Below are 144,179 nucleotides of genomic sequence, written 5' to 3'. Positions count from 1 at the left end.
AGGCTATAATTATATGAATTATTTTAACTTGAAATGGAAGGGAGGATGAAATAAAAGAAGCCAAGGTATCACCATCCTTGAGACAGGAAGAACACCAGGCATTCACATTTCCTGGTGTTTTTGAGCAAACCATTGCAAAATAGGAAAGCAAGACGCTGTCTCCTTTTGAACAAGCAGCCCGCCCCTCAGCAAAGCCTCTGCCAGAAGGTCGCCCGTCTCTCCTCCTCCATTTTGTTACTACAACAATTGCAGTAAATTCTGGGCAAATTAATTTTCTCTCAAAGTGAAGCCTCTTTTAATATCCCCTTGAATGTCCACCTCATTGTCATTAATGGGCTTTGTTCTCTTCATTTGTGTGATAAATTCTTTATATACTTGTCTTTTCAAACTCTTTGTTCCTGTGAATAGACTTCAGAGGAAGTCATTCGAAAAATCTGCGGTCAATGTGGCTTCCCCCTCCCCCCCAATATTATCGACTATTGTCCCTCACTTTTCTGACTCTTGCGCAGAATGACAGAAACCCTGGCTTTGAACATTAGGTCAAACTCTATTCTTGTGGCTTAAAAAGCTACTTGATAATAAATATAGCAATTATTGTCTCCCACTCCCCCAGAGCCTTCCAACTGATCGTAATGGTCCAGTGGAGAGTGTCTTAAGTTTTTAGAAATTCTAGTTCACAATCCTCGATTTTCAAAATTCAATTTGGTTCTTGATAGTTTTTGTTCTCATGCTGGATTTGCAGGGTTATGATAATGATCTCAAGTGAAGAGTCAGATGGAAAGACATTTCCTTGCATCTGGTGGTTATATTTAGGAGGATAAATAGGGGCAAAAACTACCTTGTTCTAAGAAAGAATAATTAGCAGCTAATAAAGTGGGGATTACTATGAAATAGAGGAAAGAAACCAAAATAACTCTGGGATTGTAAATCAAAGTTCTAGTATAGTCCAAGAAATTTCAGACCAAAAGAAGTCATTCAGCTAGTCAACAAGTGTTAATTAAGTGCTTACTATGTGCCAGGCCCTGGGATAAGCCCTAGAAATCAAAGAAAGGCAAAAAACATTTGCTGGTCCGAGATGATCTCATGAAAGGATGGATTATAAGATCATGAAACTTAAAGTAGAAGGGACCTATCTAGTCCAATCTCTTTATTTTCCAGATAAGACCCAGAGAGGGTAAGAAATGTATTCAGTGTCACACAATAGGTAAATGTCAGGGGCAGGATTTAAATTCAGGTTCTGCGGCTCCAAAGTCAGCATTTATGCTTTTCATTATCCTCATTTCACAGGTGGAGAAACTGAAGCAGATTTTTTTTTCTAGGTGTTTGTGTGTGTGACTTGCCTACTGTCATATAGCTAATAAGCATCTGAGGCTATATTTGAACTCTTGTCTTTCTGATTGTAGGATGGTACTCAATCCACTGAACCACCTAACTGTCCCAAGAACTTAGTAAACCCTCAACAAGTGCTTTTTCTTTCTTTTGAGTCTAGAGAGGTTATGAGTAAAACATATATTTTTGAATATAGCCACTGTGGAGATTTGTTTTACTTTAATATGAATATTTATTACAATGGTTTTGGTTTTTTCTCTTCTTTTTTTTTAAAGGAATGGGGAAGAGAGAGGGTATAGAGATAAAATATATACTTGTTGATTTAAAAAATAGCATAAAAGTTTTAAAAACAATTGAAGGCAGTATTTAATATTCCTGATATAAAACCAGAAGCTATATACATTCTTATGGCCAGAGCCATATAACTAGGGTAGGGCTAGGGGGACTTTCCCCCATGATAGGAAACAAAGTAGAAAGATACATCCAGTTTTCAAAATAATGATGATGAAATAATGGTGGTGGTGCAGTGTACAATTTGATATTCTTGCTTTGGACATGTAAAATTAGATTGCTATAATTCTAACTTTCCCATATTGGTTTTGGGAAAGATTTCCTGAAATAGCAGCCTTTATTACCATCCTGTACAATTTGGCTAATGGGGGAATGTCTGAAAAAATCGCAGCCTGCTCTCCTGAATGTTTGCCAATGGGACGTGAACAAACTCTTAACTGGTGAGATTCTGAGCAGTAATTAAGGTAGCAGAGTCGGGGAGCAGATGGAGGAGGGTCTTTGGAATGATGAAGACCCAGGTCTAGGTGGTGCTTCTGATATCAGGGGTGACTGTGGGTGAGTCTCTTAGTATAATGACAGGAAGCCGGGAGTTAAACTTTCTTCTGCTCTTTCTGGAAGAGTCCTTCGAAGCTGGCAAATATTAATATTAATTAAATCTTAGGTAAGAACAAAACAAAAACAAACAAATAAAAAACCAACCTAGTATGAACTAGAAGACTCCCAACAGGGTTTGGAGGTATTGAGTCTGAACCTAGATAAAGTAGTGATGATGGTGGGAGAGTGAGGAGTATGTGGCCACTGGAGGAAAGAAGGATATCCCAGGCAAAGTTTCTAAGCTGCTGAAGGGTCGGGAAGTCTCCTAGAAGAATACGCTGGGTCTTTCTTGGGGTTGGGGCCTGGCAGGGATCCTAGGGTCACAGATCTAGAGTCTTGCAGTCTCACAAAGGGTTTGTCCAAGATGTTTGTCCAAGTAAAACAAGATAAGCTGGTTCCCCCAGCAGCTATTGCCTTACAAACCTTACATTGAACTTTGTATATAGCTTTTATGTGTATGTATATATAGTTATTTTCTCATGAGAATGTGCTTCTTTAGGGCAAGGGACTATTTTTAACTTTTATATTCTCAAACTTTAACACAGACCCTGACACATTCAGATGTTATTCAATTGTGTCTGATTCTTTGTGATCGCATTTGGGGTTTTCTTGACAATGATACGAGAATGGTTTCACATTTCCTTCTCCTGCTCATTATGCAGATAGGGAAACTGAGGCAGTCAGAGTGAATTGACTGGCTCAGGGTTATTCCAGCTGGTAAGTGTCTATAGTTAGATTTGAACTCTTGGAGATGAGACTTCCAGATTCTAGGCTTGGGGCTCTGTGCACTAAAGAGCCCCCTAGCTGCCTGATGCCTAAAAAGTGTTTACTAAGTGCTTTGCTACTATTGCCTGGCAAGGAAACATTTCTTGGGTGATACACAGATCACTATGTCCTAGTCATGGCTCTGCCTACAGACTATTATTGCAATACAACTTCTCATCCTGGCTCTTCGTGCCCTATCTTCCAAGCTTTGGTAGACCATTGGGGCCATGGCCAGAGGTCCAGTACAGCAGTTCTGTACCTACATGTAGTGAAGGAGAGATGGAAAAGGGAGAATGGTCTCCTTTCTTTCCCTTCTCTTCTCATCTCTTCACTTAAAAATGAAAATGAAATCAAGCTGAGTCTTGAGTAAGAAAAAACCACGGCCACCATTTCCTACTAGCTTTCTCTGGAGTAGCTTTGGAAATGTTCCTCTATCTGCTGAGAGATTGCTTGGGGTGTATGAATTTGTTCCCCTGAATGTGAAGATAATTGCCAAGGAATGGGCAAGGTGAATCCTGTCTCGATGCCTTATTTCTGCCCCCTCCTCTTACTTGATAACTCAGGGGCTGTGGGGAGGGGGATATTTTTTTTTCCTCTAGCTCATCTATTCAGTCTCCCTTTTCTCCTTTTCTTTGCTTTCCTATCTTGCTAACCTATCTACCTCGCTGAGATACAGGAAGAATTAGTTTAATTTCTGCCAGGCACTTCTCCCGCAAAAGAGTGCCCTCCATGAAGGACATTGAAAGTCGCTAATAGTGCCCTGGAGAGATTACCCGGCGGAGCTGTCCCGCCTGAAAAGGAAGGGGTAAGAAAGATCATGGCTTTGGTTATTATTAATGGATTGCTCGTCCTGCAGAGAGGATGGACAGCCGGGCTCTGATTGGCGGACTGGCCCCATCAAAGGTAGTTTGTTTAGTTGTGCATCTGATGCCAGTGTTTTCAAGGTCTGCTTGGGGGACTTCAATTAGCTGGTGTCTCTGGCAGCTGAGGAGGAAGGGGCGCTTTCTTGAACTCTATCAATCGAGTGCCAGGAAAAGAAAACTTTTCCATTAACTGTGAAGTTTTACACACACACACACACACACACACACACACACACACACACACACACAAATAAAAACTACAAAAATCAGGCTCATCCATCGTGTGTTACTTAAACAGATTAGGAGCTAGATCCTTTTTTAGCTTTTGTTTAACTTTTTTTTGCTTGTGGTTTTTGGGCAATGCCAAGAGGAGATGATCTCTATTGAAAACCTGAGGGCTTTGCTTAAAAGCCTTGGCTTTTTTTGGAAGGGAACACAGCCGGAAGGAGAGCTGGGTCCTTCTGTTTCAATAATGGCCAGGATGTTGGAATGACAACAAACACATAATTACATTTCTATGCTCAGCATTTCTGGACACAAAAATATGTCATTCCTGATTTTGGTGGAACATTTTCTCCTTTCCTCTACAAACTCAGAGGGGCGAAAAAAGGTGGTTTTTATTGTCTTTGGCTAGAATTAGGGATTTTTGCATGAGAATGCAAAAGCCATGCCATCTGAGTGGAAAATATCCACTTTTCTACTTTTCTCACTTAAAAAGCAAGAAAATGTTTGTTTTCAAAATAATCTCAAGTTCCTCCCATAGGAATAATAATTTATTTTAATAGCTCCCTATAGATTTCCTCAAATGTATTTCTAACCACTTCCTCCCTTCAATGCATACTCAGGAAGTGGGGTCAGTGTTGAAATAACGGAAACTCATTTTTGTTTACTTAATAAATGCTTATTGACTGACTAATGGATCTAAGTGCAGTGAGGTGTTTGCTCTGCAATTCATAACCTTAGAAAGGGATTCTTAACCTTGAATCATGAACTATTTTTTAAAAAATTGATATCTATATTTCACGATAATTAGTTTCTTTTTTGCTAGGTAGCTCAGTGGATAGAACACTGGGCCTGGAGTCAGAAACGTTCATCTTCCCGAGTTCAAATCTGCACTCAGACACTTACCAGTTGTGTGACTCTGGATGGGCCAGTTATTTAATCCTATTTATCTCAGTTTCCTCCTCTGTAAAATGAACTGGGGAAAAATGGCAAACTATTCCACTATCTTTGCCAAGAAAACCCCAAATGAAGTCCCAAAGATTTGGAAACTATACTGAAAAATAATAACAAAAATGTTTCTTTTTAGTACTATGTATTTTATTTCATATATTTAAAAACTTGGTTTCAAGAAGGGGTCCATAGATTTCACCAGACTGCCCAAGGGGTTCATGACAGAAAAGGTGAAGATGTTGTGCCTTAGAGAATTGTTTAGACACTGAGGCAAGAAATTAATTGCCCAGGGTCTTACAGTCAGTAGGAGCCAGCAGTGAGTCTTAAGTTCAAGTCTCTTGATTTTTGAGCTGTCACTTCACTATGCCACATCATTAAGTATATTATATTACTTATATAATATCTTACATATAAAATATAATTAATTATAAATTATCATTAATTATGATAATACTGTTATTAAATAACTCCAAGAACTTACCATTTCACTGGGATAGAAACTCACTCCACTGAGGCAGATAGCATCCCTTCTATAGCTCAGCCTCTAGGACTCACTTTGACCTCCAACCCCATCACCCTATGGTCAGTTCAGAGCTTCTCCAAATTTAGCTATACTGGGCCTCAGATTACAGGGATAACAGCCTTTAGTAGTAGTAGTAGTAGTAGAGTGGATAGAGAGTTTAAGGTAGATTAAGAAAGACCAGAATTCACATCCAACCTCAGGCACTTGTTGATTGGGTGAAGCTGGCCAAATCTGTCTTCCTTAGCTTTGTCCTGATGATATTAACCCTATCTCCCAGAATTGTTGTGGGAATAAAATAAGATTATTTGTAGAGTGCTTGCAAACTTTAAAACACTATATAAATGCTAGGTATTCTCATTACTAATTTGAATAAATGAGTAAAACAAAGATTTCTTAATCACCAAGTCAAGCAGTGAGCTAATTTATTCTTTTTATTACTTGTTTATTAATTTATTTAATACTCATTAACTAGGAATTCCCTTGTATATAGTTTTTTAAACAAGGCAATTAGGATTAAGTGACTTGGAGTGAAGGTCACACATCTAGTAAGTGTCAAAGATTTGAGATTAGATTTGAATTCAGGTCCTCCTGACTACAGGATTGTTGCTTTATTCATTGTACCACCTAGCTGCTTGTGTATACTTTTTATACAAATACTTTAAATCAATTCATAGAGGTCTTTCCAGTTTCTCTTGGAATCTCCTTTGTAGCACAATAATATTGCATCATATTCATGAATCATAATTTGCTTAACCATTCCCCAATAGCAGAACATCCCCTTGGTTTCCAGTTTTTGGCTACTAAGAAAAGAGCTGCTACAAAATTTTTATACATATAGGTCCTTTTTTCTGTCAGAGAATATATGCAGTTTGGTAACTTTGGGGGGAAAGTTCCAAATTGTTTTCTAGAATGACTCTACCAGTGGTATACTTATGTGACTTTTCCCACAGCATTTCCAAAATTTGTTATTTTCCTCTTTTGTTATTCTTGCCAATCTGATAATTGTGAGATGGAAGCTCAAAATTGCTTAAATTTGAATTTCTCTAATTATTAATGATAATGAATATTTTTTCATATTGTCACTTATAGTTTGGATATCTTTTTTGAAAATTTTCTTTGAAATCATGCAGAGTGAAGTGTGTGTATATAAAGTATGTGTAAGGAAATTAAAAATTGTGCTATAATTTAGCATAGTGCTTGGCATATGGTAAGTGCCTAATAATATTTTTTCCTCATCTTTTTACTTACATCCTTTGACCATTTATCTATTGATAAAACATGTTTGGGTGCTGGGGAAGTATAGTGGAGAGAGTGCTGAGTTGAAAGTTGGGAAGATGAGTTCAAATACAACTTCAAACACTTGCTAGTTGTGTAACGCTGGGCAAGGTACTTAACTCTTTTGCCTCAGTTACCTCATCTGTAAAAAGAACTGGAGAAGGAAATGGCAAACCATTCTAATATCTCTGCCAAGAAAACACCAAATGGGATCATGAAGAGTTGGATAGGATTGAACAACAACAGTAAGTGGTTAGTGGCTGTTTGATTGATCTATTATTCTACATGGACTTCCAATCTTGTAACCATTTAGCTTTTGTGAAGATAAATGATATAATGATAGTACATTGGTGGCCAGGTTCTCAAAAGACACAAACTGTTTTAAATAGCTTTTTAATGATTTAATTTATTGAAATATCATCTTTTTAAAAAAATGTTACTAATATTTAGATACCCCCCATTCCCTTAATATGCTGTTCTCCCCAAATAGTTTTTTTTTGGGGGGAGGTCATCAGGAATAAATATGACTAGTCCAGAGTCACATAGCAAGTAAGTGTCTGGGACCAGATTTGAACTCAGTTTCTTCTAAATCTAGAGTCAGTGCTCTATTCATTATACCATCTAGTTGCCCCTAGGTTACTCATTATTAACAGAGTAGAAGGATATCCTTTGACCTTGATAGTTTTGTCCATTGTGTTTGACTAGAATTTTGTTAACTCTTGGGTTGATTTTATTTACCTGGCTTCAACTATTCTCTCCTTTTTACTTTGTTCTTCAAGAGTCCCAGCTTTTGAGTCAGAAGATGTGCGTTCAAATCCTGTCTCAGTTGCTTATTACCTGTATGACTTTAAGCAAATCACTTCTCAAATTCTGATTTCCCTTTTATAAAATGTTGGGATTGGAATAAGTGGCTTCTGAAGTCCCTATTGCTATTAAAACTATGATTTGGGGATCTTGCTATTATTCTCTGAATTTTTTATATTCTTTCTTACTTATGGGACAATAATATTCCATTAGATTCATATACCATAATTTTTCCACTCATACCCCAGTTGTTGGGGAATACAATTTGTTTCTAGCTTTAAAAATGTCACAAACAATGCTGTCTTAACCATTTTTGTAAATAGGAGTTTTTTTTTGCTGCCAATAATTTTCATGGGCTTTAATCCCAGTGGTGGGCTTTCTGGTTCCAAGGATAAAATCACTGTAGCAATTTTTCTTGCATAATTCAATTTTTGTCCAATAATAGCTCTTCTACATCTCCACCAGAAGTCAATCAGCATAACAATGGATAGAATTTACATAGTGCTTTAAGGTTTGCAAAGCACTTTACATATCTGTTCTATTGGATCTTTACAAGCTACTCTCTGAAGTACATGCTATTATCAGTCCCATTTTATAGATGAGGAAACTGAGGAAAACAGATTAAATAATTTGTTTAGTACCACACAACAAATACTTATCTGAGGCAGGTTTCAAACTTGAGTGTCCCTGACACAATCCATTGCTGCCTAAAGAAGCTAACTAACAAGGTTGCTTTCCCACAATCACTCCAACAATGAATAAGGGATGTGAAGTGATATTTAAATATGCTTTAATTTGTACTTTCTTTATTATTTGTGATTTTAAGCTTTTTTAAGGTGGTTATTTATTTGAATTTCTTCTTTTGAAAACTATTCATATGCTTTTACTACTTTTTGTGGGGAATAGCTCCTAATGTTTTATGTTTTTGTCAAATTCATATAGATTTTGCATATCTGGTTCTTTTAGAGACACGTAATATAAGACTTTCTCCCCATAATTTCAGATTTTCTTCTGATTCTAGCTGCATTGATTTTATTTGTGCAAAAGCTTTTTAAAATTTTAATTGTGATTATGTATTATGTTTTTCATGATTTTTCTACCTTTGTGATAATTGTAATTTGAAATATGTTGTTGAATGTTCTAGAATAAGTGTTAGAATTCCAATATGGACTGACTTGAGCTATGTGGTCCTGATGACCATAAACATATAAGTAATGGCAGACACCCTATACTTTTCTAGTCCTTCTAGTCCTAGTTTGATTCTCTATAAAACATGGAAGTAATCATGGCTGTCAACTAAATGAAGCTCCCAACTGTTATCAATATCCATTTTGGGAATCCCTTAGAATGAATTTGGACCCTCACCCAATTTCTGACGCAATTAGGAAACTTCTTTACTGAATCTGGTATTAATACACAACCTGGATTCTGATTTAGAATGCTCCTTGCCACATCTGGCACTGATTACCTGTTCTCAACCAAGTTCATCTTTTAGGTATACAACTTCCTTGCTCAGATCCTCCTCTGAATGCGTACTCTCCCCCACATATATAACCCTAGCCATATTTGTCTGGCTGAATCTATGTAAGCTTCACTCTACAGTGACTTGTGTATTCTTTCATTTTTGTCTGCTTGTTGCATCATATAGTATGAAAGCTTCCTAAGTACCAATTTTCTATAACTCCCAGAACTTGGTCTTTGTTCTAATCCTAGCTGTGTGACCAAATGGACCAAATTCACCTGAACTTTCATGAATCTAATGAAAGTTATAGAATTCCCCTTTCCTATAATTTTTTTTTCCTGATCTGAACTCAATTTATATTCTTGGAATTTATTGTGGCATAAGGTATAATATTCAGATCAAAGCCTTTTTTTTTCACCTGAAAGTTTTTCAGCTTTCCCAGTAGTTCTCAGGAATGAGTCCCTTCCCAGTAGCTTCTGTTCTTTGTCTATCCAAATTTGATTGCTAAACACTGAATTTGTAGAATAATTTTTATAATTTTATCTTTTCCCCCATATTGATATGGTTCAATCATTAACATGGAATACTCTCAATTATTTCTGTAAAAAATTGATCTATTGCCATATATACATGAGTTCCTATATATATTGTGGTAGATGACCTCCAAAAGGAAGTAGATTTGAATCTGGGTTCTTCCACTTATAAAACCATAGTCAAAACAATTCCCCTTCAGAGACTCAATTTCCTCATTATAAAATGAGGGAGGTGGGCTAGATTAGTGACTCTCTTTATACTCTTAAAAATAATTAATGATTATAATATTCTTATTCTTAAAAGTTACTGAAGACTCCAAAGAGGTTTTGTTTGTGTGGGTTTTATCTATTGATATTTATTACATTAGAAATTAAAATGGATATATGCATAAAATGTTCATTTATTATTAATTAAATTTTAATTAAAACATTTTAAATAAAACAACTATAATAAATTCACCTTATGTTAATATAACTAGTATATATTTTTTAGTGAAAACAGTTTTTTTCTAAAACAAATAAACAAAAAAAGAAGATTGGCATTGTTTTACATATTTTTTTGCAAATCTTTAATATTTATCTTAACAGAAAACAGTGGGAGTCTCTGATGTGCATCTGCATTCAGATGTGGCAACATTTCCATTGAAGTATGTGAAGAAAATCTTACCTCACACAGATATGTTTTTGGAGAAAGGAATAGTTTAGTAGAAAAAATTTTTAGTTTTAGTAGGAAAATAATTTTAACTTCATGGGCTTCCTGAACAGATGTCAAGGCAAAACCTACCTTGAGAACTCCCAGAACTAGGTAACTGATCAAGCTCTAAATTTCCAGCTCTAAATTTATGTTCTTAGACATAGAATGACATGAGTCACTTACTCAGAGAAGGTAATTAAGCTATGCTCATATACATTTTTTAAAATGGAGTTATTCTTTTTTCTGGGTTTAATTAATAACCTGCAGATAATTAATTATTATTTTAGTTGATGACTCTATCTTGGAGTCAGAATAGTTTTTGTTGATTCCCTAGAATTGTCTAAGTAATTCTGTCTATATGCAATAAGTGCAATTTCTTTTGATACTATTATATTTCAGGATTCAGTCACAGCAGAATATAATGACAGATTTTAGCTTGGCTTCTGTAATGAAGGCCATTGTTTTTGTGTCAGACTTCCCTGGTACAATTTGCTATATAACTTCACGCAAACCATTGGGACATAATCGCTGTTTACTATGAAGAGTAAGCTTAAAATTTTGGTTACTCCAGTGCCTCCTTGTCACCTCCAGGATCAAATTTAATGATAATAATCATAATCATGATAATATAGAGTTTTAAGCCAAGATTCAAGAAGTTCAAATCTGGCTACAGACACTTACCAGCTCTGGGACACTGGGAAAATCTTTGAACCCTGTTTATCTTAGTTTCAAAGGTGATTTTGTTAGGTGATTACCTCCCTCACACAGATATTTTGTAAGGGAAGTGTTTGGTAAGCTTTCTCCCATTCTCTATATTTGGGCTATTATCATTGCTATCTCTATTATTAACAATGTCATAAGTAATAATCAATATTCATAACTATAGCCTGCAGTTTCACCAAGAATCAGAATTTCTATCCCAGATTCTACCAATAACTCACATTTCTATAGCATTTAAAAATGTAAAGAACACTTTTTTCACATCAAGTCTATGATATAGATACTGCAAATATTTATATTTTATAGGTGAGTAAAATGAATCTTAGGTGTGAATTGACTTGCTGAGGTTCATATAGATGTTATGTTGTAGAGCTGGACTTTAAACCTGTACTTTAATTCCAGCCTTTTCCACACTGCCTCTAGGTATCTTGGTTCAAGGCCATAAGAGTGCATAATATTAGAACTTCTAATTGGTTTTATCAGAAGTTACTTACTCCTATATGCATTTTGGTTTTAGATCCTTGGTTAGATCCTTGGATCTAACATCCATCCATCTATCAGCTATCCATTTACGCATCTATCCACAAATATATTTGTCTATCCAACTATTCATCTATGCATCCTTCTATCCAACAAGTATTTCTTTTTAAAATGTATTTTATTGGTATCTCTTATTTTTACATCACCTAAACTTTACAATTTATCCTTCTTCTCCCTCTGAAAGAGCTATACTTTAAAGTAAAGGATATTTTATTTCAAAAGAGGAAGAATAAAAAAGTTCAGCAATACTAATCCACATATAAAAATACCTGATACTATATGTAGTATTCCATACTCATAATCTCTGACATTTGCAAAGAATAATAGTGGATATATATATATATATATATGTATATATATATATATATTTCTGTGACTCTTACAAAGTTACAAAGTGGTTTCACTATCCTCATTTTACAAGTCAGACAGAATTAAATGACTTGCCCAGAGTCACACTGCAAGTAAATAGTGAGGTTTTGATCTTAGGTCTTATTCATTCTAAATTTAACATTCTACATATCATTATACCTAGCTTCCTCCAAGAAGAAATTGGGGAGAGACGACTTCTTATATTTCTTATTTAGGTCCAAGATCCATTTCTTAAGGACTTAGTCTATTCCCAAAATTTTACTATGCAAACATATGGGTATAAACATACTCTATGATATATCTATATATACATGTAACCATGTGTAAACATGTGCGTATACAAAGTTGTAAGACCCATATGATATAAAGACCAGGTTGTTAACCTCCATCAAGATTCCCACAATTAATTTGGAGAGATCAAACACACATGAAAGGAATAATTGATGGATATGAGCAAATGAGAAGCTCATTTCTTAAGGACTTAGTCTAGTTCCAAAATTATGCTATGCACACACATGTGTATGTTATATATCTGTATGTACATGTAAATATGTAAAAACACATGTATACATTTGCATATACAACTTTGTAAGAGTCACAGAAATATATAAAGCCCTGTCACTGACCTCTCTCAAGGTTCCCACAATTAAATTGGAGAGGTCAAACAGACATGATGGATGTGAGCAAATGAGAAAGAATATAATAGAATATGCACAAGAGTAGTGGGGGTCCAAGACACTAAAGAATTCATTGACGGAACACTATTGCCTCTCAGTCCCCAATCATGCTATCTTGGAGTCAGAATCATTGGTTTCTTGATGATTTTCTCTTGGTGTCTAAACCTAAATGGGGTCCAGAATTCAACCCTAATAGATATGAACCAATGAGGGATCAAAAGTTTCTACTTGTTGAAGATAATTATGCTATTATTTAGATCAACTTCACAGTGAGGGCTATACTACCATATTCCATCTCATATAATTCATGAGTTTTCTGTTCTCTGTCTAAACTCTTCTATCTCCTCATCCCTTTTCTTCTGATTTGCCCAATAGGGTTAAACTAGGAACAATGAATGGAAATGGAAGTTGCTTGAGAGCAGGAATTGTGTCCTACCTTCTCCTTTGTAACCATAATGTTTAACATAGTGTCTAGTATAGTAGCTACAGCATTGCAAGATTATTTGCATTTAAAAATAGTTGGAAACAAAATACATTCAACATTCAACAATTTTCAACAGTTGGGAATGGCTGGGGAGGAAAAAAGGCTTTTTCCTTTATTCATTCATTCAGGTCAGCCTGAGAGGAAAAGTTAGAGAAGTAGATTCAGAGGCTGGAGGGTCTGTGTTCATGTCAGGACATACGATTTGTCCTAAACTTTCTAAGACTTTAAGTTGTAGAAGAGTGGCCATTTGCATTGGTAGAGGGAATGTCCTCAGTGGGAGATCTCTATACTGATGAAATTAAAAGTGTGATTAAAAAAGCAAGAAGGGTAGAGAGAGAGAGACAGTATTTAGCACTGCAGATAGAGAGACAAAGCTAAATTCTTATTAGAACATGGGGAATCAGAGTGGGTACACACACACACACACACACACACACACACACACACACACACACACACACACGGAGCCCTGGAGATGGGTCTTCTCAGTTCTAAGTCAGGCTAGCAAAGGCTCAGTAATACAACTGTTAGAAGAATTCTGATTTTCACATTGTGTAAGCTGTTTCCTTAATGCCTCTCTCCCCTCTGCCTAGGTGATATACGTGAAATAAGGCATGGATAATGGGTTTAGTAACACTGAGTCAAATAATGCAAACCATAATTCGTGTGCAATTTGTAGGGGGAGGGGTCCAAAATCAAACTTGTTTTTAACTGCCAGAAAAACAAGAAACCCCCCCCTAAAAAGGGAAGAGAGAGAAAGGAAGGAAGAAAGACTTCTAATCAGAGGAGAAATTCAAAAGCTCGTGTCATAAATGAAAACAATTTGCTCTAGCCAGTCCCTGCTGTAATAAGTGTCCCAACTCTCCCAGTGCTGCTCCGGTCTCTAATGATATTACCGTATGGGGCCCATCTCATCTAATCTGTTAGTAAAATCCTAAAGTCACTTATGTCAGTCTCTAATGCAAGCCAAATGAGTCTTCCCAGTAATAAGAAGCTTCGCAGAATTAGTTTTCGTTCTGCAGAAAATTGCCGTTGGGGCTGGCACTTTTATCTAAAAATTTCACTCGTGCATAAGCAAAAAACTCATATATTATTTGGTTACATTCCATCAGTATGAGAAATAACATTGTGAGAATTCTATGCATGCTAATGATATATAGAAATCCACCTGCTTTCAGATAAAATGAGTTTAATTTTCTGTTGCCCACTGCCTGGTTGGCCTTTCATAAATTACTTATGCACAGCTATTATTAAAATAGAGGGAAAGCAAATTAGAAAGTCCTCCTATCTCTCCACTGGATTTAGCCAAGGCAGGGCTGTGACAGCTAGAGTCAGCGTTTTTGAAAAATTTCTGCTCTCTTGAAAAATTTTGCATCTCTATACAATTCTATACCACTGTTGTAAACGTTCTGACCTGCCTTCTCACCAAATTAACCTAAATCCTTTCTATTTTTCAACATTAATGAAATCCTCTAGAGTCCTGCTGATATATATTAAAATATATTTATTGGTTAATTTGGATTCCAGCATTTTGTACCTCATTTCCAGCCCTTCTGTTATATCTGAACAGCTGGGAGTTGGAGCATTAAAAACTTACAAATTAAGATACATACCATACATCTTACAATGATCAGATCCAAACAACTCAACTTTTGTCGAGATACCGCCTAGCAAATTTAACTTTCTGATGAAATGGAAAATGGGGGCTGTCCTCAAGAAAGAGTTAATTGGATTTAAAACGGTGTTTGCTGGCGATTGGTGGGGATCTTTATTGGTCAATAGATACTTGACCTGGTTGCATAACAGATGAAAAGGGGTGCCTTTGTGAAGTCCATAGTTCAAACATCGAGACTTAAAAAATTGATTTCCGTTAATTATATTCCTTCGGTCACTCTGGGCAGGAGTTTCTTGTGGCAGGTCAAGCAAAGCGTTTTTTGGTCTGCCTGTGAAGAGATCACTGTTTATGATGGCCTTTCAGTAGCAGACGCCAATAACACCAACAATGCATTATTTGAAAAACAATTTTGATCATGGTTTTTAGGTTGGAAAGAAAAAAAATCCCCGTAATAAGGCAAAGAGAGACTCCTCACATAAAGATAATTTGGTTGAAATTCTGGGCACAATTGGGCTAGCTTATTATAAGTTGTTAAAAGTAAGACATGTTGGATGCAAAGCTTTTGATTTTATTATGTTCAGGATTTTGTACTTTTAGTATAACACTTTAACTTAATTCAGAAAAAAAGAAAAGGAAAAGCTTATTAATGATTATCCTTAAGCCAGTAGTTCCTTGCCTTCTGATTGAGAGTTTAAAATGACTGGAATGAGAAAGCAGCTTAAAGACAAAAGGGTCTCAAAGGAACAATACATCCTCCCTACTCAGTAGGTCCCATCTTCAAATCATTCATTTTTCTTGCTTGCTGGGAGAGACATTAACAAAAAATCTCATTAATGCTTTAAGAATTATAACTCATTTCCAAATGATCAACCTTTGGAACTTTCCTGGTAACTAAGAAGTAGTTAAACAAAACAAACCACCACATTGACCAAGCTCACCAGTGTATATCTCATTCTGCCCCTGGAGTCCTCCACTTTATACAGAGAGGCAAGAAGTGTGTTTCTTTATCAGTTCTCCGAAGTCCAGATTGGTAATTAAATGGAATATTTTCTTATTCCATATGACAAAAGGGACAGCTTCAGAGAAAACTGGGTAGAATGAATAGATTTAAAATGAAGTGAGGAGAACCAGGGGAACAATTCACAAAATAACAACCTTGTAAAGCAAAACAACTTTGAAAGATTTGAGAACTCTGATTAATGTAAAGCAAACCATGATACCAGAGATCTGAAGATGAAGCATGCTCTCCTGAAGTGAAGAGATAGACTCAAGTTATAGGATAACATTTTTGGCCATGATCAGCACAGGAATTTGTTTTATTTGTCTATGTATAAAAATTTCCTTTCTTCCTTCCTTCCTTCCTTCCTTCCTTCCTTCCTTCCTTCCTTCCTTCTTTCTTTTCTTTTCTTTTCTTTTCTTTTCTTTTCTTTTCTTTTCTTTTCTTTTCTTTTCTTTTCTTTTCTTTTCTTTTCTTTTCTTTTTTTCTTTTCTTTTCTTTTCTCTTTTTTCTTTTCTTTTTCTTTTTTTCTTTCTTTTTTGGCTGAGGCAATTGGGGTTAAGTGACTTGCCCAGGGTCATACAGCTAGGAAGTGTTAAGTGTCTGAGACCAAATTTGAACTCAGGTCCTCCTGATTTCAGGCTGGTGCTCTATCCACTGTGCCCTGATTTTCTTTTCTTTCCTTTTTTATGAGGGAGAGGAATATTAATTAAAAACAAAAAAAATAAATTAAAAAAAGGTTGGCAATGACACTAATTGGGATTCCAACATTCTTTCAATGTTGCTTTTCGTTACATTACTCTAGGCATTGGATGTATCCTGGTTTTTCTCATCTTGTTTTGCATTAATCTCAACAAGTTTAATCAAGTTTCTTGGTATCTGTAATTTAACTAGACATCACACAGGAATTTTGATAAATTTTTTAAAAATTGTAATGTTCTTTGTTCTATTTTCTTGGGGTCTATGGGAGCAGTCTTCCTTTCAGTTCAGTAATCACCACAAAAACAGCCAGGTGTTAAAGTCCAAATCCTTTATTATCTCTTTGCCTGAAGCTGGACAGCTTTCTGGAGAGCCTTTCAGTCTGGCCTTGGTCTTAGTGGGGGAAGTGCAGTTGGCCAGGCCAGCCACCAGGAGCCTGACAGAAGGTGAAATGAATTTCTATCTCCTTGGCTCCAAGAGCTTCTAGTGTGTATGTCCTCTGTGGCTCTCAGTCCCTGCTTATATGCTCCACACTGATTATAAACCAATCATTATATCACTAGGAAACCATTATTTGTTGTAAGATTAAATCAATCATACTGAATTTAGAAAATATCACGCTAAACTAGATAACCATTATCTTCATCAATTCCACTGACTTAGCTCCTTGTTTCAAGTTCAGAGTTCTGGCCCATAACAAAAATGGTTATGGATAGGGCCATACATGAGTGCAGGGAATTGTCAGTGTGGACATCTTTTTTTTTTTTTTTAAATCAATGAAGGCTGGCAACTTGTCTTCCACTAATAGCCTTAGAGAGTCACCTACAGCACTTAAGTATGTGAGCATTAATATTAAAGGAAGGATTTGAATCCAGATCTTTTTGACTATAATAATCCATCCTTTATCCATTGGACCATGATTCCCCTCAGTTTAAAAATGGTGCTCATTCATTAAGTATTGAATAAGAAATAATGGCAACTCATTGCTTATTAATGTAGAAAATGTAGTATAATTCTATCTACGCATCAGTATTATTATCTCCATTTTCCAGATGAGGAAACTAAAACAGACAGAGGTTGAGCGACTTAATGAAGTTACAGAGCTAAAAGAAAGTTGAATTGTTCCAATGACTTTCAAGAAATTTTGCAGTTTTAAAAATATTATACAAAGAACTATTAGCCATTAAGTAGGAAACTAAGGAATAGAAAACAAATATAGGACTTGTTAGGAGATACCAAGGGCAAAGCTAGAGTGAATTTTAATTACATCTGTTTGGTTTTGGACATTGAAATGTGGCCATCTCTCCTCTCTTTGCTGCTGCCAGGTCTTCTGAAGTTTAAAAAGATGTTCTTTGTTCACTGAGAGTAGAGGGATTTTTTTTCTCTAGAGTTCTTTATGCCCTTGAAATCACAGGTCTATTAAGAAACATTAAGGATGGTAATAATGATGATGACTGACATGTAAATGTAGTGATGATTTAAATGCTAACAGGTAGTATTTCTGTATATAACATTATTTAGTTATCAGAACCAGGGTAGAGATGCCTTTAGAAATCAATTCTTTCCTGAAATTGGCAAGGCGAGAGACTGAGAAAAGTTGTTTGTCATCAGGGCAGGGCTTGGAATTGAGATCAACCTACCATGTAGACCTAAGATAATTTTCTGGCTCACTCTTGGCAAACTGAAGCTTCTCCTTGGCTTACACAGGGTTTGATAATGCTGATCAGAGTTCCAAAGTCCCAAGAAGACACCAGGTGGGCCAGTCAGTCCTAGGATGGAAGCAAAGTGAGAAAAAATAGGCAGCCAGCCAAATTTTCAAAACATCTGGATGTTTGGCATCCTGAAGACAGACTCTCACCAATCCTGAGGGATGAGTAAGAGCAATTCTAGTAGTGGCTCTCATTTCTGTAGTCCTTAATTGTTTAAAGAGGCTTTCCTTTCAGGAATACTTTGAGATTTATGAGTGTGGGCTTTGAGATCTCCTGCTCCAAAAACATAAACCATCTTTGACTTCTTATAGATGAGTTCTAGGGGTGAGTGCTTGTGTGTGTGTGTGTGTGTGTGTGTGTGTGTGTGTGTGTGTGTGTTTTGGGGATGGGGGGGATAGTTTAGAGAGGATCATCCGACATAAGGTCTTTCTTTGAATTAACTCCCACAGATCTCAAATTTATGTTTTTGGCTTAGAAACAATACTTTCTCAGACTAAGTTTTACTCATTATACCTTTCCTGAAAATTATCTATACTATATATACTAATGAAAAATTGGTCCTAACAACAATGCAATTTAAATAGCTCCTTTTGTCTAAAATTTCCAGGGGCTGAATTTAGGTTCCATAACATCCACTCAAAGGAGGGTCATACCAGGGCAGAAGAGCACAAAAAACCTCTTCTGTATAATTTTCTTTTATTATTTGTAAAAGCTGAATGTTGCATGAGCAATTGTCAAAACATGGTTTTTATTAGTGGTGTTAAACTCAAAAAGAAAGAACTACATAGTAACTTAGAAAACCATAAATTAACATTATCTATGTTACATCTTATTGTATTTATTTATTTCAAAACATTTCCTAATTATATTTTAATTAGGTTCCAGCTCTTGGGAGTTTTACTTGCTGTTTGACACTTTGACACCTCTTATTTAAATGACTCTCTCCTTCTTTATTTTATGATCTTATTTTTCTGAACTTTGTTTTTCTCTAACTCCCTTCTCTCACCCTCCAGCTTTGTTTTCATGCTCCATTTAAGATAATTCTTATTGTGCCTACTGATTCTGAGGTACTTCCTTATTCCAGACTAATGATTCTCTTTTTATTTTTTCCCCCTCAATGGTATTTTATTTGTCTAATAACATGAAAAGATAATTTTCAACATTCATTTTTGTAAGAGTTTGAGTCCCCAATTTTTTCTTCCTCTCTCCCTAAGCAAGCAATCTAATATAAGTTATACATGAACATTTTGCACTTATTTTTATATTAGTCATGTTGTGAAAGTAAAATCAGAATGACAGGGAAAAAAATCCAAGGAAAAAAAACAAGCAACAACAAAAAAAGATGAAACTAGTATGCTTCATCTACATTCAATCTCCATAGTGCTTTCTCTGCATGCGGATGACATTTTCCATTTGAAGTCTGTTGGCATTTTCTTGGATTACTGCATTACTGAGAAAATCAACCTTTATCAAAGTTGTTCGTCACCCAATGTTGCTATTACTGTGTACAATGTTCTCCTGGTTCTGCTCACTTCCCTCAACATCAGTTCATATAAGTCTTTCCAGGCTTTTAGATCAGTGACTCTCAAAGTGGGGTCTAGGGACCCCTGAATCCCTTTCAGGAAATCCTCAAGGTCAAAACCATATTATAACAATATTAAGATGTTTTACTTTCTAGTATGATAAATAACAAGATATAACTCACCTAAACAAAAGCTTCTTGGCTCTGATAATTTTCAATAGTGTAAAGGAGTTCTGAGGCTAGAAAGTTTGAAAACACTGCTCCAGATCAATCATCTTAGATATAGAGTTGGACAAAACAGCAGTTATTATCTAGTCTAATGACCTAATTTTATAGATAAGGAAGCTGAGTCATAGAGAGATGAAGTCACTTACCCAGCTATTAAGTAGAAGGGCTGGGATTTGAAGCCAAGTCACCAACTTCAAACAGCATTTTTTTTCTATTATTCTGCATTGCCTCTAGGTCTATGAATAGTATGTACTCTTGGTAGGGTAGAATTTGACTAAAGCCTAGTACAGGGTCTAAGAAAAGATTTAAACACAAGCCTTCTATATTTCAAATTCAACTTGTTATATACATTGGCTTTTTGAAATTGGAGGGATAAATTGTTCCCAACTTTCAGATGAGGAAACTGAGTCTTGCTGAGGTTAAGGGACTTGATTAGGTATCAGAATTGGGATTTAAACCCATGAAGGAAACTAAAACCTGAGTATGTGTCTCTACCACCAAAATGAAATAAAATGTTCAACCAAATGTTTTCCTCCTCTTTTTTCCCCCAATCAATTATTCAATAAACTAATACCTTTCAAACAACATCCCATTGCTTGAAGAGGCTTGCTTTGGCTTGAATTATTTGGATTGGTGGTATGCATTGAATTCCCTAGGTAATCACTTAATTGCATCTTCATTTTGCTTTGGGAATTGATCCCCCTTTTCTTGTTTTTCTTTTTCAGAATTATAGCCTTTGATAGGTATAGGTATTGCTTCTATATTCCCAATTCTTTCAGGAAGGACCTTGGAGGAAATATGTTCATGAGATAACTTGGCCAAAGTCACAGTGGTAAGTGAAAGAGCTGAAATTTGAACCTAAGTCCTCCAAAACCAAATCTAGTTCTTACCCCCCATTCTTAACAAGCTCTCATATTTTTTGGTTTGAGTTTGTGATTTTCCTGCAAAATCCTTTCTTTGAGCAGATGTATGTGAGTTTGGAGGGGAGTGGGTTTCATTCTTTCATTGTGGTTAGAATCAGATCTGTTAAAGTCACATCTATCTATCTATCTATCTATCTATCTATCTATCTATTATCTACTATATATATATATATATAAAATATATGCATATATACACATATACATATATACCTGTATGTATGCATTTACAAGGAATTTACAGGGAAAGTTTCTCAGGTCATGGCAGACCCAAGAACACCAAGAAACAGACAAGATCAAATAATTTCCATGCTAGAAGGAAATGATTCCAGGTTGTTTTCAGTTAAACATATGTGTGGGAATATTACAGAACAGATTAAGAATTGTTTCAAGGACTCTCTGAATATTTATAGCACAAGTTATAGAATATTATCTCAAGATCCTTCAGCTGTTCAATTTTAATTGTTTCAACTTCTAGAACAAGTAGCTTACGGTTCATGGATTAGTGAGCCACACTCCTTCCTCCTCCCGTCCCTGTTACATAGACATACTGTACCTCAATAAAATCCAACTTCTAAAGGAGTAAGCAGAAAACATGGCTCATAGGGAGACGAAGAGAAAATGGGAGATATTCTCAAAATGATGTGAAATTGTAGGTAAAAGTTCTTTGGTGATCTAAGGTGATCCATAGGTGTCCAACTTCCTCTTTCTGTCAGTGGCATCATCTTTACATAATTACAAATGTCTGAAACCTTTGTTTTTAACTTTGGCTCTTCACTCTTTTTCACTTCTCATATCCAATGAGAAACATTAGAATTTCTTGTTGAATTCGCCTCTTCAATATCTTTATTCTCTCTTTATTCTCATTGGTATCAGCCTAATACAGGATCTGTGTAAATTATTGTCATAGTCTCTAGAATTTTTCTAGTAGAAAATAAACTCTTTGAGTGCAAGGGAATGCATCACCATGTCCATTGATTACCAGCTTTCCATTCTCAGGCATGATAATGCTCTTGCACTTGAGGGGGAAATCATATTGGAACATATAAGCTTCATCTCTTGCCTTTGGGCTTTTTCTTTGATTGTCCGTGCTCTGAATGCTCTTCCTCTTCATCTATGCCCCTGGCTTTCTTCAACTTCCAGCTAAAAATCACTTTCTACACAAAGCTTTCCTAAATCCTGGTTAATACCAATACCTTCCCTCTATTATTACCTATTTATCCTGTATATGGCTTGATTGTATGCAATATTTTTCTTGTCTCCTCCATTAGATTGTGATCTCCTGAGGGAAAGGTATTTTACCTTTCTTTGTATCCCTAGCACTGAGCACAGTGTCTGGCACATAGTAGACATATTTAATATGACAGTTGGGGGTTATTGTTGGGGTAACTGAAGGCCACAATGTCCACTCAACCTAAGTGAATCCAACCCCAGTCACCAGGTCCTCAGCATGGCCAAAACCATTTACTCTATGCAGTCTTTGCCATTTTATCTCAGGCAGGGATGCGATTGATACTGGTCACTGATCCTAGTAACAGATACTGACACTGACCTTGGGAGAAAAGCCAAAAATACATCAGTGGATTTGTGATCTCATTGACGTGGGCACTTTTTTCAACTAAGCAGCTCACACTTCATCCATATATACTTACCCTCTGGTACTCTTGCCATATCTTGCTGTAAATATACCACAGACTATATCCCCATCCCCAGTCCAAGCTAATGTGCTGGGGACCTCTCTCTTTTTCTCATGATATTGTGAGGGTTGCCAATGGGATATGCAGGTAGTCTATAAAAGCAAATGATATAAAATCTATAAAGTACCTTGCAAACAGTATTATGTAAATGTTATCATTACTATATATGCTATCTTTTAGTCTTATATTTTCTTACAGTTCCTTTCTCTAAATTATGTTGACATGTACTATAATGCTGTTGAGATAATACATATTTAGTTAATGCTAGAAGTGGGATGATGGAACAATTGGCCAAAATTCAGTCCAAACCTGAGAGTGTGTGTGCAATTCATCATTGGAAGAGGTTCTAGATAGATTAAAAAGAAGAAAGTGGCAAATGCTGGGTGAAATGCAATTCTGTGATTTGAGACAAATCTTGCCTTGGAAGTTGCAAGTATTATGATGGCCATTCCATTTATCAGAGACATGGCGAGACACACACAAGCTTGCAGGTATGACAGAGAAACTAAATCATATATGGAAATTTAGATTCATAGAATTTGGAGTTGAAATGGACCTTAGAGGCCATCTGATTCCAATTCTAATCTGAATAATATCCCCTTAATGAAGGAATGATTAATCATTTATTAAGCATTTGCTATGGGCCAAGCATAGTACTAAGTGCTGGGAATACAAATAGAAGAGATAATTCTTGCTCTAATGGGGCTCCCCTTCTATTAGGGAGATAACAACACACATAAGAGGTCTCCATTGTGAAGCAGTTGGCAAGGTTCAAAGTTCCTCAGGGTCCACTGCATATCAGATGTAATGACTAAGGATTGGAAGGGCATACAGTTAGGGAAGAAGGTGAATCCTAGTGCTCTTCCACTCAAGTGGTAGAACAGCCCTTACCATCTTGCCAAGCCATCCATCCCCTGGATCTAAGGAGCAACACAGGGAAGTCGAACCCACAGTTAAGTCTTCCACTGCTGATTATTCACTTCCAGCAGTCCAGTGTGGAGGGCTGCATGGTCCAGGGTCATCAGGGGCAAAGAACAGTTCATCTAATTTTTGTTTAAAGACCCCAAGTAAGTGGCCACTGACCTCCATCCACAACCTATTCCCTTTTTTGACAGCTCTTATTTTCAAGATATTTTTCACTCTATTTATTTATGTTGGGCTTATAATATATTGAATAAGGAAAGGCAGATGGGTGGCACAGTGGATGGGACAATGTCCCTGGAGTCAGGAAGATCTGCATCCAAATCCAGCCCCAGACACTTGCTACCTTACTAGCTGTGTGACCCTGGCCATATCACTTAACCTCATTGCTTCATCAAAAAAAGGCAAGGAAGTACATATTTTAAGAAGATTTCTACCCAAATTGTTTAAATTTTAAAAAAAGTTTTGGTGTTTAAGATAATGTTCTGGGACTGCCAGTCAGTGTTGGGTCTATCTTATATATATATATAATATATTTATATAGTATACACACACAGAACACACACACACACACACACACACACACACACACACACACACACACACACACACACACACACACACATATATATATATATATATATATATATATATATATATATATATATATATATATATATATATGTAAAACATAGTCAGTTATTTGGTTTCTTTCTGCACAGATTACCCTGGTTTCTTTTCACAATCCAACTCTATGGAAAAACACTGAAAACCACATTTTATTCATATTTGGGGCATGGGATTTGAAGGTTCAAAAGGGATTGACAGGATAGGGATAGTAGAGGAATACCTCATTCAAACGAAATTCAAATAAGCAAAAATGCTTATGGATTGAAATGCTTCCAATTTAAAAGTTGATCCCGGGCCCACATTTCTGTCCATTTCTCCCATGGCAATCTTTAAGAGTTGACTAATTTTGACCAAACTTAACATATTATGAAAAGATAACCTCTTTAGTTCAGTACTTAAATTGGAACAAGGTAAAAGCTCATAACAAGGGAACTAAAGACCAATTGTGGTCCATTATAGTGTGCAGAATATTAGTGTGGGAGTCGGGGAATCTACTTCAGTTATTTTGTTTAAGTTAACTAAAATCCCACCTCTGATGACAATTACCTATATAGATCTTGTGAAAATAACAATTTCCCTAAGCCTCAATTTCCTTGTCTTTAAAATGAAGGAGTTGGACCAGGTGGCATTCCAGATCCATTGTTCAGATGGGGCAAGCAGTCTAACATTCTTAAAAAATGTCAAGGGATTCTGGCACACAGATCAAGTTTACAGAGCTATATGTTGGCCCTTAGTAAGCACTGGAGATTACTGAAATATTTTCTTAAAAAGCAAAGTATTCTAAGCTGTGGTATATGTTTGTGATGAAATACTTTTGTGCTCTGAGAAATGATGAGTAGGATGGTTTCAGAAAAACCCAGGAAGATTTACATGAACTGATACAAAACTAGAAGAATAACTTATACAGTAATAGCAATGTTATATGATGACCAACTGTAAATGACTAGCTAGCTATCTCAACAAAACAATGATTGTAAACAATTTCTAAGAACTCACAATGAAAAATGCTATCCATCTCCAAGGAAAGACCTGATAGAGTCTGAATCTAGATCAAAGCTTACTTTTTTACTTTCTTTATTTTTCTTGTTTTCTTTATTTTTAGTCTGTTTTCCTTAGCAACAAGGCTAATATGGAAATATGTTATGAATGACTATATATGTATAATTTATATGAAATTGCTTGCCTTCTCAAGGAGTGGGAAGGGGAAGAAGGGAGGGAGAGAATTTGGAACTCAAAATTAAAAATTAACAAAGATTAAAAATTTTTACACATAATTGAAATTTTTTTTTAATTAAAAGCAGCATGTTCTGTGATCTCACAGGGATGGAAATACAATGGACATTTAATAAATATTTACTGATTATTTCTTGTCAAAGATCCTTTCAAGTTCATCAGCTAAGGCAGGTCTCAGGCTCAGAAGGATCTCAAAAATAGCAGTTTGAGTCTGGAAGGACATCAGAATAGAGCCGAAGAGAAGGTAGTTAACTTAAATCTGTATTCACTTCTGCTTAGTATTTTTCTGTATTATTAAGGTTTGTTCCTATTTTCATTGAAATGAGTTTGGTAATTCTGCTTTCATGTTACTTGTCTAAACTACAGATAATAAGAGGTAAATTTTCTGTTTTAGTTAGGTTTATGTGTAGTATAATGGATTGGGGTTAAGTAGGTCAAGCTGTAGCTGGGCTGGACAGTTAGGCTTTTTTTAAGGCCTTTTTCTTGGAGAACCAAAATGGCAGGACTATATATGATATTCTAGCCAGGGTTCTGGGATTCTAGAGTCTTGTATTCCTCTGATGGCCATAAGACCATCTCTACATCCTTTGTCTGGTCTTGGACCAATGTCTCTGATGTCTTATCATTGTAGCACTTCTTTCTTATAGATTGCCTTCTTGTGATTTCTCATTTTCCTCCTCTTAGAAGCTGAGTGGATCAGAAAAGTAAACATGAGAAGTGTCATGGAATGATCACAGGGCAGAATGTCCTTTCTACTTCTCCACCCCAGTTCTCATTCATCTGGGTATTAGAATTCTTAGCTTGGGGCTAGGTTGAGGCAAGGGAAGAAGGAATATTTTTTCCTTCATATAGAGCTATATTATTCTAATAGTGAAGACTAAGAAAGTTCTCAAGAGCCCAAGTTATCAGCAGGATCAAGTCTATTGCTTTCTGACCAATAAGAAAATTGTACAATATAAGTTATTTCTTTGTACATTCTTTCAGCCTTTTGTACTCTCTTGTGAGGGTGGCAATCAATTGAAATACCCAAATAATTTCCCCTAGGGTTCCATTTTATCTCTTTGAACCTCAGAAGATATCTACTCAGCACTGTGGCATAATGGTAATTTAAACCATATTACTATTATAATTATGACTGATAAATTTAATGCTTTAAAACATTTTCTTATTTGATCCTTACAACAGGCATAGAAAATAGATATTATTATTCTCATTTAGTTTATTTATTTTCTCCCCCTCCCATTAATAGTCTTTTATTTTTTTTCCAATTGCATAGAAAGATGGTTTTCAACATTCACTTTTATAATACACTGAATTCCAATTTTTTTTCCTTTCTCTTTTTGCTCTCCTCCCTCAAGGTGTCAAGCCATCTGATACAGTACACATGTAAAATCATATAGCATATTCTCTATTAGTCATGTTGTAAAAGAAGAAACAGAACAAAAGGGAAAAATCAAAAGCAAAAAAAAGTGAAAATTGAACGCTTCAATCTACATTCAGACTCTGGATATGGATAGAATTTTACATCATGAGTTTTTTGGGATGATTGTCTTAGATCATTGTATTGTTGAGGACAGCTAAATCTAACAAAGTAAATCATTGCACAATGTTGCCATTATTGTATACATTGTTCTCCTGTTTCTGCTCACTTCACTCCAGTATCAGTTCATATAAGTCTTTCTAGGTTTTTCTGAAATCTGCCTTCTCTTCATTTATTATAGAACAATTCTATTTTATTATATTCATATATCATGATTTGTTCAGATGTTCCCCAATTGATGGGCATCCCCTAAATGTCCAATTCTTTGCCACCAAAAAAAAGCTACTATAAATATTTTTGTACATCTTATTACTCCCATTTTATGGACAAAGAAACTAAAACTCAGAAATGTGAAGTCATTTGCTCAGTGTCACATAGCTACTAAGAATCTGAGATAGAAAACCAAGTTAGTCTTATTATAAATCCAAGCGATATCAAACATGCTTGACACTCCCAATATGGAAAAAAACAGATTAAAATATAATAATTGAGAAATATTTAATAAAATAAATAAAATACAATAGAACATAGATAATATTAATATATGGCTTTCCAGGTCAATAAATGTCTAGTAGGGATTCTTATGTACTTTAGTAGCCTCCATTTCTACTTGAGTTGATCACCATTCTTCTATTCCAGACTGCCTCTCATATTAGTATAATGCAAGATTTGTGTTTTGGTCCAGATTTGTGATTTTATTCATGTCAAGAGTTCCCAGTGAAGAAATTCCCTCATCAATGCAGACCAGCTATTGTATTATGACATAAAGTCCTGGAGTTGACTATTGGACTGAATTAAGAGACTAGATGAGTGTTAGACATCCAGTAAGTGTCAAAAGTGGGACTTGAACCCAATTTATCGTGATTCTGGCTCTCTATTCACTCAACTCTCCCTCTCTCTATACCACCTTATCATAAGCATTCTCCCCCCAGTCTATTTCTTCTAGCATATTTCTTGTATACATCCTATGAACTTAGTAAAGGACATCTTGTAATATGAAGTGCCGGATTGCTTTAATTAAAAGTCAACCAGGATTTGCATTAAATCCTTGACTTTTCAGGGTCTAATTAAGAATAGTGAAAATTAATGTGAGCAGAAAGAGTTATTCTCCTCACTGGCTGAGTATTAATGGTTTATGTCAGTGCATTCATTGCATGTTTAAAATGATTTAAAATGTATTTGGAGAAATGTGTTTTCCTTTGAGATCAGGTCAAGAATAAAAAATGATGTTAACATTTTTGTAATAGATTCAAGAGAGATATCATTTTATTAATTTGATACAGATGAACTGCTTTTAGGTGACTTGTTTTTATTTTGCAATTCTCAAGTATAAAAATGGTAAATGACAATTTGGAGTGGGGGAGGGTGAGACATAGAGACACTAAACAGATTTTATTGATGTTTGTTTCTAAATCATGAAATACAAACCAGAACAAAATTAGCTGGCTTTAACCTTTGCCTTTGAGAGTTAATGATGAAAATACTTCAAAAAAAAACTGAACTTTAAAACTGTTCAAACAACTACTTGGATTTTCAAGTGTTTTCTTTCAGATAGCACATATGCTTTCAAAATCAGGAAGAAATGTCTGCTTAAGAGGTAGCCTTGACAAAATATTCATTTTATAGTGTTTGAAAACAAGTGGCAGGCATTTCTTACCCATTACAATTGTTTATCTGAGCGATAAGGTACAAGGACTAATAATAATATTAATATCTGCAATGTCTATTATGCCTTTCTTCCTAACAACTCAGAGGCCTAGAGTATAAACCATCTCATTTCAACCTCCCGTCACTGTGAAGGATGAATGGCACACTTCAAACATTAGAATGAATGAGAATTGGAAACAGGTGTTGCAAAATTCTTTTCCCTTCCCCAACACACACACACACACACACACACACACACACACACACACACACACACACACAGAGTAACTAACTACTGTCTTGGTTGAGCTCTGAAAAACACAAAATATAAAACTAAAGAGACACAAACACAGATAAAGAAAGATATAAAAACTAGAGAGAAACAGAGAGATGCAGAGAGTGACAGAGAGAAGAAAAGAGAGAACAGAAAAAGTAGAGGAAAAGAGAGAGGGAAAGAAGGAAAGAGGAAAGCAAAGAGAGAGAGGAGAGAGGGGAATAAAGAAAAAGAAAAAAGAGAGATAGGAACAGAGAAACAAAAAGAAGAGATGCAGAGACTAAAGAAGGAAAGAAAGAAGAAGAGAGGGAAAGAGGAGAGAAAAGAGAAAAAGAGGGAGATGGAAAGAGAAACAGAGGCAGAGAAATAAAAGCAGAAGGAAGAGCTATAGAGAGCTATATAAAAAGGGAATGAGAGAGGAGAGAGAGAGAAGAGGGGAAATGGAGAGGACAGGGAAACAAATAAAAAAGAAGCAAAAGATAGATGCACAGAGACAGAGAGATAGAGAAAGGAAGAGAGAATTCTCTAAAGGAAATAGTCTTCAAATTCCCCAATGAAAAAAATCTTAGTTAGAGCATTAAAAATGTTGCACATCAGAAAGGAAAGGAGCCTTTGATAACACTGTTAGAAATGCTATCAAATGAGACTTGAAATTCCAGCAAAACAAAAGTGTGTTTTCATGCTGATACCAGAGTCTAAGCTCCCTCTGCTCTACTTCTTCTGTGCTCTGAGGCAAGAAGGATCAAGTTCTTGTGCCTTCTGCCTGATTTTGTCAAAAAACTGAAGTCAAATCTCAGCAGAAGAAAAAGCAGGAGGTCAAGGGGAGCCCAGAGGGATGGGGATATTTTTCCCCTACAAGGAAGGGTGAACACGATTAGACTGGGAATAACTGCTCCCCTGGGTCATTGAGTCTCATCATCGATAACCCCATTTCTGAGTTTTCCCCATTCTGTATGAATCTTCTGCACGAAGGCTGTGGTTATTTCAGGAGGAGTTGAAATGTTCCAGCAATGGGGACTTGAATACAGAAACAGATGTTTCTGGTCGAAAGCCCAGAAACAGATGTTGCTTTCCCCCACAGCACAGGCAGCGGGGCCACCCTGAAATTGGCAGTTTCAGGCCAGGCTTTGTCAGTTTTAGGCTGGCCTTTGTCCATTTATCTTTTCCTCTTGGCTTTTTATGTTGGCTGAGAACACCGACTTGGGACTCAGAAGAATCAGAGGCTGAAGTTTTTCCAACTTGTTTTGGGGCCCTGCTACAGGATCCTAGGAAGGTTTTGCATGAATTCCCAAAGTAGTCTATCATGACTGCCCTTGGCAGAGCTCAGATTCCTCCTGTAAACGTTTAGCACTTCCCAAATCCCAGGGGAAGGCTAAAGACAATCGCAGGAGGATCCAAAAGAGAGTACAAATGGGAAATTTACAGATCAAATTTATATGGCCAGAACATAGTAAAAAATAAACAAACAAAAAAAGCCACCACTTTGCCCTATTTGCATGAGTGCATTTCACTTGCAACTTCATGCCGGAGAAAAAGGCAGCATCCCCTATGATGACTCTGAAAAGCCTGCTGCTGTATTTGTTTGATAATGGATTTTAGTTCATTGTCAAGTATTCCCCTCTTGATCAGCAGGAACATTTCAGTACAGAGAAACAGGCTTTTACCAGAAATGGAACAAAAGCCAGAAATGGTGGGGGTGTGGAGGGGGGAAGGGGAATGGGAAGGGAATCTCAGAACATAAAATGATCTGTGCATGTGTGCAAATATTGTTTTTTAACCCAATTCATGTGAGTTTTCCTGAGTTAAAATCAACCAGATGTGTCTGCAACATCTGCAGATGTGAGATTTTCCCCTCTTTTCCTTTTTTTTTTTTTCAATTTAATTCAGAGGTCCTAATCTTGTGGAATTTTTAAATGGACAACTATTAGTTTTATTTTAGCTACTTGTTAGGAGTAAAAACAGATGATAGTAAACATTTCTTAGGACCTTTGACCTGAGGATCAGGTTTATGTGTTTGTTTTTTAATTTCATCAATAAGGATCAGATAGCTTGAAGGCATCTAAATGACCACCTAAAGATCTAGAGGATAGTGTGAAATAAGAAGGTTGTGTCAAATAAGTGTAAGAAAATCCTTCTTGCATGAAGGATAATCACTTATTCATGAATCCTAAATTTTGCATTAGAGTTCAATTAATAGACTTTTCTAAAATGACTCTCAGAGTATTCCTTTAAGCAACTTGACATTGGTATATTCAAGCTGTTGGGGAGCTGGAAGGGACTTCAGGAGCATTGAGCACAACTTCTGAATTTTTTAGGATATAAATCACAGATATAGAGCAGGTGGGGATCTCAGGAGGTCATCTGGTTCAACCTCTTCATTTATAGAAAAAGGAACTGAGCCTCAGAGATTAAGTGACTTGATTGTGGTCACAGAGATAGTGAGTGATGGAGTGAGGACTCAAATACAGATCTTTTGACTTCATACTCAGAACTCTTTCATTATAACAAAGAGGAAATTGAAAAACTAACATGTTAAGTGATTACTTGAGTCCAGATCTTCTGATTCTCACCCCAATTTTTTTCTTTTTAAACAATATCACTAATTTATTTTAATTAAATTTAATTATTTTCTAACAGAAAAAAATCTGCCTTCTCTTCCTCTTCTTATCCCCAATTAAGAAAGAAAAACAAAATCCCTGTTTAAAAACATTAACAGTCAAAATAAATTTCACATTGGTCATGTTCAATAAAACTTGTATCTCATTCTGCATTCTAGCTCTCTATCGAGAAGTGAGCATCATTTTTCATCCTTACTGGAATAACTTATTAGAGTTTCTCAATCATTCAAAGTTTGTCTTTAAAAAGTTATGATATGAATTATTCTCCTGGTTCTGTTCACTTCATTTTGAATCAGTTTGTACAAGTCTTTCTAGCTTTCTCACAAGCTATCACTTTTATAATTTTTTACAGCAGAGTAATATTTTGTCACTTTATATGCCATAACTTGTTCAGCCACTTTCCAGGTCATTGGCATTTTCTTAATTTCCAATTCTTAGCCACCACAAAAAGAGCTACTATAAATTTTTTTTTTTACCTCCTCAGAGTTTCTTTTGCTAGGACCAGTCCTTTCTTTAATCTCCTTTCCTACTTTCCCCCATTTCTTGCCATTTCCCTCCTATTTCCTTGTTAAGTAAAATGTATTTCTGTACCAAAATCTCTTGTGTGTATGCTCCTTTGACTAGATGTGAGGGAGGTTCAAGTGTCAGCTACTTCCCTTACCCCTTTTTCTTTATTTGTATAGATTTCTACTTGTGCACCCCAGTAATGAGATAATTTATCTATTTCTCCTTTATTATATTTTATTATATTTTTCTTCTTCTATTTTCTTGTTCTTCTTTTAAGATCATCAAGACATAGCAGAACTATTTGTAGGTCCTTTATCTAATTAAATTCTCTCTATGATCCCAGATGATGACAGGTCTCCCAGGGGATATATGTATTAGCTCCCATATTAGAATGCAAGCAGTTTATTCTTATTTACTCGCTCATAATTGATTTTTTTCATGTTTACTTTGTTATATTTCTCGTGACTCCTGTATTTACATTTTTAAATGTTTATGCAGCTCTGGTGTTTTCATCAGGAATGTTTCAACATCTTTCATTTTATCAAAGACCCATTTTTTTATCCTGTAGGATTAAATTCAGTTTTCCAGGTTGAGTTATTTTTGCTATGAGATACCTTCTATTTAATTTTCCCCAGTCTTTTAACTTTGTTTTAATATTTCTTGTTGTCTCATAGAGTTTTTGTCTTATTTTTTAGTCCCTTCTATTTTCAGCATTTGTCGCTTGGATTAGCTTTTGTACTTTTTATGCCAAGCTCTTAATTCTCTTTCCAATTTTTTTCTTCCAAAACTTCTATTTCTGTTCTACTTTTCCCTTCTAGCACTCTAATTTATAAAAAAAAATATTATTTTTTAAAATTTTGCTTCATCTCTCCTAGCAAGCCTAGGGAATTTGTACCTAGGCTTTGAGGTACAAAGCTTTGTACCTTTGAGTATACTTACAAAGGGTTTGGACTTACTCCCTTCTTTTAGGTTTGGATTTTGAGCATTTCTGTCACCACAGTAACTTTTTATAGTGTATTTTTTTGCTTGTTTCTCTAGTTTACTTTCTGACTTCAATTTTTTTGTTAAAGTCAGACTGTACTCTCTCACTGTCTGGGCTGGTCCTATTGCTGCTTCTTGTAATATTGAGAGCTATGTTATCTCAAGAGTGTCAAACTGAAATTGAAATGGGAGCCGCTTCACAGCTCATAAGGAGCTGCATATTAATTTAGCAAAATTACTTTTTAGCATTTTTTACATTGTTCTATTTTTATTTTGTTAAATATTTTCCTATTACATCTTAATCTGGTTTAGGCTGGTTTAAAGCTTTGAAATGTTTGACTCTTCCCTTTTTCTCATTGGTTCAACCACCAACAATCAATCAGTTGCTAAGTTTAGTTGATTCTATCAACCTAAAATCCCTCATATCTGTTCCCAACTTTTATTCCCACTCCAACTTTAATTCAGTCCCTAATTTTGTCTTCCTAGGGAGTAAAAAATTTGCTATCTTTTCTTTTTATATCACCTTCATTTCAAAATATATGTCGCCTTTCCCCCCTATATGTAGAGATAATACCTGTAATAAAGAATAAAAGAAAAACATCTGAGAAACAAATTTGGCAGTACTCATACTGTTTCACACCTGTTGTACCCTGCCTCTGCAGTGAAGGAATAGGAGTGCATTGTCTCATCTCTTCTAATAGCCAAGCTTGACCCCTTTTATTACATGACATCCAGAAGTTTCTGGTTTATTTTTATTTCCATTGATATTATTCACATAGCTGGATATATTGTTTTCCTTGTTCTAGTTACTTCACTTTGCATCAATTCATATGAATCATATCCAGATTCTCTGTATTCATTATTTCTTTCCGCATAGTTATATTCCATTATATTTATGTGCCACAATTTGTTTAGCCATTTTTCCATCTCCTTTGATTCTAGTTCTTTGTGACCGCAAAAAATGCTTGTAAAATAGCCTGAAAACTAAATGAAGAACTATCCCAAAGTGGAGTGAACTGCTTTGAGAAGTTCTAGAGTTTTTCTCCTTAGAAATCTAAGAGAAATGGGATACCCATTTATTGGGTATGTAATAGGAGGCATTCTTTTGGTCTATTATTTGGACCAGATAACTATAGAGTTCCCTTCTGGCTCTGTAATTATGTGATTTTTAAATTATGCACAGCCTCTACAATACTGTATTGAGATACAGCTTGGATGGTCAGACTCATTTAGTGGTTCACTAGTAAGCAAGGCTAGTTAGTGCTCAGTCTTATATTATTTATTTATTCATTGCTACTATAATCATTATTTTGTCAATAACTTGAATAAAGGCATAACTGATATACTTGAGAAATTGGCAGATGACCTAGAACTGTGAGAAATATATAATATTTATTATTATAAAATAATATAACATAATATAATATAATATATAACTTTGAACCATAATGAGTCAGGATACAAAAAAAGAGTTATACCTGGGAGAACATGGCAATAAAACTAAAGACATTGCCTTGGGCAACTCCATTAATGCATTAATGGTTTTTTCAGACCAGAAGAGAATGATAGCTATGCATGTTATCTAGAACTGAAAGCCCTGGAGGTCAGGGGACATGGATTCCCACCCAGGTCCACTCTTCCAAGGGCTACAGATCACCATTCAGAAGTTGATATTTCTTTCAAACTCCATCTCCTAAATGGAATGCTCTCATTCCTCATTTCTGTCTTTCAGAATCCTTTTGTTTTCTTTCAAGGCACTGTTCAGGTGCCTTTTTCTCCAAGAAGCCTCTTCTTGACTCCTCAGTTACTAAAATTCCTTGCTAAAATTACTTTAAAAAAAATTCTGTATGGATGTTATACTCTCCCTTCAGTAGAATGTAATCTCCTTGTAGGCAGAGATTTTTGGTGTTGTGTTTGTATTCTTGATGCTTAGCATAGGACCCAGCATAGAGGAAGTACTTAATTAAAGGTTCTTGAATTAAATTAAGGACATGCAACTTAAGAACTAGTTAAAGAAACATGGAAATGTTAACCAGGTTGATGAGAGAAATCATAGAATCTCAGAGTCAAGGGGACCATAGAAAACATCCAGTCCATTGATACAAGAATCCGGGTGTACTTACATAACTGGAATACAGTCAAAGGACTTGATCCTTGCCTCAACATGAACTTGGAGACTCTTAAATCAACTCACATCTTGATACTCAAAAATTATAGAAATCTAGATGTACAACAATATAGAATTAATAAAAACATTTAATTAGATTAGAAAAGCAAATTAAGAAAACAAAACATTATCCATATTCTCAGTTACCATCCTGTTAAATGGAAGTCCTTCCCAGGACACTCCTGAGAGGAAAAGCTCTTATCTAGGTTCTCACCCTCAATCTATAAATTGGAGACAACAGAATTGATTATTGCAGCTGCTCCTCCCTCCAGCTGTGAGTCTATGTAGACCAATAAATGACTTTGGATATTTTGGCAACTCACCTGCCTCACCTCTCTGAGATCAGACATCAATCCCTGCTTCCACTTCAGTTCAGTTCATTGCCCCTGGAAATTTAGAACTCCCCAGACATTATGTTTAGTCCTCTTCTCCATGTGAACTACCTTGGATTCTTTTCCCATCTTTTCTCTCATAGTGTGAGCATCTGAGAGAGATGAGTTTGGAGATATGGGACTGAGCTAACTCATGCAAGGACTTAAATTCTAGCCTAAAGAATCTAAATTTTATTCAGGAGTCTACAGATTGCTACTGAAAATCCTTTGGGAGGAGAAAATCACTCATTCGGAATATAACTGGAAACTATTTGAAGAAAAGATTAAATGCGAAGAGATGAAAGATGGAAGCACCAGTTGAGAAGTCATGGAAATAATGCAGGGAACTAGAACTAGGGTTTTGCCCTGAGGTTGAGGCAGAGGAAAAGGAGACCCGATAGATCCAAAAACACTGAGCAAGCTCTCCTATGAGAAACTTCTATTCAACTATAAAATTAAGTCACAAAGGGAGCAGGAACTAAACCAGGTGTTTTGAACTCAAGTCTATAGGTTTTGGATTTCATCTTTCCCTCAAAGTGCTTACACTTTGGTATTGGACCAAATGATCCTTATGGATTTTTCCAGATCTAAATCTATGATCTTATTAATAACTGTATTTTGGGGTGAGGATAGGAGAAGAGGAACAAATTCTCTTTGAGGAATACTCTTCAGGATTTTTGTTTATTCAACAAGTATTTATTTGTCAGTCAACAATAATATTAATTGTTTACTAAGTGCTATTGATGCAAAGGATAAATCGTCTTACAACATGTATATAACTAAGTACATATAAGGCACATACAGAGTAGATGGAAGGCAGTGTGAAAAGGGAAAGCATCAGCAGCTTCAGGGGCCTGGGACACTGCCTCCTATGTACCAGGAAGGATATGAAGACAAAAACAAGTCCCTGCCCTCAAGAAGCTTAACTCTCAGGTTTGAGAATCTTGGGTCTAGTCACTGACCTTACCTTCAGGTAAGACTACAACTGTTTCACCAAACACAGATTGGTCCAGATAATTATATAGCCCTTATAGGACCAGTTGATGGAGCTTCTCATTGGCAGCAAGGTTACTGCTAAGCGATATCTAAGAAGTTCTGTAGAAAAAGGCTGGTTCAGTCTCGCCCTTCAAAGTAGCCCAAGGATTGGGATCCATTTTGGATGGATGCCACTGGCTCTTCAGTGCCCATTAGCCCCATATTTGGAATGGTTTTCTTGGAGATCTTTGGCTCAGGGATCACTCAGAGATAAGCTGTTCTCACTGGGCTGGCTTGAAACCCATTGTAGAACCAAATTAGCTTCTGGAGAAGAGGGAAGGCAGACTGGGAAGAATGTAGGGTATTGCAAAAGTGGTTATAAGCCAAGAGCCTTCCCATGACAGAGGCTGTGCCCACTCAGTTCCTACATAAGAAGGAATAAAGTGACCTTTATTTCTCACTTGGCCAATTCATAATGTGCCATTCGATAAAGAAGCAAGTTTTCCAAGTTAATGTCAGTTTTATCTGATACCTATCCCACCTACCCCTGCCGTCCTCTCATTGTGTTTGGAGGGCATTAGTTGTGGAAGCAATGAGCCCAAATAGTATTGGAGTGTGCTGGGGAAGGATTACAGGGAGGAGCACTGAGGCTCAACTAATGCTGGCAGAGAGGAATGGGAGTAAATGGGCTGACAACAGACCCTCCTCTCCTCTCTTATCCTCAACTCCATCTTGGTACTACTCTACTGGATCAGAACAGCAACTGGAAATCTCATTCTGAGGAGCCCAGTGGAAGATGCTCATGTGTGCCAATATTTCTGGCCTGGGTTTTAAACCTTTTAAGTTCTATTGACATTTTGTTTGTTTGTTTGTTTTTAAACAAGTCATATTCCAAAATATCTGTCCTCCACTCATTCTTTTGTTATAAAGAAGAAAAACTACATGAAAATAATTGACAAAATGACTGTATGCAAGATTCTGCTCCCATAGTTTCTGACTTCCTTACAAAGATCATAGGATCATAGTTGTAGAGATGAGCGGGATCTTTTTTATTTTGTAAATTGAATAGCTTTTTATTTTTAAAATACACACAAAGATCGTTTTCAACATTTACCCTTGCAAAACCTTGTGTTCCAAATTTTTCTCCCTCCCTTCCCTCAACTCCTCCTAGACAGTAAGTAATCCAATATATGTTAAACATATATTTCCATATTTATCATTCTACACAAGAAAAATCAGATCAAAGAGAGGGATCTTTTAAAAACCCCTACCCATGGACAGCTAGATTGTAATCCAGCCCTGGCCACCAAGTAATAACTAGAGTCACATAATCCCAATTGCCTCACAAAAACAAAAGAAAACAAAACCCCCAAACTCTCATTTTGTAGATGAGGAACCTGAAATCCGAAGACGTTTTTAGAAACTTTGCCCAAATCACAAAAAAACATACAATAAATGGCAAAATTAGGATTAGAAATCATGTCTTTTGACTCTTAATCAAGTCTTTCCTGAACCATACTGCCTCTCAGGTAGCATATTTCTTTCTTTTTCATTTCAACAAGAATTTATTATCTGTTTGGATGGATCCTTTTTCATTATTTAGTCTAATTATCTTGTTTATCAAATGAAGAAATTGAGGCTCAGAAAGATTTAGTAGAAGTGCATTTCTTTATTTGGTCCCTGGGACCAAGATGGTTTTTGTAATTAATCTGGGTTCAGTTGGCTTTCAGCATTGTTTCTATTTACATTGTTAAGGTTGGTGTGTATATTGTTCTTTCTGCTCTATTTCATTTACTCTGCATTAGTTCATATACATCTTCTCATGTTTTTCTGAATTCCTTATATTCATTTTTATAGTACAATAACATTATATTCCAATCAGTCATTCCCAAAGTGACAGACACCCACTTTGTATCTAATTCTTTGCTACTAGAAGCAGTGCTATTACAAATATTTTGTCAATCTATGCTTGTCTTTTGTTAAATTTTTTAAACTGAATTTTATTATCTCTCAACTGCCAAAAGCCACCTTTTTCTTTTGTCTCCCTTTGGAAAGCAGGAAGAATACATGTATTTCAAACATGTATAGTCAAATAAAACAAATTTCTGCATTGGCTACAGCCAAAAAAAGTCTCATTTTGAACTCTATGTGCAGAAGGTGCCCTGTTTTAGGATATGAGTAGTGTGTTTCATCAAGAACTCTCTGTTTTATCATATTTATATACAGCATCTTGTTCAATCTCCATTTGATGGATGGGTGACTATCAATTTCCAATTCTTTGTCACTGAAAAAATGGCTGTTTTTATGTTTCTTTTCACTGATGTGTTTGCACTTTAAAGTCTTTATTTACCTTTTGTCTTTTTATCAGGAATTCTTAGAAGTTTACTATTTCATTAGAGGTATATTTTTTCTTCTGTAGGATTATACTTGGTTTTGTGGGTAGCTATTCTTGTTTGTAAGTCTATATCCCTTGATTTTTCTGGGACATTATATTCTAAATTTTTTGTTCCTTTATGTTGGTGGCTGATAAATTATATCTGATTCTTACTGTGGCTTCTAAAAACTTGATTTTTTTTTCTTTCTGGATACTTGCAGTATTTTTTATTTTTTCTTTGACTTGTAAGATTTGAATTTTGAATATAATGTTCCTGGGAGTTTTCATTTTGGTACTTCTTTTAGGAGGGGATTAGTAGGTTTTTCCACTTTTAATTTGTCTTCTGGTTCTAAGAGATCTGTCATATTTTCTTTAATGATATTCTTGAAATGTAATGTCTAGTTTTTCTCCCTTTCTTTCCTTCCTTCCTTCTTTCCTTCTTTCCTTTCTTCCTTCCTTCTTTCCTTTCTTCCCTCCCTCTATCCCTCCCTCCCTCCCTCTCTCTCTTCTTTCTTTCTTTCTTTTTTCCTTCCTCCCTTCCTTCCTTCTTCTCCTTCCTTCCTTCCTTCCTTCCTTCCTTCCTTCCTTCCTTCCTTCCTTCCTTCCTTCCTTCCTTCCTTCTTTCCTTCCTTCCTTCTTCCTTCCTTCCTTCTTTCCTTCCTTCCTTCCTTCCTTCCTTCCTTCCTTCCTTCCTTCCTTCCTTCCTTCCTTCCTTCCTTCCTTCCTTCCTTCTTTCCTTCCTTCCTTCTTTCCTTCCTTCCTTCTTTCCTTCCTTCCTTCCTTCCTTCCTTCTTCCTTCCTTCCTTCCTTCCTTCCCTCCTTTTCTTTCTTTCCTTTCTTTTTTCTTGTATTTTCTTTCTTTCTTTCTTTCTTTCTTTCTTTCTTTCTTTCTTTCTTTCTTTCTTTCTTTCTTTCTTTCTTTTAAATATTTCTTGTTGTCTCATGAAATCATTGTGTTCTATTCATCCCATTCTAATATTCAAGGAATATGTTGCTTGGACAAAGTTTTTTATCTCTTGTGCCAAGAAGTAAATTAAAAAAAAATTCTTTCTTTTAAAGTTCCTATTCTGTTTCATTTTTCCCTCTAATTCTTTAATTTCATTTGTAAAATAATTTTCTTAAAGAATTTCCTATAAGATACCATTATTATTTTGTACAGTTATAGACAAACAAAATTCCAAAGTCTTAATTTTTATCACTTTGCTTTGGATTCACACAATGGCTTTCAGCAAAGATCTCAAAGGCTCTTTTTCATTAACAGAAAATGGTAACAATTAATATCACACTCAGTTTTTCCAGGGGAGTTTCAAGGTACAGAAGAATATTTTTTCTCTCTTCCTAGCTTAGCTGCTAGGACTTGCCAAATCATACCATTTCTACACCTGCAACATCTATATCATTCATCCCCTTCCCGTTCATACACACACTGACCTTGTTCAGTTCCTATTGCCTTTCACCTGGACTATTAAAATATCCTTTTGACTAGGTCTGCCTATTTCTGCTCCATTTCAACCCTCCTCCATTTAGCTACCAAGGTGATTTTCCTAAATCACAAGTCTGGTGCTGCCCTTACTCAGTAGTACGCTAGGGATTCCCTATTGATTTCATTAATCAAAGATGGACTCCTCTGTTGGACATTAAAGCAGTTCATACACTAGCCCCAAATTACATTTCCAGGATGTTTATCTGTTATTCCCCTTCATTCACTCTGATCTAGCCATACTTTCCTTCTTGCTCCTCTGTATATGTTTTTCCAACTCCTTTTCCCTTGCCTTTCTCTTGGCTACACACTATCACTAGAACTCTTTTTCTCCCTTTCAATTCTTAGAATTCCTAATTTCCTCTAGAATTCAGCTCAGAGTTGTTGTTGAGTCTGACTCCTTGTGATGCTGTGTGTTCTTTTCTTGGCAAAGATGCTGGAGTGATTTGCCATTTCCTTCTCCAGTAGATTAGGAAAGCAAAGATTAAGTGGCTTGCCTAGAGTCACACATCTAGTGAGTATATGAAGCTATATTTGAACTGAGCTTTTCCTAATTCCAAGCCCAGCACTCTATGCACTGAGCCACTTAATTGTCCTCAAATACCATCTTCTAAATGAAGTCTTTGTTAACCACCTCCTTTTCTATTGCTAGTGATTTTCCCTTCATAATTATTTTATGCTTATTTATTTTTGCATGTATCTTTTTTTTCCTTAGTAGAATTAAAGTCTTGTATGGGCAAGTCTATTATAATTTTTGTCTTTGTATTATCAACACCTTGCACAGCACCTGGCACATAATAGGTGCTTAATAAATATCTGCTTAATATAATAATAAATAGGTGCTTAATAAATAAATATTGATTGATTAATAGAAAGGACTCTCTGATAAGTAATTCATCACATTGCCAATGGCATAAGTCTGCTCATTCTTCCACGAGCATTTTCTTTCACAGACCCAGACTGACCCACTCTAGATCAAAGAGAATTAAACAGTGTAATCCATCTCATATTTAATTCTAAATAGATATTAGATAGCTCAGAGAACACATTTGTTCTGCTCAAGTTTCTATTCTGTTTAATGAGGTTTCCTCAGCACTGGAAAAATGTTTATTGAACAATCCACATAGGAAGTAGTTAGTTCCAAAATAATAATAGCCAGTCTTTATATAGTGCATCAAGGTTTGCCAAATACTTTATATATAAGCTTTTTTGAACCTCAAAGCAACCCATGAAGTAGCCCTGATAGCCATTAGCATTCTCATTTTACAGGTTAGGAAATAATCTATGACAGAGTTATCTGTCATACAGCCCATTATAGGAGGCAAAATTCAAATCCAGCTCTTACTGATTCCAAGTCCAACACTTTGTCCATTAAACTATCACTTATCTAAGGTAAGTTATTCATTAGTGTGTGGGCAGGGACCCTGGGGAATCCTCAATGTCAAAATTATTTTCATAATAAGACCAAGATGTTTTAATTTCTAATATTGTAAATATCAATAGATATTACCCACAAAACAAAAGTTCTTTGGGATACTCAGTAATTTTTAAGAATATAAAAGGGTCTTGAAGCCAAAAATTTGAGAAATACCAGTATAATATATAATGAGAACTTTTAAGGGGAATCCAATGCTCAGTGACTGGGAAGATGAAATAGCCACAATGATTAATCTTGAAATCTGGGATAGTGGGGTAGTTCGATAGCATTTTGGAGGTCTGGATAGTGAGAACAAAGTTTTGAAGAATAATGGTATGTCAGGTGAGGAAGAGAAGAAGATAGAGAGGGAGATGGAGACACATACAAAAAGAGACAGAGACAGAGACAGACATCAAGAGAGAAACAGAAACAGAGAGAGACACACAGAGCCAATTCAGAGAAATAGAGAGACAAAGATACAGAGAGGAAGAGACACACAGAGACAGAGAGAAGAGACAGAGACAAGGAGACAGAGACAGAGAGAAAGAGGCAGAGAAATAAAGAGAAAGAGAGAGAGGGAAGAGAGACAGAGACAAGACAGACAGAGGGAGAGAGATGGGGGGAGGGAGAGAGAGAGAAATAGAGAAAGGCAGAGAGAAGTAGACATACACAAACATAAAGAGAAACACATACATACATATAGAGATTCTAAAATCTCAGGAACAGCAATGAGTGATGACATGTTTCAGCAGGGTAGAGAAAAATCTGGGTTAGAGCAGACAATAAATCGATCCTGAATGAGCAACAACAATACTGTAGCTAGTGTTGAAGAGGAAACATGGTATATAAATGAAAGAAGGCAACAATGGGAATGATAATTTTTTGTTATTGTCAGACCCTTATTGCTTAAATTAGTTAAAATGCAATTCAACAAGCACTTATGAAATAGTGTCTGGCACACATAGTAGGTGGTGAATAAATGCTACCTATCATTAATAATAACAATAAATACCTACTAAGTATAAGTCATTAGACAGTGAGATTGCAAAGACAAAATGAACCATCTTTATATAGTTTTAGTTTATATTGAATTCTACAGTTATGAAGGATGTGGAGCTTTTAGAAAGTATTCAGAAGAAATAAAAGACGGTAATGAAAGACTGAAAAATCTGAATTCAGATTCTTAACTTGAAGGAAGTAAAGAGTACCAGATAATTGGAGAAAGGTCTTTAAGTCCACAAAGGACTCTTAGCACAGCAGTTGATTGTTCATCAACTAGAATGAGGTCATGGAGTTAGTAAATTATCTTGATGCTACTGCAGGATAGCAGATCTGTGTTATCTGTAAGAAAGATTCTTTTGACAAAGAGAATTGTTAAACAGTCAATGAATTACGCCTGGTGAAATCTTTGGACAGGAAAAATTTTCACAGAATCATAGATGATAAAGCATTTAAAAAACAAGTATAGAGACCATCAAGTGAAATTCTCCCCATCTCATTTTACAGATGAGAAAATTGAGTCTCAAAGAGGTCAAGTCAAATCCTGAGAAAATATCTAGAATAAGATTCAAACTCGGGTCTTCCTGGCACCAAGGCACTCCCTCCATCTGTTAAAATACACCTCATTTTGGGGATGTATCAAATTGTTCTTGACGGAAAAGGAAAAGAAACAAGAGGAAGCAGAGGAGGAGGAGGAAGAGAGGAGAAGGAGAATGGAGAAGAGGAGAAGGAAGAGAAGGAGAAAGGGTAAGAAGAAGAGGAGGAGGGGAGGAACAAATGAGAAGAAAGAGGAAGGAAAAGAGGAAGGAGCAAAGGAGGAACAAAAGAAGAGGAAGGAAAGGGGGAGAGGGAGGAAGAGAAAGAGGAGGAAGGGAAGGAGGAAGACAAAGAGGAGTGGACTCTTTCCAAAAGGAGAAGAATGGATTAATGGACTCTCAAGGCCTTCTTTTTGTGGTCCTATGATTTTGTAATAAAAGACTTGATCCTGTGGAGAGAGCTCCTGTATACTTTTCCATTACCACTATCCAAGAAAAAGTTGTTGCCTTGACAACAAGGGATGGAGGTTCTTAGGTTTCTCATATGCTGGGAGAAGAGGTCCGATTTCCTTCTTTATCAAGGAAAGCTACTGGAGTGTGTGTGTGTGTGTGTGTGTGTGTGTGTGTGTGTGTGTGCGTGCGCGCATGTGTGTGTGTGTGTGTAAATTCACAAATCTGTGTGTTTCTGTTTCTATCTCTGTCTCTGTCTGTCTCTGTTTCTGTCTCTTTCTCTTTTTCTCAATGATTAGAACTAGCATGTTTTCAAGGAGACCGAGTAAGAGTTAGAGACCAAATAAAACAAGGAACGAAGAGGATGAAATATTTTTTCCAAGTTTTTAGAAGCTACAACTGAGGCTTGGGTAACCCAAATAATAACAACAAAAAGGAATAGCTGAGGAAACAATAATGGGGGAGTCACGAGATAAGCAGGAAATTGTCTCTTTCTCTTAGTCTCGGGTAAGATGGTAGAGAATGCTCTGAGCAGACTTAAGGGGAAACCAATCAATCACTCAACAAGCATTTATTAGGTACCTATTGTGTGCAAGGTACTATACTAATATGTAAATCTAGGAAGAAATGTCCTTCCACAACTTGCATTCTGTCAGTGAAGATAACATGAATTTATACAAATTTATACAAAACATAAAAGGCAGAGTCTTGAACTTGGAATGTCAGGAAAACCCGAGTTCAAACTCAAATTCAAACACTTCTTAACTGCTTAATCCTAGGACCAATGAAAATCTCTCAATTTCCTCATTTGTATAAAATTAGAGTAATAATAGCACTGATTTTCACAGATTTTTTAAAAGTTCGAATGGTATGCTAAATGTAAAGCAACTTTGTAAACCTCTAATCTCTATTTAAATGTGAGCTATTAATTTAAAGAAATTGGAGAAGCACTGGAAAGAAGGATATTAATAATAATGATGATAAACATTTATGAAGTGATTGATACTTTTAAAAATCCTTTATTTCATTTCATCTTCCTTGTAAATAATAGGAGCAATAGAAATACCAGCTATAATTATAAATAGCATATGGAAATCCCAGTTTGGGAAATCCCTCTACCAAGAGCTTCAAGGCTCTTACAGCTGTAGAAAGATGCCCAAGGCACAGAGAGGTTCACCCAGACAATATACATCAAATATGAGCCTTGAACCCAGGTTTTCTTGATTCTAAAGTCAGTACTGTCAGAGCTTTGGAAACACCAACCTTCAGTCATCCAAATCTACTGATATCATCATCAGTCCCTTCCAACAAGGCCAGAAGTTTGAATCTGAATTGACCTGTTTCACATTTGGCTTTGGCGGCTGAATGGAATAACTCTGCTGAGCAAATCCAAAGCAGCAATTATTTTCATGCACAGTTCACTAAAGGAATAGGTAACAATTAGTTTCCCCAGGGCTGAGGCTGAGGGGAGTAATCCAGGCCTCCTCCTCTGCCACCTGAATTGCAGCCAAATGCAAACTGGGAAATAAATTGACAGATGTTAAAAAGGGCTTTGAGTAAACTTATCCATATATTACTTGCAGAGATGTAGCTCATGGGGATTGGGGGAAGGCAGGCTAGTCCTCAAATTTCTAAAGTGCTAGCAGGAAGAAAGGGATCAAGCTTCTCAGAGCTTGTATGCCTGATTTATGGTTTTTTTTTTCTTTCTTCCTCCTTCCTTCCTCCCCTTCCTCCCTCCCTCCCTCCTTCCCTCCATCCCTTCTTCCTTCCCTCCCTTCCTCCCTTCCTTCCTCCCTCCCTCCATCCCTCCTTCCTTCCCTCCCTCCCTCCTTCTTTCCCTCCCTCCCTCCCTTTCTTCTTCCCTCCCTCCTTCCTTCCTTCCCTGTATTTTTTCTTCTTTGTTGATATGATTATATATATAAACGAATGAATGAATGAACATTTATTAAGTACCTACTATACTAGATACAGTATTAGATGCCGGGGATATAAAGACAAAAGTGAAATTATCCCTTCCCTTAAGGAGCTTGCATTCTAATTGGTATATATAGTCAATAAAGTGTTTACTCTATGTCAGATACAGTATTAAGCATTGGACAATGAATAAAGGGAAGTATTTTTAAGAATAACCCATGGTTACCCAATACATAATCAGCACCAAATAAGCTGGTTAAATGTGACATTTTTAAAATCACAGAATAAAAGAATCATAGAATTTAAGAGTTGGAAGGTATTTGGATAGCTCTCTAGCCCAATTGATACCAGAAGAAGAATACCTACTGCTACCTATCTGACAAGTTGTCAGTCTTTCACTTTAACTCTCTGCTTTAAGACCTCTAGTGAAAGGCAGCCCACCAGTTCTCAAGGCAGTCCATTCCCTCACGAATGGGGCTGTTTGTTAGGGAATTCTGCCCTACATCAAGCCTAAATCTGTCTCTGTAATGTGGTTCTTCATCCTGGGGACAAGCAGGCTAAATCTAATCCCTCTTCCATAGAACAGTCTTTCAAATACTTGAAAATAGCTACTGGGTCTCCTCCTGAGTCTTCTCTTCAGACTAATACACAGTTCTTGCAATGAATTCTTACATATATGCCCTTCCCTATTCTAGTACCCTTATTCTGGATACCCACTGGAGAGATATCAACCCTCTGCTGCTTTTATATAAATCAATTTTCCCACAATCATTTTTTAAATGATTAGAATAGTTTCCCTAAATCCCTTTCCCTAAATCAAAGCTTCTTAAACTATGGTTTCAACCCTACATGGGGGTTGCATAACTGAATGTGGGGATTGTGAAATTATGATTTATTATCAGTAAATGTTTGATTTGCATACCTATTTTGTATATTTATAAATCAGGAGTCACATAAAATTTCTTGGGCAAAAGGGGTCAGGAGTGAAAAATGTTTAAGAACCCCTAACCTAGCTTATCACGGAATCACAAAATTGTTGTTGTTCAATCATGTCTGACTTTTCACAATCCCATTGGGAGTTTACTTGGCAAAGAGACTAAGTGGTTTGCCAATTTATTCTCCAGTCATTTTACAGATGAGGAAACTGAGGCAAAAGGATTAAAATGATTTGCCTAGGGTCATACAACTAGTAAGTATTTGAGGTTAGATTTAAACTCAGAGCTTCCTGATGCCAGACTCAGTGCTCTATTCACTGTACCACCAAACTGTCCCAATCATAAAATCATAGGATCTCAAATACAGAAGGGAATACAGTTGGTAATGAAAAGTTGGGTTTAAATTCTGCTCCTAGTCTCTTATTCTACTTTTATCTTAAATAGGCATCTTGTCTGCTTTATAAGCTCAGTTTTTTCATCTGAAAAATTAAGGGTTTGGATTAGATGACTTGGTCATTTCAAAGAAGAATTCGGTTTTAACTTTTTTGGGGGAGATGCATGGACTTTGATGTTGAATGTTGGACAAAGGACCTATCTTGCTGCCTTTGGATTGAACATCTTGCCTTTCTTTAATTTCTATCTCCACTCTCTATGTCCCCCTTGTGCCCCTTCCTCCCAATGACTAGCTTGCTTCTTCTCTTGGCCTCCAGAATATCATTCCTGCTCCCACATCAGCTCCTGTTTTCTAGCAAGCTCCTATGGTCATCATATCCATGCAAGATTGAGCTAGAGCTAATTCTACTAGGCTGAGTAGGGTTGATAAATTTTTAATGTAAGCATCCATACCTTGGTTCTAAATAGAGCTGATAAGTTTTCAGTGTAAACATTTACACTTGGGTCTGAGTAGGGCTGATAAAATTTTAGTGTAAGCATCTGTATTTTGGGTCTAAATAGGGCTGATTATTAAATTTTTAATGTAAGTATTTGTACCTTGGGCCTCAGTCGGGCTGATTGTTAATTTTTAGTGTAAGCATTCACACCTTGGAAATCAGCAAACTACAAATCAGGTCTTACTTTATTGTTTTAGTGATTTTTTGGTGATTTTGTTGTTGTTCAGTCTTTGCAGTGATCAACTCTTGGTGATCCCCATTTGGAGTTTTCTTGGCAAAGATATTGGAGTGATTTGTCATTTTCTTCTCCAGCTCATTTTATAGATGAGGAAACTGAGGCAAAAAGGGTTAAGTGGCTTGCCCAGGATCACACATCTTGTAAGTGTCTGAGACCAGATTTCAATTCAAGAAGCTGAATCTTCCTGATTTCAGATCTAGCACTTTATCACCTAGCTGCCCACTATCATTTAGATTTAATGAATTCAAAGAGAAAATGTTTATTAATGCAGATTAAACTTAAAAGTCTCTAGCACACATCGTTGATGATTTGTACCTTGGAACAGGGAAAGGTTGTACCTCTGCCCACTCTCACTCCAATTTTCACTCTGGTGATCTATTTGGCCTGGGGAAATGCACTCATTTCTAATATCAGTACAGGACTAAAAGTGAGGGGATTAGCAGGGAAGGAACTCACTGATGATCCCAGTACTCACTGCTGCTCCTTTCCCTTCCCTGTAGCAATGAATTAGATTCTAGTCCTCCTCAAGTCACTATCCACTTCTCCTTTCTTTTTCATTGGGCTCTGTCTGAAATTCTCAATTTTGGTGAAATGGAAAGTTTGCAGGAAATAGATTCTGTAGGACTAATTTATTTTCTCTGTGATATTTGGCAAATCATATGTGCTATCTTGGTCTCAGGTTTTTCATGTGTAAATTGAAAACCTTGCACCAGATGAGCTCTAAGATGGCACTGAGCTCTGAAGTTTGGGTCATCAACTCTTCCTTTTTCTCCCATTGTCCTGTTTTATGGTAATATTATATATATAGTCCTGGACCTTAGAGGTAGATCAATTAGATCAGGGCTTCTTAAACTTTTTCCAGTTGCAATCCCTTTTTGCCTGAGAAGTTTTTACATGACCCGGGGTATATAGATATGCAAAATAGGTATATACATCAAACATTTGCTGATAATAAATCATAATTTTGTGATCACCACATTCAGTTTCTCACGGTCAAAGAAGCTTTGATCTAGACCTATCTTTTCATTTTATGGACAGCTAAGTAGTACAATGGACAGCTCACGAGGCTTGAAATCAGAACTCTTCTTCATGAGTTTAAATCTGGCCTCAGCCACTTATTAGCTATGTGACCCTAGACAAGACACTTCACTCTGTTTGCCTCAGTTTCCTCATCTATAAAATAGGCTGAAGAAGGAAATGGTAGTATCTATGCCAAGAAAACTCCAAATGGAGTTGAACTTGATTGAATAACAACTTGTTTCACAAATGAGGGAACCAATTTACTCAGCATCTAATAGAGCAGTGGTTTGAATCCACAGAGTTTTGAGCCCAGAATGTGTTTTTTCCCCATGGGCTGTCAGTCAACCGTAAGAGAGAACCCTTTAAAACACTAACAAAAGCACTTTAAACAAAAATTTTAGGCCTGTCAGATGGAGATGTGCTTGGAAAATCAGAACGAGAAATTGGTCCTCAAAAAGGATGCCAGTCACCAATCAATCAATTCATTAACTCAACAAGTATTTATTGATGAGTGCCTATGATGTACACAATATTATGCTTGGATTATTAGAACGCCTTCCTTTCAGAGAACGAAACAGCAGGAGAATTTTCAAAGACCATGAAAAGGCATTAGAGAGATTGCCGCATTCCATTTAACTCAATCCAGATTTCATATAGTAAATGAATACTGTAAATAACATGCCCCGATTTGTAGGTTACCGTTTGAAGTCAATAGCAATCCCAATTAGCGGCACTCTTCCATTTTCCAAAGGCTTTGTGCTAGCAACTAACAGAATGCTTTCCAATTTTGCCAGTCTAGAGGAGGCAAGAGTGATTATTTCAGCTCAGTGTTATGGACTTCTCTAGATAGCAGTCCAGTTTTAATTATTATGAATATAAAAGGATTATCTTCCCTTTTTTTCCTTCCCTCTTCCCCTTCACTTTTAGTCTAGTTCTTTGTAAGTAGTAGTCAGTTAATAAGTGGTTATTGACTGAATAAATGACTATTTCAGGAACACTAAATCCTTGAAGATTAAGAATGTATTGACGGACATGGACAAAAATTGCCCAGAAGTGACTTCCTGCCCCTAGAATCAGATTAATTTTAAAACCTTATATAACACTATCCTAACTTGTCTTTCCAGCCTCATTAGATATTAGATATACCCTAGAGATTCAGACAAACCGGCTTCTGATAAGAGTTGTAAGTGTTTTGCACTGGTAACACTCTATCTCCTGTCCCTGAACCTTTGCACTGGCTGTGCTCTTGCCTAAAAGCCAGTTCTACCTCATCGCTGATTGATAGGGGCTCTCTTTCCTTTAGGAAGCTGTTCACACTCTTTCTTTTCTATCATGTATTTGACTATTACATATGTGGGTATGTGTGTATGTTCATCTCCATTGGTAGAACTCCTCTCCATTGGTAGATGTCAGTCAGTGAATATTTATTAATCACCTACTATGTACTATGCACATTTGGTATATAAACAATGCAAAAGGTAATCCCTGCCCATGAACCTCTCAGTCTAATAGGGAGATCAATATCAATGCAAGTAGCAATAGAGATGATAAATTGGAGATAATCAACAGATGGAATTAAGAGAAAGCAAAAAGTTTCTTTTTCAGGAATTTCCTATACCAGAGAAGTTGAAGGTCCCTTCCAATTTCTATGGCCAACACAACAAAACTGACCCTAGATCCTAGTCTCTGATCTTCTAAATCTTTCCTTCTTGTCTAATGCAATTCCAAAAGGTACATATAAGTTAACATGGCCAGTTTAATTTAGCTCAACAAGTATTTAGTAACCTCTTTGGATCTCTATTTCCTTATATGTAATTTGAAGGGGTTGAAGATCATCTCTGAGGTCCTACTCTTCTAGCTTCTAGCTCCTACTAAGTACCTCTATTTAAGGCCTGTGTCAGACAGAGCATGGGATATAAAAGCAAAACCTAACAGATGGAGTTGGAAGTATCAAAGATTTGGGGGTTGGAAGACATCTCAGAGGCTATCTAGGAAAAAACACTTATTCTGTAGACATAGAAAGCCAGAGAACTGAAATAATATGGTGGTACAAGTAGTTGGTGCTCTAGACCAAGAGTCAGGAAGACCTGCATTCAAAAGCTACCTTAATAGCTTACTAGCTATGTGACATGGGTAATCCCTTTAACTTTAGTTGACCTCACTTTCCTTACTTGTTAAATTGAGATAATAATAGCACCTATTTCTCAGGACTGGGAATTAAATGAAATAATATGTTTGTCAAAGTGCTTTGCAAATCTTACAACACTATTCAAATGCTAGCTATCATTATTATTATCAAAATAACATCTATTTTCCAGGCTACAGTGAAAGTTAAATAAAATAGTATCTCCCTCCATTTTATAGTATTTTATTTTTTCCAATTGCATGTAAAGATAGTTTTCAACATTCATTTTTGTAAGATTTTAGTTCCAAGTTTTTTCTTCTTCCCACCTTTCCCTCCCCTTCCCCAAGACAGCAAATAATCCTGATACAGGCTATACATGTACAAATGAGATAATATTTGTAAAAACACTTTGCAAATCTTTTAGCACTGTACAGATGCTAGTTAATAATAATAACTTATTATTAAATGCTAGTTATTAATTTATTATTGCACAAAGCCACACAAATACAGTAATAAGAGACAGAACAGTAATTAAAACCCATCTTCTGATAACATATTCCATTTGCTTTCAGGGGACTTACCTTCCAGGAACACTTACCACATTCCCAAGAAAGTAAATACATAAAACCAAAACAATCTGTGACCCAAATCACTTTCCTTTTCAAAAAAACTTTATTTGCAAAATTTACATTCACCCAATTCTTTTCATTTTTTAAAAAAATGCATCTAGGGATTTTCAAGTGCACGAATCACTTAAATGTTGATCAAACTCAGGAGAATTCTGCATTCACGCTCTCATTGTTAATTATTGTCATTATTTCACAGCTCCACAACAATAGCAACTAACAGGCTTTAGAAAAACAAACGCAACTGTAATTTTGCATCTGTGAATTGGTAATAGATCTAACTCGGAGGCTCAGTCATTGGAGAGCCAGAATGAGCAGGGAAACATTCTCGTCAATAGGTGGTTATGTTCTTATTTACTCCACAATTATTTCTGGGTGTTTTCTCCTCAAGTATGTCTCTAATGCCTCATCCTGAGATTTGGCTTGGAACACGGGAATAATGATCTTCATTATAATAGGAGACCTTGACGAGGGCTCTGGTGGAAAGCTTCCATTACTGGTTCTTGACCTAGATAGACACACAGCACCATCTGCTGGATGATTGTGCTTCGGATGGATGCAGGGAAAGAAACCTTCCATCTTCCCTGGTCTAGAGTGGGGAGCCATGATGCAAAGGGAAATGTAGTGGGTACAAAGTAATAGCAATTTTGTAAGATGTTCAGTTGGGAATGACTTAGCTATTCTCGGCAATACAATGATCCAAGACTACTCTGGATTTATGATGAAAAATGCTATCCATCCTCACACAAAAAATCGATGGTTTCTGACTTCAGATTGAAATATATATATTTTTATTTTATTTTTCTTTAGGATTTTCTTGGGGGTCTATGTTTTCTTTCACGACAGGACTAATATGGAAATATTTTGCATGACTATAACCTATTCAAATTGCTTGCCTTTTCAGTGGAGTAGGGAGAAAAGAAGGGAAAGAATTTGAAACTCAAAGTTTTAAGGGCAAATGTTAAAAATTATTTTCACATGTAATTGGAAAAAAATAAAAATGAAATAACCTTTCCAAAATAAGGGCGGGAAACCATTGGGGCTGGCTTTTTCTAAGTGGTCTAGTTCATTCTATAGGATTTGAAGGATATTTTATATTGGGTAAATATGCTCCTTGGCTAATGTGCAGAGAGGTCTGGGATTTTCTCCCAGAAGATTCTCAGCTTTTTTTTTTTAAACCTGCTTATCTCCAAAAGCCGAGCATTCTTTTTAAAAATTAGAGCTTACTTATCCACCAGCTTTTCCTATTAGACAGCATCGGCATCAATCTAATGGATTATTTTTATGTTGGGGAGGGGAAGGAGTTATTGAGGTCTCATGTTTTAGGCAGTAAGTTAAGTGACTTGCCTAGTTTTACATAGCCAGTGGGTATCAAAAAACTTGAATGTAAGACTTCTTGATTTGAGGGCAGCACCAATCTCTCCAGATAGAGACAAGAAGGTCTTTTATATGAATTTTTGGTGTTGCTTGCATAGAAAAACATCACCCATTACCCATATTCCCTCTTTCCTATTTGGTCTCCTTGGTAAAAGGAGGAAGACATTCTTTGTAACAGGAGTATTACTGACACAAGTGAGATGAGCTTTTTGTTCAGACTTATAGACTCCAAATCAATTGTTTTCGCCACCATGTTTTTTTCATCACCTTGACAATGGAATACCTATCTCTTGGAGAAGGCATTCAGAGAGACTGGAGAAATATTTGATTTAGAGTCATCAGATCTGGGCTTGAACTTTATTTCTTTTGTTTTTGTAAGATTGAGACTCAATATAATTCCCATATAATTCTGACTTCTGTCCTTGAGTTAGCATCCACTTTCTCTGGAGTGATGCTGGAGGAATCTTTCTTCATGTGATAACTTTAAATAAATGAATATAGCCATCATGGTTCACTTCTCCTCCCATTCTTCCTATCCCCACATCTCTCGTCTCCCCATCTTCATGACAAATATCAACTGTTTCAAGGCTCTTGTCAGTTTCCCTCCTGAATTCTCTTCCACTTGTTACCTTTGCAGACTGATGTCCCAAACACAACCCAATACTCCATGTAGAGTGGGATTGGACTTTCTTTCTGAACATGCACTTCTCTTAATGTAGCTTAAGATGGATTTTTTTTTTAAAGACAATCATGTCACACTATTAGTTTATTGAGCTTGTGCTCAGCTAAGATTTCTGAACATTCAGGTAAATAACAGGCAATGAAAATAAGGCTTTTCTGTCATAAATTTGTGAATTTTTTTTAATCAGTTGTATCTCTGATTCTGTCTCCATTGCTTGTAACTGTCTACTTTTCTCCACTCATACAACATCTACCTTAGTTCCAGCCCATATTACTATTCACCCATACTACTACAATAACCTCCTATAAAAGCAGAGATTGTCTAAGTTTTGTCTATATCTAGTACAGATCTGGAGCACTGGGACTTAAAAATGCTTGTTGCATTGAATAGAAGTGAATTGACTCAGGACCAGTAAAAGCACTGTAGTCTTTCCCCAAAACTATCTTACTCCAAACTCCTTCTCTTCATCAATTAGACACCTAGCTTATTGTTTATTTGCTGGGTCTCCACAACCCGTATACATTCAAAGGAGGATTTTTTCAGGGAGAAATGGGTTTCCCACAGTGGAGGCATGAAGCCATCAGCATCTGTGCTTATTATAGTTTCCTTCCAGGCCTAATGATCAACGACTCTATGACTCTAATCATGCATTGCTTTATTTAGAGTTCAGCGAGTAATTTCCGTGACACTTTTCTGTGCCTCAATTTCAGCCTCAGTGACAGCTGGGCCGGCTAAAGTTAAGTCTACTTCCTAACAGCCCATTGGCTTTGGAGGAAGAGAGTGAACAGGTCATGTCTGCCATAGTTATTTGTGACTGAGTATCTCATGATCACAGGGAACGTTTTGACACTATTTCTAGAAATTAGACCTGAAAGCATTCAGCTGGGATTACGCAGCTGGGGCACAATTCTAATAAATCTTGGATGGAGACTTGAAGATTTTATTCTTCCTCTATACGCCTCCATACATCCCATCGCCTGTTTCCATATCTTTGCAAGCTGATTCTCCATGCCTAGAATGCCCACTTCCTCGCTTCGACCTTCTCAAAAATCTCTTCTCCTCCTTTTTCCCTTTTCTTTATGAGGGTGGTGGTGGTGGTGGGGTAAGATGGGGCGAGTGTCATTAATTTATTTTTATTTTATTTTTTATTCCAAACTTAAACACAGAAAAGAACATTTCTATATTCATAGTAGAACACAAAGAGATTGTAGTATATAAAACTGAATTTCCCTCTCCTACTACTTATTTTTACAAAAAGTTTCTAATAATTCCACATTACTTTCAAAACTATCCTGCTTCTCTGTGCTTCCTTCTGAACTTTGTTACCTTTTATTTTTAAAACCAGGTTTCCTTCAGAGAACAACAATCTTGTAAAAAATAAACATAAACAAAGTTAATTCGTGCTGTATCCATGTCCAAAAGCATGTCTCTTTCTCTATAGGGAACCTTTGTCTCTTTATCAGGAGATAGAGAAATTATTTCATCTGAGGTCCTTTGGAAACGAAGTTGGCTGTTACATTGGTCAGTTCATGAGTCTTTCAAAGTTGTTTTTCTTTACAGTATTATTGTTCTTGTTTTAGTTCTCTGTTTTAGCACAATAATATTCCATTACATTGCTATACAATAGTGTATTCAGCCATACCCCAAAGTGTCAAGGAGTTAGTATTTCATACCTCTTTAAGTTCTAGTTCTTCCCTTCTCTTTTCCATTTTTGTCTTTGACGTCCTCAAAGGATTTTTTTGAAGTTGTTTCCTTTCTGGTATTGTCTTCCCCATTAGCCTCATCCTGCCTATCACCAACTGGTTTCCCTGTTGAGTTTGAGGCATTTCTATACCAAATTCTCTGTGAGTGCGTGTGTTTAATTCTCCTTTGTTCATTTCAGAAAGAGAGTTACCTCTCATACACACTCTATCTTCATTTTGTATATTCTTATTATTGCACCTAATTATGAGAAATAGCAAGGTCTGACATGATTCTTCCTTCTTTACACCAGTGTATTCTTTTTACCCTCCGTTATCTTTAATCCCATTCAGACCCTTGGAAAAGAACGAATCTGCCCCCTAAAACCTTTACTTTTCTTTTTTTACTCCCTCAATACCTTTTGCAGAGATTAAACTTCTGAAGGGACACTGTTTTCTTTCCCCTCTATTAGGGTATTAGTATTATATCATTATAAGCCCCTTCCAGTTGCTCAAATAAATTTGCTTTTCTGAGTGTCTCTTGATTATTGTATTTTCATTTCAAAATGTCTGTTCAGTTCTAGTCTTTTCATCAGAAACAGTTAAAAATGTTCTGTACCATTAAAGGTCCATTACTTCCTCTTAATATTCCCCAGTTTTGCAAGGTATATAAGTTTATCTCTTTTGTCTTTTGGAATATTGTATCTCTTCCCTTTATCATCATCCTAAAATAGATGTTCATTACTAGTCTCCTTGATTATTACAATACCTTAACAATAAGTCTCACTTTTCTCTCCTTCTTCCAATCTGCCTTTATATATGTTTGGACTCATTACTATTCGGCTCAATATCATTCAATAAACATTTATAAACCCAGCTATTAGATACTAGGTACTCCGTCTGAGAATAGGGATACAAACACAGCAATAAAACAAATTTCACCAAGGTGGTCCCTTGATCTCAGACCCTTATTAACTGTTTGACCTTGGTCAGCTCACTTAAACATCTCTATGTCCCAGGTTTTCTAAATATGTAAAATGACAGAGTTTGCTTCTGTGCTCTCTATGAACTCTGATGCCTCGTGATTAAATTTTAAACTCTCTTTTGGCATTTATTTTCTACACTATATGATGCCATTTTATTTTTAATCTTTATCTCATTTTGATCTTTATCTCAAGAACTACAGTAAACACAAACTGCTCATGGAATTATAGATTTATAATTGAAAGGATTCTTAGAGGCAGTGGAGTCCAACCTTCTCATTTTACAGACTTTTGAGGAAACAGGCTGAGAGAAGTTGATTTAACTCAAATATCCCAAAGTAATACTTCTATGAGAGAAGATGTGAACTCAGGTCTTTTGGTCTCCATTTTATCCACTGTGCCACTTGGCTGTTCCCTCTATTTCACACTTTCCATTTTGTCTCTTTCATAAATTTTGTTGATATCATTTCCTTTTCCTGGAATACTCTCCCATTTATAATTTTTTTTTTTTTAGAAATTCATGTTTAGTTTTTTTTTTTTAACATCAACCTCATTTCCAAATCTACCCTTTCCTCCTCTTCTATACTTGGAGCTATCTCTTGTAACAAAGATTTAAAGAGGAATTTTAAAAAATGTAGTTCAGCAAAATCAACTAGCATATGAATCCTATTCATCTGACAGTATGCAATATTTCACACCCATAGTCCCCTGCTTTTTCAAAGAAGAAAAGAAGGTACATTTTCTCAAGTTTTCTAAAGGGTCACACTTGGTTATTATAATCACATAGCATTCAAGATTTTGTTTTTGTTGTTCTTTTTTATTTATACTTTGTAGTCATTCTTGTAATTAGTTTTTCTGCTTTTTCTTACTTCACTTAGCATTAGTTCAGCTCTTGCTTTGCTGAATTCTTCATAATTATCATTTCTTCTTGTGTTATAAAATTCTATAAGTGATATGCTATAATTTGTTGAGCTCTTTCCCCAGTTGATGAGCATATACTTTTTTCCAGTTATTACCCCCAAAATGCTGCTTCAATATTTTGATGCATATTTCTTTCTGTCTTTGACTTGCTTGAGAGAAATGTCTAACGATGAGATCTTTGCTGTGTCAGAGGGCATGGTCATTCTAGTTTAAAAAAAAAATCCAAATTACTTTCCATAATGAATGGTTAGACAAATACTTCCACCAATAGTGTATTAAGCTTTCAACTTTACCCTCCCATATTAACTACTTCATATCTTTCCCAATTTTTTGCATGTGAGGCAAAACTTCAGAATGTTTTGTTTTGCATTTTTATTATTTTTAAACATTTGGAGCAATTTACATTTTTAAAACTTGGCAATTTTTTTTTTTTTTTTTTTAAAGAACTGTTAATTCATATATAGAGCCACTAGATGGTGCAGTGGATAGAGTGCTAGGTCTGGAGTCAGGAAGACATCCTCCTGAGTTCAAAAGTGGTCTAAGGCATTTACTAACTGTGACTCTGGGTAAGTCACTTAACTCTGTTTACCTCAGTTTCCTCATCTGTAAAATGAGCTTGAGAAGGAAATAGTTGAGTTCTTTATCTTTGTCAAGAAAATCCCAAATGAGGTCCCAAAGCGTTGAATATGAAAAATAAGAGAAAGTTAATATACACATAATCCTTATCCTTTGGAGAAATAGCATTTGGTCTTATGTACTGGTGTTAATTCTCTATATATCTTACATAAGATCATCAGCAAATATCATATTTGATGCAAGTTGGGATCAAAAGTTTCTGGATGCAAATGGCTCTCTCCATCACAAGTATTTTGGAATTGGTCTGAACTACCCCATTGTTGAAAAGAGCCGTGTCTATCAGAATGCATCATCACATAATCTTGCTGCTATGTACAATGCACTCTTGGGTCTACTCACTTCAGTTAGCATCAGTTCATGAAAGTCTCTCCAGGCGTTTCTGAAATCATCTCGATTGTTTCTTATAGAACAATCCTATTCTGTCATATTCCATAACTTATTCAGCCATCCTCCAATTGATGGGCAGGCACTCATTTTCCAATTCCTTGCTACAAAAAGAACTGCTACAAACATTTGGGCATATGTGGGCTTTCCCCTCTTTTGTGATCTCTTTGGGATACAAATCCAGAAGTCAAACCCGCTGGATTGAAAGAGAGAAATAGTTTTATAGCCTTTTGGGCATAGTTCCAAATTGTTCTCCATAATGGCTTATCAGTTCACAAATTCACCAACAATGCATTAGTGTCCCACTTTCCCTATATCCTTTCCAAAATAGATCATTATCTTTTCCTGACATCTTAGCCAATCTGATAGGTGTGAAGTGGTACTTCAGAATTGTTTTAATTTGCATTTCTCTAATCAAGAGTGATTTAGAGCATTATTTTATATAACTAGAAATGGTTTTAATTTCTTTATCTGAAAATTGTGTGTTCATATTCTCTAACCATTTATCAACCGGGGAATGACTTGTATTCTTATAAATTTGAGTCAATTCTCTATATATTTTAGAAATGAGGCCTTTATCAGAAACACTGGCTATTAAAAAAAAAAAAATGTTTCCCAGCTTTCTGCTTCTCTTTTAATCTTGGCTGATTGGTTTTGTTTGAGCAAAACCCTTTTAATTTAATGTAATCAAAATGACGCATTTTGCATTTCATTATGTCCTCTAGTTTTTCTTTGGCTATAAATTCCTCCCTTCTCCGCAGATCTGAGAGACAAGATTCCTTGACCTCCTAACTAACTTTTATGTCTAAATCATGAACCCATTTTTACCTTTCCTTAGTATAATGTGGGGGGAGGGGACAGCCTAGGCAAAGGCGGGGCGATGGGAGATGGCGTTCCGTGCTTGAGCAGGAGCTCGGGGGCCAGCCGGGCCGGGCCCTGGAGTGTTGGGAGGGGACGAAGACTGGGAAGGGGCTGCGTGGGGAAGAGCTGTCAGCGCCAAGCAGAAGTGGGTTTAATCTGCCCTCCTCCAGATACATGGCCGGCCCAAGGAAGAGGGGGACCAGGAGAGCCCCGAGGCCTTCGGACCGGGCAGTTTCGGCTGAAAGAGGCGGTCAGCAGCCTCCGAGGAGGGCGGGAGGAGAGGAAGGAAGAGATAAGCAGGCCTCACGGCCCCGGGTTACTACGTATAACCTGGCCTAGGGTAATAGACGCACGCAGTTTCTAAAAATAAGCTCAGGCCGCCTTAATACGGTCAGCCATTGGTGAACCACGCCGCACGTGCTTCCATGATGCACCAATCAGGGCGCTGGCTCCGCCCCTTCCTTCCCGGCCCTGCAGTGTTTTGGAACCTTTGGGATTCAGAAGGGGCAGGCTGTCTCTGCGTCCTTCTGTACAGGGAACGGGTCAGCCAATCAGGCTCCAGGTTTCAGAGTCCTCGGCCTGAGGTGCCGACCCCAGCTTGCCGGAAGTCCCTCCTTTCTCCCGAGGTACTTCCTGTTTGGTAACCAAGGGCGCCGAGGCGTTGCTAGGGTTGCTGAGCAGTATGCGAAGAGAGGAGTTGGGACTTCGGGGAATTGAATAGACTTGTTTGGGGTCTCCCGCCGCCGCCGCCAGCATGAGCAACGATTTCCTGGCGGATTTGCAGTGGGAGGATGGCTTCGCCATCCCCGTGGCCGATGAGTCTAACAAGGAGCTTGAGAATAAGGTGAGCGGGAGCAGAGGTCGGGGACCCTGGGGCTGAGGTCACGCGTACTGAGCCCATGGACTCAAGTTAGGGGTCAGAGGGTAGAGGGAGCCTGAGGGCCGAGGTCAGAAGTCCTGGGGTCAGGAGTTAAGCGCCTGGAGCCTGAGGTTGGGAGAATGAAGGAATGGGGGTGTAGAAGTCCTGTGTCTGAGGTCTGCAATAGAGAGTCGGGGGGTCTGGGAACTCGAGGTCCCGGAACTGGACGAAGTGCCAAGGGTGGGAGGCCGTGGGGTTAAGGTCTGAGCGCCCCAGGGGGGCGAGGATGCGGATCCTGGGGCCGGGGACCAGCGTCCTGGGGCAGGAGTCCGAGGTCGGAGCGGGAGACGGGGGCAGGGGATGGGAGCGTGGCTGCCTGTCTCCTTACAGCCTTTTAAATATCGAACCAGCCAATCCTAGGAGCATTCGAATCAGTCCGCCTTCCCGGGAGAACGGAGAGCAGCTGTAGTTTAGTTTTTGTCTGTCTCCGTGTTTGTTCCACAGCTCTAGATGAGTTTCCGTGCTCCCTGGTAACGGCACGTGCGCCCGCGGGGGGCACGGGCTGGACCCTCGGGATAGAGAGCTCTTTAACGGGAAAGTTTGGGACCTTGTTCCCCACTCGAGTGCCCCCCCTCGTGCCCTGGGAGATGATCAGTCCCAAGGTGCACTTGTACCCGCCAAATCCCGCGCCGTCTGTGATTCACCGGTGTCCACCTCCGCGACAGCTGCAAAACTCTCGAGTTGGCCCCGAAACCAGATTAAAATGCAACTGAGACATGTTTGACAAAATGAATAAAACTACTAATTAAATATTAAAATGATTACACGCTAACGGGAACGTTGTGGTTTTCTAAGGCGATGTGCACCCACAAGGAATCTATTTCTCTTTCAGTTTGTTACCACTGTGGGTAGTTCCTATGTAAGTATAGACAGAGAGAGATAAAAGAGAACTTTGTAGAAGATGGCAGGTGCGATTAACTTTGGGAGATCAGTTTTAGGAATAGGAACAGCAGAGGGCAGAACCAGGAGCTAGACTAAGTTAGGCTTGATGTTAGGAAGCTGGGGAAGCCTCCTAATGCTTAGATTTATAACAAATCAATAAAATAAACTTAATGGGAATGAACTAGAAAGTTCTATTTTTTTTAGTTAAAAAAACATCAGTTCCAGAAAACCGATGATAAGGAAGTGATGGGGAAAGTGACTGTCTAGTTTTACTTGAACATATTTGTTTAGTGTGAACAGACCCTTCTGAAGTAACCAAAAATGCTTCTTATATCAGACTCCATAAATGCTTTCTGGGCCAGGGAACATTCACTGAATATAAAGGCTGTAATGTACTTGATCTCACTTCCTGTTTAATGATGCCCTTTTCTCTGCTTGTCCCATCCTAGTGTGAGCTAGAGAATCCCTGGCTTCCTTCCACACCACCTTTTTTTACCACCTTGTTCTGTCCCTGCCCAAATGTCTTGCATTTAGATACTTCTTTTGCACCTGTTTTCTCTGTAGTTACATACACAATCTTCAGGATTGATTTCATTTCTGATTTTGTGTTCCCTGAGAAAGATATGAGTTAGTGACAATATAGGGGACCAGAATGAAGAAGGGTCTAAAAACTGGGGGAAGGGGAAAAGTTGGAAGAACTCTAGGGAAAAACTTGCAGTTTTTAAACTGATGCTTTTCATACAACCTTCATTTCCAAGTTTATTTGTATCTTTTGCCTTCTCCAGTCAGCCATCCCTTTTGATAGAGATATGCGTGTGTATGTATTGTGTGTGAGAGAGAGAGAAAGAGAGAGAGAGACAGAGATAGAGGCAGAGAGAGACAGAAGAGAGAAACTGAGACCAAGAGAGATAGACAGGACAGAGAGACAGAGAAGAGAGATACAGAGAGAAAGGAGAGACACATAGAGAATGGAGAGATAGAAAGAGAGAGACAGAGATAGAGGCAGAGAGATACAGAAGAGAGAAACTGAGACCAAGAGAGAGAGAGAGGATGGAGAGACAGAGAGAGAAGAGAGATACAGAGAGAAAGGAGAGACATATAGAGAATGGAGAGACAGAGAGAAAGAGAAGGGAGACAGGGAGGTAGGGAAGGAAGGAGGGAGACTGGCAGGGAGAGAGACAGAGAGAGAGATACAGAGAAAGGAGACACACACACAAACACACAAAAAGACAGAGACAGACACAGATATAGAGGGAGAGAAGATACAGAGAGAGACACAGAGACAGGAGAGAAAGAGACAGAGACACAGAAAGAGAGAGGAGAGAGAAGAGACAGAAAGAGAAAGACAGCATGAAGAGAAAGAGATGAGAGGCAGAGAGAATGAAGTAGGGAGATGGGGGAAAGAGACAGAGACAGAGATAGAGACGAGAGAGACAGAGATGGAGACAGAGAACAGTTTAGTAAAACTTAATCAGGATTCATAGCACATGCTCTACAGTCATAACTCCTAAGCAAGGAATTGAGACAGGTGTATTTTCTCATCTCTTGGAGCTAAGCTTGATCATCACAGTCTAAGCTTGATCATCACAGTAATATGATAAGAGGAAGTATAATTTTTAGTGTCCCCCAGAATTGAGCGGGAACTTGGGGAAGTGTCAAACCATTTTCTGAGGACATTTTTTTTTGGTAAAAAAAATCAAATGATGCAAACTTCCTTTCTCAAATACTTTCCTCCAACCTTGTTTCTAGTGACTTAGAATAGATTCAGAAACAAGTTGTCAGCGTACTGTAAATGTTTGATTGTCCTCTTCTGCTTGCTGCATCCCATATATAATCTTGTCTTTGAACTGGAGGGGAGGAAGGAGAAACTTGAACTAACATCCTGTTATAGGAATTTACTGAGTTTCTTCTGTGGCTGAAAGTGACTTTAGATTTACCTTCCTTACTGAAAATCCTTATGTAGTTTCATTTGGGAATGATTTTTTCTTTTAGTATTTGAGAGTGAGTTTTTCCCTGAGAAAAATACATGTTAGCAAAGGATACTCTGAGTCCTATATATGTGTAATTGATTTCTATCCTTCTATCTGCTACCTTGGTTTTTCCCCACTTGTTGTAAAATCACATAGTTCTGCCTAAAATACTAATAACAAAAAGAATGAGTTCTAGAAGTCCAAATGTAGAAAGAACTTTTGGGTCTTCCTGAGATCTGAGTCTTTGTGGTTCTAAAGTAAGAGGGATTCCTTCTGATCATGACCTTTGCTTACAGCTGATGAAGATGTACAATGAGAAAACAACTCTGCAAGATCAGCTTTTTGACTTTGAGGAGAGAATTAATGCCATGAAGGCTCATTTAAAAAATGTCAATCAGGAGTTTTCGTTCACTCAGGTAAGTGAGCTCCCACTGCTGGACCCTGCCTGCCCTGGCTATTGTCCAGCTCCCTCAGTGGTTATCTTGGGTTTGGTGATGTTCTTATTTTTACAAAATCTTTCTGGATCTCCCCCAGGATACTTTTCTTCTCTGGCAGACCAACTGCCTGCCAGACCCTGGGTCCCTGGGGCAGTGATTTGAGCTAAGTTAGCAGAAGTGAGTTTTGAACTTAGGACCTTGGCCCCCAAGGCCAGGGCGCTTTCCACTGTTCTGTGCTCCTGAAGGAGAACTAGTGTCCATTGATGCCCCCGGTTCCTCCCACTTCACTCACCTCCCTCTTCCTCTTTGCTGGTGATTGCAGCAGTCTTCATATTGAGTCAGCCAAGAGGGAAGGAGGCGGTGTGATATAGCACGTAGCCCATAGGTTTGGTTCTGGAAAGTCCTGCCTCAGACGCTTCCTGGCTCTGGGAACCTGGGAGAGCATTTCAGCTCTTTATCCTTGGTTTTCTACTTGATCTTCACAGTCCCTCCCCTGCTGGAGGAGCTCAGGTCTTCGGCATGGATCTGGGGTCTACAGAGTGTCTATGGGGGAGGGGGAGTATCTCTAGGAAAGTCCCTGGGTGTACCTGGTTGTGACAAAAGGTAAGAAAACAGGTTTGGGGCGAGAATCACCAAGAAACATGAGCGCCATTATTGAACCAGGGTCATGGAAACTGGGGCCAGTGTCCGAGTGGTCTGAGCCATTGCCACAGATCACTGGCATTTAAAGGGGTTGGGGAGAGCAGGCTGACCCGGGAGTGGGGCCATTGGAGACTGGCTGACTCAGAGGTCAAGAAGATGCCATCTTGGACCTTGTGGCTCTTCACCAGATGAGTCTGTCTGGTCAGAACTCCTTTAAATGTGCTTTTGTGGAAGAACTTTCCAGAATTGGGTTAGGGGAAGTGTAGAGCAGGGAAATTTTATTTTAAATCAGTCATTTATGACTTGTGAATTTCAGTCTGGTTTTTTAATTTTTTTAGTTTGCTCTTGACCAGAGTTTTTGGTCTAGAACTGTGATTTTGTTAATGTTGGAAGCTCCTGTTGAGGAAACTTCTGAGTCCAATATTGAACGCAGCTTAGAGGCTTAGGGAATTGTAGGGAATACTGACTTTATGTCACAAAATGTGTGACTTTGGATCTCACTCTGGCCTCCTCCCCACCACAACATGTTGCTTCTTGACCAATACAACGGTAGAAAATTCTGGCCATCTATATTTCCTTGTGGTTTTGCTTCAGAGGTAAAAGACCACATGGCTGATTGGGTAATGCTCAAATGATCCCTAATGACAAAGTCTGAGCTGGAACAGAATTGAGAGTGATAAGGAGTTGGTCAGCAATTCTTAGATATTATTACAAATTATTTTATTCCACAGTCTCTTCTCAGAGCCAGAAAAAATGAGATTGAAACAGAAAAACACTTAAAGGCTGTTGCTATGAGAGAAATAGGACGAGTGGGTGCTGAGTTAAATCGAATGGAAAAAGAAATGACTTCATTGAGAGAAAAGAAAGCTGAAAGGGAAGTATGTGGTCTAATCTTATTTAACATTTTATTCTGTTGATAATTTACTGTTAAGATCTTTATCCTAATCTTTGCAAACAAAATGAACCAATACTCATTTTCCCAATGGAAGAAGTTTTTTTGCATTTTTTTTTTTTTTTTTTTTTTTTTGTGAACAGCAAAGACATGACAAAACAGTTCTCTGAAACTAAGCATAGAAGATTATACTCTGAAGAGAAGCAGGAACATTGTGTTCTCTCTCTTTCTCTCTCTCCCTCTCTCTCTCTCTTTTCACTCTCTCTTCTCTTTTCTTTCTACCTTTCTTCCTCCCCTTTTTCCTATTGAAATTTAAAATAAATTTTTTAAAATAGGTTTTTATTGATATTTTCTATTTCTTCCTCTCCTCTCTTAGAAAGCCATCTTATTTAACAAATAGTATTTTTAGAGAGGAAAAAGAATCAGTACCTCCTTTTAATATATCGAAAAAATCCTAAAGTATATACAATATTGCAACATATATGAACGTCCCCTCTTTACAAAGGGGGGGATTGGGGGTGTCTTCTCATAGCTCTTCAGTCAAGTCCCATTTGATCTTTATGATTTTGTTACATTTACTTTTGATTTGTTGGTGTAGGATTCTTTCCATTTACATTATTGCAGTCATGTATATTATTCTTGGTTCTGCTTACTTCACTCTACACAATCTTTCCAGATTTATTTGTATTCATCATGTATATATCATCAGTTCTTATAGAATAGAAGTATTCCATTATATTCAGGAACCACAATTTGTTTAGCCGTTCCCCAATTGATGGGCAACTACTTTATTTTCAATTCTTAGTTATCAAAAAAAGTGATACTATAACTCTTTTGGAGTTTTTTTCTTATTGATAACTTTCTGTGTGTATATCTAATAACAGAGATATTTAAATACATGTGTATATATGTATCTATTACCAAATAGAGATATTTTGAGAGCTTCTTAATTCAGCTTTTTTTTTGGTGAAATTAACACATTTCATTTTAATTTGGGGGGAATTAGAATGACGTATTTAGGACCTCTCAAAAACTGGAGTATTTAAGGAGTCAGATGAACTGGGATCAGCAAGCTCTGGAGGCTTGGTTAGAGGAATCAGCTCATAAAGACAGTGACGCATTTGCCCTCCAAAAGTACACACAACAGGATGACAGCAAAATTAAGGTAATTATCAAAAGTCATTTTTATGTACCCTTAAATGTTTTGTCTCTAGTAGTAGTTAGAAAATGAGAATCTATTTAATCAGTATTTAGATAAAGCCAATAAGAAATATTCAGGAAAACAGGAAATTTCGTAGCTGGGACATTTACAGACATTAACAGTGCTTGTTTACAATTAGTTTAAACATAACACTGCTGTTTTGAAATCAGAACTGCCACCAGTTTTTCAGATAGTACTAATTTTACTATTTTAAAATTTTGAGTGAAATAGTACTGTCCAATTTAATTGTATAGCTGGGCTAATTGAAAAATAATAAAATTGCTCAAAGAAGCTGTTTTGATAATAGTTTTTTAACAAACCTTCAAAATGGAAGTTAATATAACTGGAAATCAATAGTGAAACCAACCAGAAGAGCTTCTGTGGATAACTCCTTTTCTTGAACTATCATGACTAGACTTGTTTTCCAAGGTCCAGCCTAGGTATAAAGCAGCTCATCGCCAGTAGGTTGGCTGAATGGCCTCAGTCCTGTGCCTTGGCCCCTCGCCTCGGTAGCGATGGAAGTGGGAAGAAAGATCAAGAGCACTAGGACTACAGAGCATGGTTCGTAGCTTGTCATGAAGGAGTTAGTGGCACTGGTTTTATGATATAAAGAAAGGCAACAAGAAACATAATTTTGTGAAATGGTTGTCTTGAATTGAAGTAATTATAGAAAATAGTCACAGTGTGGCCATCATGAATGCAGGTGCAGGTTCCGGACCATCGAAGCCCCCTGGGCCATTTAACACCTGGATCAGCAATGTGGACACAGGCCTTGGTGGCCTTCTTTGTCAGATTTGCTGCTAATGTAGCTCTGGAAGGACAGCCTACTCACTGAGGGCTGAGGGGAAGTTCAGAGGCTGGGGTCAGATCTAGCAGGTGATGTCCTGCGCTTGGGGTTCACAAGCACAAAATAAGGGAGGAGTGGCTGGTCCAACAGAGATGGGGCTTCGGTCACGTCAAGTTTGTCACGAGTCGGCAGGTGGGGGAGCAGCCCCCAGAGCTAACACAGGCTTGGGCGACATGGGGAGGGGAGGCGACCAACAGGCTGCTCCCGGACATGGCCTGGCGATGTCATTGGAGGATGGCCGATAAGCCAGAGCATCCCCGGAGGTGACTGGGAGGAATAGGGATGACAGCCGACTTCGGGGATCTGAAACTCCGCCACATGGAAGGGGCCCCAGAAGGCAGCTACTGGTGGTGTCTTGACATTGCCAAAACATAAGTCTTCACAACCAGAATTCTGAGAATGGCATGGGCTGCCAAGACACAGGGGATTCCCTCCTCTGGAGGAGAAACCTTCTGTTTGATGTCTCAGAACTTGTTGTTTCTTGTTCACTCATGTATACTCTTCCTGACCCCACTGGGATTTTCTTGGCTGGGTTGTTCACCATTTGCTTCTCCAGCCCATTTCACAGACAAGGAAGCTGAGGCAGACAGGGTGAAGGGACTGGTCCAGGGTCACACAGCTAGTAAGTGTCTGAGGCCAAATTTGAACTCAGGAAGATGAAGCTTCTTGGCTCCAAGCCTGGTATTCTATTCACTCTGCCACCTTGCTACCCTCAAAATAGGGATTTTTTTTTTTGAGTATAGATTACACTGGATGGTTGCTGAGATCCCTTTTATCCAGAGATTCTGGCATTCTGGAAGTGATCTGTGCAGAATCTGAGGGGGTAGAGAAATTCTATGATGAATTGGCTAAGACTATCCAAATTAAGACAACATATATATTCTGAAACTTGGGGACTTCAATGTAAAGTTGGACATAGGGAAAGATAGTGAGAAATATGGAGGAAAACCTAGTTCATGAATAAGAAGGCCTCTTAGTTCAAAGAAAACTTTCACCTATAGATCACAAATGCTTTTTCTTGAGAAAAGAATGAACAAAAATGATGTGACAGAACTAAAATGTATTTTAACAGAGAAAAAATGAATTCTCACTGGTGTAGAAATTATTTCCTTGGGCCACATTCTGTGTACAGTTTTGTCATTAGTTTTGTCATTTAGAGAAAATATATTTAGGGTGAGAATATCCATCTATCTTTAGTTTTTGTTATTCTCAATAAATGTACTACATGATACTTCATGGGACCGAAGATCTGAGTTTTTAGGCAGTGAATGATTGATTGTTCCCATTTGTGTATGCAGGCCCTAATCCTACAAATCGAGAGGCTTACGTTAGAGTGCAATGAGAAACAAAAGGCACTCGATAATGAACTTACTGAGACCCTGTCTGCCCAGGTTGGTACAGCTGGAGGGGTCACCAGCACATCTTGTTGGTGCTCCCACTACAATGTATGCCTCATAAGAACTCCCTGCTTCCAGGGTGGTTGGGAACATCAGCTGGGATACTCTTGGTAAAATGCTCTTCCTTCTCTTCCTCTTCTTTTTTTCCTCTTCTTCTTTCTCTTCCCTCTTTTCATCCTCCTTTTCCTCTTTTCTTTTTTTTTTCTCTTCCTTCTCTTCTTCCTCCTTTTTGCCTTTCCTCCTCCCTCTCTTCCTCCTCCTCTTCCTCTTCTCTTCCTTTTCCTCCTCTTTTTTCTCCATTTCCCCCTCCTCCTCCTCCTCTTCCTCTCCTAGTTTCTCCTCCTTTTCTTCTTCCTCTTCCTCCCTCTCCTCCTCTTCTCCTTGAGAGCAGAACCCATTTTTGCCTTTCTCTACCCCGACTCCTTAGCCCAATTTCTGGCACGGTTATCAATTTATAAATGCTTGTTGAGTTGACTTTTTATTGACTTGAGTATACTGTTTGTAACAAGATTTAAAACTTAGAAATGTGCTTTTGTTCTAATATTTTGCAGATTGAGCTAGATAAAGCAGCAAAAGATTTTCAAAGGGTTCACGCTGAAAGACAAGAACTTATCAAACAATGGGAAAATACAATAGAGCAGATGCAAAAAAGAGATAAAGACATCGATCATTGTGCTTTGGTAAATCACTTGCTTAGTCCTTAACTTTTATTGCTCTCTTTTGTATTTGACTCATTTACTTCAAACTGTAAAAAATTATTTTAAGAAATTATCTTTTAGATAGATTCAGTCACTTTGGTCAGTTTAGTTCAGTTCATTGAATAAATAAAATCTGGCTTTTGTGCCAAGTATCTGGCATATAAAAGCAAAAACAAAATTGGTCTTATCCTCAAGGGGCTTATATTTACTAGAAGGATCCAAAATGAAAACAGGTCCTTCAGATCTTGGCTGTTAAAAAGATGGATGTATCGTGAAAGCATTAACAAGTTAAAAAGAAACTAAAGAGAAGAAATGATGGCTGTGGAGCTCCAGGTCCCCTCAAGTAGTTTATTATGACAGTTCTGCCAGGAGCCATTACAAATAACTTTGATTGCTGGTGAGTTTCTGGGGAAGAACCCTGCCATTCCCCAAGGCAGGAACATGAGGGCCCCAGAAGAGATCCGAATGGTGGTGGAGTGGAATACATCAACTCCAAGTTCTATCTAGTAATGAAAAGTGGAAAATATATGCAAATTAGATTACTAAAGAGATCCTTAAAATGATCAGATGATTAAGGGAAAGACAAACTGAACTGTTAGCCAACAACTGTCTGGCTTTAAGGAAATCAGGAATGGAATCTTATGCTAGAATAGACAAAATTGACTTAAAGTAGAAATAACAGTGAACTGGCCTACTACCTGTGAAAAGAACCATATGATGTGTGTCATTGATGCAGATGAGACTGCTCTCCTGACAGATAACCAACAGACCATGGAAAAGACAACTTTACAAAAGTATTTTTAATAAAACTGCTAAAGCTTGGTTTTTAACAAATACGTATGGAAAGCTTTGGAAATTTTGCAAAGTATGGACATTTTACAGGATAAAAATCTTTATATTTGTGCATGGCCAACGAGCTTTCTCCTGAAAGGACATGCTGATCTCCCTCCAAGATGAGAAGATGGAAGTGTGGAGAAGTACCTTCCCCCTCTCCAGGTTTTAGGGAGACTCAGATCTTCCTTTCCCCAGGAAAATACAGGAGAGAAGAGATCTGAAGAGTCTGAGGAATTCTGCTCTGGGTCAGGAAGCTGAAGGGCAGAAGAATGTTGGGGATAAGAGACAGGGAGGACACTTCCAGAAGGGAAGGGAGCAAGGGAGGGGCTTGTGCTTTGAGAAAGGGGTGCTGAGCGGGAGCTCAATGGGAGAAGACATAAGCGGGGCTAGCTGGTGACTCTCTGGGGAAGGACACTGAGAGAGCCATTCATCGTGCGGACAGCCATAGAAGGTCCTGGGACTTCTTGTAGCATTCATCCGGTGTCGGCAAACTGCATGGACCAGTACCTGCTGCCGGTGATTCACGTGGACATAGATGTTATTGGCAGAAGACACTGTCAAAGCGCATTAAAAGCTTGCGATGATGGAATCTGGAGTGAAAGACCAAAGGCTTTAGAGTCGTAGCTGGTGTTTTTGTCATTACAGCTAATTGAAGGCAAATGCTTCAGAAGAGGAAGTTTGGGAAGTGAGTAACTGATTTAGAAGGCGGTGTTTAATACTGGGATTTGGATTTCGGAACCACAGAAGAAAATATAAGAATGAGACTCCTGGCAAGGAATAAAGTCCACCTAATGATGAGTTTGCCTTATAAATCATATAAATTTAAAGGAACCCATAACTGGGGAAAGAATGGCCATGTATTTCCACCAAGGTAGCAAAGCTATCTTAGGACTGTGGCTGGTGAAGGTAGAAGAATATCAGTAGGAAGGCCTAGAAATTCACTTCAGCTGTGCACAAAGACACTGAGTAGTCTTAAGTAGTGTGGGCTAGAGACAGAGGAATGAACGAAAAGCGTAGCTTACCCCGAGCACCCTGCTTGGTGCTGGGATGGAAGTAGAAAGCTTGGGTTCAGACCCATACTCTGGGGGGAGACAAGGCATCTTGGGGACTTGAACTTTAGGGCCAGTGCAGAGGTGACTTTGGCTGAAAGGTGCAAGGCCCCAGGGGTCCTTAGGGCGCCTTGGCAGGGCATGGGTCAGTGCTGGGGAGGGGTCTGCAGGATGGAGGGACAGGGTACCTTGGCTCCTAGGGGTGGGAGCCGGTGATTCCCTAGCTTATCAAAGCCATGTGAGCAGAACTGTTGCTCTTGCCTTGTGGCAGTCCCAAATGGGGACCCAGGGATCCCAGAGCAGGTGAATGGAAATGGGGGAAATGGTCCTTGGTAGTGGCCAACGGGAATGCAGAACATTTGCGAAATAAATGCAGTGGAGAAGGGGGACCCCAGCAGCTGCAACACGAGGAGGAGGCTTCACGTACAATGTGGCGGCTGAGCAGAGGCCAGGAATCCCAGGAGGATCAAGCACAACCAGGGCGAAGGCATGGAGGGAGGAGAGGAAGCCTTGGTTTATGAGGGACAAAGAGTAGGCTGGTATGGCTGGACAGTACATAGGGATGGGTCACTGAGGAAGAGGTCCAGAATGGTAGGAAAAGGTTTTAAACCACCAAGAGAGAGTCTAGATGGAATTCTGGAGGCAAGCGGGAGCTCCTGAAATGTGTTAGCCATGGCAATAATACAGCCGGACCTTTGCTTTTGGGGAAATCTCTTTATTGGTTGGAGGATAGAGAGGGGAGAACTTAAGGGACAATACTCTGGGTGAGAGCCCTGAGGTGGGGACTGTCTGAGTGAAGAAAAATGGTGGAGATGGAAGAGGATGTTGGACTGACTGGACACATCAAGTGGTCAAGGGTGGAGAAGATGACAGATGTCCAGCCTTGGTGAAGGGTGACACCCTCAGTAGCAATAGGGGATTTCAGAAAAGGCCTGGATTTGGGGGAAAATAAACAACAAATTACTTTGGATCTGTGGAGTTCAAGGTGTGTGATGCATCCACTTAGAGAGCTGAAAGGTGGGGAAAGGAGACTCATTTCTGAAACGTGAATCTAAAGGGCTATACCTGATAAAAAGGAATGGGATACAAAAAAGAGGAAATAGAATTTTGTATATTAAATATATTTGTGGGAAGAAATCCAGGATCAAAAAAGTTGTTTGAGACAGCATGGTAGAGAACCTTGGGGTAATGGTCAATGGAAGCAGGAAGAGAAGTGACAGGAGTAGATGGATGGGCTGTAGGAAACGGGCCTAGACCTCGCACAGTTACCCAGACCTCTGCAGTCACCTTCCCAGCGCAAAGCAGAAAAGCCGACGAATTGTGGTATGAGGGTTCAGAGGCAAAGGAGCCGCTTTACTTTAGAATTTGTGGTAAGAGGCAGGAGAAAGCCAAGACTAGCCAGACATCTCCTTCAGATGCTGGGAAATGAACTGAAAAGCAGTTCTTAGTGAGAGCTTCAGCTGGACTCTTGGTGACCTCATTTGGGCTTTCCTTGGCAGACACACTGGACTGGTTAGCCATCACCTTCTCTGGCTCATTTTACAGTCGGGGGAAACTGAGACAGGCAGGGTGAAGGGACTGGCCCAGGGTCACCCAGTGAGTGATCGTCCGAAGGCCGGTTTGGTTTCGGGACTTCCTGGCTGCGGGCCCAGCACTGTGTCCACGTGCTTACACTGAGAGGGATCTCTAGAAGCCTAGAAAAAGAACTGACTTGCAGAAAGGAAGTGTCCCGGGAGGGCCGGGAAGCTCCTGAGGATGGGCTGCTGAAGGCCTAAAGTGAATTAATTCCTATTCAGAGAAATGGACCAACAAGCCCCAACACCAGCTCAACCACAGGCACTTCCCAGCCACGTGTCCTCCGAAAGTCACTTCACCTGCTTGCCTTAGTTTCCTCACCTGTAAAATGAGAATAAGAACAGCTATCTTGGAGGGCTGTGGGAGAATCCAATGAGATATAGTCAGCCCAGTGCCCAGCAGATAAAAGGGATGGATTCTTTGGTTCTCTATCCCCTTTTGCCTGGAAGAGCATGGATCGCCACAGACTGAGGGAGGAAACTGAGGGGCTCAGCCCTTCTGCTGCTTGTTTTCTCTGCTGACGAATCTGGAACCAGACCAGGATCGGCAGGGTTACTGTGATCTTTGACAGATGGACAACAGGGTGGGAAAGGGCCCACGTCATCCAGTTTGTCCAGAGTGAACTTTGTGACGTGTAGTTTATCATTGCTTTCTAGCGAATACATTCCAGATTGTATTATGAAAGTGATGGGGTGTAAACATATAGGAAAGGAAGCAGGATCACCTAGAGGCAGCTCTGTGATCCTGCCATACCTAGTTTCTATTGTGACCCAGTTATTAGCTTGGTTAGGGAAATGATATGTGTTATGTTATATATATTTTGTGTTACATATAATAAAAATACATAATTACAAACATACATATTACATGTACATATATTATAGTTCACCGAGATGTTAAAACATTTGATTAAAAAGTTGGGTACTCAAGTGTGAACCTCGATTTAAGAAGAACCTGCTCTTGCAGAGAAGATTGATATCCAATTCTGAGATCCCACCATTCTATTAACAACAATATAAGGCAGACTGGACAGGGTAAGAGACCGACCCTGGAGCCCTGTAGTGGAAACTCCAACAGGATGACCTGGAGCTGTCCAAGGTTCTCCTTTCTGCCCATGTACCCTGCTTCCTACCCGTTAACTGTCATATCAGCCTGGTATCCGGTTTGGAATGGAGATCCTTGCACATTCTGCAAAGTATAAAACAAGGTGGGAAAGGAGCCTCAGGGACAATAAAAGAAGGGGAGAACTCTCCTAGCTTTGGAAATCGGGGAAGGCTTCATGGAGGCATAATGGAAGCTCACATTGGAAGGCAGATAAAAAGTCTTGAGTCAGTGTGGGGAAGGAAGCATATTCTGGGTTTGGGCAAGGGTGCAGATAAGTGTGCACTGTCATTTAGACTGCATTTCTGCAATAGAGTGAACTCATAAGCAAACAAATGAAAATGAATTTGCTTTTTCAATATTAGTTTTTATATGCTTTACTAAAAATGATGCATTTTTATTATGCCAGTTATTAGCAAAGGCAAAACAGGAGTTAAGATCAAAAGAAAACATGGTTAAAGAAAAGATCAAGTTTTTGGAGAATGAGACAGAAAACAATGCAGAATATGAGAAGAAAATCACACTTGCTGATCGAAAAGCTTTGAAACTTCGATTGGACTTTCAAAATTGCGACAAAAGTCGATTGCAGCTGCAGGAAGAGGTACTCCATGATGGTGTGTGTGAACTGAGGGTACAGGGTTTGGTTTGTAAGACAGTGAGCTAGATCCTAATTAAAGGAGGGCTTCCTAGCTATCAGATCTTTTTTTCTTTAACTGAAATCATTACATCATAGATCCTTCAGCCTAGCACCTTTATCCAGTGCAAGGCCAATGGATGTACAAGCCAAGTGACTCAAGTCTCTAGAGACTAAATTAGACTTCACAATTTAGGAGTTTCATTAATAGTCCTACCTGTTGACAAGTAATTTTTACAGTGTTCTCGGAGACCATCTAAAATCTATAGTTTCCAATTTTGGATAAACTTTCTACATTTTTAGTAAGGGTATAAAAAAAGAACAAAAGACAGTATTGAAAAAGCTAGAGTCAGGGATAAAAAGATTTTATAATCTGCTAACCTTTTCCCAAATACAGTTTTGGGTTTGCCTTGTATCTTATGACATATTCTAAATATTGATTTATTATGTATAATAACATTATTGAAAAAAATAATCAGAACTATTTAACAGTAGTAGTTCAAAAACTACTAAATTCTTCTCTGATATGTATACATATGTAAAAAAGTACAAATATAAAATTATGATATAGTTGTAGGTTAATACATACATTTTCCAGTAATTTTGCATTATTTTGTATTTAATATGTCGATATATTCTTCACATTTGTCATTTTTAACAAAATTAAATGACTGTGGCAGCTAGAAGGCATAGATAGAGTACTAGCCTTCAAGTCAGGAGGACCCGAGTTCAAATTGACCTGAAACACTTAATACTTCCTAGATGTGTGACCCTGGGTATGTCACTTAACCCCATGTGCCTCAGCAAAAAAAAAAATAATAATAATAATTTGAAAAAGAAATTAAATTACTCCATTACATTGCTGTGGTATAATTTGTTCAGCTGTTACTTTTAGGGCATTAAAATTCTTCCCATTTTTTCAATTCCAAGTAACATAGTTATAAACATTTTTATAATTATTCCTTTTAAATTATTTCCTTTGGAAGATCTATTCACAGTAATGAATTTATAAGAGTAAAAGGTATATGTTTTTGATTCATGTTGCTGGATTTATACCAGCTTGCAATGCCATTCTCAATATATAAGTACATTTTCTCATAGTTCAACCACTGCATTTGTTATCTTGAAATTTTGATAGGCATGAGCTAATTTTTGTTTGTTAGTAAAATTAAGCATTTTTTCAAGTAGTTTTTAAAAAGTTGTGTTTTTCTTGATTTGTTCATATGTAAAATAAACTTTTGAGAGAGGGAAATATTGGTGTATGTGTGTTGTATGAGTAATCACAATGATAGTAGACTTTTCTTCAATATAGTTACACACACATGAATTTTCTATTGAAAAAATAATGAACATTCCACTTTATGTGTGTTGCATGAGAGTGATAAAGACTGTTCAATATCTGTCAATTACGATAGGAAATATGTTGTACTTTTGGGAGGCATGAGGATAAACCTTAATGCTGGTGGGCTGTGGAACGTCTCAGAAATGGCAGGAAACATTTCCATGTCAACTCTGCAGTGAAAATTTTCTTTCCTTTACTACCTAACCCTTAGCTGGACACTCTCAAAGCTACAGTGACTAGAACGTCGGGTGACCTGGAAGCCATTCGGAGAGAAATGATAAGCATGAAGAAAAGAATTCAGGAAAAAAGTGAAAAGTAAGGAAAACCTTTTCAAAAAACTAGAATTTTATGGTGATAACTAGAAAATGGTATGGATTTGGGGCAACTTCTAAACGACAGATGCCAAATCATTTAAAAACTTTATAAACCACCCCCCCCACTCTGTTTTCAGTCAATAGAATAATCGGAACACTCTTAGAATCCACTCCAGAGAGTTGGAAGAAGTTCCCTCGGGCTCCCTGGGCCCCGCTTTTCTGGACAAGCTGCTTCTCAGTTTTCTGCTCATACTTTTCTGAATAATGTGTTTAGGTTAAATGAAGCTCGAGAACAGAATGATGCACTCAACAGAAAGCTAAAAGATGTCATGGAGAAGACTATGAGTGTGGAAGAGAAAGCTGCCAGAATGGAGGAGATGCTAAAAGAGGAGGAAAAAACTGTTAAGGTAAAGTTCATGGACTTCAGGGACTAAATCCTGGTGGTTTTAGTGAACTACAAGCTGAAGAAGAATCATGAATGGGGTAGAATAACCAAGAAGACTTTTTTATGCTGATTTTTTCATCTTCACTTTATCTTTAAAAACGGTTTAGGGGCTATCTAGGAAGGGAGAGGAAGGGGATACTGGGAGAAACAAAGGTGATATGAAAAAATGGATCAAAATTTATTTTTAAAAAGATGCTAGGTAGGAAAATTATGTTACAGGATTTCTTAGGAATCTGGAAAGGAAATTTTTCTTCTTCTTGTAGTACACTAGAGCCACCAGATCTTTTTCATTCAAACTGCTTTCTAGCCACACTCCCTCTTCCTAATTCCTGAGAAGTAATTTTTTAACTCAAGACTTTTACATTTTACTGTTGAATTTCATTGCACCAGACTCAGCCCAACGCTCTGAATTTGTCAAGCTCTTTTTGACTTCTGACTCAGTCTTCCAATGTTTGCCATCCTTCCCCGCTTTGTGATATCTGGAAATCTGATAAACATGCCTGATTTTTTAAAATTACAAAATGAGAAAATTGGACTCCAAATCCCATGATTTCTTTGCATTTGAAATGTTGAATTTGTCTCAAGGAGGATGTTTTAAACCATCATCCTCCCAGGGATTGATAAGGAATTGATCACGTGTCGGGGGTCTGACTGAGTCCCAGTGAGCCATTTAAGGCATCCTGAAATTGCCCATTTTTTGAGACTCTGAAAGGATGTTATTGCTTAGTGAAGTAATTTGATTTTTATTCCCCAGGATGTGGAAAATCATTTGAGTAAAGTAAAGGATACGCTTTTCAAGAGTGTTGAGAAGCTGAAAGTTGCAATGCACGAAGAGAAGTCTATTCTATCTGAAATTGAGGGCACCCAATCCTCCATCAAAAATCTCAATCAGCGCTTATACAGACTTGATCTAGAAACCCTGAAGCAGCAAGAGATCATGTATAATCAGGTGTGTGCATGGCCGTCAGTGTTTGGGACATCAGCCAAACCACAGGCTTGGAGGGAGGACACAGGCCAGGCCGTCTTTGCAGGGAGATGCTGGAGGCAGAAGAAGGCTGCTCCTTTGGGACAGGCCCATTTCGGCTCATTTGGGGGGGTGGGGGTGGGGACATTGTCTTTGTCCAGTCAAAGAGCAGGGTCCCTATTTTAGAGGCCATGAGGTCCTGATTCTTTCCACCTCCGAGTCTGACTCTGTCCATTTTGTCATGATGTAGTGACAGAGCTAGGAATCTCTTCCATATTGCATTTGTTCACAATGGGCCCTATTTCCCCTTTGTCTGCCCTTGGACAGTCCTGGGCAATGGTCTGCTCTCGGTGAGCTCGAAGCCCAGCCTGGGATTGGAGAGGGACAGGAAATATGGCCTCCCCAAGGGTCAGGCTTCTGGGGGCTCTTCCCTGGTGACCATTTAGGGGTTTATCATCCATATTTGCATGTCAGAACAATTCACATATCCCCTGTGAGTCCAAAGGTTCCCAAATTAATTCAGGCCTGGAACACTTTGGGGCTTGGGCTAGAATGCTAGAACTCGTGTGTGCTCATATTGTAAGGAGGGTTAGTGTTGAGTTCGTGGAAGATTTCTGGGATCCCAGTTGGAGCTGGGAGGAGGAGGGCATGGGGACTGTGAGGAGGATCAGGATGTGAGAGGAGGGGCTCAGAACAGGAATTGGTAGGCGGGCAGACACCCCTCTGTGAAGGGGAGTCCGGGGTCTGTGCATCCGACACAGGATGTTGAATGAGGGGTGTTTAAAATTGTATGTCAGATCCTCTGTGAGAGGGGCAAGCTGTGAGACAGACAGAGAGAGAGAGAGAGAGAGAGAGAGAGAGAGAGAGAGAGAGAGAGAGAGAGAGAATGTGTGTGTGTGTGTGTGTGTGTGTGTGTGTATGTATGTATGTGTGTGTGTGTATGTACAAAGCTGTCAGGGGAGAAGATGATATGGAGTCAGGGGTGACGGATTTAATGTCCAAGAGCTCCCAGGAAAATCGTCACTGGAGGCAGCTCACTAATACCTGTCCAGGAGAAAGATAATGGAACCAGTTATTGCGCCATCACCACAGCTAGAGGGTCGTTATTTAGTTACCTCCCTCAAGCCAAAACGCCAGAACGCTTACAGCTTTTTAAAGCTTTATATAACTAGTTAAAATTGTTTGCTAATTTGCTTCTTTTTTGTACTCTTTGAAACAGGATTTTTATATTCAGCAAATAGAGAGACGAATGTCACGGCTCCAGGGAGAACTTAATGTGGAGGAAAAAGCGATCCTTGAAACAAGACTTGTTGATGTTAGGAACACTTATGAAGAAAAAAAATGTACAATGGAACTATTAGAAAGCCAGATCAAGAAACTTGAAGTAATTTGCTCAAATTTCTTTTTATGTTATGAAAAGCTTGTCATGAATTGTAGTAAACTACTCATTTAAGTGGCATATTTTTAGTTGACTTATTTATGAAATGTAATATTAACTATGATTATCAAACTTTGTTCCAACTGTTATGATTCTCTTCCAGTGGTGCTGGAGGAAGGTATTACACAAGTTTCTAATCACAAACACATATATGTTACAGATTATATATAGGTGTATGCATATAATAAAATAGCTTAAAAGTTATTAGAATTAAAAGATGTATTAAGTCCCACCTTATATATTGGGATTTTGGGGGAACACCTTATATAAACAAAATATTTTGTGTTGTGTAAAAGTTTGTTTTACAAAAGTTCACTATGTTGTTCCTCTCAAGCTATACTGTGGACAAGTAAACTACTGGACTCAGGGATGGTTTGGGATCAAATAGAATTCAAGAAGAAGTTTGTGAGACTCCCCAGACTCCCCAGCTTTTTTCAAGAGAAGGGAGGTTTTTTTTAATTGAATCAATTTAATGGTTTAGATTAAGAAGTGAATCTAGATATTCAAAAATGACAACAAAGAATGTTTGATCTGGAACCCAACTGGAATGTCCATGTCCTCTGAGTTGAATGATATTTCATTTAGCTCCAGAGTTGTTTGACAAATTTATACATAAGAGTTTCGATCTGTTAAGGATTCTCAAGGGGTTCCCCTGAACTTTCCAGAAACAGTGGACCCAGAGCATGTGGGATATCCTGAAAGTCTCAAAAATGAAGCTCGTCCACCTCGCCCCCTCTACTTGAGCTGACATAGTATGTTGTTTGCATCCTGAGTTGGACCCCTATGTATCCTTGGGAGTCAAAACAGGTGCCAAAGAGTCTGCACTAGGCTTGTGCAGCTGGCATTCATGTAAGTTAGCAGACCCTCCTGTATCCATAGTCTGGCAGTTCCCAAGGGAAAGCACCTTGCTCCTTCTCTTCAGGAGGGCTCTTGTCTTCTTCCCACCTTTACTGCACCTTTTCCCCTCCTATGCCGTAGTCTTTCCTGGTATCTCCTCCTCCTTTTGTTCTGCTGTTACAAGAATTTAAACTATTTTTTAATGGATTGTGGATTCTTTAGGTTCCACTTGCTTGTTCATTTCTCTTATAATAGGCCTGATTTTCATATAAGTTTCATAAAGTTGTGATTGCCTATTGTCGGGTCAAAGACTTTTAAAGATCTAACTGATGGATCATTAGAGAAGGGAAAACTGAAACACAAGGTTTTGCAATGTTGAAAAATTATCCATGAATATGTTTTGAAAATAAAATCCTTACTAAAAAAAGAATAAAGATCTAATTGCTCTCAGCCATCATTTAGTCCAACTCTCTCAGTTTACTTTTAAGAAAAACAAGATTAAGATAAATTAAGAAACCTCCCTATCATCAGTGAGCTAGGAGGATAATCACTTGTTAACTTGGAGGAGAAAGATAGCTGTCATCTTTCTCTTTAGAAAAGTAAAGGAGAAAAACATGTTTTCAATACTGATGGCTGATAGATAAATTTGGGGAAATGCTATTAGAAATGTGTAGTATATAAAATAATTTTTTTTGGCAAAACGTAAAAGTCATTGAAATCTCCTTTTTTTCTTCCTGTTAGAATGATCTCTTTTTTCTCAAGAAGGCAATGTATAAAAGTGGCGAAGAAAAAGATAGTCTTTTGAACAAAATAAGTGAACTCAATCTTTTCACTGACCGATCAGAAAAAGAATTGCAGAAAGCCAAAAACCTGAAGCAGGTAATGATCCAAGGGCTACATTAAAACACATAAAGTTTGTGTCTGCTTAACATGTAGCTTTCAAAGGTGTCTTGCTTGACTGTGTTTCTTCCTGAATTTTTTCTCTTCTCTTCTCTGCATTTTACTGCCTTTTTTTAATTTTTTATTTTCTTACTTTTTTTTTTTTTTTTTTTTTTACTAATCATTCTTGTAAGTAGAAGTTGCTGTAAACACTAATAGATGAGCAAAACAGTACTCAGTATAGTACTTTTCACAATGTACTTTTAGGGACACTTCCTACGTTATGTTTTAGGAAAACCTAAAATTTTTCTTAATTGTAGTATTAACCTTTCTTCAACAATATCATTATTACTGAGCAAGACAGAAAAAAAAATCTGTCTTTGAGGGCTTCTGTTTTCAATGACTAATAATCTGGCTCTTTTGGTAGGACTTATTGATCGACTACAACCTTCAGAAGCTGGAATTGAAAAAACTCCGAGAACTGCTTTACTCTAAAGCTGGTGAAGTCCTTTCCCTGGAGAAACGAAAGCAGCAGTTATACACTGCGATGGAAGAGCGGACTGAGGAAATCAAGGTTCACAAGGCGATGCTGTTATCCCAGATCAGATACGTTGACCAAGAACGGCAAGGCATCAGGTACCACTCGTGTTCCTGCTTGTAGATGGGAACAGATGATGTCTCCCAGTGGAAATTTCTGTGGGTTGCTTCCAAAGTGCTGAAGCATCCCTAGTATTAGAATTTCAAAGAGGTTTTTTGGAAGATCTAGACTGACTATTTAGTGCCAGAGTAAAGTCTGTGGAGCCTTTTTAAGGTAAGGCTTTGGGACTCAAGATGCTCAAGACTGAGAGGATGGAGTAGAGGCAGGGCCTCCCTTCCTCTTCCCAATTGGAGTTTCAGGTAGTCCCTCCAATCAGTCAGCACATAGTCAATAATCACTGTGTGTCAGTCACTGTGCTAAAGTCTGGAGAAATAAAGAAAAAAGAAATGATCCCTTCAAGGGACATATACTGTAAAAAAAAGATAAGTTCATTTATATCCCCCACTTTTTACATCATTATAGTTTTTTTTTTCCCCATTGCCTTCTTCCCTTTCCCGTTCGATATGACAGAGCCATTCTATATAACAAATACTTATATAGAATTTATTTTTATGAAATTTAATTTATTATATAGAGTTTAATTAATTTACATTTAACATGTAATTTAGATTGAAAAAAAGCAAAAAAGCAATATAATCAATACATTAAAAAATGTGCTGTACAGTCTATATTGGATTGTTTGTTGTCTATGGGAGGAGGTAGAGAGCACAAGATTTTGCAAAGGTGGATGTTCAAAATTATGGAAAAATAAAAAGATGTTAAAAGAAAAAAAAGAAAAAAAAAAGATGTGCTATGAGCAGCACTTATGAACTTCCTACCCCCTTTCCCCCAAGGAGTGGAGTGAGATGTCTTCTTGTTTCTCTTCATTGGGGTTTTGCTTGATTTTGCCACATTCACTTTTCATTTTTATGTATGTAGTGGTTCTCTCCATTTCTGTTTTTGTAGTCTTTTTTTGTGTGTTTGGTGTTTTCTTGGCTCTGTTTAATTCACTACATTAATTCATATAGATATTTCCAAATTTCTCTGTTTTCATCACATTTATTTCTTCTTTATTCAATATTTTATTTATTTCATTAAATATTTCCCAATTACATGTTAACATTTTCAACATTATCTTTAAAAATTTAAAAATTTTAAGTTTGAAATTCTCTTCTTCCCTCATACCCCTTCCTACCATGATTAATCATTTCTTATAGTGTGATAATATTCCATTACCTTCATGAACCACAGTTTGTTTTGCTATGTTCCAGTCAAGGGGCATTCTCATTCTGTGCTATCAGAATAGGTGCTCCTATCAATATATTGCTGTAAATGGGAAGTTTATTCTTATCTATGGCTTTCTTGGGGTATAAGCACAATAGTGGATTCTCTATATCAAAAGATATTAGCATTTTATTGGAATATAACTGTGCTGTAAGAAATGATGAAGGTAATAAATACAGATTAATCTGGAAATAATGGTATGTACTTATGCAGTGAGGACATCAAAACTGAGAAAATAACATACATAATGTCCATGTGGAAATGGAGATTTGTTTGCAAGAGGAACTTATATGTTAATAGAGACAGCATGTGCGCCAAAAAGTGTATGCAAAATGCATATGAAGCGCATGCAAATCAGTTCTTAGATGTATAGGGACTAGTAGCATGGCAGGCTGGAGAAACATTCAAGAGATTTTGGGAAGATAGGAATAACAAGCTTTGGCTGACTGGCTGGATATGTTGGGTGAGCCAGAGCGAGGAATTGAGGATGATGTCAGATGTATGAATCTGGGTGACTAAAAGATGATGGAGTCTTTGAAAATAGAGTAGAGTGTGAATTACTTGGGATAGAGCAAGTTAATTAAATGTATTGATTTGTAAACTAAAACTTAGACAACTTTTTTTTGTTTCTTTAAATATATATATGTATATATATTTTTGGCATGCAGTGTATTTTTCATTTACAGTAGTCTATTATTTTACATTGGCAGTGAGATCATAAGATTTTGACCCAAATTCTTTAAGTGTTCATCATGAAATCATACTTTTATTAAGCATACTTTTGATGAACCTTTTGATATACTATTTTCCAGGTCTAACCTTGGTTATTGCTCATATTTTTAAAATTAACATTTAATTTAATTTAATTTAAATTCCAAATTTTTGAATTTAAAAGCCAAATAAAATGAGCATGTCCATTTACAAAGTAGATTGAACATGAAACCATGATTCTTCACAACATATAGCTTGTTTTCCTTTTTAAATATGTAATAAATTCAACATAGAATTTTCCAAATTGTCCTGTTTATTTTTCTATCTGGCCTTTTTTGTTTTGCCAATTTAATTTACTTTATATTTTTTCTCAGTTTTCTTGTCTTTATTTTTATTTACTTTTTTCAATTAATCAAAAATATTCTCTCTCCTCTCTCTTAAAAACCCTGCAAAACTAGACATAATAAAACAGAAAAAAAATTCCCAAATAACTGCATTTATATGTCTCATTTTGGACCCTGAGTTCATCACTTCTGTCAGGAGGGCCTGCAAGTATTTAATGGATTTTTAAGTCAGACAAGTCCCCAGGCTATTGATGGATATTTTTTATTTCTATTTTGTGGTTACATTTAACCTTTCACCATTTGTAACCTCTAGAATTATGGTTAGTCATTAGAGTACTTGAGTCATAAATCAGAGTTCTCAAGTCTTTCATAACTGTTTATTTTTATAATGTTGTTGCTATATGAATTGTTCTACTGGTGCTGTTCACTTCTCTCCCACAAGGTCATAAAGTTTGATCAATATAGCAATAAATCTATAATTACTTTAAGTAATAGTCATTTTTGTTATATTGGTGTATCCCAACTATAAGCAATGGATATTCCTTCATTGATTTGTAATTATTTCTTCAAATAATGTTTTGTAACTATATTACTAAAAGTTATGAATGTGTCTTGATAGAATAGATTGACACATATTTTAAGCATTTTGTATTAACTTTAATCACTTTCCTTTTGAATTATGTAGAAATGTTGAAAATTTTTATGGATATTTTGTATCTTGGTACTTTCTTAGAACTATTGACCGTTTCTTAGTCAATTCTCTGGCCTTTTCTTAGTAAACCACAGTACTCTTTTATAGATAAAACAAATATTTAGGATCTTTCCAGCTTTATTATTTTAAAAATTCTCTTTAAATCAGTGCTGAATTTCACGACCGACTAAGTCATATTGAAAAACTGAAGAACAGATATGAACTTCTTACAGTCATCATGATGCCTCCTGAAGGGGAAGAGGAAAAATCACAAGCCTACTATGTGATAAAGGTATTGTCTTATGTGGATTACAATTGTGACTTGGCAACATGTCTATAGACATAAAAACCAAGGGACCTTGGAGGCCCTTGCATCTAAACCTTCATTTTCCAGAAAACCAAGGTCCAGAGATTTGCCTGTATTCAAATCCAGGGCTTCTGGATTTCCACTGTCTGAGTGTTTGGATGGTCACTGTAGGGAATGGCTGGAGGAGCTGTATTCAGGATTACCCATTCAGGTACCCCCCAGCTGCTGGGATCACGACAGCGGGGATTGGACGTCCCTTTGTGTCACACAGAAGGCAGCCCAGACAGTGTGACTCTTACCCATTGCTTCCCATCAGTTTCCTTTGGGTATAGCAAGACAAAAATTCAATGATTTATGCTCTCAAAGTTGCATTCTTCTAGGGGAGGGGACAGAGTAATGTGTAAACAGACAAGAAAGTAAAAAATATCTGCGGACTATTCAATGTTGGGGCAAGAACTTGATTTTTCCCATACATAGGACCTGGTATCCCCTGCTACTTCCTAGCATGTCCTACTCTACCCCTCTGCTCCCATCTAGATAGAGCTATGGCAGGGGAGAGGAAAGGGAGATAGTTTTCCTTCATCTTGGGCAAAGGGGAGATGAGAACAAGAAAGTCTTGATTACTGTTTTCCTTTTCCCCACTTGGGCTTTCTTTCTTTTTTCTTTTCTTTTTTTTTTTTTTAATTATCATGAGTCTTCATGCCTCAGTTCCATTGATGGCTCAAAAGACTTGACATTTGCCCCCCAAGTAAGTTTTTAGTTTTACAAGGGAATTTGCCCCTATTTCTACCTAAATTTAATGAAATTATTATGTTTGAAAATTACTTAGAAAGGTTGGACAGGGAACGACCACACTGAAATAAAAGTTATTACTCACATGTAAGTTTTTATTCCACATCAGTGTTTCTAATCGAGAGTCAAAGGTTCAGTGTTCAGTAATCCTTGATTTAGAAGTGCCGCCCCAGTTCTGTCTGGGGTGATGAGATTTTCATTCTAGCACAGCTCTATAGATCTGGAGGGGCAGTCAGTGTGCACCCCATGGTGGACCGTGGGGCCGCTGGTGAGACGGACCAAGCAAAAAAGGCCAAAGACCGTGGCTTCAGCTGAGAGAAAACTTCGTTAAAAAGATCCCTCCTCCCCCAAGTCAATCAGCACTTAGGAAAATGTCTGTTAGACAGTTCCCTTGGTTAGGATGCATTTCCACTAAGAATAGAGAATAACAGGGGCTCTTAAGTCCCAGAGGAGGGTTTGTCTCCTGCACGTAAAAGTTTAATCTTGCTCTGAGGGGACCAAAACATCACCCCCTCAAAGAGAGGCCATTCTTCCTTGCTTTGGCTGCTCCATTGGTTCCTTCTATATTTCACAGGCAGCCCAGACCAAGGAAGAGCTTCAGCGGGAAGGCGACAATCTGGACAACCAGATCCACAAGGCTGAGAAAGAGATCTATGCTCTGGAAAACACCCTGCGAGTGCTGCACACCTGTAACTCCAACTACAAACAGTCCTTCAAGAAAGTCACTCCATCCAGTACGTGGGGCAGCACCCGTCCTTCCTCGTTGTCGCCAGGAGCTCTGGCAGCCCGGAGGGCCGTGCCCTGGCCAGGCCTGGGGAGACTAGAAAGCCAAAAGGCCCAGCCTGAGACAATAATTAAGCAGTCATGTGCAGATGGAGGGCTAGAGATCATTGCCAGACCGAAGAGTTTAGCCATTCCACCAACAGGGACCCAGAATCATTAGTGCAGAGCATTTTTCATAGCTGACCTAGCATCTTTAAGGGATCTTTCCCCAATAATGCATTTATATCTGATGGCACTATTACAGCAAAGACTCTGGCCTCTGATCTGCCTCCCCCCAGTTATATAATTTCTAATCAAAAACCACGCCTTATTTCTGATGATGTAATAAGTTTTTCTAATCATAGATCCTTGAGAAGGAATGGATTACCAATGTGAAAATGGGTTAAAAGTGGATTTTAAAATAAGGTCACATTTGAGTCAGAAAGCTGATAAAGAATATAAAATAAGGGCAGCAGTAGACTTTCAATCCTTTCTTCCTCTATCAGGACCCCACAGGCTCCTTTCTCCTCTCTTTCTCCAAGATCCTTCTTCCCTCCTTCCCTGAAATCATCTCATGGCTGATTCTGCCTCGAGACATATTTAGCAACTTATTGTTCATGTAGTGTGGTTACCCACTGCATTCACATGTGAAAAAAAGGTCAGTGAATATTGAGTAATGACACCTAGCCCAAAAAGGAGCCTTTGTTAGTATTTAGTCAGCTCTCAGGAGTGTATATTCACTTTGGGATTAATGTGATGGCTAAGGCACTCACATGTGGCATTGGGTCTGTTTGAGACTTCTCCGTGTGTTGAAAATAGGGAGCAAATATTTAATTTGCCTATTAGGTGCCATTATTATAGCTATTGGGGCTACAAAGATCAAATGCAGTAGTTCCTATCCTGACAGAACTTGTGTTTTCCTGGATATGATATTCTGTAAGCATTTATTAAACACCTACTTATGTGCAAGGTATTGTTTTGGGGATTCAGAGTTCAGATACATAGATGAACAGCTCTTCCCTTAAGGATCTTAAAGTATAATGACTAAACAGATGAGTAAATGCAAAATAATTGGAGAAGAGACAAGCTTTCTTTTGAGGAAGAAAGTGTCCTACAAACTAAGCCTTGCAAAAATGAAAGATTCTAAGAAATGGGAGTTAGAAGCAGCTTGAGAAAAGACCCAGGCAGGGGAGCTGAATGCTGAGTTTGGGAGATGGCCCCTGGCCCACATTCAGAATATAGGACAAAGTGATGTGAGCTAATTTGGGAAGGATAAATTGGAGCCAGAATAGGGTGGACCTCACACAGTGAAGGAGTAGGTACTTTATCCTAGAAGCAGTATGGAGCCAACGAAAGGTGGGAAATGATTATAGCATGTTGGGATATACCTCTGAAAAGACTGCATGGGATAGGAACTAACTTAATAAATACTTTATGGCGAGAAGGTGCAGTGGAGAGAGCACCAGCTCTGAAGTCAAGAAGACCTGAATCCAAATCTGGCCTCAAACACTTAACATTTCCTGCTTGTGTAGCCCCAGTTGCCTCAGCAAAATAATGCTTTATGGTCATTAATCATCAAGTCTGGTATTCTGTCTAGCCTCTGCTCAATACTAGTATATTATCCATCTTACCTAAAACTCTTTGAATTATAGGTGCTGAATATGAAGTAAAAATTAAACTGGAAGAACAAAAAAGAAATGTGGATGAAAAATACAGGTACAAGCGAAGACAGATGAGGGAACTTCAGGAGGATATCCAGGTAAAGAACAGAGACGGTGATTCACATTTGCATAGTGTTTTAGGGTTTGCAAGATACCTTGGGACTTGGTTCCTGTACCTACTATCCCTATTTTATAGGCCCTACAAGTATTTTTATTCCAATTTTACAGAAAAGGAAACCAAAGCTAACATGTTAAATGACATTTGGTTACAGCCACTTGGCTGGTAAGTATTGGTCCAACTCCACTTTGGGTTCAGTTCTCTCAACGCAATTTTTTTTCCAGTAGATCGATGGATTTGTGATTTGACTGATGTGGGCACTCTGTTATGGATGAAAATTCATCCAAGACTTCTTACCCTGTGATTCTTGTCCATTAATCTGACATGGTGGACCCACTCGTGCTGGAGGCCTTCCTCCAAGTCTTTTTCCATTTCATGATTCTAGTGGAGCACTTGGGCTATCCATCTCTTGTGTTGCTTCTTGTTCCATTCCTTTTTCAGCTTTTACATTTCTTCAGGGTTTCCATTTTGATCACCATTAGAAACATACTATTACCTCTGAATGTCCACCATGCTCCTCATAATCTTTGGGTCCCCTGCAACTTCATTCTTAAGAAATTATACTATTCCAGGATTTATAACCACAAAGCATCATGTGTTTTAAAAAGCAGTGTTTTATATTGGGGAAAAGTTCAAATCACTGAAGTAACAATTTCCCAAATTGTATTCAGTTCACTCTCTCCCTTAATTCTAATTCTGAGCCCCATTCCATGTTCATCTAAAGAGTTTGTTCCAAATAAATACACTAATGAAGTAATGTGATGAGACAGGCATCCAATTATATGCTAGAGTCTGGAAAAGACATTTTTATCTATTTATTTTTTCCTGCAGACATTTCCAGGCCAATCTTTTTTCAGGCAGTCTTGGATCATAGAGGCCCGATCAATGTTTGGGAGCATGCTGATTGTATCAAGCATGATAGCATACAAACAGGAAAATCTAGGGGACTTCATCACCTGTTCGCTCTTCCACTTCAGACTCGCATCAGAAATTCTAGGATTGTGGTGAACATTTGGGGCATGCACACATATGTTTGTTTTTATGTTTCATTTGATGTTAAGAGGGTCATTGGATGGGTTCTCATTTAACAAGGAGTCATATACAATCTTAATGTATCTATGAATAACTCCCTTGGAAGGAGATCCTTTGACTGAGTGAAATGCCTTTTTGCAATTAGTCAGTAGTGCACTTGACAGCATTTTTCATTCACTGTCCCTCTCGTGTAACTAAAGATGTAACCTTTTTTAGGGAATTATTTTCTGGCTTCCCTTTTCATATTCTACATCATGGGTATATGTCATTCCTCTAAAAACTTTACAAGTCTGAGGAAGTAAGGAAGGAGGGCTGCAGTCACTGATAATCTCTTAATTCCTTTTTGAGCAGTCATTTTTCACAGTGTACTCTGGACTATAGGGAGAAAAGGTTTACCCAGGCCCCACGTGCAATAAGTAGCACAAGTAGAGATTGGAATAGGATACTCCTGACTGCCCTTTCCCTCCACTCTACCGCTGCCTTTGAGCAGCCTGTCGGAGCCTGAGAGAAGGAATGAAGTGGGCCTGTGGCCTGGATCCCTCTCGGCCACGGAACTTCCACACACACGATGGCTCTTGAGGAGGCGTCCTCATGGGTCAGGGCAGGATGTGTGTTGGGATATTGGGTTCCCGAGGATATTGGGGGGCCCAGTACACCCAGGGGAAGGGAGGGTGGGCCTTTTGGAGTGACTACATAACAAAGAAAGATCTCTGCAGAAGTTCAGGGGCAGTGTGTGTCCCTGGGGGCACAGAATAAGCCAGGGCTTCAGCTGATCTCACTCTAACTTGGGATCATAAATTGAGAGCTAGAAAGGATGAAATCTATAGCTGTTTAAAAGCATTTAGCCCACACAAGAAAAAGCGAGTTAGTGGAGAATGCCTCTTGTATAGATGGCAGAATGTGGAAGGATAGACACTGGAGATGTATTCTGTATCTTGGATGGACACTACAAATAAGCAACAATTTTTAATAGTTAAGATAAACAGTGATTTTTTTTTTTTGCAGGGGAATGGGGATAATTAATTGCTTAATAAATTAGGGAAGGCCTTTTTAAGGAGATAGAACTAGAATTAAGCTTGAAAGAGGAAGACTGGCCCCAAGAGGAGGAGGCAGGGAGGGGGAGCAGTCTTGGCTCAGGGACAATGGCCTGGAATGGGACAGAATGCTGTGCAGAAGAATGTTTGGCTAGAGTTTAGATGTTGAAAGGAAGATCTGAATATGATAGTTTATTTAATATATATATGTACATATATATATATATATATATTTATTTATTTATCAATATTTAGTGAAAACATTCTGGGTTTTCCAGAAGCAGGCAGCACTGGGGAATGGATAGAGAGCTGGCCTTAGTGTGAGAGAGGGAGAGCTGGGTCCCATCTCTGACATGGCTGGGCAGGACAGCTTTCTTTAAAGACTAAAAGATGCTAATTAGTAACAGCGAAGAGGATTTTCTTACCAAGGAACTCCCTACATTAATGAAATCTAGATCCAATTAAAAAAACCACACAAACACCCCCAAAATTTATGAGTTTTATAGTAGCCCACTTCGCCTTGAGCCACATTCAGTCTCCATAGTTCTCGATGTGGGTGGCTTTTTCCATCAAACTCCATTGAAATTACTTTGAATCATGTTATAGTTGAAAAGAGCCAAGTCCATCACAGTTGATCATATAATTTTATTATTACTGTGAAAAATGTTCTCTTGGTTCTACTCACTTCATCTAGAGTTTATATAAATCTTTCCAGGCTTTTCTGAAAGTCTGCTCGACATTTCTTGCTAATATAGCATTATCCTCAAAAACATAACTTATCTGCCATTCCCCAGTTGATAGATATCCACTCAATTGTGGAAGATAGTTTTAGAGAGAAGGGACTAACACTTGGTGAATTGGAGAAACTTTCCTGCAGAAAGCAGGATCTGATCTAAGTCTTGAAGGAAGTCGGGAAAGTTTTACTTTTCTCTCCTTAGGCACTTTATGATACCTAAACTGAACATATTTACCTGTATGTGTAAGGTGTATTAATTCTTTGTATTCTACAGAGCATGGAGAACACTTTAGATGTCTTGAAAAATCTAATAAACAATTGCAAAGAAAGGTTTTCAGAGAAGCACGCTTATGCAGTTGAATTAACCAATGAGACCGAAGAACAGGCGCCCAAAATAGAGAGAGTCCAGAGACAGGTATTTACATCTTTTAAAATTTGTCTTAGTATAATTTATATTTTCTGAAATTACCTATGGTAAATAAATTACTAATTTTTTTTTAAGGAAATCTATTTGACAATTGAAATGACTTTAAAAAAAAATCACAACTGTTAATCCATGTCAGATGGTAATTGTGTCTTTTCCCCAAACAGTGTGCTAAACTCATCAAAGAAATCCGTCTTGCAAAGGAAACTGATGAACCAACTATAGAAGAGTATGATATCAGCCTTCGAGAAATCAAAGAATATAACAAATCCATTAACAAATTGTTAGTTAGGACCCTAGAGGAAACTCCTCAGTTATTTGACATCTTCCAAACATACTTTCAGCAGGTAATAGCTTCTTTTAAGTACTTCATTTGTGTAGAATTTTAGTGAGTGGACTTCCCATAAATGCTCTATTGGGGTACTGAAATGAAAGAGCTTTAGGGCAGAGGCCTGGGTTCAAATCTCAGTGCTGCTACAGGTGACCTTGGGTGAATTCTACAATTCTATAAGGGAATTCAAAGTTAAAACATAACCAGTCGCTGCCTGGGTTCAAATCTCAGTTTTGCTACAGGTGACCTTGGGTGAATTCTACAAGGGAATTCAAAGCTAAAACATTACCAGCTGCTGCCCACCCTAAGAGGGCACCCCAAGTCTGTCAGGGACTCCAAAGAGGGGAAAAGTGGGGCCTAGAGTAGTTCCACCTGTCCCCTCTGATAGAACAGGAGCTGCTACTAGGAAACAGATTTCTGAGCAAATTATACAGTTAGACCAAGGCAGGCAACCCTGAACTATTAAGAATCCTATTATCAAAATGCTGAAATACTAATTAAGGAACTGAGGTAACAGGAGTGGAGAAACAGATCAGAGAGACTGCCAGTCCCAGGACAGGTGTCTGATTTCTGATTGTTTCTAAAAAATAATCCCCCAAACTGAGTTTGCCAGGGAAATTCCAGCAGAATAAGGGAATTCAAAGTTAAAACATAACCAGTAAATCATAGTCCAGTAAATTTCAAGCAAGGAGTAAAAACAAAAAGGACTGTTTAAATAATTTCCAACTCAATCTGAACTAATGAGATAGGGAGCAGGGCAGAAGTGCCTAAGAAAAATACATCAGTTTCCCCAATTTCCTGACCAGTTTCAACCAGTTTCTTCCTCCCTTTTTTTCTCACAGAAAGGAATTATCAAATAACCATTCCACATATAAATCCCAAGAGTGAATCAAAATTCCTATACTTAACAGACTAGTAGAGTAAGTTTCCTAATAATCCCTCAAACATACAGCAATAGTTACACTGTTTTAAAAAATCCATCCCGAATTTTAAACACACAGTAATAAATGACTCATCAGGGTTCCTAAATTCCCCATATCACTCTATCAGGGGTAAGAGACGAAGCTTCATTCAAAACTGCTTCAGGCTGGGCGCTGGCAGAGACTCTCAGTCCGTGCAGGGGACACATGTGGTGTGGCCTGGTGTATTGACAATCAAAGCTGCTCTAGGTCCCAGAAGCAAGTCAATACTTGTAATTTGACCAAAATCTAGAACAAAAACCACAAATCTAACGAAGGTTAGAACAGACTGATAAAAACCGTTAAGAGGCCAGTATGAATTGGCCAGCAGCTTAATAGGTTTTCTTCACAGGCAGGCAAATGGTAGCCAGCTATAGTCCCAATAGATAAAACATCAGTTAGGTTTTTGTCCTTTCATTAGTTAGGAACCTTAAAAAAACTTGAATACCCAGACACAATATCCAGTAACAGATAGATGATCAGACTAAATACTTATTTGCCCAAGTATTTAGGATATAATGATTACATATAACCAGATTGGAAACAGCAAGGTATGACATAATTGAATTGTATTAACAGTTTCTATTGACCATCGCTCTGATCATAGAAATCAGTCACAGGAGGAAAAAAATGCAGGGGCACAACCATAAACATAAGTAGTTAAATCTTAACTTTCAGCAGAACAGGATAAAATAGCTTTAATTCATTTGTACTCCAGTTAATTGTCCCACTAACTGTCAGGGTGGAGCTTTAAAACTTCCAAATAGCATTAACAATAAGCCCAAGAAATTTTACTTCCAATAACAAATCCCATTAACTAAAGTTTCAGATAAATCCTAAATAGATATTTACCATAACCTTATATTTATAAAAGTAAGAATTTGTCTCAGTAAATTCACTTCTTTCATATCTAAGTAGACAGTTTCACAAGTGAACATTATACATACAAATCATTTTGCTTTTAAAATACCCAATACATAGATAATTATCCCAAATTACATATTGTCCATAACAGAAACATTTTAAAATGGACAAAAAAATATTATTTTCAGAGGCTCTTTAAATGACCTCAGGATGACCCAATACAATCCATTAAAACTTAGAATATCCTATACAGAATATCCTAATACCACATAAAAGAATCCAAGAGGTTCTTAAAACTATTAAACTTTTAGAAATACCATAACCTCATGTTGATAACAGTAATAAATTGGTTTCAGTAAGTTCACAAGTTATCTTTCATATTTAACAGAAACATTTTCAAAAGGACAAGGAAAAACTATTAAATGATGGATATAACCTCAGGATACAATTCTAAACTTATACAGAATACCCAATTATAAAATTACATTTTATATAATTATAATTTTATGTAATTCTAATTATAATATAATTATAAAATTATATAAAATACCCAAAATAAAAGAATCTGAAAGATTCTTAAAAATATCCTTCAAATAGTAAAAGCAATTAATTTTTGAACCAGCAAGGAGCTGCAGTTTATTAAAAAAAAACAAAAAACAAAAAACAACCATTTTAATGGGGAATTAGATTGTCCTTTTTCACATGGTCGCCTTTCCCCCATTCCACCATGCTTCCCATCCCCAACTTCTCACAGCTAACCTTTTTAAGTTGGGGATGGGAAGCAGGATTCAATCTACCAGGTAAAGACAGACCTCAACCTCAGGAGGTATCTCCTTTTCCATGCCAAATGGCAAATTCACTAGGATGCCTTTTTGTTCCCTATTTCTGGAAAACATTTTCCTCTGTCTTCCTCCTTCCTTCATACCATTTCTTCCTCAGGAGGACCTGAGTTCAAATCTAGTCTCAGACACTTTGACAGTTCCTAATTGTGTGCCCCTGGGCAAGTCACTTAACCCTAATTGCCTCAGCAAAAAAAAGCAAAAAAGAAAAGTCAGACCCTTCTTTCCTAATTAGAGGCTGGTGACCCCTTTCAGGAAAGTTAACAGAACAAGCTATTGTTCTTTTAAGATCTTATACTTAAAGATAACTAAATCTAGCCTGCATAGGCAACAGTAAAATTATTTCCCACAATTTCAGAATCATCCTAAAATTCCTAATCAAAAGTTTTCTCCAGCCAGAGTCCAAAGCAATTATCATAAACTCCTTTTGTTCTCCAGAGCCATTATCTAGGCTAGCCCAACCCAAGCCGTGCCTGAATTTTAAACTACTTCAAGGAAAAACCCGATTGCCAGTTTAAAAATACTTAAAAAATTATCACAAGCAAATTTTATACTAAGTGGAGTTGCAACACTGAAATAACCAATTCCCAAATTTCTTAATCATTGTTCCTAAACTTAATAGAGCTCTTAAATTATTAACAAAATGGACAAACAAGTCACACAGAACACACAGATATAGACTGCACAGTCAAAACATTTAACACACAGACCAGGGACCATCTGGAAACTTCCCTCTCAGAATCGGATGGTGTCTTAAAAAGAGACACCCAGATTTATACTCTGGAATGCCCAGAGTCGTGCCAACTGGCATACAGAACCAGATGTGTCTTAGACCCCCAGGTAGGTTCCCCTATGTCCAGAGGACCCTACTCAGAATTTATGCCTGTCAGCATTTCATTATTCTGAGAATCCAGATGCTAGCACAGACAGAACTGAACAGGTCTTAAAACATCCAGACTTACTCTCCCATGGCCGAAATGGAGTGTCCACCATCGGGTGTCAGACACAGTTGTGGCTGAAAACTGCTTTTTCCTCTAGGCTCTGGAAAAAATCCAGAGGACCGGCTGCTCCAGGCCAAGAACTCAGATCCCCAGCCATCCCCCAGCCTCCCCCAGCCGTCCTGAGGCCCAAGGCAGAGATCCGAAAGTCTCTTATCTCTAATCCTGCTCATTTTCTAACATCTCAGTGGGAAGCCTCCAAAATATAATGCCAGAGAAACTGAGGCAAGATAGAGATTAGAGAGTGTTTAATATTTTATTTAAAAGGGAGAGATTTACTGGGACCAAATAGATCCATGGTTTGGTCCCAGGGCTGAATGAGACTATCGTCTCCAAGAATCCAGCAAACAATGTGAGTTCTCAATGACATATATACACGTGACTCAGATACAGGGGGTAGACTGAGGCAGGGGTGGAGTCAGGGTCCTGAGAGCGGAAACGGGACTCTGACAGGGTGGGGTGAGTCACCGGAGATGGGATGACATAATGTGGGGAGGCACCCAGACATGGGGAGAGGCATCTTGATAAGACAGCCTATGACATTCCTGTAGCTGGGGATGTGGAGAGGCATTCTGATATTCTAAAATATAAGATCTTTTATCCTTATCAAATATTCTGATTAAAAGGGAGGGGAGGTTTTGCAGGATTAAGCAGAACAATTATAAATGGAGGCAGAACAATTAGGGAAACCGAGGCAGGACAATTTAGGGAAACTGAGTCAGGACAACAAAAGAGAACTGTGGCATAACAGTACTTTCCGTAGCATAAGTAACACAGTGATTGTTCAGGGAAATGAAATCCTCTCCAGGCCAGTTATAACGAGCAGTATCTCTCTTCTTCCAGGTGGGTTTGGAATTTCCACCAAGGACTAAGGATAGCTACCTCATGTCTCGGTCTTCTTCTCAGAGCTCATCAGTCAGGTGAGCCGTGCGCTTCCCCCATCCTTAAGTTGACCAGCAGGTTCTTGACTGCTGGCCAGCTGCAGTCTAGGCTCCCACTGAGTGGGGGACGGCAGTGGAGTTTCCCGCCGCTCCCCACCTGTGTCTGTGGCTGCTGGGGCTGCCGAGATGGTCAGCAGGCCCCGGGAGGCTCCCACCTTGGGCTGAGCCGAAAGGTCTGCTCTGGGGCAGTCAGGAGAAGCGGAGACACGAGAGGGAGACACTCCGGGAGCAGCTCCTAGGCCACACCCACTCCAGGTCAGCCTCTGGGAGCAGCTTCTCCTAGGCCACACCCACTCCAGGTCAGCCTCTGGGAGCAGCTTCTCCTAGGCCACACCCACTCCAGGTCAGCTCTGGGAGCAGTTTCTAGGCCACACCCACTCCAGGTCAGCCTCTGGGAGCAGTTTCTAGGCCACACCCACTCCAGGTCAGCCTCTGGGAGCAACTTCTCCTAGGCCACACCCACTCCAGGTCAGCCTCCGCTCTGAAAGACCTCACGCCTGGCATCTTTTAGGATCACATCAGAAAGCATGGCAGCACTGGTTGTGTTCCAATTGGTGACAAATACCATTCCCTTTGTAATAGATGAGGCTCAGCCATTATGAGAAATAAACATAGTCAGAAGAGTAAAAAAAATTATGAAAATAGTGTGTCTTGTGTATGTATGTGTGCATTGCACAGGTGCATAATATATTATATTATATGAACATCCATGATAAAGCCTTTATTAAGCACTTATCAAGCACTATTCTTCCTGCTTGGAACACAAAACACAAGCAAAGGAGACCATCTTGCCCTTAAGCAGTTTACATTCCAATGGGAAGAGACAAAGGGGAGCTGGAAAGGGAAGAATGAGAATGGGGCAGAGAAAAGGGGACCAGCCCAGGGTTTGCTGAAGTCAGGAAAGTGAGCTGAAGGAGCAAGGAAGTGAGTGGGCCAGAGAGCAGGTCTGGGGTGGAGGGCGAGGGTGATGGAGAAGTCCGGAGAGGGAGCTGGGTGAGGGCTGAGACGAGTTCATTACTGGGAAACATGTAGGAAGCACTCCGCTGCCAGAGGTTCTGCTAAGCCCAAGCAATACAAATGTAAGAAACCAAGCCAGTCCAAGCCCTCGAGGGGTTTCTCTTAGAATGAAAGACCAGGTATCACCAGGAGCACCCAAAGGGAGCATGGTTTGGAGTGGCTGAGAAGTGCTGGGGAGGGTCTGAGTGGAATAATGGGAAAGCTCCCTTCCTCTGCAGACTCCAAGGGGCTTTTAGGAACACTCTCAAATTCTGGTGGGAAGAGGATGAGGAGAATGAGGCTGGAATATATGGAGTGCAGTTTGGAGCTACAGAGGCTGGGAAGATCACAATATATCACCTGTACTTGCACATGGCGAGTCAAAGAGGTTTTTGTCAGACTATCTGATGCTCTTTTATGGGAAAGAGAATGGTCTTTATATTCTGAATGTGATTATTTCTTGGTGGCACTTCATTCTGGTACCCAGAATACTGTCAATTGGAATGAAACCAATTTTTCTAACCAAAGATAATATAGTAGTTCTGATGTTAGATCTAGAACCCTCAGTGTCTCATCCATCAGTCATTTCTACTGGCTTAGGGCCACACCCTACGCTTCGATCCCCCCCATTCGGTTTTGCCTCTTTGTCCTTGTCCCCACTGGCACAAGCTCAAATATTTCCACTTTTAAGAAATCATTCCATGTCGATGGGAATCCCTTGATAGGCAGGGGTAGATCTATCTGGCTTGAATGCCATCTCCATCTTCTCTGATAGCACCTCGGGTGTTCTTGGTTTTCTGGGCAAAAGTAGTGATTTTCCTGGCATTGGTGCTAGGAGCTCCAGAGAAAAACCTGGGCAATAGTTCCTGTCTATGCTTTTACTTTCATCTAGAAATGCTTCTAGGACACTTAGGCTCAGTTGGGTCTGATGCCAAGGCTATTGAGGACTGGTTTGTCCTAATTTGGAGGTAATGTTGCTTGTAATCATCTATAAATGAGTTTATAGTCTAAAAGCATGTTACCTAGTTAGTTCTCTCTCTCTGGCTGGGAGAGGCAGTTTCTGAGCTTTTTTTTGCCCGTTGTGGTGATCACTTACATGTTAAACTTCTGTAGGCAGTGGTGACAGGTGTCAAGATCTTTGCATTTATCTGTCACCTTTCCAAATCAATAGCTTATTTGAGTAAGTCAGATGGGGAACGCTTGTAATTTCCCTTTCAATTCTGCTTTAACTGATCATTCACTGGGGAACTCTTGTAATTTCCCCTTCAATTCTGCTTTAACTAGTCATTCACTGGCCTGATGACTCACAGATGAGACAAATGATTTGGAAACAATTCTCACATAATTAATTGGGTATTTCCTGTATTGAAATAGACCCTTTCCTTCCTTGGTGATATTTGGACCCTAGCCCATGCTTTTAAAACCTCTTGAAGATTGATTGTAATCATGTTAGAGAAGCTTCAGGGTTTGCTTGATTTTTTTTTTTTTTAGCAGTTCTGATCATATCATGCAACATGTTTTTTGCCATTGCCCCCCATGACCATTTTTGAATTGAAGTCACTAAGTATCAGTGTCTTTATTGTTACAATCACCAGAGCCATGCTGATGGAAGTCACAAAGGAGCCAAAACTTTCAAGGATTCAGGTTAGGATCCAAGTGCCTGGACTCCTGCAGGGTATCTTGGAAGGAGACCACAGCTGATGCTGAGTGAATTCAGCCTGGAGGAGAAAGGGGGAGATCTTGTCTCTTTGTCTGTCTTCTCCACCCCTCAGACCCAGTTCCCTCATGTTCAGACTGACAAGTCACTGGCTAATGTCACAACTGATAGTATCCTCAGTCACCTTGACAGGTGAAGTTTCAAATCAATCACCTCCCCACTTAAAAGTGCATCAATGAATGTCAAAGTCATAAACATCCCCCCTCTATTTCTACCTTCGTTTCTATTCCCCTCAGCAGATTGTCTTCACCCTTTGTGTTCCATTGTGCCTTCTACACTTTGCCTTAAAATAATACACATGTGTGTTTAAACACACGCATACACACATACACAGAGCTGTTCCCATTCCTCTTACACTCTGGCTTTTTCTAATAGATTACCCATTTCTGGCCACCTTCTCTGGCACAGATTCATTTCAAGTCCAGCTCAACGAATGCTCCCATTGCCCACTAGCTAGGTGCCTTGCTCTTCTGAATTCTAGTAAGCTCACTGAGAGGAACAAATAACTAGTTTCTGAAATATATCTCCAGCACTTAACACATGGCTTGTCTCTTCTTCCTAACATATGTTGACACTTGGGGAAAAAAAAAAATCATACTTCCTGAATCTCACTAGCCATTCCTTACAACTTTTCTTCCTATGAAGCACACTCTATCTGCTTGTACATAACCTAGAAGCTTGTTACCATGACATTTCCATTTATCCTCTAGACTTCTAAAGCCTAGGACCTGAGCCTGTGGTCTTTGCTTCCACACTTGCCTCCTGCTTTTTCTGTGACCTTGCAGACCTCCATTGACATGTCACCTCACATGAGGTGACTTTTCAATTCGTCAGTCTCCTTAATGACTGTATCATCAACTAGGCTGGACCACAGCAGTCATGGTTCTCCTTCATTGTGCTATCTCCCACCCTTGCAGGGTTGCCTATTCCCTTTTGGGATGGGCCTAAATCTGCTTATTTGCAGCTACTGCCCATTATTCCTAATACTTCCTGGGGCCAAGCAAGACAAGTTCATTCCTCTTTTACATGATAGCCCATAAAATAATTGAAGATCTTCCCTCCTCTTCAGGCTAAACATCCCCAGTGATGTCAGTTTCTCATTTGTCATGGATTAGAAAGCCATCATCAAAAGTAATGATCTTTTAGATGTGCTTCACTTTGTCATTATCGTTCCTAAACCGAGGTGCTCGGAGCTCTCCAGGACTTATCCCTTCTCATTTAATTTTATTTTCAATTCCAGATTCTTCTCCTCACTACACACCCTTGAAAAAGCTAGAAATCTAAAACTCATTGCAAATATCAAATCATGTAAAACAAATTTCCCCATTCACCAAAAGAAATGGTGTCAGTTTGTACCAAGTCCATTCATTAGAGCTTTGTCCTTGCTCCATGCTGATGAATTTTGTGTCTGGGTCCATGAGTCCCATTCTCCTGTTCTTTTGGGTCAAGCTTCTCCCTAGCATGGAAGGCACTAGTTAAACACACTTGCCCTGCTTGGGGCCCTTGGCTTTCCTAACAGGGCCTGACACTATCCCTGGGGGAATGTGGCCTGCCTTTAGAAGTAGCCGTCATTAGCCGAGGTAGGCGGCATTTTTCATCCTGGGTCCTTTGGAAAGGTCTTAGATCATTGTAGCTAAGTCTTTCCCAGTTGGTCATGACACAGTATTGCTGTTAACATTCATTCTATGTACAATGTTCTCTGGTTCTGCTCACTTTGCTTCAGTAAGTATAGGTTTTTCCAAGTTTTCCTAAAAACATCCCCTTTTTCACTTCTAAAACAGTATTTCCATCTTGTTTTTATATACTTGTTCAGTTATTTTCTGCCTGTTGAACACAGGTCTAATACTTTAGAGATAGATCCAGGTAGGGTATGCCTGGCGTCATTACTTAGAAGCTGTCCATGCAGCCAAAGATATGATTAGCTATCTTGGCTGCCATGTCACATTGTTGAACTTGCAGTACAACAAAATTCCTACATCTTTCCCAGGTTAGATCGCTGTCTAACCCTCTCTCCCCATATTTGTACTTCTGAAATCAGTCTTTTGAGCCCAGGCAGAAAAACAGAATCCAGATGGAATGCTGACCAGGGCAAAGATCATGTATGTGAAGAGCAATCATTTGAAATAAACTTAGGGAGATTGGTGTCAAATTATTAATGGCTTTAAGTGCCACACTTAAAAAGCTTGTATTTTATTCTTTAAACAGACTCTGAAGGTTACTGGCCAAGGAAATTATTTCAGTATTTTTAAGGAAGATGAATTAGGGAGACTAGAAGCTGAATTCCCAATGAGGAAGGCTGATTCAGTAATCTGAGACATGTATTGAACTAGAATAACAGGTGTGAATGAAGAAAAGACGGATAGAAAAGACAGTATGGAGGCAGAACTGACAAAACTTGGCAAGTGATTGGTTATGGAGGAGAGTGAAGAAGTCCAAGGTTGTAAATCTAGGTATCTAGCTAGTATCAATGTACAAAGTTGTAAACCAGGTAACCCAAGAGAGAAAAGAATTTGGAGAAGGGAAAGGTTTTAGGGGGAATGTGAAATGAGTAGGATAAGAGTTCCTTTTCGAACATATTGAGCTATAGCTGGGCATGATTCTAGTTTTGTACAGAAATGATAGTTGAATCCAAGAGAGTTGGTCAGTCAAAAAACATTTATTAAATTCTATTAAGTGCTAAGGGCTGAGAATACAAAGAAAGGCAGAAGATAGTACTGGCCCTCAAAGAGAGTTCATTATCCAATGGGGGAGAGAAATCCCAACAATTACAAAACACATACAGTGTAAAGAGGAGGTAATCGCAGCGGGGACTAGCAGTAGATGGATGGAGAGAGACTCACTGGAGAGGAATGTTGCAAAAGGGAGGATTAGCATTGATCTTTAAGGGAGTCAGAAGATGAAAGCAGGGAAGGAGAGCATTCCAGCTATGGGCCAGCCAGTGACAAGCAAATGTTGAGAGGTGGAGGACTGTGTGTGAGAATGGTCAGCAGAACAGTGTTGCCTCCTGCTAATCACAAAATACTTCTGCAAACTAAGAGTTCAAGCAGCCCACTAGAAAGCAGCTTTGGCTTCTCATTGGTCACAAAGGAAATGGATAAGCAAGCAAGCTGGTGGAATGCAAAAGGCCTGCTGGTAATGGCCCCACATTACCACAGATGACTCGTGCTGACAGACTATTTTTTGACGGACTGGACGGTCATGGTTCCTTGGGATTGTCCCAACCGCAAGGGCCCTCAGCTCCCCCAAAACTCCCGTTTAGGGATTATGCTCTATAGACACTGAGGGATGTAAAGGCTCAAGTAAAACAGTATAGACATGTATGAAAGCAATGGGGATGGAGAAGCACCAGAAGCTGGGGGAGGGGGGTTAGGAAAGGCTTTACATGAGTAGCAAAGTAGGAGTGTACTCTAGCCATAAGACATGTGTGTATTACTTTTTTGGAAATTTGTCCTTTTATCCTTTGATTCTAATGCTTTGGTCCCATCTGTCGTTCCTTCTTTCTCTAAGTTAACCCCTTCTGGCCAGTCAGGTTTGTCCTTGCTACATGGTGATGGATTTTGTGTCTGGGTTCATGAATCCCGTTCTCCTTCTGTTCTTTCGGGTCAAGCTTCTCCCTAGCATGGAAGGCAGTAGTTAAACACACCTGCCCTGCTTAGGGCCCTTGGCTTTCCTAACAGAGCCTGACACTATCTTGGGGGGAACGTGGCCTGCCTTTGGAAGTAGCCTTCATTTGACATCCTCTATCCCATCTCCTGCACACCTTGATCAGCTGATAAGCTCCCTGTGCATGCTCTCTAAGACAATCCCACCACTATTCATCAGAATCATTCTTGTTTTCAGAAGTTCCTTTTTCATAGCTTCCTTCCATCCTGGACTGACTTCTGTATGATTTTAGGCCACAGGATCCTTCTGTGTATTGTTTTTTTCATTGCCCAAAGGTTCCTTACTACAGGGTGTTTCTGTACTTGATTTTATTTGGAATCTGACTTTTAAATAAATGGATTCTTAAATGACTATTTTTAGGTCTTGATAAGGGATTTGTACTAAATAGTTATTTTTCATTAATTTTGATTTCTCTCCTAGGTCAATGAAGAGTGTTGGAAATGTTGTCCCACTTTCACCCAAAGTCGTGCAGTTGGACTTGCCATCTTCACCAGGCAGTTCAATCAGTCCTACTAGTACAAGTAGTAGTAAAAGCCCAAAGTGACTTGTTTTAGCCCCAGAATGAATTCATATTTAATAATGTTTTTGAATACTAAAGAAAATGTAGGTGAAATCTGTACTTAGATATTGTATATTAGTCTACTATATATACATACATACATATATATATATAAAATGTTATTGTTGGAAATTTTAAGTTACTCAGTTTTACTTGGGAAAATATATAATAAAAATGAACAATAATCACTCAAGTAAAAAACAAGCCATTTTTCTTTTAGTGTTTTTTTCCCTTACTTTGTCCTAGAAATTTTGTATTCTCAGTAAGGTTGTATTTTGTAGGCAATTTACTGTCTCTTACCTTACTTTAAAACAGCAGGCATTGCTTTAGAACAGGGCATGTTCATTATGAAATAATTCTTTTGGATGCAAACTATGAAGATGATGTGTTTTAAGAGTAGTCATTCAAGCTACTAGGAATCAAAAGACTTCTCGAACTCTGAAAATCTTAGAGCAGTTTTAACCCTCAATGGCTTTAAGGATCAAAAGCCTTAGACTTCTGGGACACCCCATGCTTGAACTTTCATCTTCCTATTCTGCAGCAAGTGATAACCCAAGTATTACTTGTTAAAGGGACTTCTCAATTACAAGCAAATGGCATACTATATTTACTTTAAGGATATAGTGATGGTGGTGTGGGGGGGGTGTTAATCCAGTTTTAAAATTCATTTTCTAACTGTTAATAAGTTTCCCAGTTATTCAATGTGCTCTAGTAATTGAAGGGCTGAAACTGAGTCTTTTAAATGAATCCTAAGTTTTTAAATTTATTTTGAAAAGACACATTTGTAAATTAATAGGTTGTTTAGCATTGTGATTTTTAGCAATCTCAATAAGAAGGAAAATTGCAATGCCATGTCTGAAAAGGAAAATTGATATTGTACTGTAACGAGAAGAAAACATAAAAAGAATTCGACTAAAAGAGTGTAGTGTTAGTGATCACATACCAAACAGGATGGGGGAATTTCCTGGCAAAAATGCATAATTTAATTTGTCCTATACTTGTGAAATTTCACATTTTCAAGAGAGTAAAAAACTTTTTATAAAGATGAAAAAATGTAAAACCTTGGATACTGTGAGGGGAGAAGAAATGTCAGATTCAATAAAGATTTTCTTGGTTAATGCTTACTATGGCATATAATCTGTTAATCAGCATTAATCTCTGCATTTTTGAAAAACCAGTATATGAAGTATAATTAAGAGTAAAGATCTTTACTTTTTAACCTATCTGTCTCTTCTGTTAACACATTCCAATGAAGGAGTTGCCTTATTCCACTACTGTGGAACATTATAAGCTTAATCTTTTGAAGATCCTCAAAGACAGAAAAACCTCTAAAAGTAAATAGACAAGAGTCATCCAGTGTAGTCCGGTTAAGAAATTGGATGATCAGATGATCAAGTTGAGTTGTATAAGCTTTAGGTTTAAAAAAAAAACACAAAACTATTAAAGAACCTGAAACACAGTATGCTAAATAACCAGAATCATATTCTGGTGTAGCCTATTAAACTGTCGCATGGCTTTTGTTCATAAAGGTGATTCTATGAAACCTTTTTTTTTTTTCTTCCCCAATAGGTGCACTTAAATGGAGATAGAAACAAGAGACCAATGCCCTGCCAATATAAATGAAGCTATTTGAGTTTTTAATAAAATTTAATGTTAAAACAATTCTTTACAGATACAGAATGGCACATCCAAGATGTTCCACTCTATAAACCCTTTCAGAAGCTCAAGGCTCAATTCCATTTAACAATAGAAAAATGACAATGGAATCATCAGTTTTTAGTAAACATGGCCTGAATCTTTAAAGTGCAAATCTAATTTTCTCTCAACCTAACCAAAAGGCTACTTTTGTTAGGAGGTTAGCAAAGAGATATGGTAAAATCATACAAAAAGATCAATTCTGATCATATGGGAACATCTTCAAGTAAACAAATTTAACTCAATCACTTTGTTCTTTTCTAAAAAATGATGTTTGTATATCCATTACAAATTAAAATCCTGCTTATGATCAATAACCTGGCTAGGAAAAGGGTGCTACAGAGAAGTCAGTACAGTTTAAATAGAAAAATGCAAGTATGTTTGTTCTCTGAAGTCTGCATAAATGTCCAAAGGACAGTGGAGATAAAAAACACCTTAATGGCCTTTAGTAATATGAGACTATTTCTTTGGCACCTACTCAGTTTTTCTGCTTATTTCCTTTTTCTTTTTCAAATTCAGCAATCTGATTAAATATAGTGAGCAAATTTTGAGGCAGATTTTTCTTAACATTGCTTTCTGATCGCTCTTTACTATTTAATGTATCTTCTTCAAGATTCTCTGCTATCTCATCCCCATAATTTTCTTCCCTATTTTCAGATTCTTTCTTTTGATTTGTATTTAACTGTGATCTTTGCTCTTCATCATTTCTATTAAAATCATGTAATCCAGTATTTGCATATTTTTTGCTTTTTTCAAAGGATTTCCATGAACAGTCCAATCCTGCTGGAGAAGTAGAATATCTCATTGAGCCTGGCTCCCATTTTCTATAATGTTCTTTTCTTCCCTCTGTTCCCTTTTCAAATTTTCTATTCAAATTTTTAGTTTTTTCATCTGAATTTCTACTGAATGAGCCAGAGAAATCTCGTCTACTGGAATAATATCTGTCTGGCTTACATGGCTTTTCAGTTTTGCTACTACTTGCCTGAGTTCTAGAGCTATTATAAAAATCCCTTGAATCTTCAGACCTACCTCCAAAATTATCCGGAATTTCAGCAGATGAAGAGTGAATGTTCCCTCTTTCTCTCTCTTTTACTCTACCCTGATTTTCTAGCAATTTTTCCATCTCTTGTTTTTGGTTAAGAAAGGATGCTGAGGTATTGGCTGGGAGTGGGTAGCTTTCCTCTTTCCTATTCTGATCTGGATGAGAAGAAGTCTTGGAGGAATGCCTTTTGGAATTTCGAGAGGACTCTGAACGGTTTCTTTTCCTTTTCTTATGCCTTTTGTGACCAGAAGAGGAAGAGGATGATGAAGAAGAAACCACCTGGTCAGTTGAAGAAATACTTGAAGAGGAAGAAGTAGATCTTTTTCTTTTCTTCTTTAACCTAAAAAATGTAGTTAATTCATGAAGCCCCATTAATAATTAGAGAACCTACATTTCCACTTCTGGCTTAAAACTATCTCTTTTCAAGTAGATGCCCAACAGCCAAGATAATTGCTTATCCACCTATGACATCTCACACTGTCAGGGCACCCAGAGTTCTGTACGGAAAATAAAATTGCAATTTTTTGGGGGCCTAAAACAATTATATAATTGAAATAACTGCCTCTTCTGTTTCAATTCTGTAAAATTTTCAGTTCTGCATTCTACTCTAGAACCATAAAGTAAGAGTGTGCTTAGCTTAATTTTAAAACTTTATTGCCCTCCTCCCCATAAATTAAAGTTTCTTAAAATGACTCTCCTAATACATATTAGAGGAGTTTTAAGCATACTTTTTACACTGTAGTAAGTCCATTTTATATATTCCTAGTGAACAAGCAACTTAAGATTTAGTGTAATAAAAGAGAAAGGTGTCCTAAGGAACAACTTAGTGCTTACTATTTATGATACCATTTGGGAAGGACATATGTCACCATACTCTAAGGGAAGGCAATTAATTATACCATATATTTCTGCAATTAGCAGAAACTCCAGTAACTTGTTAGTTACTGAAGGTTGCATTTGTTTACTTACTTTATTGCTACATGGTGTTTGAACTCAATTGAGTAGACACTTTAATTGAAATAAATGGAATATTATGGGTTTACCTTTTTTCTTCTTTTAAGAGCTTACGCAATTTTTCTGCACTTGTTTCTATTTTCTTTGATTTCTGCTTTTCTTCTTTTTCAGCTTGTTTTTCTCTTAATTCCAAAGATTTCTTTTAGAACCCAGATATCAAAAAAAACCACACATTAAACATAGCAGAATATACGAACCCCAGTGTTTCACAAGATCAGCCCCCCACCATTACCAAAAGTAACATACCAACATCACCATATTTCCAACATCAAATAAGTGGGTTTTTTAAACATGAAAATTTATCACAGAGGTATTTGGCATTAATCATCAGGATGACCAGTAGAGGATTGAAGGCCATATTGCAGTTGGTATTCCATTAAAAAAGGGAAACCATTGCATTGGTACCCATGACCCAGGGCAGTGAAACAGGAAGACCAAATAGAATAGATGAGAAAAGACAAGAAAAATAATCAAAAAAGAAAAAAGTTGAATTAAATTGAATTACATGCATTTTACAAATAATCCAAATAAAGGGAATCCAACAAAAACGTATTTAAGGTGGATTTGCCATGTTTGGATACAAACCATTTAAAAAAATATCGCAGCCCAGTTGGATGCATGATTTACATAAGAAATCATTTTCCAGTTAGTGGTTGGGGATGAGCAGCACCAGATGTCACAGACACAGCAGCAACGGTCCAATTCAGAAGAAAATGCATATGAGAAAACATCATCATCAGTATTACAGGAAAACACAATCTTAACTACATATCATTAAAGTAACTATAATAGCATCATTGGTAATGAGAGGGCTATTGTTTGTTTATCAATTTATTTTATAAATAAGCATTAGTAGTTTTCAAAACTCTGTAATACATTTGGGCAATCTGAATTCTCAATTTGTGAATGCAAATTTAAAATTCTTTTTGTTTTGAACACTGAAAATAAGGTAACCTCAAGTCAATATCAATTTAATTTCATACTACAAAAAGGTACAGAGCTTAAAACAGTAACATTTGTGAGAAAGAAGCAACAGTTTTGGGAATAGTCTAATTTTCTAAATTCATTTTTCCCAGAAGGAAGTTTAATAATCAAAAATTTATTTTTTAAAGTTTATTACTGTTACTAAGTGTTTAAGGGAAAATAAAGAATCACCTGCATATGTCTGTGAAGTTTCGATAATGCATCCTCTGCTTCTTTAAAAGTCTCATCCAAAGTCAAAGCTTTCTTGTAGTAACTTTCAGCATTTAATAGTTTTTCTTCTTCTTCTAGCCTAAGTTTAGAAAAGGTTTGTAAAAAGGGATATTTTCCTCTATAGATATATGGAAATTGGCTGTTTATTCCAAGAGTCTGTTGTGGAGATGAGAAGGCAAGGAAAAACAGACCCTAAAATCCCCCTACCTCTTTTTTGAGGAGACAAATGCTAAAAGAACTAAAATTAGTTATGCTCTGACAATAACATTCATATTTATGATTATCAAATGGAGAGTTGTTGGCATACCTGAATAATGTTAAGATTGCTTTATGGAATCGGGCTCAATCAACATGACAACTCCTTGGAAACTTCTGTGATGCTGGGATCTGACATGAAACTAAGTAAGGGCTTGCCTCCCCAACATGATACCCAGCATTCAAAAGGGTAATCAAGAAGGAAGCTATTAGCAGTGGAAGAGTTTAAGGAAGTCTTGATGCACAAGGTGGTGCAGAGCTGCCTTTTGATAGAAAAGAGAAGGAATAAAAGCAGTGTGCCTGAGGAAGAATCAGGCCAGCACGGGAAGGGGAGGAAGATAGGAGGAGGTTGAAGACAGGTTGGGCAAAGTTTGTGAAATTCTTTCAAAAGTTCAACAAAGGAGCTGGCTGAATAGGGAAATAACATGGTTACACATAATATGCATGAGGAAAAAAATCACTTCAGCAGCACATAGAGAACGCACAAGCAGTGAGAGGCTTGAGACAGGGAGACCTCTTGGAAGGCTGCTGCCACAGTCAAAGGCAGAAGCGGTAACGGCTTTATGACAGAGGCTGCATGAATAGAGAGAAAAGGGTGAGATGTCAAGGGGTTCTGAGCCGAAGCTAAAATGAATTAGGGAGCTCATCCTGAATTCTCTCTCAATAAAGAGAGAGATTCTCTTTTGTGAAGATGAGAGGGTGAGATGTGAGAAATTTTAAGAGAGAAGATTTGGAAGAGACAAGGAAACGTATTAATAAAGGATAAAAGGATTGCCTTGCTGCAGTGAGAGTCCAACTTAGGTAGGATAATCTGAATGTACATTGTACCCAGTCTAGATAGTTGGATGACTTCCTCAAGCTCCATTCAGCAGCTAGTGAACAGGTAGATTGATGGAGTAATGCCAGACTAGGGTTTGGCAAAGGAAGAACAATGACAGGACAAGAGGGGGAAGGTTAACAAGGCATAGATCCCCAGGGCAGTCCCTTATGGACTCTCAATTCCAAACCACATTAACTTTTGTCATTGAGTGCTTTTTTTCAGTCTTGTCTGACTCTTTGTGACCCTGTTTGGGATTTTCTTGGCAGAGACACTGGAGAGGTTTGTCATTTACTTCTTCAGCTCATTTTACAGAGGAGAAACTGGGACAAACATGGTTAAATGATGTACCCAGAGCTACACAGCTAAGTGTCTGAGGTCAGATTTAAATTTAGGAAGAGAAGTCCTTCTGATTCCAGGCTTAGTGCTCTATCCACTGTGACCCTTAACATTAGGGACCTCCTGTTCTAAATCCATATGGCTGTATTGTATCTTTGATCAAAAGTATAAACATGAAACTATTTCTATTTGCTTGATAGGATAGAGGAACTGGACCTATTTCACTGATGCTGAGGACTCTGACTTTGGCACTGTAGATTAGTACTCATATAGCAGTATATAAACCAGAGCCCTAAGAAGTTAAATGATGTGGCTCAGAGTGGTCAAATGGCAAGTATAGGCCAGACATAGTTCTAGAATCCAGAGTTATGGCTCTGAGGCCAGATCTCTGCCATTATTTCTTCATCCCTTTCTCTTTCTTCTCTTCTCTCATGGACACTCTACAACTAAGGCTGGAGAGTTTTCTCCAGTTAGTCTGAATGAATACATTTTTACAATATAGTACAGCTGTTTGATTGAATATATATGGCAGATGGATTAAAAGAATACAGTTAACCCTGATTAGGAAATTAAGGAACTATTTTTGTGAGAAAGATTAAAAGGATGGTAGCAACATAAAACTTTTATCAGAGAGAAGATTAAAAACAACAAACCCAAAGACCAACTTTTGAAGGGCACAGTCCAATATCTTCTAAGTATATATTGCACAATCAAGAATGATAATCCTGAATCAAAAAATAAACATTAAGTTATATTCAATATACTGTCCTTTTTTATGGCTTAGACAATGGCTTCTAAGAGTTTTAGAAAAAATTTCCAAGAAGTTGAAAACAACAAGGATTTGTTGGCCAAGGATCAGTTGGCTGAAATACTCGATTCCCTAATCATTCTGATTATAAAAGTTTCACTGTAAAGGGTCATCTTAGATCTACAACTGTTTATAAAAAAAGGATGCAACACTTACTGGCCACCTCTTTCTACAAGAGTCTGGCAAAGGTACTTCCTTGCATTTCTGTGGGTTGGACAGGTTTCCAATGCCACCTCAAAATCTTCAATGGCTTTATTTAAACTTCCTTTTGTTGCATATCTAGGGTGACACAAATGTACAAAAATTACAAAAATACAGTAAATACTTCATGTATTAAAAACAATGCCATTTATGCTGTAATATTTCCTAAAAGTCACAGTCCACAGAAAGGTCACTTACAATGCTCCACGAGCTACCAAAGCTTCCACATTCTGTTTATCTATTTCCAGAGCTTTGTTGTATTCATTCATAGCATCCACATGGCGGCCAACTTTAAAATAATCAACCCCAATCTTCACACTAGAAAAAAAAAGTCACATTTTCTATAATTACTATTAAAGCAAATCTATAGCAGTAGTAATAACTTCATAATTTTACAAAATTAATTTTATCAATAAATTTTTTTTAGTACTTCCAGGGACTCTGGTTATTCTGGTGAGGTTATTCTTTCTACTCAGACTGCAATGCCTCCAAAATTTAGAAGATGATTATTAACAGTTGCTATGTCCAAAAATTTATTCATCAGCAGTGGACAATCTAACGATCCTTCTCTGAACTTAGAAAACTGAACCACAATTTAATAATAGTTCAAGTTTTACAATTAAAAATATAGGATGTACCATGCTATCCTCTCAACTCCACTTGCCATAAAAACACCAAATATTCACAATAAGAATAATTTGCTTATATAATTCAGAATTCTCATCCAGCTGTTTATCAAGTGGTATTCTCATCAAGAATCTTTTCTGTTTAAAAATCTTTAGATCTCGGGAGACAGAGCAAAGATGGTAGGAAAAATGCAAAGACTCCCCAAGTTCTTCCCCAAACCCCTCCAAACCTTAAATAGTGCCCGCAAACAAATCCTGGAATGGAAGAACACACAAAAGAATGATGTGAAACAATTTTCCAGCCTGAGACAACTTAGTAGATTGGCAGGAAAAGTGTGTTGCACTGGCATGAGAGTACAGTGTAATTCACTGTAGGTAACACACCCTAGCTAGCCAGTAGCCAGCCTTGGGGTGACTGAACCCGTGGGCAACAGTGGGGGCTTCTAGAGCTCTCAGCCCACATGACAAAGAGGTCACACAACTGGCCAGAAGACTACAGAAGTCCCTTGTTGGCACTAGGGGCAGGACTCTATTGCATTGCCCATACCTTGGATCACTATCCAGGTCTTGGTCCTAGGGCAAGGAGGAACACCACCAGCACACCTAAGCTTGTAAAGCTGCAGAGGAGCTAAGAACTTGATTACAGTTCCAGGGTGGAAAAAAAACGATTGTGGTGACTCACACTCCTAGATCATAGCACCTTGGAAGAACCAGAAACTTAGAAAGGCCCCCAAAATTATCTCAAAAAAGTTGCAAAAAATCCCTTGAAGCTTGGAACACTGTCCTCTGTATTCTGAAAGCAGAGCCCCTCTTTACCACAGAGTACAAAGTCAAGAAATAGGCTGCAAAAATGAGGTAATAGCAGAAAAAAATCCTGATTACTGAAATTTACTATGATGACAGGGAAAATCAAAACACAAACTCAGAAGACAACAAAATAAAAAATGCTACCTTCAAAGCCTGAAAAAAAAAAAAAAAAAAGAATTGATCTCAGGTCATGGAGGAGCCTAAAAAAGATTTTAAAAATCAAGAGAGATAAAGAAAAAAATGGGAAGAGAAATAAGAATGATACAACAAAATTAGGAAAAAAGAATCGACAACTTGGTAAAAAAAAGCACAAAAAATACTGAAGAAAATAACACCTTAAAAAATAGAATAGGCCAAATGGTAAAAAAGGCACAAAGATCCACTGAATGAAAGAATACCTTGAAAAGCAGAATTGGAAAGATAGAAAGGTTTAAAAAAAAAAGACTTCTTTAAAAATTAGGATTGGTTAAATGAAAAAATGAAGTTAAATTTAGTACAAAAACACATTGGAAGAACATAATTCTTTAAAAAATGGAAGCTAATGATTTTAGGAGACATCAATAAACAATATAAAACAGAATAAAAAATAGATGAAAATATGAAATATCTCATTGGAAATTAGAAAACAGACCAGGAGAGAGAATTAAGAATTTCTGAACTACCTGAAAGACATATTAAAAAAAAAAAAAGGGAGGGGGGGGGGCGCCTAAATATTGTCTTCCAAGAAATTCTCATGGAAAACGGCCTTGATATTTTAGAATGAGACAGTAAACTAAAAATTGGACAAATCTGCTGATCACTTTGCAAATGAGACCCCAAATGAAACTTCCCAGGAATATCAATAGCCAAATTCCTGAATTCCCAGGTCAAGACAAAAATATTACAAGCAGCCAAAAAAGAAACAATTCAGATACTGCAGAGGGACAGTTAGAATAACACAAGATCTGGCAGTTTCTACATTAAAGGAACAGAAGAGCTTAGAATAAGATATTCCAGAGGGCAAAAGAGATAGAATTACAACCAAGAATCACCGACTCAGCAAAGCCTCACACAGCTTCCAGGGGGGAAACTGATAGTTCAATGGGGAGGGTGGGGGGTGAGGAAAAGGACTTTCAAGTATTTCTGATGAAAAGCCAAAATTGAATAGTAAAAAGGTAAACAGGAAAGAGAAATCATAAGAAATTTAATCAGATTAACTACCATTTTTACATGGGAAAATGATGTAACTAATAACTTTCTTATTATTAGGGCAGTTAAAACATATTCATAGATGATTATCTACAAAAAAAAATTAAAGGGTGAGAAAGAGAAATCTGACATAAAGGTGTATACGAAAGAGCTTTTATAGTGGAGGAGGTAATGGGGAAAAGTAAGGGAGAAATGTGTGAACTTTACTCTCATCAGAATTGGCTCAGAGGGAATAACATACACACTTAGTTGGGTATACAAATCAATCTTCCCCTACAAGAAAGTGGGAGGAGAAAGAGATAAGGGAGGTGGGAGGCACTGAAACCCTTGAAAATGGACAGGGTAAAAGGAGAGAGGGTAAGGTAAATGGGAAATATAATAGTTTTTATTATTATTATTATTGTTAAATAGATTTAATAACTTAAAAAAATTTGCAGCAAGTTTCTCTAATAAAGACCTCATTTCTCAAATATATAGAGAACCAAATCAAATTTAAATGAGTCATTCCTTTATTGATAAATGGCCAAAGGATATGTATAAGCAGTTTTCTGGTGAACTAATCACAAACCCTTTAATCAAGCAATACCACTTTTGGGTCTACATTCCAAAAAGGAAAAAAAAGAATTTATAGCAGCTTTTTCAGTGGTGGCAAAGAATTTGAAATTGAGGAGATTCCCATCAACTGAGGATTGTTAGAATAAGTTGTAGTATATGATTGTGATAGAATTCTATTGTGTTACAAGAAATGATGAGCAGGATGCTCTCAGAAAAACACACAAAGACTCACATAAACTGATAACAGCAATACTGTAGTGACCCAAGACATTTTGAAGGATCTATGATGAAAAATGTTAACCATCTCCACAGAAAGAACTAATGGAATCTGAATGCAGAATGAAGCGTACTTTTTCTTTATTTTTCTTGCTTGTTTTCTTTTATAATATAATTAACGTGGATATAGGTTTAGCATGAATGCACATACATAATCTATATCAAAGTGCTTGCTTTCTCAATGAGGGGGAGCACGGAGAGAGAATTTGGAACTCAAAAAAAAAATTAAAAACAAATATTTAAAATTGCCTTTTAAAATGTAATTGGGGAAAATTTAAAAAAATAAAATTAAGGGAAAAAATTTAGATTGATTTGATGGAAAAAATAATCAAACTCTACTGAGAGCAAGGAGCTAAGTCTGGATGTAACCAGACTAAAAAGAATAGAAACAAGCATTGCTTCTATTTTAAATCTTCATAATACTATATATTCCCTATCCTCATGCAGCCTATCTTTTGGTGATAATTTTCAAGATGTTCCCCAAAGTAAAAACTGCTTCAAGAAGAAAATGTCTTCAAATACTATGCTTCATGACAAATGTCATGAAGTTGTCAACCAGTCTATGTTTGAGAAGGTGTGCCTTAACTTAATATTAAACTATCATGGTTCATTTAATATTCCTTATCCTTGGGTCTTATCTATGAAGAGATATCTCTAAAGATTTTACAATCCAGAATTGGCAAATAGGTTTCAATAACATTAGAAAAATGCCTTCTATCTGAAAACTTTAGCTTTTCTTTACAATATTTTAGAGAAAAGGAAAAAAAATAGTCATACCATTTTAAAGCCCAGGAAGCGGACTGTTTCTTCCTTAATGTTAAAGCAAAATCTTCTTCAGAGAAATTTGTCCTATAGAATAGAAACAAAATACAATCAGAACCCTATATATTTGGTATATTTTATGCAATAAAATCTGTACCTTAGTCTTTGTAGTCTTTGCAAACATTCACATGTAGTGCTGCTAACACTAAAGACAGGGCTGGAAAACTATAATTGTCATTGCTAACTCATCAATGATAACATAAAAACTCTCATATTATTAATACACCACATTCCAAAGATGTCTTAAAAATTTCTTCCATCTTTTTGTTGTTCCTAGTGTTTCTCTTTTTATATGGATGCAGAACAGCATATGACAGAAAATGTTGTTTTTGTCTTCTAAATATCCAAGCACAATGCCTGGCACACAATAGGAGTTTGATAAATACTTAATGAATTCATGCTTTTGAATTGTCCCCCAAGATAAGGGAATCACTGGATTTGAATAGAGCCATGATGACTGCATGTTAGGCTAGGGTAAATATCCTAACAAAGTAAATTGTGTCATGTACTTACTAGCTATTCTGCATCATTCCCACGGTGCCCTGAAATTAATTCTGCAGTGTCCAGGCCCCTCCAGCCATATAGAGACTCTTGAAATACCCTGGTTAAACTCTAGTTTTTCCCACTAAACTGAGTGTCTTTCCTACTCTATGTGTTGCATTCAGCAAAAACCAAGATAGCCTGAAGCTGATTAAGGAAGTTGGGACTCTTCCCTCATGGAACAGTGGCTCCTGCTTGTCTTAGAGCAGCAGAAAATCTCAAGGAAAGAAAGAAGGCGTAGCCAGAGCACTATATTAAGCTCAGCCCTGTTCCTCTTTCCTAATTAATGGCCATTTATTTTCCTCTAAGCCTCTGAAAGGCTACATTGCCCAAGTCTATGATGCATGCTAGGACTTTTAACCCCATTCTTCATCTCTTCCCCCTCCCAAAGTAAGAGGCAGTTCCTGTATTACCTCTGGAGGCCTCTCATTAAGGATGGCGGATCAGATTCACTTATTCCTAGTTTTCCTAGTAGAAATTCAACCACTCCTGGATTCATAAATCCCATGGAATTCTGCATGACATTTTCATAGGACTCTAAAGAATTACTATTTAATTCAACACTCCTCCTTAAAGAAAACAAAAGAGAAAAATATGAGTTTTACACAGCATGTATTTCTCAAACTTTAGTATGCATCTCCTAAGCTTAATGATTATATATATATATATATACACACACACACAGAGAGAGAGAGAGAGAGAGAGAGAGAGAGAGAGAGAGAGAGAGAGAGAGAGAGAAACAGCACAAAACAGTGCAGCCTTGGATTTGAGTGTCAAGACCCAAGTTCCAATTTGGTCTCTGATATGCATGGGATGTATGACCCGGGGTAGTGGCTTAACTTCCTTGGGCCTGTTACCTCATTTATAAGGAATGAATGATAGCACAATAGGCTAGCTATATAACAGAAAATATTCTGTAACCTTATAATTCAATAGCTAATGTCTATAGGAAGATGCAGTATTTTCTCTATCACCCCAAATAGAAAGCCTGCAGTTTAAAAAAGGTTTCCTTGTTGTACAAAATGGGATCCATTTCTTTGAACATGGAATAAAAAAGAACTTTTCCTTTTTTTAGAATTACAAAAAGAAAATAAAACATCTAATCAGTGAAATAAATACTGAAATATTAGATTTTTTTTGAGGAACTGTGTTGATATTATTACTCAATAAAACTATCAGTTAATGGTAATATACTACAAATTGAAATGTCAATGAGTTACCTATAATTATTATTACCTGTAGTGTAAAGGGAGATCTTCAGAGCTAATTACACCTAATTTCATATCAGATAGTTGAGGTGGAAGAGAAGAGTTGTACAAGGACACAACAAGCTTCTCATGGTAGCGGTCAATATCTTTAATTCCAGCTAAAAAATATGAAAGACACAAGCTGAAAATATTAGGAAAAATTTCATAAATTTGCTTTAAAAAATGTTACTCTCTCACCTCTATTAAACAGAAATGATTACCTCTTATGAGGTCACCAGTTTGATAATAAGACAAAGGATCACCATGGTTACTGTGAGAAGGCACATCTCTTAATGGACAAAGAGCCTACAGTAGAGACAAAAAAAGTTGGACAAAAATTTGGTCATTTGAAAAATCAGTGTTATTTCTCTACCCAATTACTAAAAATAACTGCCAAAAGTTAATATAAGCACTTAAAAAGTAAACAATTTTAATTTTAAAAGTGCTTAATTATTAAATTAAAATTTCTGTGTGGTGAATTTTATTAAAATAAAATTTCTGTATTAAACTACACTGGCTGGCCCATTTTGAGAATAAGAATCTCATAAAAAAGAATTTTCCATTTAGCCAAAGTAGTAAAGTATTTAAAATTATGAGGTAATGAAACAAAAGCTTTATAATAATATAATAAGAACAATTCTTTGTAATAATTAAAAATAAGAAAGAGCCATTAAAATACAGGACAACCAACGTCAACTTCCCAAAATTTAGAACAATCCAATCTGGGAATGCCTTCAGCTTTTCTCCTTCTTCTTGCTACCAACCTTCTAATAGTCCTGCTCATCTCTGGCACATGTCCTTACTTTTCACTTAAATTGCTAACATCCTAGAGTCTCAAGTCTTCCTTAATACGTGCCCAGTTTATCAGAAGAGCCTTCCAATTACTAACTGTTTTGTCCTGAATCTCCTGCTTGCAGCTTGGGGCTCAATCTTGCTATAGTATTACTCCACAGTAGATAACCTCCACACTGTGTACAGGATCAATTCTTAACACTCAAGGTTCTCTGTAATCTGGTAACTCTAATATTCTTAACATCCTTACTGCCCATTACAACATCCTTCTGTGCTCCAGCAAGTTTGGTCACTTCATGACCACTTGATTCCTCACAGTCACTTCTGACTAAATCCCTTTACCACCGAATTTGTAATGTCTTAAAACTGTGAGCACTTAAAGTAATGATTACTAGGGTTAAAGCCGTACCAAACAAAAGAAATTTCTACCACAAATGAGTGCTAACTACTGAGAATGCCACAAGCATTGGATTTGGATTCAGGCTAAGTATTTGACAAAGTCTTTTAATATTTCTGTGGACAAAAGGGAGAAATGTAGGCTAGAGACTGTACAATTAGATAGATTTGCAGCTGGATGAACTATACCCAAAAGATTGACTCATGTTGAACTTGGATGAAAATTTATGGTGGTCTGTTTGCAAGGCTATATTCTGTTCAACATCTATCAAGTCTTACAAGAAAGATAGAGTTTTCCCTAATCTGCAAATGCAATGGATTGTAGAGTCAAGATTCAGAACAATCTGGAGAGAATGAAAAAATGGACCCCAAATAGTGAGATAAAATGAAAAAATGAAAAACGTAGAGCCTTATATTTAGATCAAAATTAACTTGACAAATTCAAAATAGGGGAAATTTTGCTAGCAGTAGTTCTTGTCAGAGATTCAGCATTTTCAAAGACTCGCAAACTCAGTAGTGCCAAAAAAGCCAATGTGATCAGTAGAGTATTAATAGAAGCAAAGTGTCCAACTAAAGAGATTAGGGTTAGATTTTCTGTTCTGGTGAGACACCTGCCATGCCGAGTTCAAATCTGAGTGCTATGTTTTGAGAGGGACAATAACAAATTATAGGTTGATAGGTCTAGAAACCATGTTATATGAGTAGAGGCTGTAGAAATTATTCATCTTTTTTTAGCACTGGAGATGATATCACTTGGAAGATGACAGCAGCGTTCTCTTTTTAAATGTCTGAAAGAATGCCATATTTTAAAGAGAATTCAAAATGTGGAATAGCAGAGAAGAGCGAAGGGGGCATTCTTAAGCAGAAACAAAATGGTCGGTTGTCCTTCAATCTCAAGAATAGAGTATGTCTAAATATGGATGATCAGATCACAATTGGGCCAGAAGGCTCTACTATATGTCAGGCAAAAATAGTTCACACGCATATTTGAAGTGGAGATGTCCCTAGATTTGTGCATCTCTCTCTCTCTCTCTTTTTTTTTTTTGGAGTTACAGTGATTCTGCTTTGCTCACAGTGCCCAGTGCCTTCCTTGATGTAGGCCACCGCACTGGGTGGTATTGTGCCAATCGTCTCTAAGTCTCACCAATTCCAAAATTCTTTAGCAAAACCTTGAAAGTATCTTTTATCATTTCTTCTGACCTCCATGTGAATGCTTGCTTTGAGAGTCTCTTTAGTTTTTTAGGCAAATGTTCATTTGGCTTTTGAACAACATGGTCAGTCCATTGGAGTTGTGTTCTCTGTTAGAGAGTCTGAATTCCTGGCAGTTCAGCTTGAGAAAGGATTTCACTGTCTGGGTACTTTCTCTTCAGAAGCCTCCTAAGACAATTCAGATGGAAGCAATTCAGTCTCCTTACACAGCGCTGTGCAGTTTTCACAGGCATAAAAGAGTAAAGTCAGCACAACAACTGTTAGGCAGTCCAACACCTTTCTCCTCTGCCACACTTTTCTTCAGTCTCCCAAACACTGAGCTAGTTCTGACAATGTGAGCGTCAACTTCATCTTCTATGTGGCTATCCATGTGAGTGTCAACTTCATCTTCTACATGGATATCCATGGAACACCTACTGTTTGGATAGGTGAACATATTCAGCACTTCTCCATATATGTTCATCTGATGGTTACATGTGTGAATGGTTTGGTGCTGGCTGCTGGAGACCTGTGTTTTCTTGATGTTGTCAGGCTAAAATTAGCACAAGCAGTAGAGAACTGAGGCACATTTTATGGCATCTCAGCCCCAAAGGCTGCACTGACTATACAACAATTTGCAAACAAAGTCACTCACCAGTTTTCTTTCCAGTTTAGTCTTGGCTTGCAGCCTTTTCAAGTTAAATAAGTCACTGTCAACATAATAAGCTTTTGTTGTTGGAAAGAATCCGACAAAATTAAAAACAGCATAGTAAAAAACATGGGAGCAAAGGCACAGTCCTATTTCACTCTACTGGTGACAGGGAATGTTCAAGAGCACCACTGATTATCCAGAACCAGTGTAAACTTGTCAAGCAACTGGCACACAATGTTGCCATATTTCTCTGGGCAGCCAAATTCTGCCATAAACTTCCATGAGCCCTCACAACTGACAGTAGCAAAGGCTTTGGTCAGAACATCGTGCAGATCTCGGTTCTGCTCCTTGCATTTCTTCTGGAGTTGTTAGGCGGGTCAGTGGACAGCCTAATTCCTTTTTCTTTACACAGAAGGACAATGAAAACATCCTTGAACTCCTGGGGAATAATCTCCTTTTGCTATCAAATCACCTGGAAGATTCGGAGTAAGTTTTTGCATGTGCAATGGACCCCCTGCCTCATAAGTCTCAGTTGGAATAGAATCAGTAGCAGGTACTGTGCCTAAGAGGAACCTCTTGGCATCAAAACATCTTTAGTTAGAGGAAAAAATTAGAGAGGAACTGATTTCAACTTAAAGTATACGGTTAATGGCTTCGTGCTATCCTTTATGTCTAAATTCCATAGCCATTGTAAGTTTAGATCACTGCTCTTTAAGCTCTAGTTCACAAATGAACAACTGACAATAATATAGCACTTCAGTCTTCAAAGTATTTTACGTCTATTTCATTTTACCACCAAACTTTTACTACAAAAAATACTTGCTTCTTATAACATATAAATGAAAGAACTGGCTTTCTTTTCCCTTGCATCCTCTTCCTCCTACCTTCAGGCACCCAATCAGGTGTTCCGCTGAGGCTAAAAAAGGCAAAAGAATTCAAGGTGAAGAATTTAGATCTCTTATTGGTCCTACATATAATCTGGATTGTGAAATGCTGGACAGTTGTTATTATGCTTTGAGCTCTAGTATTTTGAACATGCACGTATGAGACATTAAAGTAGTCACCAAGAAATAGAGAGATTGTATGAGTGTCTTGGTATCATGTAAGACAGTGCCACTGTAACACAAAACTTAAATTCTACATTCTTTCTTTCAGAGTCGAAGGACAAACTTATATCAGTTTTTGACATTTTCACTTCTCAGAGAATCTTCTATATTAAAGGAATGTGGTCTTGGCAAGGCTTTTTGTAGACAAAAACCTTGTGCATTCATTAAAACCTTGATGTCAATAACCATCAAAAGCATTTTAAAATACATTTTTAAAAACAAAAGAGGATATATGTAAAATATCTCACTAAGAGGGCTCCCAAAATTTTCCCTAAATGTACACTAGGAAGAATGTTCATTTAGTGTCATAAGCAAATCTTTAAAAGGATACCTATAGCTAAGTCAGCCTAAAATAGACAATTTACCTTATTGACTACTACTGATATTTGACTATATTTTAAAAGGCCAAAGCAAGCTTCCTTTCTTTCCCAAAGAGATTATATAAAAATTACAAATTGGATGATTAGAGCTAAAAAGAATGTTAAAAAAAATTAAAAACAAATGAATGAACAAAAAAGAGAAAAAGGGACAGCTAGATGGCACAGTAGATAAAGTACTGGCCCTGAAGTCAGAAGGACTTGAGTTCAAATCTGGTCTCAGATACTTAACACGTCCTAGTTGTGTGAACCTGGGTAAGTCACTTAACCCCAATTGCTTCACCACCCCCCCCCCCAAAAAAAAAGAAAAAAAATGAAAAAGGTATCTTCTCATATATAAAATTTATTTTCTTTTTGTTCAATATTTATGAAGTGGCCCTAGTACTCACAGTTATCAATTGAGTGACAGCTAATTTTTAATGTCTATTTAATTATATAACTAATTAACATTTTTTAAACATAAAATGTTTGTTAGACTATGTGTATCATAAAGCAGGAATATATAACAAAGACACAAACTGTGCATTCAGATGACCCATAAATTTAGAGGAATAATACATTGTTCTAATTAATAGAATTCAAGTTTATCCTTAAATTCTGGACACTTATTTTGTAATAATGAGGTGACCTAAATAACTGCTTGTACTTTGTTCCAGCTTTCAATTTTAAGATCTTGGGGGAGAGGGAGAGAAATGAGACTAAATTGTAAAGGAATAAAGGAGAAAAGAAACTTACTGTAATTTCTAAATGGGATATATCCCGTATGATGCCACTGCCTAAACATATTAACACCATAAAGAATCCAAATTCACGGATGGAACTGATTCGTCCAATTACAACATCACCACGTTCAACATCTCGGAAAAAAAGCTCTCTCCTGTCCATACTGGGGACATCCATGAACTGTTCCAAAGGTGGCATAACAGCATAATAGTCTAGAGTCAAGAATTGAGAAAGGAAAACAGATTAGCAGCAGTTTTGCTTCCGAAAATTTCCTTCCCCAAAGACACAAAACAGCATGCCTTCTTGGGACGTATATATTACTAGAGAAATTACCTTCATTTTCTTCATTGATTTCAGAAACTGTGGGTATATTCTGTTTCCATGAAACAGCAAAAAGAAGATCTGCTTTTCTGGAAATAAACTTTTGAATTTCAATGTTGTCACTTCTCCTCTCTTTCCTAAATAGGGAACATAAAACACCTTCTTTGAACTCTGATTACACCGATCCCTACCTCCCAGATGCAAGGTCACCCAACATTCCCTTGGCACCTTTCAGAGGTCACTTAAAACTCTGAATCTCAGTTTCCACACCTAGAAAATAGAAATATCATCTACTTTGAAGAGTAGTTTTAACAAATAAATTAATCTACATAAGTTTCTGCAAACCTCAAAGTTTATATAACTATAAGGCATTAATATGTCCACCACATAGCCAACAGTGTAATTAGTGGATTCAATGTTTACAGTGTGCAAACAGAGTGCCTTTACAGAGGCAGAGGTACTGCAGACCTCAAGGATGCACAACCTGATACAGAAGACGAATAAAAACAGAACAGTGGGATTTTTGCAAATGCTCACAAAAGTTTTTGCAATACTCTAGGGGAAGCGGTGGCCTAAGTTCAGAGATGAGGAATCCCAGTCTGACTCTAAGTTAACACTCTTCTCTTAGGGTCCACAGGCGAGATCCGGGGACAAGGTATTCTAAGAACTCCAAGGTGAGAAAAGATTGGCGGGAGGGGGAATAGAAGGATATCTGGAAAAGCTGTCTCTGCAAAAGATGTGGGCAGGAGGAGCAGGTGGGAAAGCACGGGAGGAAGGCGTGCGGAATGCAGCCATCGGTGATAAATGAAGTAACTAACACATATGGCACATGAGTGTTCTGCAGGGTGTTCAGCTGCACCGTGGGTCACCCCAGGTTAGAACGCAGACAGTGACTGATCCAAGGTCACTCTCGGGCCCATCCCACCGGGAAGAAGGGAGGGGGATTCTGGGTTCCCAACCCGGGACTCTTCTATGGCACTAAGAGATAGAGATGGGGAGAAGATAAGTTGCTCCCCTCCTAATACATTTGCATGCATTCACCTCCCCTCTGCGAGTGCACACTTCTAGTCCTTGCCCCCCACCCCACTCCCGCCTCGGGTGCACAGGTCCAGCCCCGCTGCGGTGCACGCGTTTACTTCCCTCCGATCCCCACCGAGCGTGGGCCGTTCCGGGCCCGCCGCCATTACCTGGCCTGCAGCGGTGGCGCCCCGCGGGCAGTGTCGGCGGCAGGGCCCAGGAGGCCCCGGAAGTTAGGGTTGTCCTGCTGCTCGCTGCGGAGCAGGGACAGGAGCGAGGGCCCGTGGCAGCCCAGGGACTGCCGCAGTAGGTCGCGGTCCATGGCGCGGAGCCGCCCGGGCCCCGGGCCAGGCCCCGGCCCCGCCGAGCTCTCCTCACGCCCCTTCTCCTTTTCCTACTCCCGGCGCGGCTGCCGCCTCTGCGCCGGCCGGCCTGCCAGCAGCGGAAGTGGCCGGAAGTCTTCCGGAAGCGCAAAGGAGACACCTCCCCTCCACCCGGGAGAGCAGAGACTCCGCCCCCTGCCGCGAACCCTTGCTCCCTCTTTGCAGTTTACGCAGGGCGACGGAAGCCCATGAGGGCCCTACCTCGTAGCGCGGAGGCTGCTCGGAGGCTAGACTGGGAAGAGGGAAGAGGAATTAGCAAAAGGAAGAAGGGGGAGGGAGGGGAGGAAAAGAAAGGACGAGGAGGGAAGGAAGAGGGAAGAATGCAGAAAGGAGGAGACAGAAATTGGGGAAGGCAAAAGAAAAACGGATAGGAAAGAAGAAGGAAAGATTCAGGAAAACCCGAGTTCAAATCTAGCCCAGATCCTTCCCAGCTGGGTGACTCTGGGCAAGTCACAGCCTCTGTCTGCCTCAGTTTCCTTAAGTGTAAAGTGAAATAGTGATAGCATCTGCTTCCCGGGGTGATGTGAGCATGAACTGGATACTATTAATGGGGGAAAGGAGGGAAAAAAGGAAAACAACAAGGAAATAAAGAAAAGCCCGACAGCTTTGGAAACAATGTGCAGTATTTATTATATACATCTTCCTGAAATGGAAACTTATCGTTTTATATCGAATCCTCTTAGGTTCTGCTGTGTACATGGCAATTTTTTTTACCCCTTCCCATTTTGTATTTATTTAAAATTAAAAAAAAAATTATTTAAAGAAAAGAAATGAGATACTAGTAAAGGGCTTAGATGCTTAATAAAGGCTAGTTTTAGTCCTTCCCTCATCATCGATCTGTATTTTAACAGATTAGGAAACACATTTAAGGAGGGAAATTAACTTGGGGGCGGGATAGGGAAGAGGGAAGGGCAAGTTTCCTGACTTTTCCCCAATCTGTTCCATATTATTCCAAAATATGATACTCGGAATGGTGACGTCTGATAGTCATTCAGCAGGGACATTATTATACTCATAACCATACTCTGTAGCGGCTTTTAAGAAACTTTCCTCTAAATCTGTCTCCATTCTAGCTGCTAAGAGGACAGTATTTGTCCAGGCGTTAAACTAAAATCAGTTATGGCTATCTTATGTGGTTTACCCCTCCCCCCCAATTTAGCATAGAAACTGGTAGATAATAAGCGTTTAATAACTGCATTATAGTTCTTGAGCCTCCATTGGGGTGCTTCCATTTTGTGGAAAATCAGGCACAACGACATCATGGATGTTTTTTTATTTTTTTTATTTCTAGTGACTTAAATATGAAGCATTTACTTCATGATAAAACAAAAGCAAGAATAAGCATAGCATTTATGTAATAGAGGGCAAAAATAAGAATATTTTTAAAATTCCAGTTCTAGAAGTGGAAGTGAGAATTTATAGAAAGAAATCTAGTGGAAAGGTACATGAATTGGGAAGATCTTATGCTTGGGGTTACTCACTGCAGACCTTAGTGTACTTGGTCTCTGAACTAGAAAGTGATAAACACTCTGTATAGCATCCAGATTCAGCTTTCCTCCAGTTATGTGAAGAGGTTTATTAATTGACTGAGACTTTGTCCAGACAACCAACTGCTTCTCTTCCAAATTGAAGAATCAACTATATCAGCAGCAAGCAATTTTTTCTTATCTCTTTGTTTGTCTTCTGTTTCAAGTTCCTTGTGACTTTTCCTGTGCTCAGTTTACTTTTCTTTTTCCCCCCTCTATCTTTTTCCTCTAATTTTTCCTCTTTTCCTCTTTCAATTCTTATCAGACGTCACATAGTTTCTTTTTGGCTTTGTATACCTTCTGATATTTCGAATAAGATCCTCCTGGTAGTCAGTGACATTTATAAGATAAAATTTAAGAAATCTACCTTTATGTCAGATATAAACTCAATAGTCCTTAAATAATTTCCATATAAGCTCCCCTAAAATTACTTGATTTATGATTTTTTTCAGTTATAATAATTTTTGAATCGCTAAAACCAGCTACATACAAATAAACTGATGGACCACAATGCTCAGCATCTATCATCTCAGTCATTGCTCTCCCTTCAAACAAATCCTCTCAGTATGTTCATCCAAGAGACATTTCTTTATCTGCTCCTTAGAATTATCTGTATCTCTTCAACATTTTATCTGAGAGATTGTTTCTTCACTAGCTGATTTTGTTAGTTTTCTTTATGTAAATTTCCTTTTGGGAGGTCCATTTTTAGCAATTCAATTGTTCATATCTGAAGAGGATAGTATGATATTTATAAGCTTTATTAATAAAAAAACCAACAAAACTTTTAAGAATTTTTAAAAAAATTGCTCAGTCCCTAAGTTAGATGTACAGAAAATTTTTCTCCACTCTCTCAGCAATCCAGACAAAGTATTTATTCTTCATTTCTCCTCTTATCAATATTAAAAACCATTCACTAGCTCATTCTATTATAGCTTAAATGTTTGCAATAAAGTGCATATACAATTCACATAAAAATTATGAATGCTAGAAATTTTATATCAAGGATGAGAAAGAAGGCTTTCAAATTACTACAAAAATCAGAAATTATGAACATCTTATAAAAGTAGAAAAATCTTGGAGTAAATGCCAGCTATTCAAGTCCTAATTGGGAAGACCAAGAATTAAACACTTTATCCTTTTCCAGATAGTGGTTCCAGGTTGTCTCAGCCACACGCCCTCTTTGGAGCTCTAATTAGGTGGGACAGAATTCACTTTGCTTGGCGACAGATTTTTAGTTTTATTGTACTAAACAAGTTCTAGAACGATAATCTGTCTCTTCTTTCTCAGTCTCTATCTAGCTGTCAATCTTTCCAATTCCTCTTATTCCAAGAAGGCTGCAGGAGCTTGATTTCCCCCAAATTCTATTTGCATTAATTAAAAAAGTTTTACTAATGTATTTACATCTTTAGGCATTACACATTTTCATCTCCCTTTCCAGAATGACAGATATAAAAGAGCAAAAGTTAATGGACACAAAAGATTGCACTTCATAATGTATACAATATTTTGTTTTAGTAGTTCTTCCTATCGAAAGGGAGCGAATATGTTTCATTATTTGTGTTTGGGATTTTCTTTTCACTTTTATTTTAAGAAATCCTTGTCCCCTTTATATTTCCACATATAAATATTTCCAACACAGATAACCAAGTAGGCTTAAGGATTACTTGAAGGATGTATGACTATTGAGCCCATAACAGAGAAGACTTATGAAGGGATATGACATTCTTTCCAAGAAATCTGAAAGATTCTCATGAAAAAGATAATTAGGCTTCTTCATAATTCTAGAAGATACAACTAGAGCCAATAAGTAGAATCCAGGGGAAGGATTCCCATGGCTCCCTATAAAGAAATCTTTGATAACAATTAGACTAAGATGGCCTTAAGAAGTAGATTTTCCTTATCTCTGCAGGTCTTTATAGAGAGCCTGGTTGGCCATTTAGAATTGTAGGCTTTGGAGTTAGAAAAGCTCTTGAAGATCATCTAATCAAACTAAAACATATTATAAAAATGAAACTGAGACCCAGAAGTTTGTTCCTGAGATCTTCCCTACCTCTTAACCTAAGCAAGTGTTCCTGGACCTTCTGTTCTCTGAGATGTCTTGCTATATATTTAAAAGGACTTGTTAAAAGTTTAAACAATTTATAGAGTCAAAATTAGGATTGAAACCTAGGTTTTCATCCAAATCTGGACTATACTTCTATTTGACTATACTACTTATGAGGGATGTTGTAGAGGAGATTCCTGATTTAGGTAAAGATTGGACTAGATGATATCGAAATCTCTTTTATTTATATTATTAAATAGTATCTCTTCTCTCTTCCAAACAAAAGGTCAACTTGGCTTCTTTCAACAGTCTACTAATTTCCTTTTAGTCCATTAGAGGGTGCTCTAAGATCGTTGTAGACCACAGATTTCCCAACTCTACCCATTTACTAAAATTTGTGTAGTTTTTTGGATTAAGGTGAAAATGGACAGCAGTGGTGAATTCACTACTTATAATGTGTAGTTATTTTAGAAACAAAAGTTTGTCACTGAAAACTTTCTTTATCTTTTAACTCTGGAGAGAGATCCTCTGAGCTTTCATATTTTCTGAACTAGTTTGCTGCCTATTCTAAAGCTAATTGGGCCACACTAGGAATAGAGCCAGCGATTTTAGACTCACAGAATCTCAATGGTGAAGGAGAACTTAGAGGTCATCCATCCAACCTTTTCCATATCTGAAAGAGAATCTTCTCTAAATAATTCAAGGCAAGTAGTCATATAATCTCTTCATGAAGATTGTCACGGCCAAGGAAAACACTGTCTCCTGAGACAGCCCATTCCACTTTTGGACAACTATAGGGAAGTATTTCCTAGTGTCAAGTATAAACCTGCCTCTTTACAATTTCTACCTATTCCTCTTCATTTTACTTGCTGGGGCCAAGCAGAACACATCTATTTCTTCTTCTAGACCAGATATTATATCATTTATATAATACTCATCTCTCGCTAACCAGCCTAGAAGAGGGGTTATAAAATACTGAGATATGTAAAAAGAAACAATTATATGTATACATCTATCTATACCCACCCTCATATAAATGTATGAGTGTGTGTACATGTATAGTTTCACAATGTTTTAATCTTGGGATGTTTAGCTTAATGGATTGGGGTCTGTGGTATGTTGATAAATACTTAACACAAAGCTGAAAAAAATATTTAAGTTTAATCTGCATCATTACCATTTTCTCCATCAATTTATTAAGTCTAGACAATCAAGAAAATAATAAACCAAGTCTCATTTATAATATTTGCCTATTTCTGAGGTACAAATAAATGCATGGAATGAAAATTTAACAACTGGTTTTCATAAATTGGCAAGCTCTGACTCCAGCATATTACTGTAATGATACAAAGGAACTAGGCAACTCCAGAAAATAGAAGTAGAAAAAAAATGAGTGGAAATTATAAATAGGTAAATTTAGATTTGATATCAAGAAAAACTTCTTTAACAGTGAGTGTTGTCCCAAAGTGGAATAGACTGGTTTGAATGATAATGAATTCCCTTTTAGTGAAGGCCATCAAGAAGAGACTGGTTTATTTGTCAGAGACTTGTTTAGACATAGGTTGCACAGGATTACCTCTGAGTCTCTTCTATTCCTGTAATTCTGTGCTTCCATGATTATCAGCTCCAATACTGGAGTGGGCAAGTTAGCTCTGATTAGATAACAATCCTATTTCAGACATCTTTCATGCAGTTGCCATTAGTTACAAGGATGATTAGGCAAGGGAATGTGGACTGGTACAGAGCAAACCTAATTATCATCTTGCAGATGCTTTAACTGATAAAGAATGGACTAATGTTATCACCTTCATATTTAAAAGGCATGATCTCACAAAGAATGGCAATGGATACAAAGCTGGTCTCCAAGTCAGGAAATCCTGATTTCAAGTCTTGCCTCTGACAAAATGAATGTGCGACTGGATAGAGCACTTAACTTCCTTCAGTGACTCAAACAGTTCTCTAAGACTAATAATTGCTTATCATTGTTGGTACAACTTTTATACAGTAGGTTCGATACATGAAATCACATGGTCTTGACCAAAAAAAAGTTGCACATAATGATAAACATCCACATAAATTTTAGATTATCAGTTAATTAGTAATAGCTTAGAACTTCAAACTAAGCTAAAACATACAAAAATAGGTACAAATGAGGTTATCTGTCAGATTAACCTCAATAAAAATTAATTCATGACATCACAGAGTTAGAGATGAAAGGGACCTCAAAGACATTCTAGTTTAACCCCCTCATTTTAGAGGTAAAGAAACTGGTGACTGGGGAAGTGACTTGCCAAAGTCACACAGCTAGTAGGTACCAGAAGTTGAAACTTGAAACAAGTTTCTTTTATTTCAGAGCCCATATTCTTCCTCTGTACTTTGCTGCCTCCTATCTCTATCCATGATTCTGGATTCATTGTTGTTCAAATGATTATGAGAAGCTCTGAATTGCCTTTGAGTAATCATTTTTGGCTTCATAGGTGGAGAAACCAAATATGAACTACTTGGGCATAAAGAATAAATTACATTTTCATCCAAGACATATGAGGGAAAAGACTGAATAACTGATCAGAAAAATGGCACTGGGGCATCTGAATTCTCTGAAGTCGTCATTTGTATTTGATTTGAAAAAATAATATCCCATCACATTCATAGACATAGACATAATGATGCCCAAGTCAATAGGCATTTACTTTGTTTCCATCATTATCATCATCATTTGTTCCTGCAAAGATTGCTTCTATGAATGCTTTGGTATGTATGAGAGCTCTTTGGGGAATGTACCCAATGGTAGGATTTCTGGGCCAAGAGATATGAACAATTTAGTGACTTTTTTTTAATAATTCAAAATATTTTCCAGAATGTTTGTGCCAATTTAGATAGCTTTTTCAAAAGAATATAAAACATCTTATCTTCTAACAGCCCCGCTGGACTTGTCTCTTTTAAACTTTTATTATTATTAGTGTTGTTATTATTAATTATTATTACCAATTTCATGATTGTGAGGCAAGATCTTAGATAGATTTTAATTTGCATTACTCTTAATGTTTGTATTTTGGAGCTTGTAGAAATTTTGATTTGCTCATGATCACAAAGTTAATAAGGGTTAAGACAGAAGTATACTTGATCTCAGGTCTTTTGATTTTGAGTTTAGTAGTTGAAAACCTCAACTTAGTTTGTTGAAGGCAATGGAGATATTTAACTTGAAAAAAAGGAAGATTTGGGTTCAATAGGGTACGATTGCTTCCAAGTATTAGAAAGTCTAGGAGTTGGAAAAAAAATTAGATTTTTTTTGGTTGATCTCACAGGGTAGAACTAGAAACAATCAGTAGAAGTTGCAGAAGCATATTTTAGCTCAACACAACAAAAATATCCCAACAAAGTGGAATAAGCTGCCTCTGTAGGTAGTAAGTTAATTACTGGAGTAAATAGAGCCTATCAGACTATTTGTTAGCAATATTTCAGAAAGAACTTTTATTTCAGATACTTTTTAGGCTAAATGGCCTGGAAGGTCCTTTCCAACTCAGATTCTGATTCTCTAAGATCATAACAGGGACCTACCTAGCTTGAAGTGGTTAGATGGTTAGGGATGACAAATTATCCTAGACTTGAGGTGTGAGGTGTGTTCAGGGAAGACTTGTACCTCTGGTGTGAAGTCTGTTGAGCTCTTTACAGGACGGCTTTCCACCTTTAATGTCCATCTAATCCATCTAACTCTCACCTATGGCTCCAAGAAGCTGTCGCATCCATAGCAGCCACACTGCGATAAATTGTTTTGGCCGATGGGCTAAACCAGGTTGAAGGCAAACCTTACAGTGAGTTAGAGGGTGTCTACTCCAAGCATGCAAAGACTTCCCTTGGTGGAATGATGGATGAGAATAATTTATCCCAATGGCCATGAAGGCAGGTGCAGAAGGTATTGTGGAGTGCTTAGAGCTTGGTTGGACATCCAAGACATCAAGATCATCCACTGCATCTCGAGTTTTGATCCCATCCTGCCACTGGGCAGTGATGACTTTAGAAGAAAGAGTGAGATAGATGACTTCATGCAACTCTGCCTCACTTAAATCCAGTTTACACATGAATCAAAAATCACCATACCATTTTTTAATAGCCTTGGATAACCAGTGTTTGTCTGGCACTGTTATCAAGAGGAGATACTTGAGAAAGAAGATTCTACTTTTTATTGTAGTATGGTGGGCAGGAGGAGGGAAACTTCTGAGATGGGATGCAGAGCTCAGCGCAAAACTTAAGTTAATGAGAAAAGAGGGGTAAATGTAAGAAAATAAAAAAAAAGAAGAGCATAGAATAAGAGGGAGATAATTGGTGGAGGCTTTTAAAAAGTCTGATGGAAAATATCATTTGGAGAATGAAAAGAGTAATATGTGTTTATGTTTTCTCTGTGTGTATGTGTGTGCATATACATACATGCATGTGAGGTCAGGGTTGATGGTAATATAAGGAGTGGTTTGACACCCCTCACTTTAACTAATTAATCAAGAGACCCAATTTGGTTTGTGGTAAGAGTAAGGAGACCCTCTAGGGACCTAATTTATCAATGTTATTGGGAATTTGAAAAGTGGTCCTGAAGGAGATGATACAGTAGGATTCTATATATCTTCACAATCCGTTCTTTATTTATATCACAGGATTATGGATCTAAATGTGGAAGAGATAAATCTTAAAAGTTATCTAGACCAGAGTTTTCAAACTCATGACCTGCAGATTGCAAGCTATGTGGACAGAATACAATATAGTGGGAACATGTTTAAAAAATACAATAAAAAGATAATATTAATTTATGTTTTTTAAAGTTCATATGCAACCCATAGGGACATGTTTCTATTTGAGTTTGATAGCTATGATCTAATTCAATATCTTCATTTTACAACTGCATTAATTGAGGCCCATGAAGGTTATGACTTCCCCAAGTCTTTAATAAGGGGAAGATAACATACAATCCTGATAAATTAAAAAAATAACAACAAATGAAAAGGAAAATGTGATATAGCAAAGCATTAAGTAAGTTTCACTGGCATTTAGAAAGGAAGACAGAGCATTTGAGAGATATGTGGATCAGGGGACAAATGTCAATTCTCTTGTATTAGTTCCCCTCTCTATTCACAACATCATTACCTTGGTTAAGGCCTGTTTATTCTTTGATGGATTAGTGGCCAGAGATCCAAATGAGAATTCAATTCAACAAACATTTATGTGTAATGAATATTTTGTGCCAGATATTAAGGATATCAAGACAAAAATGAAATATTTCCTGTCTGCTGGGAGCTTATATTCCTCTTGGGAGGTACCATGTGTATATAGACAAGTAAATATCAAGTAATTTCAGGAGGCAGAGAGCTCTGAGAGCTGTTTGGACACTGCCTCTTGTCTGGACTATTGAAATAGACTTTTAATCAATCAGTCTCTCTCCTTTCCAAATTATTCTCCATACACATGTCAAGTCAAGCTTCCTAAAATAATTGTCATTCACCTCCTTAAAAATATTAGGAGCAATGTCTGAAATGTATCATATATAAAGGAGAGTCATATTTTAAAAGTTGGAAAGGTAAGTGAAGCCAGATTGGGAAGGATTTTAAATGCCACACTGGGAAATGTGTATTTTATTGTAAAAAAAATAGGGAGACATTGAAAGTTTTTAAGGAGGTGGAGGAATGGGGATTCTTTACAGAATCTTCTATATGTTTCCTTTATTCCTTCATGCCCCTTGTAGGGTGCATCAGAGGGATGTTCATTGCACCAAGGATTTTCCTGAGAGAAATAATAATAATGATCACAACTAAAATTCATATAGTGCTTTAAAGTTTGCAAAGCATTCTACATGTTATTTTATTTTATCCTTACACTGACCTATGTGGAAGATAAGATTATTATCTCCATTTTATAGATGAAGAAACTGAGGTTCAGAAAGAAATAAGGGTCAAATAACTAATAAGTGTTCAAATCAATATTTAAACTCAGGTTTTTTTGATCCCCAAATCTGATATTCTATGCAATACATCATCTAAATGATAACTGTGTTTGCTGACTTTCTCCTTAGTTTGCTGAGATGTCATGAAATGATTTTCCTAGGTTTCATTTCCATCCCATCTTTGTCAAGTTTCATAGTTTTCTTGCTGATGTGACTAAATGTTAGGCTTCCAAGTTCCAGCATTTTAAGGCTGATTTTCTCAAATTTTAAATTTCTCCAAGGTTTTGCATTGAAATACTTTAAAAAAAATTTCTCCCAAAATCTTTTTTGATATTATGAAGGTACACATTCCAATCTATTCTCTCTTTAGGAAATCACACATTTTCTGGGTCTTAGTTTCACTTATAAAATGAAGGAGTTGGATTAAATGGTTTATAAATCTATGATTTAATTAGAAAACAATGAAGATATGAACTTAATGGGTTCTCAAGGCTCCTACATTGAAGTGGTAGTTATCCCATTTCATGTTCTTAGACAGATGCTAATCATCAAGACTGTGGGCAAATCTGGGCCACTTCCACCCAGGAAAACTATACCTTTAATATTCTGATAAATCATCTATCTGACTTGTCTTTTATTTTCCAAGATTATATCACTAATGATGATTTTATGATACACATGAAAGGTGGAAAAAAAATGAAACGGATTATCAGTTTTTTCTTTAATGTGCACTACAGTTTTAAAGTTACAGCACCATGGACAGTTCCTTTTACTTTATCTCTATCATTCTCTATGTTTTCCTTAAAACGATATCATCGTGAATGATTGCTCTATGCAATGCTATTCTGCTATTGATGTTTCCCAAAAGAATGCAGATACATTGTGCCATTTGAAATTGTTCTTCAGTGTCATTATATTCTCTCTGAGACTCACCCAAGCTTATTCTACATTGCTCTAGAGAGTAGAACTAGAGATAATAAAGTTTCTGGGGGGTATATTTTGACTCAATATAGAAATAATAGACCTGCATAAATGATAGGACTACATTTTCTATGAGTTCTGTGTCTTAAAGATGAACCTTTTTGAAGTTCCTAGGAGTTAAATTCTTTGACATGTTCATGCTTGGATGCAGGAAATTTTTATCATGGACAGAGGAGATAGAAGAAAAAAAATATGGAGAAGTACTAGAAATGTTATTCAGTAAATCTGTTTTTTCCTAAGCTGCTGAGGATTTAAGGTTGGATATGAGTTTGTGGAGTGTGATTCTGTTGAGTAGGAATGACTGTATTGTGGGCTATGCCCAAGGTTTTCTGGTCCTAGAGAAAGAAACTTTCTTTACTTGAAGACAGAAAACAGTGTCTTCCTAGAATTAGTCCTGCTATAGAGCATAACTATTGTTGGATAGCAAATCAAATAGATGGAAGGAATACTTTTTCCTATGTCTCAGGTAGTGAAAAATTGGCAAGTAATGAAGAAATGAATGAACTTTCAAATCTTCAGTTTGAGACAAAAACTTGTAATGTTTTTCTCTTCTGGGATTATGAGTTTCCAGGGATTTTAATCCCCTCAAACTCCTTCTCCTTTGTCTGAAGTTTAGACCTTAATCTCTTGAGTGGCATATGAAATAGTTTTTTCACTTAAAAAAAACAGTTGTTTTGATCTCAAATGCTATATTAAAAATCTTTATGGATATAGTTTGTGCTCACATTATCTTTATTTATGATTACACACCTTTCTCCTACTCATCAAGCCATGCCTTGCAGCAGAGTTTAGAAAGAGAAGAGCAGTTCAGCAAAATTAACACATTAACTCTCACAAAATATGTAACATTCCATATCAATAGATCCTTACCAATGCAAAAAGAGAGAGAGAGTTTAAGTGTTTTACTTTTAGATTGCATGTTTCTTTTCCTGATTTGCCAGTAAGGTATTGCTTTTGAATGTCAATTCTTTTAAAGGTTCCTGGCAATCTAGAATGAGGGTTCAAGTCAATGGAAGTACACCTGTTATCAAAATTATCCCTTCTTTGAACATAGTACTCTCTATGTTCAATTTCAGAGCAAGTAAAAATGGATTATATAAGGAAACCATGTGGTATTAAGAACTATCTTACAAAGGAACAAGTTGTTTCATAAAATAGTGAACTTCTTTTTACTGAAAGAGTTTAAACAGTGACTGAATGACAATGTGAGATCTCCTCTAGAGCTTCTTATACTAGATGGAAGGATAGATTAGATGAACTCTCAAGTCAATTCCAATTCCATGATTCTTTGGAATCAAAGTAATATATATCATATATCTCATATATGTGTAGACTTTTCCCCATGTTTTTCTTTCCCATGAGGTGGATGGTTCTCTAAAGAACAGTACTGTCATCTGTGAAATGTGATTCTTGATTGTCTGAGAGACCTGATGTTGCATATTTGAATAATTGGGCAAACATTTTAAAATTCAGAGACTAGAGAGAAAAGGAGAAGTTCAAAAAAGATGGAAAGAAAGAAAGTTGATTTTGAATGTTTAAAAGGAGATTTCCCCACAGCTTCAGGCATGTGGGGAAGTTGGTCTCCCACATGTCCATTGACCTTGACTTCCTAAAATCTTAGATACTGCTAAGCATGTATTTACCAAGTAAGATGATTTCCCCTTTGGTCAAGTTGAGATTCAATCTCAATTCCCAATCCCAATCTCAATCCCAAATTGAAGAATCCATTCATTTTTGTGTATTTTGTATACTTCTCTTAATTCTATTTACTATTTGTTTGGAAAAAATGGATTTGGTCATTTTCTAAGATTGTTTTGTGTTTTATGGAAAGAAACTAAGCTGGTGAGAATAAGTTACTATGTTCATCTTGAAAGTATCAGGGAAATCAGGGAAAAATGATATTTATCCTGAATCTCAAAAGAATCATATTCTAGACCAGCAGTTATCAAATTGCTGTTCTCATTATCCCTTTATACTTTTAAAATTATTAAGGAGTTGTTCAGAGTTATTTATGTGAGTTTTATTTATAGATATTTTTCATTTTAGAAATAAAAACTATTTTTTTTAAATTTGTAGACTTTCCAAAAGAGTTTGAAAGACCCCAGGATTCTCTGGATTATACTTTGAAAACCTCTTCCTTACACTACCAATACTTGATGTGTCACAGACATCCATGATTCTAATCCTTCTTGAAGACAGGAGAGTACAAGAGCAAATATTTAGACTTGTTTTTTGTTCCCATCAAGGCAAAAATTGCCATCTCCTTGGAGGCAGATGGTCTACGTCGTAGATCAAATTATCTATGCATGTCATTTATGTACTATATCATTTATATTAGATAAATTACATCCACAAAATTATATTACATATGAATTTATATGCATATGTATACATGCACATATAATATGTACACGTATACACACAAATATGCACATGCAATTATGTGAATATTTGTGTATATGTGCATAAACACACACACACACCTTGAGATAGACAAAGCAGTACACTGGATAGATAGCTGACCTTTAAGAAACAAAAATCAGTCTTTGATGCATATTAGCTCTGTGATCATTGCCAAGATGCAACCTTTTGGGGCAGCTTTCCAAGATTATTAATTGCAAACGCATTGCAAAACTGCATCTGTGGATAGTTTATATGTTAGGACATCCTTATACTAATGAAAACACTGATACTCTCCTCTCATATATAAAACAAAGGTTCTTAACCCTTTTTTATGTCATGGACCCCTGTGGCAGTCTGCTGACTCCAATGGGCCCTGTGAAGTAAATAAGGGTAAATGTTATCTTCATTTTATAGATAAGGAAACTGAGGCCAAAGGATACTGACAAACTTATCCAAGGTCACATAGCAAGTGGTAGAGCCATTATTTGGGTTTGTATCTATCTCAATCTAATAGCTGCTGCACTGTGTTAATTAATAAACATTTATCAAGTGCTTCTCCTCCTCCCCTCTTCTTCCCCCCCTCCCCCACTCCAGGCACTGTGTTAAATTTTGTAAAAGGCAAAGGGGAGACAACATGAAGACTTTGCACACCAAGTTTGGGATGATCTGTGGTGATTGACTATACATAATTTTCACTGAAATCCTGGGGACTAGCCCCAATAGGAGGGCTGCTAAATGAGGCAACAATGAGTCATGAGCTGACATCATAAAACAGAGCTTTTGATTCAGACATCTGGGTGATTAAGTTCTTGCTTCCCAATCCCCAGAAGATGACTCAGTTATTGCCTGTCATTTGTTTGTAGACTTATATCCTATTATTCATTATTATATCCTATTTTATTCATTTTCCTTTACAATTTGGTAGGGAAAAAATGGCATTTGCTTGGAGCTGGATGTCTTTCTGGCCTCTCACAATGTCAGGTATTCTTGTGAAGTATTCATGAGTTGACTTGTGCAGTAGAAAATATCCATTTCTCTCTCTCTTTCATCTATCTATCATCTATGTACGTATTCGTGTACCCATCTATCCAACCATGCATCTATCATAGAGACATATAGATAATGTCTATGTGTATGCATGTGAATATAAGAGTCAATGAAATGTGATCATGCAAAGAAAGGCAAACATCATCCCTGCCCTAAAGAACTGATCTTATAAAGGGGGAGAAAATTGACAAAGTCATGCAAGACAAATGCAGAATGATGTTTGAAATCACCAGTAAGTTATAGTAACGTCTTAGAAATCATAGCTTAGTGAGCATGAAGTCATGTGGACTAGTAGGAAGAACATTTGATTTGGAGTCACAAAGATGATGGAACCCGAATCACTGCTTATTGGCTCTGTGACCTTGGACAATCACTTAAACTCTTTGAACTTCAGTTTCTTCATCTGTAAAATGGGATTGAAGTAGAAGATTGTTGATTAAAATGGGTGGCTGAAGGACCAGGAGATCATTATATACTTCAACAACAATAGTATGTGATGATCAATTCTGATGGACCTGGCCCTCTTCAGTAATGAAATGAACCAAATCAGTTCCATTTGTTCAACAATGAAGAGAACCAGCTACATCCAGCGAAAGAACTATGGGAAATGAATATGAACCACAACATAGCATTTCTACTTTCTCTGGTTTTGTCTGCTTGCATTTTTGATTTCCTTCTCAGGTATTTTTACCTTATTTTTAAGTCTGATTTTTTTTGTGCAACAAAATAACTGTATGGATATGTAAACATATATTTTATTTAACATATACTTTAACATATTTAACATATTTGGATCTGCCTGCCATCTAGGGGAGGGGGTGGAGGGAAGGAGGGAAAAAGCTGAAAAAGAGGGTTTGCAAGGGTCAATGCTGAAAAATTACCCATGCATATATCTTGTAAATAAAAAGCTATAATAAAAAAATAAAAAAGTAAAAAAAAATAAAATAAAATGGCTGACTCAGAATCTCATGATCCCAGGATTCATTTTATTCCTCTTCTTTCAGTATCAGAGAATGTGCTTGAGAGAATTTGAGGCTGTTGCAAAATCACATCCTGAGATATTTACAGACTGATTGTATAACATACAATGTTGCAGTAAATAGCATTAATTGATGCTTATATACTTTAATGTTTGCAAAATATTTTCCATCCATTATCTTATTTGAACTTCACAACAACCCTGTGAGATAGCTACTATAATTTATGGATAAAGAAACTATAACTTTTAATAGTCATAGGATTGAAGAAATTAAGGAACCTAAGAAGTCATTCTCCCCTCCTAATTTTACATAAGAAAAAACTGAGGCAAAGAGAGGTAACTGACCTGCCTAGCATCAAATAGCTAATAAATGTGTTTCACAAGATTTAGAAGACAGTGAATACTACCTATTTCTTAGGCCCACCTAAGTCCAATAAACTTCTATGGCAGAATCTCAACAAGAATATGGAGAGTTCCTAAGTGATAGCTACAATTGGATTTGCCTGCACATAAATAGAAGCATCCTTCATCTCCAAGCTTATGTAGATATGGAAAAGGAGAAGGTCATCTTCTTCCCCCCCAGTCTTTACTCTACAGTAGACAGCTTATCTCACGGCCAATTTGGCTCTGGCTAATTTTGGAAACTTTTCATTTCTACAGAAAAATAAACACAGAAACAACTGGAAGATTTGTGAAATGTTAATGTACTTTGCTTAGGCAAGCAATTTTCCAACTGAATACACAGGTATGATATGGAGAGAGAAGGTAAAAAAGCATAGCTAAAAATAAATTGTCTACTCTGTTAACTTGGAGGAGATGGGATGATTAAGTTCTTTCTTTCTCTCCCTTCCTCCCTGGCTTCCCCCCTTCCTCCTTCCCTCCCTTTCTCTCTGCTTCCTTCTCTCTCTTTCATTCCCTTTCTCTCTCTCTCCCCCTTCCTCCATCTCTTCTTCTCTTCTCTTCTCTTTTCTTCTCTCTCTCTCCCTCCCTTCCTCTCTCTCTTTCTTTCTTCCTTCCTCCCCCCACTCTCCTTCCTTCCTTCCTTCCTTCCTTCCTTCCTTCCTTCCTTCCTTCCTTCCTTCCTTCCTTCCTTCCTTCCTTCCTTCCTATCTCCTTCCCTCCCTGAATTTTGTCTCTGATTCTGTCACCTGTGTGATCTTTAGAAAGTCAATTACCTTTTTATGCTCTCATTTTCTTCATCTATAAAATAAGGAAACGGGACTAGATGACCTTTAAGGTCTCTTTCATTTCTAAATCTGTGATTGTGATGGTTCATCTTTAGGTTGTAGGGGAAGGGAGATAAAAGAAGGAAGAAAGAAATTTTATTATATATTTAAAAGGAATAGCAAGTTGAAAATAATAGATTTGCATTTTCATGTTTAGTCATCATTTTTATTAAATATTTTATGGAAAAGCTTGTTTTGTTCCACAGATTTAAAATATAATGAATTATAATAATTAAATTTTTTTTGGTGATTTTCCTAGTAGCAATTTTGGGTATGGGTATGGATATGAGGTAATGAGTTCTTATTGTTGAGAACCTAAAAAGATAGAATCTGGAAAAAAAATCAGTGTACTCTGTTCTCCCATGTATAAATGGATTTATACAACCTATGCTCTGGATACCTCTATATGCTCTCTCCCCTCTAAAACTAGAGTTTGTTCATATAGAGAAGCAAGTGAACAAAAAAGAAGTGGTAGTGGGATGGAAAAGTGATACAAAGCAATTTATTGCAGTATGTTTTAATTGTTCACATAAGTCCCCTTCTGTGCTATCTGATTTTGTTGGAAGATAGACAACTGGCAGTATGAAAAAAGGCATATCATTGTAGCTAAATAGATGATCAGAAATGGAAGGTTCCTTAGATGGATGAAGTATAACCTATACCAGATCCACAACATCCTCACCAAGCAGTTTATTTCATTTTTTCTTGGAGACTTCAGAAGGGGAAAGAGACTGAATTCTTCATTAGAATGTGTCCTCTTCTAGAGCACAGGTTTTTTGCCTTTCTTTGTATTCCAGCACTTAGCACAGTGCTTGACACAGAATAAGCGCTTAATAAATGCTTGTTGAATGACTTACCTTATGAATCTGTCCATTCTACTCTGGGATGGTTCTAAATATTAGGTAATTAGATTAGTGACAGGTGGTCTTAGCATGTCTATTACAGAGCTCAATAAGGGATATTTGTTTTTGTAAAAGGAGGCAGGATCACAAAAGATTCTTCTATTTCTCCTTATTATTAATACTCTACCCCATCACCATCATATTTGAAATCCTATATATTTCATTAGCTTTATTTTTTCTTTCTTACTTTTTTCTCTTTCTCATTCTTCCTTTGTTTTTTGTTTCTCTTTACCTTGTGCACTCCTTCCTTCCCTCCCTCCTTCCTTCCCTCCCTCCTTCTTTCCCTCCCTCCTTCCTTCCCTCCCTCTTTCTTTCCCTCCCTCCTTCCTTCCCTCCCTCCCTCCCTCTTTCCTTCCCTCCCTCTTTCCTTCCCTCCCTCCCTCCTTCCTTCCTTCCTTCCTTCCTTCCTTCCTTCCTTCCTTCCTTCCTTCCTTCCTTCCTTCCTTCCTTCCTTCCTTCCTTCCTTCCTTCTTTCTTTCTTTTGTTTTCTATGGAAAAAAGATTGAGGAGATTGGAGGATGGAGACTTGCATATGTTCTTGAAATAGCCATGGGAATTAAATTCAAAGGTTTCTTGAATGGTAAGAGACAGAAATCTATGGGTGATCCATGTGATTTGGAAAACTAAGCAATTGGGGGCCATGAAGTAGCCTTTTATAGAGAGATTCTGAAAGAGTTCATTATAATAGCAAGGAGTGCCTCAAGCTTGGCTGGTAGGCTGGCTGAGGTACAAGGATGTCAAAGAACACCATTTGAGTCCTGTTCATTCTTCTACTGCTGACATGCTGAGTGAGCTTATGTAAGCCATCCATGTTTTCCTGAGCTCAGCTTTTCTCAGTACAAAAGGAGGTTAACAAAACTTTGATTCCATGCTTTTAAATTACTACCCCACATTATTATCATTAAGCAGACCTGGTTATGCAGGCAGTTTGCATTTTGGTTGCTAGGGGGAAATAGGACAAAGTTTACCAACCTTATGTGGCTGTTTTAAATCTTGTTCCATGGTAACCAGGTGGTATTTGGGTGTGTTTTAGGGGATTCGTAATCTCCTGACTCTAATTCTACCCAGCTCATTTTATGTTTTACTCCTTGGAGTGTCAGGGATGACTTGAAGAGGGAGGGAGGAAAATTCAGAATATGATAAGTGTTAAAAGGAATTTTTCAGCATAACTTGAATAGAAGGCAGCTAGTTCTGGCCTTAGACACTTAATAGCTGGGTAACCATGGGTGAATTATATAACCTCAGTTTCCTCATTTATAAAATGAGGATAATAAATAAATAAATAAATGAGGAGACTAATAATAAATAAATAAATAATAGATCCCTAAGATTTTTGTGAGAATGAAATGAAAAAAAAATATTTGTAAAGCCTTGTGGAAACCTGAAAGCACTAGGTAAATGCTAGATCTTACTACATATATTATTGATGTTTAGATTAAAATGCTAGGTATTACTACATGTATTATTGATGTTTAGATTAAAATTCTCTAAATGTCAATAGTAGTAAAGAAAGGAAACAAGAAGATAAGCATTTACTAAGTGCCTTCTATGTGCTGGGCATTGTGCTGAGTGCTTTACAAATCTTATTTCATTTGATCTCTACAACAGGTCTAAGATGCAGGATATATAATGCTATTACCAGGCCCATTTTAGGTGAGGAAAATGAGGTAAACACAAGTTACAGGACTTGTTAAAGGTCCTATAGCTAGTAAGTATCTGAGGTGTATTTTTAACTCTCATCTTCCTGCCCCAAGAAGAAAAGAAATTAAAAGGACACACTAAATTTAAAATGCTTAAGTTGTTTTCTACCTGATCGACTGAGTGTAGTTGTCTAGGGAATTGATCACAATAGAGCTAAAGATAACTTTGGAATATTAAAAAACTAAACCCACCAAAACTGATGGATTCTTTCCTCTTAAGGAGAAAACATTATATTGCTCTGCTAACCTTTCAGGAAGAGTAGAGAGCAGTATGATGGGAGGAACTCTCCAATAAGTAGGTGGGACCTAGGGTAGAAAGATATTCCAGGGTGAGAAGGTGACTGTGGCTTAGCATTAACAAATTCTTGTTGACAAAATAAAAAGTCATTCAGGAGAATTTGAGGCAAAACACTTTTAGCTGGGATTCTGGGGAAAACTTCACAAAGGCAATAGTAACATATGAGCTAGGGCTTGAAGGAAAAGGCAGATTTAAGCAGAAAGAGATGCGGAGTATATGTCTTCCAGGAATGGGAGATAGAATTTCAAAATGGAGAAAGTCAGGAGGTTAAAAGTGGTTAAAAGTGATAATGGGGAATGACATGTTTGTCCAGTTTGGATTGCCATAAAGTAACATTTAGAGTAGAATGCAGGGTAACTGGGAATCTTTTCTTCCAAGACCCACCATTTTTTTTTTCTCCTGACTTAATACTACCTGTTAACTCATTGATTCCATTCTATTCCACAAATATTTATTCAACACTTACTTGGGTGTGCTTCATCTCCTGACATGTGGAGTGGGTTCAAGAAACCACTAAGAGTTCTTTTCCAACAGCTCTGGGGAATTTATTTACTGACTTAAGCATCTAAGTGGTAGTCCCTTCCAACTCATCCCCTGCTCTGTAGGGTTTGGAATGATCACCTGAAAAAGCTGGCATTACAACTCTGGACCAAAGTCTCCATTAATAACCCCAGTCAACTGTCACCAAACTCCAAATTCTGTCTCAAATCCCTATGGTTCTTAGTCTGTGCCAAAGACAAAACTTTCTCCCTGCTAATTTCCCCCATATTATATTCAGCTCAGCTGTAGTTTTCGAATAGTCCAGAGCCTCCTTTGTCCTCATCCCATTGGGATCTCTACTTAATTGCTGATAAACTCATACATGAACCATTTGCTCCTTAGTGTGAATTTAAGTGACTGTCATCTTTTCAGCGATTATGGAATTATAGGATTAGAGCTACAAAGGGTGGTAGAAGTCATTTTATCCTTTTTATAGAGAAGGAAAAGGGTAAAGTGACTTTCCCAAAATCACCCAATTAGTGTCAGAGATAACATTTGAACCCTAGTCTTTTTACTCCAAGTCTAACACTCTAGCCATTATACTATGTACAGCCTCTTGATCTTAAGCTTTATCTTTGCTGGTGAAATAGAAGCCTCATGTAAAAAAGGGAAGAGGGTTGGCATCTGGCCTTCTTTATGCTTCAGAAATGATCTCACCCATGTAGCCAACTCCACCCATAGGTAAAGTTGGTCCTTTGGGAGGAATATACTATTTTCTGGAAAGTCCAAAGAAAATAAAAATAAAGCACTTATAATAACAATGATTTGTAATAATAAAATGTGTACTCTGCCTTCTCCTCACAATGCTCCCTTGCAAATTTCAAATTAAAAACTTGGATCTCAAATTCAGGAAATTGACAAAGTTTTTAAAATATAGGGTTAATATCGAAGGGGTTGGGGGAAAGTCAGGCTCCCTAATGGGCTATCAGTAGTATGAATTGGTCCAATCATTCTGGAAAACAAATTGGAAATATGTGAAAAGCTAGAGATTCCATTGAAAGGCATCTATCCAGGAAGATCAGTGATAAAAGAAAGATCCCATATAAGCAAACTTATTTGGGTTTTTCTTGTAGTTCCAAAGAATTGTAAACAAAACAGGTGTCCATTAATGGGCAAATGGTTAAACAGATTGCAGCAAGTCAAATAATGGAATATTTCTGTGTTGAAATCATTGAAGAATAAGATGAATAAAGAGAAGAAGCATAAGACAATAGAGGAATTAATACAAAAGGGAAAGAAACAGATCAAGAAATTGAGTCACACAATGACTGTAATGCAAATAGAGAAAATAACAGAACATTTGAAACTGAACATTGAGTAATTGTGATTATCAATCTTGGCTCCAAGAAAAGATATGAGAAATCACCTTCCCCCACATCTTTGCAGTATTTTGGGTACAATTGGGCATAAATCATTGTATATGTAACTCATGAGACAAGGAAAAATGAATGATGAAAGATACATTTCTCCATATTGTAATAGAATATTATGATTGAAATGCAGATCTTCTGTTCTGACCTATGGGACTTTAACTCCTATCATGAATTTCTCTGGGTCTCTAGGACACTCAGATTACACATATAATGTCATTTTTTTGTATATGTTGGTTAATTTTGCTGAATCGTTTTTCCCCTTCCCTTTATTTATTTATTTTGAAAGATACCACTGCCTAGGTGATATTAAAACAAAAGTGATCAATACAAATTTATTTTTTA

General features: G+C 37.5%; 2 protein-coding genes and 2 long non-coding RNA genes across 8 annotated transcripts; 2 read left to right on the top strand and 2 right to left on the bottom strand.

Moving 5' to 3' along the window:
• Positions 1-54,413: 54,413 nt before the first annotated feature.
• On the bottom strand, positions 54,414-59,186 carry LOC127552907 (uncharacterized). Its single transcript, XR_007951608.1, has 3 exons — positions 58,842-59,186; positions 57,583-57,637; positions 54,414-57,197 (listed from the first exon to the last, which is right to left on the bottom strand). It is a non-coding gene; the product is annotated as an uncharacterized LOC127552907 (long non-coding RNA).
• A 333-nt stretch (positions 59,187-59,519) lies between these two features.
• CCDC39 (coiled-coil domain containing 39) lies at positions 59,520-103,635 on the top strand. The gene is made up of 20 exons (XM_051983222.1): positions 59,520-59,718; positions 62,942-63,061; positions 64,456-64,602; positions 65,623-65,781; positions 67,963-68,055; positions 68,613-68,741; positions 73,728-73,919; positions 75,506-75,609; positions 75,883-76,015; positions 76,808-77,002; positions 78,237-78,401; positions 80,034-80,171; positions 80,599-80,807; positions 83,947-84,070; positions 85,452-85,611; positions 87,292-87,398; positions 90,495-90,635; positions 90,812-90,991; positions 95,479-95,555; positions 102,373-103,635. The coding sequence occupies exons 1-20, from the start codon at positions 59,629-59,631 to the stop codon at positions 102,494-102,496; spliced, it is 2,787 nt and encodes a 928-aa protein (XP_051839182.1). The 5' UTR covers positions 59,520-59,628; the 3' UTR covers positions 102,497-103,635.
• LOC127552906 (uncharacterized) lies at positions 95,567-96,218 on the top strand. The gene is made up of 2 exons (XR_007951607.1): positions 95,567-95,959; positions 96,001-96,218. It is a non-coding gene; the product is annotated as an uncharacterized LOC127552906 (long non-coding RNA).
• On the bottom strand, positions 96,283-122,944 carry TTC14 (tetratricopeptide repeat domain 14). 5 transcript variants are annotated; one of them, XM_051983224.1, is made up of 14 exons: positions 122,680-122,939; positions 121,505-121,629; positions 121,184-121,383; positions 116,159-116,243; positions 115,927-116,056; positions 115,104-115,259; positions 114,106-114,177; positions 110,075-110,194; positions 109,832-109,954; positions 107,418-107,535; positions 106,292-106,401; positions 105,236-105,588; positions 99,646-99,745; positions 96,283-98,290 (listed from the first exon to the last, which is right to left on the bottom strand). In XM_051983224.1, the coding sequence occupies exons 1-14, from the start codon at positions 122,829-122,831 to the stop codon at positions 98,218-98,220; spliced, it is 1,917 nt and encodes a 638-aa protein (XP_051839184.1). In that variant the 5' UTR covers positions 122,832-122,939; the 3' UTR covers positions 96,283-98,217. The 5 variants fall into 5 exon arrangements, 4 of the variants coding, with proteins under 4 accessions (XP_051839184.1, XP_051839186.1, XP_051839185.1 ...); XM_051983226.1 differs by lacking the exon at positions 99,646-99,745 and having other exon boundaries at positions 98,198-98,290; positions 122,680-122,937; XM_051983225.1 differs by lacking the exons at positions 96,283-98,290; positions 99,646-99,745 and adding an exon at positions 100,927-101,903 and having other exon boundaries at positions 122,680-122,936.
• Positions 122,945-144,179: the final 21,235 nt, after the last annotated feature.

The sequence above is a fragment of the Antechinus flavipes genome, chromosome 3 (assembly GCF_016432865.1).
Source record: "Antechinus flavipes isolate AdamAnt ecotype Samford, QLD, Australia chromosome 3, AdamAnt_v2, whole genome shotgun sequence".
NCBI classification, from domain to species: Eukaryota; Metazoa; Chordata; class Mammalia; order Dasyuromorphia; family Dasyuridae; genus Antechinus; species Antechinus flavipes.
The sequence above is the reverse complement of the archived record's forward strand: the minus strand, read 5'-3'. Positions and strand labels throughout refer to the sequence as shown.

Excerpts from the sequence above, each read along its gene's own strand:
- CCDC39 (XM_051983222.1), top strand. The coding sequence starts at position 59,629 with ATGAGCAACGATTTCCTGGCGGATTTGCAGTGGGAGGATGGCTTCGCC. Across the intron at positions 59,719-62,941 it reads ACAAGGAGCTTGAGAATAAG|CTGATGAAGATGTACAATGA; the intron begins GTGAGCGGGAGC and ends CTTTGCTTACAG. Across the intron at positions 90,992-95,478 it reads TCCAAACATACTTTCAGCAG|GTGGGTTTGGAATTTCCACC; the intron begins GTAATAGCTTCT and ends CTCTTCTTCCAG.
- TTC14 (XM_051983223.1), bottom strand. The coding sequence starts at position 122,831 with ATGGACCGCGACCTACTGCGGCAGTCCCTGGGCTGCCACGGGCCCTCG. Across the intron at positions 109,955-110,074 it reads TTGGTAGCTCGTGGAGCATT|ATATGCAACAAAAGGAAGTT; the intron begins GTAAGTGACCTT and ends GTGTCACCCTAG. Across the intron at positions 106,402-107,417 it reads AACTTCACAGACATATGCAG|AAATCTTTGGAATTAAGAGA; the intron begins GTGATTCTTTAT and ends GGGTTCTAAAAG.